This window comes from Podarcis gaigeae (assembly GCF_964106915.1).
Source record: "Podarcis gaigeae genome assembly, chromosome: 2".
Taxonomy (NCBI): domain Eukaryota; kingdom Metazoa; phylum Chordata; class Lepidosauria; order Squamata; family Lacertidae; genus Podarcis; species Podarcis gaigeae.
In genome coordinates this window covers 65,957,639-66,101,817 of record NC_139679.1, presented here as the reverse complement: position 1 = coordinate 66,101,817, position 144,179 = coordinate 65,957,639, and the positions used below count along the sequence as shown (strand labels likewise).

The window sequence follows — 144,179 nt, the reverse complement described above, 5'->3', positions numbered from 1 at the left end:
ATTTTAAGGTCTTCGATATGTAATAAATGTTCATAAATGTACTAAGCAAACACGAACATAAATATATAAACCACATGTCTGAAAACCCTACAGAAAAAAAGTCCTGAACAAACTGACCTCAATTATTTCTCTGCAAGGTCAAAGTGGGGAACCTCCCCATTGTCTTTTCCTTCACAAATCCGGTCTTAAGGGCACATTTAAGATATGAATAGGGTGTGAGCCTGTGACCTGGCTCAGGAACTAAGTATTTATCATTACAAAAGACTGGCCAGGCTCCCCAGGCAATCTAATCAAATGACCATTAAACAGGTAACCTGTCAGACGAGATAAACAAGCCACTCAGATTTCTGTTTTAGACCACCTTTTCTGTTATGTAGGTATGTGGGGGGTGGTCTTAGGCGACGCCCCTTCTGTGATGTATGTATGATATATGGAGGGGTGGTCTTGAGCTCCAGGGCAGGGAATTTAAAATGGCTATATAAGGCCTTGTGCGCCATTGTTCTGGGTTCCTCCTCCCTCCTGCGTGTGATCAGTAAAGATCAGGCTTACTAGCTGCTTTCTCTGGTTGGCCTCTGTTATTTTCTCCTGGGCTCTTGGGTACCCCATAAGGAAAAGGGCAGATTCTGTTTACAACCACCACCAGCAACTAGCCTTGCTTTTCTTCTGCCCCGTTTCTTCAGCCTGCCTTTTTTAAATATTAGTTTTGCCTGCCTCTCTTTCTCTCCTTTAGTTCCTGCTTCTTTCTTTCTTTTGCTTTCAGGCTCACTTTTGCCTCACAGGCCTCCTCAGAAGAAGCCCCCGCCCACCACACTGTGGAAACTGTACTTGCGGAGGTAACCCGAACCCTTTTCCCCAGAAGAAGAGCCAGCTGGCTGCTCTGATTCCCAGTCCTTTCCCAAGCATGTTGTGACAATGTCCTACAATTCCCCGCCTTAGTGCCAAGCTCCCCATATTCCGCCTGCCTCTGCGGTTCCCTCGTTATCGATAACGAAGTCCTGTCTGCCCAGGGGGCACGGCCAGTGGCTTCTCCTTCTTATTAGTTCCTCCTGCCAAGCCTACTGTGCTCCCTAATGCTTGAAATGCCATTTTGCTAACATCATTTCTGCCAGCCTGACAGATTGCGTTTCCGTGTAAGGCTACACTTAGCCGGCCTGGCTGGGTTCCTGCAGCAGATGCGCTGACACATGACTGGGTGAGGTAATGGTCCTGACTGCATTCCCCCAGAAATCCCAGCCGAAGGCAAGCTCTCTTTCCCTGACTTTCCCTGAGATTTCCTAAAAGCAGGAAGGTAACAAAACCAGCTTGTTTCCTCGGTTGTAGCACACAGCAGCGGTGTCCATTATTAAGCAGAGCAGCAGCCAGTAATAAGGCTATGTTGGTGTGCTTCAATCAGCACCGCTTCAAACTGTGCAAGGGATTAGGCGATAATTGCAAATCTCCCATTATTGTCTTGGAATCCAGGCATTTTCATTATCATACTATTCTAAGTAATGTGACACTGGCAATAGGGGGAGGTATTCAATGAGATTTTACTCCGAGTAGACCCATCAACATTAATGGACCTAATCCATTAATTTCAGTGGGTCTGCTCTAAGTAAAACTTAGCCAAATGCCACCCAGGCTTTATTTATTTTTGGCCACAGCTATAACACTTTTTGTCTGGAAATAGCTGCTCTTAATAAGGGTCCACTGTTGTCTGCGAGTAAAGGCCAATTGTGAGCCCAATGTCATGGTGCTGTGGGTCTTATCAAATAATTGTTTTGATCCTGTGCTGGCCAGTCCTATGCCAGGTTACTCATCTGTGTCTTTACCGAGTCCAGTGGTGCTTTCTCCCTAGTAAGAGTGTATAGGATTATAGCTTTAGTTTCTAAGTGGAAATCAATACAAAGCTTCCTCAGTACATGGCTGGAATTTTAAGAGTACTGTATGGAAATAATTGTATTTATAATACTTCTAAGGGCACAAAAAGCCAAGATACCAGAAGGCAGATATAGATATTATTTTGGGTGTGGGTATTATTTGAAATGGCAAACTTTTATATTACTGTCTAGAACACATCAGTGGATTGAACCTAGCACTTTGTTATTAATACTATGCATCCAGTAAATCTGGGATAGATACATTAAATTATTATTGCTGTAAAAATGTATATACACAAGGATGCAAGAACACAACAAAGGATCAAGAAAGGACAGCAGCTTAAAGAGCACAGAGGAAAAAGAAAAAACCTACAAGAACAAAGAATAAAGTTACAAGTTTTATATTTCAAAACATTTAACAAATCATATTATTGTTCCAATAATGCTTAATAAATGCATTGTTCTTATAAACACATTGTGTGTCAAGCCAGACACTACCAGCTTAATGGTCTTGATATCTTATTACATTCTCACAGAAGCAGAAAGCCAATCCCTGTCCCTTAAATTACTAATTGTCTTTTAATATAATTCCCTATGGGATCCCAACCAACCAATGCTTCTTTACTCTTCCTGCATTTTCATCGCCATTGTTAAGTTTATTAATAACAACTGCTCCTTTATTTTTTTCCTAATCAATTCTATTTGAATTGTTTTTTAACTATCTTACCAGTGCCTAGCATGCAATATTTGTGCTGTTGCAAGTATCTGTATTGGGGGCAGTGCAAGTTGAGCAGTTAATGTGCATAATAAGCAACATTTGCACACGTTCATCAGCCCTTATGAAGACTGTGCACATAATCTGTCTATGAAGAGGGATTTGTGCTCATTTCTCAGGCAATGGGCTGTCTACTAGTTCAAGCACTCTGGTGCCTGCAATGTTGCCCTACGGACGAAACCAATGCAACAGCTGAACCAGCAGAAACCCATGCAACAGATTGCACACTCTGTTGTACCAGTAACTTGCTGATGCATTCTCTCATCCAGCACTTTGCCAATGGAAAAGTCAACACGGAGACACCCGAGGGCTCTGATGAATGTGATGAGTGGGAAGAAGAGGGCATGGATCAGAACCCACCCACCCAAGCTTTGCAGCTGGGACTTTCTGTTGAAACTGTGGGAATGTTCAGGGAGGCAGGAGAGGATATATTTTTTAATTATATCCTCCCCAACTTGTGTTAACAAGTTCTACAATTTAGCAGAGTAACATTCCCCTTTTTAAACTTGCACAGTGGATAACGTCTTTGCCAGGCTTGTATAAGCCTCTAAAATAAGTTTCCTTGGTAATTCCCCTTTATTCCCTCATAAAAAGATAGACAAAACACTGTCTTTTATAAAAGTATATAAAATAGTTTACTCACATTCTGTTCACAAATGGATCCCGGAAGGCAGACTTAAGTTACAAAATATATACACCTGAATCTATCCCATAAGGAGATAGTTCTTTTGTACTTTCTTGGCTGCAAGCCAAGAGAGCATCTCAGGCTAAGAAGATGTTGCTTCTTCAAGGAATGGACTCAGAGAGAGAGATGGCTGCCTCTGATGAGTATTTTGTTACCTGCATAGGTGAGGTTATGCCCACCTCTGGTCACATGTAGAAGAAGTCTGTCCCAGCCCAGGAGGAAACAGGAAGTTCCGAGTGGCTGGTCCAGACATCCCCTTTTATGTCCACTCTAGGAATGTTGTATTTGACTGCTCTGTGTTTCACATCCCACAGAAATCTTGGAGGCTCCCTCTTCTTCAACTCAGGATGAGGAGGCAGGCTAGGGGACAGGAGGAAGCCCATAGCACTGTTTGAGTTGTCAGGAGAAGAGGACAGCTAGGCATTGTCTCTGAGACAATGGCAATGCATTAAGAGGCAGGAGCAGACCCAGCCCCCAGGAGTAGTAGCCAGGAGCTTTTGATGTGATAGGCATTCTGACAGCCTGGACTTTCTTCCCCTCTGTTTAAAAGTGTAGCGAGTAGGCAGGAGCCATTTTTGGAACAATGTCATGCTCCTGTGCAGTCTCAGATTTCAGCTCCTCATTCTGGAATTGTGATCACTGGCCTTCTCCCTCAGCCAAACTTATAGGATCTTGAAGTCCCTCTCCTGAATTTGTTTGAGCCGCCTTGTATCCCTGACATCTTAAAGGCATCTGGACCTTTCCTGATTTTCTCCAGCTGCTGAGCTTGCACTATCAGTCTGCTAAATTAAAGCTTGGCTTCTTTACATACAAGACAGTACACCTGTCATTGGTCTTGGATGGGAGCCAGGACACAAGTATACCACTAGGTGACTTTAATTTAGCGCTATGTTGGATATAACACTCCAACTCTCCAAGAGGCCCCGTGGAATGTGCATATATTGATTGATTTTTGTACGTTCTCTGGTTATTGTGCATAATCTCTAACAGACTTTGGGGAATGTGCATATTTCCACTCCATTCTCTGGCCATTATTCCTAATACCCGACAGGCCTTGAGGAATGTGCATATGTCAACTGAAGTGGGGGAGAAGGTAGATGGCAGCACTGGCGCAGAGCTAGTGCAGTATTCAGGCTAATGTTGCCAACTGATGACAGTGGGGCTTGTCTTAGGATTTGAAAGATCCTAGATGGCTTTGCCCTGCTCCTTCCTATGGATCCCTGCCAGCAGGGATTCCACTAGTAGCACTTCTGCATGTTCACACATGTGATGAATGTAAGTGGGAGACTCCATTGCAGTGGAGTGATTCTGGCATAATTATAAAAGTGGATGAATGTAAGTGGGAGACTCCATTGCAGTGGAGTGATTCTGGCATAATTATAAAAGTGGAGCCTGGCAAGGGCCCAACAGAGGCCACCTCTAAGTTTGGGATTGCTCTGCTAGTTTCAACTAGGAGGCTACATTAGCTTCTTTTCTTTCCCCCATCTAACTACCATTTACCTTGCTGTTCTGTGAGTGGGAAGCTGGATGAACCCCTGTCTGAAATCCTGGAGAGCTGCTGACTATATGATAGTCAGTGTAGACAATATGGAGTTAGATGGACCAATGGTCTGACTGAGTGTAAGGCAGCTTCCTATGTTGTACCCAGAAAGATCTGAGAATGAGTGTTGGTCTCTAATACAGCCTTGCACTTCAAACCCCTTCCGTATATGGAATTCCAAGCAGGCAAGTGAGAGGACAGAAAGAGGAGAGGCGGAGTGCTCCATTCCTCATCCACTAGCCCACTTTGTTTCTGTCACATCCTCTGCTGCTGGGACAGACATGCCATGGGCTGATAGAAGGCCTTTAAAAAAAATGGCACTAGCCTATTAATAGGCTAGTAGCCGCCATTTCCAATCTACCACTAAAAGAGGGAACTTCCTCTCTCCTGTGGCTAGCCTGGAAATTCAGGCTATTAGCCTGTTAGTAGGATGGTTATTTACTTGTTTATGTATTGCTGGCTAGTAGTTTTTGTGGGTTTGTTTACAAAAGCTGCTGTCATAAAAGCAAAACAACCAAGCTGATCAAAACATGTTTTCCCCCGGATATGTTAAATAGCCTGAAAAAATGAAGGCTAGGAAGGATAAAGTATTTGCTCAGTATTTGCTCATTCTTTTCTGCCCTGCTTATTTGCATAAATTGGGCTTCTTAGCACAATTTGCATAATCAGGCATGTAGTGTACAGCCTCTAGTCCTCCAGGCTAATTTGTATGCTTAAAGAAGCATTTTTTTAATCAATCTGTTGATTATGCATATGAACCTAGTGAATTGTGACTGTAAAATCCATCTGGACAAAGGGACACAGAAATGAACACTTTCCTTCTGTATAATATTCATTCTCCCAAACCTGCACTTGTCACTGTGAGATATCTTAGGTACTCCTATGTCTATAAAAGTCCATTTTTATATATTGCCCAGACGTTTCATCGTACAGCTGTGTAGCTTTCTTTGTCCTATTGCTTAATTTTATTGGTTCATATCTAATGGGAACTTCTAGTTCTCAAATCTAGCTTGGTATTTATGTTTGTTTTTTAAAATGATTTTATTAAAGATATTCTTGGTTTATGTATGTATGTTTGTGTCTGTGTGTCCATATTGTTGTAATGACTCTTTTAAGTGGTGGGTGAAAGAAATTAGTAAATGTCAGTGGCTAACTTGTCCCAGATCAATAAAACTGCCCTGCCCTGTTCGCTAAATGAAAGGAGGTGGTAGGTTTTGAGCAAAACTGGGCAGTCAAAAGAAGCCAAAATATGCTGCTAAAATATTCATAGTGCTTTGACAGCATTCTCACTTGTTTGCCTAATTTCCTGTATTAATTTCCTGCAGAGTGTAGGAGAAGAAAATTTAACTTTATGAGAAAGACAGTAAGTATTTTACACTTGCAACCCCTTTATCCTGGAAGTGGTTCACGGTTTGAAGAGGCATAACAGGCCCTGTTCAAATGGCATTACAGTGGTACCTCGGGTTAAGTACTTAATTTGTTCCAGAGGTCCGTACTTAACCTGAAACTGTTCTTAACCTGAAGCACCACTTTAGCTAATGGGAGCCTCCTGCTGCTGCCATGCCGCCGGAGCACAATTTCTGTTCTCATCCTGAAGCAAAGTTCTTAACCCAAGGTACTATTTATGGGTTAGCGGAGTCTGTAACCTGAAGCATATGAAACCCGAGGTACCACTGTACACTTAATGGAACCTGAAATTCAGCAATGATGGCTCACCTTCATGATCTTGAAGCATATCCACATGAGGAATTTTGACCCCCCCACCTTTTCCTAATGAACATTGTGCCGCCCACAATTCTTTACTTTCCCCTTTATAGGAAACTTACACGCACACACACATTTTTCCTCAGAAAAATGATCTAAGCTGAGCTCACCATCTTTTTTTTAACAAAACCTTTAAAAAGATGGAAGATCTAATCATGGAACTTCAGCATTGTCTAGTTCGGCCCTCAGGCAAAATTCCCAGCCTTTGCTGCTGTGAATGCTTGAGATCGATCCTGGGATCTTCTGGCATGCTAGGCTTGTGTCACAGGCCTGAGATGCTCTCTTATCTCGCTTTCCATACTAAAGTCCACAACTATTGCTAGGGCTAGAATGATAAATCTCTAGATCTGTGCTTGGGTGACTTGTGGTAAGCCACTGTAGCAGAATTACAAGTGTCTGAGCATCCTAACAAAGGGACAAGGTATTCTGTGGAGATGGCATCTCAGGGCCACATGCCAGTAGAGTGAAGAAACATTCAATTCACCTGAATGTAGTTAACTAAAAGTGGGCAATGAAAGCCGTGAGGGGCTAGTCTGTGAGGCAGCTAAACCAAGTTGGTTCAGCTACTTTGTTAAAGAGCTCAGGCCTTCAGTTAAAGTCAAGATTTCTGCTGGTTTCAAGGTCCCAGGAGAGGTTTTGCATTCCTTCGGACACAAATGGAGACAGAAGCCAGATACTTCTCAAGCCGAAGTCCTTGAAAGCTTCTGCCTTAATGGACTTCTTCTGTTGTTAGTAGGTCTCCGTCAGGCGCTGAGAAAACAACATATCAAAGAATTTATGCCACAATCTCATGGATCTAAATCTCCAAGAGAAAAACACTCCTAGTAGATTGTTCCTGCCATCTGCCAAGCGAGTTGTCTTAACAACATCCTACAATACACTTCAAGCACTTAAGGAAACCAGCCAACTTTGCAAGATGATATGCACACTTTCCAGTGGAAGCTGTCACACATTTTGCAAATATGTCATGCGTATTTAACCAAATATTTGATAAATACGTGCGAAAGACAGAATGTCTTCTTTCCCCATCAGGGACCAGCAAATCCAGCATTAGAAACTGATGATCATTTCTTGCTATCACTTTTTAATTTTATTAATACAGTCGTACCTTGGTTTTCGAACAGCTTAGTTCTCGAACGTTTTGGCTCCTGAATGCCGCAAACCTGGAAGTGAGTGTTCCAGTTTGCAAACTATTTTTGGAAGCCCAAATGTCTGACGGGGCTCCTGCAGCCAATCAGAAGCTGCGCTTTGGTTTCTGAATGTTTTGGAACTTCTGAAATGGATTCCGTTCGACTTCCAAGGTATGACTGTATTATATTGTGCTTAGAATATATATAGATGACTTGTCATGCTTTCAATTTGGGGTTACACTGCACGTAACCACATGTGTCCAGGGAATGCAAAATATGTATTATACACTGCATGCTCTATTATGAGAATCCAAAGCCACTTGCAGCTCCTCAAATATTGCTATGAATTTGAATGGTCTTGATTACTTTGAATTGGTCTCATCACTACTGTTTCGTCTCAAGTATCACCTGATGGGAATCATGTACTTGACAAAAGACAGTAATGGTTTTGAATGGCTGCAGATGTGTATTCCTGAATAAAAATTTTACCTGCAGGAGAGGAGTCTGAGAAGGACCATAGCGCAGTGGTAGAGCATCTGCTTTGCAAGCCTAAGGTCCCAGGCTCAATCTCTGGCATCGGCAGGTGGTAGGGCTGGGAATGTCCCCTATCTGAAACCCTGGAAAGCCACTGTCAGCTATTGTGGGCAATGCTAGATGGGCCCAGGGTCTGACTAAACATAAGGCTGCTTCCTATGTCCACCATGCTTTGCATGTGTGTGTGTGAGAAACAGCCACATGGGCAGTTTGATTTGAGAGGACAAGAGCTGTAAGTTGAATCTTTGGGAATTGTTGTTCTCCGTAGAGACTCGGTGCAAGATTGGATAGGACTCAGCACTGTTAGGCAATTTTCAACTGCTTGAACTCAATAGTTGATACAAAAGGCCAACTACATACTCTCCAACACCTGGACATCGAATTCCCAGATACCATCTTCTCATTTTTTCTCATGAGAGCATGGTGGCCATTTTGGGAGCTGTTACCTTACGAGATTTTGTGCCGTGATTCCCCCCTGATAAAATAGCACATTTTTACAGGCCTTGGACCTCCAAAACATGCGTTTTTGTGCACTGCACGAGATTGTGCCTCCCCAAGCACTTTTTGAGGGGCAGGGGTCACTGTGGGAAATCACATGAGATCACAGTGCCCAAAATGGCCACCATTCTCTTGTGAGAAGAAACAGGGTGTCCGTTTTTTTTTCTGGGACACTTGTGGGGTATGCAGCTGCCCAGGCCTGGTAGTTCTCCATGTTCCTTCACCCAGCCTGGGGGGGCTGGGGCTGGCACTCACCACCATAATTTCATTACAACGTATCTGGAGTTCTAATGTAGCATTGATCTTGAGCAACAATCTGGCAAGGCCCCAGAGGCACTGTGACGGAATTAAGATGGTGAATGCCAGCAGCAGAGCTTATAATAATAATAATTTATTATTTATATCCTGCCCATCTGACTGGGTTCCCCAGCCACTCTGGGTGGCTCCCAACTGACTATTAAAAACACAATACTTGTGGGTTGGACCTGCTTTCTTGCTACATCTGCATCTGGCTGACACTGGCAAGGAAACAGGGGGAACTAAGGGTCCTTCCAAAATTTGTGCTTGCTTGAGATTAGTGGGTATGCTCCATGCTTAGAGGAGTATATGATCTGCCTCTATGTGATTCTGGTGCTCTTGCATTTTCATGTTGTTTCAGAGAAGAGGCCAGCTGAAAATGGATGTTCTTAGCAATAAACAGTCTAGGAAAGCAACATAGCTTGAACACAGTGCAGCTGGCATCTCAGTCATTGCCTATTTTGCTTACTTTAAGATGAAGGCTGGGATAATGATAATCTTTTGAGCTAGTATTTAAGATACTTTCATTTGAGTTTTTTGTGTGAAGGCCCCTTTGTATTTGATGTTGTTGCTTCTGTTTGAACAGTTTTATTACAATATTTTATTTTTCACTGTAATTGAAATTATTTGGATGATTGTGTAAACCACACTGGTCTGCTTTGCCAAGAAGGGCAGGATAAACATTTTATTAATTAATATCTATACTTAATGAATTAATGGAATAAATAAATAACATATTGCTTTGCAAATCTTTCTGGGAGATTAGAACCTGCTAACCAAAATGGCTAAACACATCAAAAGAGAAGAAAAAAGAAAAGGAAAGTGTTACACTTAGAAAGTCCTGGATATGAATGAATGGATTTAATGTTTTAAAAATATCAAAAGCATTAATGAGCTTTATTTCCTCGAGTGTGGGCTTTTTCCAAGTCTGTAATCTTCTGAGAGCTGAGCAGCCACTAGAGGTGCTTGGATTTCAAGCTGAAGATAGCTCTGTGTTATTCTCATTCCATGTTTTCTTGTCCTGGGCACTCAGAATTATTATGCCTCTAAAGTCAAGGTTATAAGCAGTACTTAACTGAGTGGAAAAATTCCCTTCTTTCCCCATAATGTAATTTTCTTTTTTCTTTCAAATACTTTTTATTGCTTTTTTGTAACAACAACAAATAAAATAAATACTCTTACATTCAAAAATTTGTATGTCTTTTTATTTACCCTGAGCCTTATTGCGCCCGGACTTCCTTCCATCTCTTCAACGGTTTTCATGTCTCAAATCTTTTCTTACAGTTTCTTATTTACACTCCATCCACATCACAAGATTTACATTAATCCTGCTACAGTTTTTAAATTCTTACAATTACTCCGTATATATTCAACAAATTTACTCCAATCCTTTTCGAATTTTGCTTCTTTTTGGTTCCGAATCTTATAAGTCAATTTCGCCAATTCTATGTATTCAAACATTTTTATCTGCCACTCCATTAAAGTTGGGATTTCTTGGGGAATTTCCATTTCTGAGCCACTAAGATTCTAGTGGCAGTCGTTGCATACATGAATAGTTTGTAATCTTCCTTTTTCAATTCATCCCCTGTTATCCCTAGCAAAAATGCTTCTGGTTTCTTTGGGAAAGTTTATTTAAATAGTTTTTTCATTTCGTTATATATCATGTCCCAATATTTTTTCATTTTTTCACATATCCACCACGTGAAAAAAATTCAGCGTCTTTTGTTTTACTCTATACATTTTCGCTAGTTTAACCAGGGTGATATACCAACGGTACATCATTTTCATTAAATTTTCTTTTAGAGTGGATAATGTAATTTTCTTTTCTCAATTTGATCAGGAAAGAAATGCAGAAACTGCTAAGAAAACTAGCAGTGTTTTCTGATAGGATGTGTGTCTTATCTGTTGATATTGTCAGGGTACGGTGAATACTTTGAGCATCTTTTGGCTTTCCAGCTCACTATTGCACATGGCTGGCTGAAACCATTTATATCAGGGATGTCCAACTGGTTGATCGTGGGATGATAGTGATCACAGAATGTAATGTACACCCCCCACCCAGGTTGTACGATCCCTCCTGCGCATTTTTCGCTGCTCTAAAGTGTTCATTTGCAGCCTTTTCTTTAGCGTTTTGATCTCAATAAAAGCTCAACAACTCTGGCTCCCACTGCCCCCAAAAAGCTCAACAGCTCTGATCTCCCCCTCCCCAAATAGCTCAGCAACTCTGGGCAATTCTCCCCCCTCTTCCCATTAGTCACCACCCTGGGTAGATCACTGCTATTTTTTTTATGCTGGGTGTAGATCGCAGTCTCTTGTTGGATGTGCCTGCTCTAGATCAATGATGTAGTGCAGGACCTCTGTCTGGGAGATGCTTCTTGATCTTTCTTCCTGTTTATGATGTCATTCCCTTAGTTAGTGTTCTCCGTCTCATCAAGGTGGCCATCAAAGGTTTGTGGTCATAGTGGTCCTGACTATGGGAAACTATTTTATGTAATCTTCTAGCTTTTTTTTTTTTTTAGGACATGCAGTCACAAGATCATAATAACTCTTCAGGAGTTTTAGATTCTTCAGATCTTTTTACTTCTCAATTTGATCTAATTAATTCTGGGACTGAGGGATAATTATGCACATTATGATAATGCTTTCCCCCAGCTAATATTTTAATTGCTAGCTGTCCCCATGCAGGGCTACAAAAGGGAATAAAAAGTCAAGAAGTCAGAATGAGTCATCTGAAGTAGCAGATGGAAGGAGGACTAATTGCGCCAAGCAAAGGGAACTGTCCCTCCCTATATGCACAAGGAATTGGACTGTCTCGGAATGCAAAGGAGAAGATGATTCCAGAGGACAGATTTTGGATGAATATCTTATTACCTATAAATAAAACAATAGCACACTGAGTGGTTCACGGGTGATTTGAATTATTTCCAGTTTTATTTATTTTATCAGTGATTTATTTAATTTTGTTTCTTGAGCTCTTCCATTTAAAGAAAAAAAATATCAGCTCTGGAGCAAGTAAGGTCAAGCCTGGTTTTACTAAAATTCTTGATTCAATCAGTGTATTCCCAATGTACTTCTGAGCCAGAAAACATTAATATTAATTTAGGTCTGTTCTGGAAATCTTTCACCACTTAAGCTTGCTAGGGATATTTAAGTATTAATAACATACACATCACTTTTGGAACACAATGTCTCAAATCTGTTTACTCGTGAGGCCAGTTCATTCAGGACTTGAGAGGCCTGATCCAGGACTATGCATGGAGCCCATAAACTGGTCTTCAACTATTCAAATGGAAAATATGGGTCCAAATGGGACATCTCTGTCTTCAATCCTCCATATGAATACCAAAATTTCCCATCCAATTCCTGATTTTTCTCTGGACTTTAGCCTGTGTATAGTATTGTATCAGAGCAGGTGACATTTGGATGTGCCATTCCTAAGCTGATGGTGGAGTTGTGTCTCAAGTATCATCCTCTAAAGTTTCATCCATGGTTAAGAAGAATCAAATCAGACCTTGAAGGACAAAAAGCAATGAATTTGACTGAAAGCACGGACAATCTATCCAGTAGTTCAAGAGCAAAATTTAATGCAGATGCAAAATTGTTAAACATTTCAAGATTCAAATCCAACGTTTATATTTTGAAATATACAATTTTGCAATTTGGAACTGAGACAAACTTTTTGAAACTCCCCAGTTGAAATAGGAAATAATACTAAGTATGGATCATCTAAAATGACAACTTGTATACCATGTCTGTCCTCATGGCTGGTTATGGGGGTGGGGAGACACAGAACATTGAGGAGATGATTTGCAAATGCACCATACATATATAGCACACACCCTGAGAATCCTGGGAACTGTAACTCATTAAGGGTGCTGGTTATTGTAGCTCTGTGAGGTGTAAACTACAATCCCCAGGATTCTTGGGATGTGTTTGTGCGCATGCTTTAAATGCATGATGTTTATGCAGTCATTGTATATATAAAAAACTCCACACTCCACCCATGAGAAATTCGTCCATATTTCCACTTCCCTTTCATAATTTTCCAATGAAATTCTTTTTCTCATTAATTGATGGTGAAAAATGCAGGTGAGATTTTCAACACAGCTCTAGTTTTGAGTATACCTTCAAGAACATGGCAAGATTTTCGTGGGAAATAGAGGGAATAATTCCAGGCATTCTGTTTCCCCCCCTTGGGCTACTACAATGTCCTTTTCAGGTGGCGTGCTAGTAGTACTAATTTAACCAGCTCTTATAGCTCATTTCCAATAGGAGTTAAGCAGATGTCTGAAGAATTTCTCAGGGTTGAGTAGCATTGTCTCCTAGTGGGATAGAGGCCCTTTTCATTATACCACAGGATGTATTAATTTCTTACTTTCAGAGTGCAGCACCTTCACAGAACCATCACTCCTTATCCTGAGCTGTGGAGGAATACATTAGAAAACAAAGTGATTAGAAGGTTATAGTCAAGCACTTTTAGTTCATTTCCTGGTGCCAGAGCACCAGGATAGAAATTTACAAAAAGTCCCTTTATCATCATTGATGTGGAGCCAAACCCCAAACAAGAAGAGCTCAATATAGTTGGAAATAGGTTTCAGCTGCCAAGATTAAAAGTGATTCCAAATATCTCCCAAATTGCAGAAAAAAAGAAAGCTTGGCTTAACTTTGGCACAGACAGTTGCTATATTCAGACCCAGATTCCAATGCTTTCTCAGTTTGACACACAATTTTAATGTATTTTTGGGGGTCCCTTCCCTTTGTAAAACTCCATTCACCATTCCTTGGTGTGAGACTGTTGTGTGCAAAGAAAAATGCAGGATTATTTATTTATTTTTAAAAACCACATTGTTTTCCCCCAAAACAGGCCAAGACTTTATTTAAATTCTATTATCTCCCCACTTCACACAAAGAGCCTCACTTCTGCTCTGCTGCCGCATATAATGTGGTTTGATATGCTTTCAAAGTCCTAATCTATCCATGCCAAGAGTTTAGATGTCTAGGAGAATGTTTTCAATTACTTCTTGGAGCCCACGAAGGAAAATAAATCAGGAACTGATTTATATTGATTTAATATCCCTCAATACACCTATTCATTATTTTATACCCCTATTTTATACCCCTAGAGCTCATTAGAATCTCCTTCCGCAGGAGAAAGTCTTGGTGGCTTGATCATTTTATCAGCTGATAGAGCTTCACTTGGTCACACTAGTTCTTCAGAGCGTATAATAGTCTAAAGGGTTTTTGCTGTTCTACCCTAAAGCTTTTCACAAGCATTCTCCAAGGAGAGATTGGCTGACGTTTAAAATATAACAACCCCCTGTGATGTCGCAAAGATTGTGTTACACTACAGTAGCTGTGTATTATAGTTATTACAATACAGAGCAGGGAGGCTGGAAACCATACACTTTACTGTGTATCTGTACGCCCTTTTCTATGCACGTAAGCAATAATCTTCCCAAAATGCATTTCAGCCCCACTCAATGATCAAGGCAAAAGGAAGGTGATTCTCAATTGCACACAGGTAACACACAGGGGAAAGGATTAGGTTAAAGGACAAGGAATTAAGTACCGACTCTTTCATTCTGTTTGGTTTTCATATCCTTAACCAATCTGTTTCTCAATTCTTCATGTGTGAGCCATGACTTGAATATAATAATAATAATAATAATAATAATAATAATAATTCCACAGTTTCTAAATATTTTGTCTTAGCCTGAGTCAGAACATTTGGTCTGCCCAGTGGATTAAAAGGCTAAGGATAAAGCAGATTCATAATAGGGGTATAATAGGGGTTGGCAACCTGTGGCCAATGGCTGAACAGTGGAAGGGCACCGGCGGCAGGAGACCTCTTTAGGGAAAGCGTGCCTTGGTTTAAGAACGGTTTCAGTTTAAGAATGGACTTTTGGAACGGATTAAGTTTGTAAACAAAGGTACCACTGTATTCCATAATTTATGTATTAGTATTTAAGATGCCATAAGAGTCTTCATTGTTTTTTGCTACAGCAGACTGACACTACTAAAAGCTTCAGTTATTTGAAACACACACACACACACACACACACACACACACACACACACACACACACTTATACCAGGGGGATGAGAGCTTGTCATTCCCATTCCTATGTTGTTCCAGTGACTTCACTACAGAGACCACAACTTGGTAGTTCTTCTTCCCTAGCTGCCACCCATAATTTTTCAAATGGAGGTTTTAAACTTCCAATTAGAGGATGATGGAAGGGCAATCGCTTCCTGGCATGACAGGAAAATCAATACCCCCCCCTCTCTCTTTGTAAGATCCCTTTCATGAGTGCCAACAGAGCTTCAGTGAAAGGAGGAGAAATAAATAATTAAACAAAGTAAGGAAAAACGTAGGTATTTCAACATGGGTTGGAATAGAGCTTGGCAAGAGGACGAACTAATTCTCTATCTGCTAGCCCAGAAGATGTGCTTTTTTGAGGACATGTTCTAAACAGTGCCCAAAAATCCATTTTGAGTTTGAGATTGCAGCCACGAAAAATGTTTTATTTTTTTTTTTTGGGGGGGGGGGGTGAGATCACAGTGACCAAAATGGCCACTGTGCTCTTGCAGGGGAAAATAGGATGTCCTGTTTTTTCTGGGACACTTGCAGGATATGCAGATGTGTTCATCACTTGAAGGCTACAAAACCGACGGATAACTTCCCAAGTCTGAATGAGGTATTATAGGTGAAACTGAATTTGGCAGAACTTACACATGAGTTTTTTAAAAGTCAATCCTTCTGTGAACCTTCTCTGAATTCTTTTAGATGAGTCATTATATGTTTCGTAACAAAGCTATTTGAAATCAAGTGCCACACATGTACACGTAAACAAACTCTTCTGTGATGTGGAGCTTTGCATGGAATCACCAGGTACAGAGGCGGAGCTACCTGCTCCAGAACCTGGAGCAGCCTGTGGGGGTGGGGCTAGCCACCTGCGGGGGGTGCACCGCCGCTGCATGTCCCAGGGGGACGGCGAGCATCTTGGGGGCACTGCCCATGGCGATGTCACCCCCCTCAGGGATGACACCCGGGGCAGACTGCCCCCCGCCCTTTTCTCCGCCTCTGAACAGGTATCTATCTGACCCATAATTTGAATATTTCAGTTCTAGCCATGCTTGTTGTGAATGTAAATTGTTGGGATTTTCATTGTTTTTTGTGTCTCATTTTTACTTGTATTTTTAAAAAATGTTTTAATAGGACATGGTGCTCTTAGCATTTTTGCTGCTAATTATGTTGCTCTAAATGTGGCTCTTTATTGCATTCGTTGTTCCTTTGTAACATTCTGTTTCAATATGTTGCACAGTTGTATTCACAATGCTTTATGATAAGCCGTAAACCACTTAGCGGTCCTTCAAATGTAAAGCAGTATAGAAAAGATGTAAACCAATAAATGAATACATAATATTTGACAGAAGGCAAGTGACATCTGGAGGTAGTGTTCCAGATCGAGAATCTGTATTTTTGTATATGATTCAGAATTGCTGGGGGCTCAGATGGATGCAGGAGGCAGAGGAGGAATAGTTCTGATGGTAATGGCTATTTAAACAAACACCCACACCAACACCCACTTCATGTAATGTGTAATTTTGCCTTTAGTTACAAAAATTCTAAAACAGAGACTTGATGCATGAATCTCTGTGATGGAAGAATCTGGCTCTTTGGGCAGCTAGACTGGTGACTGGGAGTGGCTGCCGAGACGATATAACACCGGTCCTGGAAGACCTAAATTGGCTCCCAGTACGTTTCCGAGCACAATTCAAAGTGTTGGTGCTCACCTTTAAAGCCCTAAACGGCCTCGGCCCTGAATACCTGAAGGAGCGTCTCCACCCCCATCGTACTGCCCGGACGCTGAGGTCCAGCACGAGGGCCTTCTGGTGGTTCCCTCCCTGCGAGAAGTGAGGTTACAGGGAACCAGGCAGAGGGCCTTCTCAGTAGTGGTGCCCATCAGATGTCAAGGAAATAAACAACTACCTGACTTTTAGAAGACATCTGAAGGCAGCCCTGTTTTATCGTGTTTTTAATATTCTGTTGGAAGCCATCCAGAGTGGCTGGGGAAACCCACCCAGACGGGCGGGATATAAATAAATTATTATTATTACTACTACTACTACTACTACTACTTCTAAATGACCTGTTTACAGAGCATTCATCCTGATTTGTTTGCAGGGAATTTAGACAACACTGGCTATTTAATGAGCGTTCACTCAGACTTGTTTACGGAGAGGCGTCTGCCCAAACATGCGTTATCCCACACCTCCCCCTGCATTTCCCAGTTATTTTCTTTGTCATAAAAAGTCCAGTCTTTGGGGAAACAGGTTTGTTGTGCAAGAGCTCCAAACCAGCTATAATTGCACAACCTGAATTTGCCAGTAGGCGACTGGATCCCACCCAATAATAGCAACAGTCTGTTGCTACCCTCTTCTCCCACCTCCTCACGTCTACTTTGGCAAATCCAAAATGTTAGCATGTGGAATCTCCAGAGGGGAAACGCTGACAACTTGTGTGTGAAATTTCCCTGAAACTCCCCGATGTTCTCACAGCTGAACAAGCCAGTTACAAGCTGATGCAGTCAGTTTCCACCTTCCAGGCACCGCAGCCGAGGCAGTGAAGAGAAACAGCTCTGGTATACCATATGTTCCAGCAGCAAGCGTGCTGGAGCTTAATCCTTTCCCCTGCTGCACACAGGAGAACACACAGCTGGCAACCCACTGATTTCATCAACCGGCTGACATTCTGCTGCGCGCTGTTGGTGCGCTTCATCTTGCCAGTTCTGCAGGCCACATCTGTCTACCAATCACGAAAGTGGCCATAGTAGGTTCCCATTCCAGGTCACTGGCAGGGCAATTGAGACCTATGAATGAGGCATGCAGACAATGAATTGCTGAGATGTTGCTTTTGTCCCATCCCATTGTGAGGAGTTCACTGAAGGCATTTTGGGATGACGCAATCATCTCCCCACTGGCTTGAGTGACCTGGGCAAGTATGTTCTTGGCAATAGTGTCAGATCACTGGGGTCAGGAAAGCTTAGCACAGCTGCTGCTTGGGCTTGGGCATGAATCATTTGCCTCACTTTCCAGCACTCCTGACATCAGTATGTTTCATCAACAAACACATTCTCCCTTCCTCCTCCTTGGTCCCTATTTAAAGGAATATTCAGCAGTGACACAGATTCCATCTTAAAACCTGGACTCCTTTAAAATTTGCTTTCCCTGAAATGTTTGGACTTCAGTGGCTTGAAACTCCCCACAGCTTTGCTTCCTCCTGCAGGGATATTCTAAATGCTGTAGTAAATTGCTTTACTAGAACACACGAATTGTCTCACAGAAAGAGATCAATGGCCCTTCTATTGCTGCCTCCAAAAGCAGGTCAATGCTGAAGCAATGAATGCTCTTTAAGGCACCTAATTTTGCAGTGCTGTGCCAAAGGGGACGCTCCATTTTGGCACCAGCTGACGATTGCTTTATTATGTCTAGGAGCATGGGGAAGGAAAGCTCTTCTGTCTACTGTCTATCCCATTTAATGCACTGACTGCAGAACTCTTATTAAACACACATACAGACAAAGAACAAAGAGCAAACAAAAAACAGGCGATGGGCTTTTGAATGACAGCCACAATCGGTCATGATGGTAATGAATTTTGTCAAGTCAAGACAAATGAAGCGTAGAACAAATGTCGTTAAACGAATTATTACATGACATAAATGATTCTGCATTTGTGCCACAGTGCATAGAATCCTGAACCAGGTATAGAATTTAACAAGGCTTCTTTTATAAATAAATAAATAAATATTTCTAGTTCTCATGTTGAGGGGGAAACACTGATAACATATAGACAGTTGGAGGCAGGATGTTTCTGAATGAGAGTTGCTGGAAACATGAGGAGAGGAGAGTGTTGTTGTGCTCAGATTCTGTTTGTGGGCTTCCACTAGGCCACTCTGAGAATTGGATGCTGGACTAGATGGGTTACAGGACTGACCAGGTGGGCTTATCTTATGCTGTTATGTACCAAAGGATCAAAAGCAGAAGTCGTTTCAGCCCTTCAGCGATCAAAGAGTGGCGTTTTCATTCTGCACAGCTTAATATCATATTAATATTTCTACTGCGGAACCAAATCAGTTCAAGAAATTATAAACTGTGCTGTGGAACTGGTGTTGTGGCCTGGTTTTTCTATGCTGTTTTTGTACAGACTTTTAATTGTATTGTGGAAATGCTTTTGCAATAATTTTAACATAAAGGTTATTGGCTATGTTTTGAATTGTCTATTGTAAGCTGCTTTGTGAAGTGTGGAGGAAGAGTTCAGCACCATCAATTCTGAAACGGTTTGAATAGATTTGGACTATGGTAATATTAACAAAACTTACGCATTTCATTAGATAAAGATTCCTGGAAATGTGATCAATTTTTGTTTTGGAACAATGAAGTGCATAGTAATATAAAGCCATATGATTTATTTACATTGCTGTGACACTGTATTATGATTTTGATTACATTAATCCATAATTTGTAACTTTATTCAATGCAAAAACCTTTCTCCTAAAATATACACTTTTCCTATTATTTGACCTGGAGAACTGCATCACAAAATTTACTGATGTGTGAGTTTTAAAGGAGAGCTGAGCTTCAGTTTCACATATTATTTCACGAACTGTGCATCAGAACAAAAAATTTCCCTCATCCCTAGGTGACAGTTATTATGTTCTCTTAACAATCCCTGTGAATGATTTCATTCAAAACTCTGTGAGTGTGTGTGTGCGCACACAGGTGTGTATGCTACAGTATGGATATAAGGCACTATTTCTTCTTTAAAAAGAAGTAGCAGCAAACAATAAATTGCTCTTCTGTCTACATTGTTTATTTCAGCAAGATACTGATGAGCTCATAATTCATGTCTGGGACACATAATAGAGTCCTCAGTAAGTTATAAGAGGGGATCAATAATGATTCAAAATGGATGCAGTTCTTTTTGTGCAGCCTCAACCTGAGTTCTGGCGAGTTAGCATTGGAGTTGTTAGTGAACTGAAGCTGTACATAACCTGGGATGGGTGTTGAGAAGGAGAAACTGGAATTCCTACCAAGGCTCCAAATGTGAAAAGAAAGTCTCTCTGCTTGGAGAAGAAGATACTATACCTTCTATTCTATTCAAGCAGCTGAGGCAACTCAAATAGCAGGTGTGGAATATGTTTCACAGTGATCCATAATTGTCTGCAATCCCCCGTTTTCCTTCAAGTGCAATGCCAGCAGGCAATAACTAGAGAGAGAAAGAGGGAGGCTGTCCAAGAGATTCTGTGAAGCAGAGGATCCTTTTCTTTTAGTGTACATCTGATAACAGAGACATTGTTCCATGGGAACAATGGACAGGAAAGCACACTCACAAGAGTCATGATGAGAACGCCCACCCAAAGAACAATAACTGATTGTTTTTATGAAAAACATGCACACCTTGCATTTCCACTTCAGTTTAGAGGTGCCTAAATGGCTTCCACCAAAATTTAATAGTAACATTTAAGTGAAGAACCAATGTTTATTACAGCAGCAGCATCGGATGGAAGCCAATGTTGTATGCACGGAATTCTGTCCATGCAACAGGATTTCCCCTTCCTCTCTTCTTCCCCCACACCCTCAAAATCTGCTCTGGGGAGTTGAAGCCGAGGGGAGGGGAAAGTCCCATTGTCCAAATGGAAGTCTGCTGTGCTGGCAGAACAACAGTGCTGGATACGACCCATTATAAGTATGCACACCTTTTTCACAGTACGTCATAACACTACACCTGCTTTAAATTAATAATTACAAATACCTGGTCAACATTTGTTTGGTAAACAAAGGCCGTGTAAATATGTGTCTATCATGTATTTAAAAGGTGGTGTTCTTAGATACAGCATTGTTCTCCCCAAGTTTATATTCCCGTGACAACACCGTGCAGGATCCCTTCAGATAACATAATGCTAAACACATTTATCGACAAGTAAGTCCCAGTGAGGGACGTGGATGGCACTGAGGGACGCGGGTGGCGCTGTGGGTTAAACCACAGAGCCTAGGACTTGCCGATCAGAAGGTTGGCAATTCGAATCCCTGTGACAGGGTGAGCTCCCGTTGCTCGGTCCCTGCTCCTGCCAACCTAGCAGTTAGAAAGCACGCCAAAGTGCAAGTAGATAAATAGGTACCGCTCCGGCAGGAAGGTAAACGGCATTTCCATGCGCTGCTCTGGTTTGCCAGAAGCGGCTTAGTAATGCTGGCCACATGACTCAGAAGCTGTACGCCAGCTCCCTCAGCCAATAAAGCGAGATGAGCGCTGCAACCCCCGAGTCGGTCACGACTGGACCTAATGGTCAAGGGTCCCTTTACCTTTACCTAAGTTCCAGTGAGCTCATGAGACTTTCTCCCTGGTTGCTGTGCTAAGGGACTGAAGCCTGATTGTACCACAGTTCCACCTGTCTTGACTTGCCATAGAAAATCTGTCAGTATGTAATCAAAGGTCAGAAAGAAGTTGAATGCTGTAAGGAACCAAACTGTCCCTAAACTCATGATGCTCTTTCCTAACAAGAGCCGCAGTAAGGACGTGTTAACTGCTTCCCACACTCTTCCCCAGAGGGTTGGCTATAAACAACTTTAAATAGGCAGATGGTACTCCCATAAAATTAAAGCCTCTTTAAATGTTTGCCATGACCAGAAATAAAAGCATATCTGCCTCCACTTCCATTGTGTTCTTTGCTTTTGTTACCCCTTGTAATTGCCTAATAAATAGCCTCTGATTTGATTTTCTAGTCAACCGGCAAGTCTGCTATAGCTGCTGTTTTCAGCTTGTCTGTGCCACAAGGTATAAAGACAGGCATCCCTTTCCTATCTTCTGTGGGTTGGGCCATGTAAAAACCCAGTGTTCCGGTTTTGGTTTCATCAGCAGAATTGGAGCTGATTCTGATCATTCTAGAGCCTTTGCTGAGCATGAGACTGCAAAAGTCTCCCCTTTTCTATCAGCCAGGCTGTAAATATCATTGAGATGTATTATCACCCTTTACCTTGGGCCTTGCTTTGTGTAGAAAGGAGAAGCAACATAATTAAGAATGCCTTCTTAAACTGGGAAAATTATACGTTGAGTAGGACTCTTGAGGTGAAGAGACAAGGAAGGTGATGAGAGAGCATTGAGTGGTCTCAAGCTGTATCAGTGCTGTAGCTGTATGAATGAGCCTCCAGAGACACAGGTTGCTCCTTAAAATGAAACTCTGGGGCACAAAGCCAGCAACCCGTCATTGCTCTTCATTCAGGGGAGACGCTGATGCTGTGATCATGACATCTATCTACAGAACAGACTGGGAGGCTCAGCTGTGCAGGCCATGTGCAAGGTACTTTAGGCATACTATAGATCACACAATTTTTAAAACAGTTCAAAACAACCTACAATCACAGAAATCAGGTGGGTCCTAAAAATATACATCTCAGGAGTCAAATGCTAAAGATAGGGTTGCCATATTTCAAAAAGCAAAAACCAGGAAACCACCTTCTAAATTTGGCCCGTGGACTGTCTGGGAATCAGCATGTTTTTACATGAGTAGAATGTGTACTTTTATTTAAAATGCATTTCTGGGTTATTTGTGGGGCATGGGAATTCATTCATTCCTCCCCCCCCCAATATAGTCCGCCCCCCCCCCCGGGGACAGTGGACCGGCCCCCTGCTGAAAAGTTTGCTGACCCCTGCTCAGTGATCATGGGATGTTGTGCAATAATTTGTCTGGTGCAAATGATGCCAAGAGATTTAGGTCTGGTATGGAGCACAGTGCAACCTGTAAGCCAGTCTTTCTCAACCTGTGGGTTCCCAGATGTTGTTGAACTACAACTCCCATCACCCCTAGCTAGCAAGGCCGGAGCTCAGGGATGATGGGAGTTGTAATGCAACAACATCTGGGGACCCACAGGTTGAGAACCACTGCGTGAGCAATCATAAGTGCATATCCATGTACTAATTGCTCTAGGAGATGCAGCCTCACTTTGCACACTCGGCTGCTGACAGGCTTTATGTCTGCTGTGGTTTCTTACCTGGAAAGAGTCCTCCTCTCTAATGGGCCCGAGTTAAATGAGCCATGGAATGCATGTGATGCAGGTGGGAAGCAAAGATAGGGAGTTGATTAGGATATTACCCGTCTACCAGCAGGGCACCGAGAGAGTCTGCGAGGAACAGCTCTGCTGTGAAGTGGGCTAAAGGGCACAGCTTCAGGCGGCAGACTGCAGGAAGCAGCAGGTATGTCATTTTAAATTTATGTAATTGTTCTTGAAAATGCTTTTAGTGCATGTAAGTGTATGCATGCATGGGGAAGTCTCTAGCTCCAGCTACTGCGCAGGCTCAAGCAATTTGACCTGCCAGCCTGACAATCTCCTTCCACTTCGTATTTGCCACCTTTGTCTCAGCTACCCTTGTTACAGGTAGGACTGGTAGAGGCTGACTTGGGGGACTGTTGATCAGAGGAGGGACCTGCTGCATAATCTGTTACAATAGCATTAAGAGTAGAGTCTTCAGGCTCCCCCAGACCATCCTTCACCGCTGATCCTGGCTCACCAGCACCCACTTGAATTTGCTCTCATGCTAAGCAAGCCTGGTGGCTTAGTGAGTCGGACTGAGCCCACCAGCAGGCTCAGCAACTGCCAGCCACCTTCCACACTCACACCTCTGCCAACCTTGTTGAGTATGTAGGGAATGGTGGCAATGGAAACAGCACTGTACAACGCAAGAGTAAAAAAAACCCAGAAGAACTTGTAGCATCAGGCCAAAGGCCTATCTAGTCCAACATTCTGTTCTCTCAGTGGTCAACCTGATGCCTAGGAAATCTTGCAAACAGAGATTAATCATTCAGCTGAGCACATGCATAGGGCTCTCTAATATATATATATATATATATATATAAAGTGCCCAATTGTGCAGAGTATACTTCATTGCTCTGACTTTGATTCCGCCTCCCCCAAAACAACAAGAACAATGCATTGTGGTAGTGTTTCATTGTTTCTGCTACAGGCTGATAAACTCTAGATCTCTTTTATTTATTTTTGTTCCCGGGAATGAATGGAAACATAATGAATGGCATGTGCAAGAATAACTCAAGCAGTCATAAAATGGCAAAGAGAAGGAAATGGTAAATCAGACATCCACTTGTCGCAGGCTAGCTTTCTTTGAATCACTCTCCTTGGGCAGATTATCAATTTCATTTGCCTTTTCCGTCTTAAACTTTTATTTGGCCTGTCTCATGTGAAAAGATAGAGTGCATGAGCCATATGTTTCGGGGATTTTGCTATTTATTTTCACTGCCATCTCTCTCCCCGCTCTCTCCCCTCCATTCTCTGGAATGACAGGCTGCTCACATTTTACCATAAAGCTCCCTAGTACCAATTCACCTTTTCAGTGCTAAAAATAAATGTCGCTCCCTTGGCTTAGACAATGAAAATGGCTTCCCCGGCACTGTTTCCAATTACTTTGACACATTCAGATTTGTATTTAGTTACCGTGAACAACAATTAGCATACCTGAAGAGGACTTTTTGTTTTTAACCGCAGCAGGAAAGATGCTTGGAGTTTTGAAATGTTTGTCACTTCCCTATACCTAGGCGGCACTGATCTGCTTATATCAAACCGCTGTTTCATGAGGCTTTTGAGAACTGGAAACCATTTTTGGTGCTTTATAAAATACCTCCCATTTTTATTGCTTTATTGGTTCACTGTCTTCTTGTTTGCACCTTATTTGGGTTTCCTTGCTGTCTATTATCCTGGAGGCCTTTTTGTTGGCAGAGAAACTGTTCCATCTGAATCAGTTGAGGTGCTAGAGCAGTGTTTGGAGGCAGTGCTGGGCAATGGGGCAACAAACTGAAGTTGAATCCTGAAAACACAGAGGTGTTACATGTTTCAAGTTCTCACGTCTGGGAGGAAAGGGAGATGGCTTGTCCTGAGTGAGTGAAATATACTCAGAGTCGAGAGTGGATTTCATGCTCTTTATTCAGCTCATAGTGGTGAGGAGGAATGGAAGTTCCCCTAGAATGTCTGCTTTATATACATTATTTACACAATGGGCCCCACGTGATTGGCTAATTCCGGGATTCTCCTGTAGGCCAATCAGATTGCGGATTCACTTGCACCTGGAGCTGGATTGGGTGGCTCCTGTGGACCAATCAGACTGCTGCATTTTGGATTCTATTCAACTCAGTACATAACAGTGAGACTTCAACCTGCTGGAAAGAGCAAGTCTGCAGCTTAATGGTGCTTCTGGGTTCAGCACTGTCACTGGAGAACCAGGTGGTTTTGGTGGTGAGGAGTGCCGATTTCCAGCTCTGGCTGCCTTGCCAGCTCTGGCCCCTTTTTGAAAAGAAATCATTTGGCTACTATACTCCATGCTCTGGTAACTTCCAGATGGGATTGTTGCAATGCACTCTACATGGGGATGCCCTTGAAGGTGGCTTGAAACCTTCCGTTGGTTCAAAACACAGCAGCCAGATTCCTTCTGGGGGGGGGGTCCCCATTTAGATCTTGGATACGGCCTGCTTTAAAACAGCTGCTCCAGTTGCCAATTTGTTTCAGGGTGCTCATGTGAGTGTTTAAAGTCCTAAATGACTTGGGCCCAAATACCTGAAAGACAATATCTTTATCTACAGCCTCTCTTGGGTGTTAAAATTGGCAGAGGGGGTCCTCTTTCTTGTCTCACCACCCTCAGAGGTTTTGTGTTGGCAACCTGGGAGAGGTCCTTCTCTGGGGAACTCCCCCCTCCCACAGAGGTGTTTCTGGCACCTTCGCTATGCAACTTTTGATGAATGCTAAAGATTTTCCTTGACAATGTAGGGGTTTAAAAGGTGGAATTGACTTCTGGGGGGAATTTATGAAAGGTGGCACTTGTCCTGGATCTTAGACAAGTCAATAAAAAAAACATGCTTTGGGGGCATTTTCCTAAAAAAACCCCTCAACAATTTCGGTGGTTTCCTGGTTTTTACTTTTTGAAATATGGCAACCCTATGTTTAGCCTGGCATTTGACTCCTGAGATGTATATTTTTAGGACCCACCTGATTTCTGTGATTGTATGTTGTTTTGAACTGTTTTTAAAATTGTGTTTTAATTGTTGTAACGCATCCAAGAACTTGGAACAGCAACAATTTGCACTTACTGAAACCCAGCTATCTTTTGCAATTCACACTTCTCCAACTTCTGCAATGCAGTTGTCCAGCTGAAAAATGTTTCCAGAAATGTGTATATTGGGGGAATGTGTGCACAAATGAAAATAAGATAAAATGCATTATATTGCTTTCATAAATACCTATATTTGGGGAGATTGCTTTAAAATGTGCATACTGGAGAAACATGCACTAAAATGATGTTGAATTTTTGTGAGGAATATATATATATATATATATATATATATATATATATATGCAGGTTTTGGTGTCCTCGGGTGTCTTCCCGTGTAAAAGTTGGGGTGTCTAGGCGACGTTTCGACGAGGTCTCACTCGTCATCTTCAGGCTGGTGCTTTCGGCTTCTTGTTACTGGAACAGAGCGGGATCTCAATGTTTGAGTTCCTATAAATACTGTAGAGGGGGTGTGGTGTCTAGCCTCCAATGTTCTGGGCAGAGAGGAAGTTCCCAGGCTAGTGTGCCTTTTCTTCTTTTGTTCCTTAATTACTTGAGAGATACCTTGAGTGATTTCTTGAGTGATATCCTGAGTACCACTTAGGTGGGTCATTAGGTGTGGATTAGTTGCTAAAGTCTTTGTGTCTTGACCTCTTGAACTTTGTGAAGAGTTTTCCTGAGAAGATGGCTGTATTGCACTTAGTTGTGCTTTGGCTTGGCTTCGTGTATAGGGGCGAGCTGTGGTTTTGTGGCTTGTGTCAGCCAGATCTGTGTAGGGATTGCAGGGGGGTGCAGCATCCGGAGGTGCCACCATGGATTGGCTACTGGATGGTGTCAGTAATTCATCTGTGGAGAGGGTCTGGGTTTGGGTCTGGTGTGGTTGATTGGTGTTGGCGTTCTGTGTGCCTCTGGATCTGGTGTCAGTTTTTGTGGGGAGGGCTAAACGTCGCCTAGACACCCCAACTTTTACACGGGAAGACACCCGAGGACACCAAAACCTGCATTCCTGTACCCGTGAAAATCTACGAAAGCATATATATATATATATATATATAATCTCAAACTGTTGTGGAGAAGACTGACAAAAGAGAAATAGATAAACCAAAATTGACCAATTCACCCATACCATGGGAAAGTGTGTTACACATCTTTTTTGCCCCCCTAACAAAAAAGAATAATGACCTGAATTTGCACACTGATCTCACCAGAGGCAATGAAAATTATGCTGGTCATTTGCCCAGAACCCAAACTACTACTGCAGAGAGACTGAAAACCAAAAGAAGCTATTGCTATTCTGCTACCCTATTGCACAAAGTCCAGCTCTGAGTTCTGGATTAGGTGCAGGCAGATTTCCAGACACAAAGCCATCATTGCAGAGGGTCTAACAGGGGGATTAATTATCTTGTCAAAGCCAAACCAGACATTGAAGAAAGAAATTTACCTTAGCTGGTTTGATATACCAGCACAATTCTGGACTTTATGCAAGCTAAAGAAACATAATCTTCAATATTCTATCAGATGATTGTTTATGAGGTGCTTCTCATAGAAATCTTTCTCCAAGTAATCTAAAATGCCTGTATTATACCAAACCACATATCAACTATGGGAAATATGTTCATTTATGGATTTCACATCATTTACTACCAACTCCATGTTTTCTGTTTTACAATTCAATACTTTCTTTCATCACTTGTAAAAAAACAAATAACAAAGCCTCTTACAGAAATTGAGAGGTGCTAATTAAAGTATCAAACGCCTTTTGTTTGCATGGAGTCATATTCTGATAAATGATTCACAAGGGGGGGGCGGGGAGAGACGTCAACAAGTTTCAAATAATGGCATGCAAATAATGACATGATTCGCTCAGAGGGACCATGTTTTCCCATTATTCCTGCTGATACTTTCCATTGTTTAAGGAACACAGTCTATATTGTGCAGAAATTGGTGAGGATATTGCATCACCAAAATTTATGTTTGTGTTTAAATTTTATGTTTCCTAAAGGTTATAATGTGCCATCTTATTTTGCACTTAAATTTCTACCTAGTGACTATTGTTTCACAAACTTTGAAATTTATTATAACAAACACAAAAGTTTGAGTTCTTCATTTGTTCATGCCTTATTTTAAAAGACCTGGTTCTAGCATTGCCACCTCTTTGCTTTACCTCTCTGGAATGCATGGCTAATGGCTGCTGCTGTATCTATCAGTCACCTGGATATGGACCACATCAGTGTTCCACCGAGCTGAGTATCCTGCTGAACCTTCAGCCATACTGAGTTGCAGAGTAGTCAAGAAGCCAACCCCTGCCAACAGGACCACTGCTTGGAGACACTGAACTTTTAAAACCCACTTCTGACACCTGTGTTGCTTCCATGCTCATCTGGCAGTGCAGTATCCATTCCACTTTTCACTCCCCAATTCCCCTTTGGATGAGAACTTAGAGGGAATCATTAGATTTTCTGGCTTTTTGCAGGTGTTGCGCTATAATCAATCTTCTCCCTGACACAGGGCACTGAGCATGGCTGGAGAAGTGCAGGCTTTAAGCAGCATTTCTGGCTGGAACAGAAAACCGCCTTCTTAGCCTTTCAGACTTGGGCTGCTTTTTCTGAACCATTCTGTAGAGCTGTAGTAGAATGAACTTAGCAGTAGTCTTTGTATTATTTGTCAGAGCTGTGATATCCTGGAGAAATGGACTATATTTTAATGGAAGAGATCAGGTTGTTGTTGTGGATGATGATGGTGATATTATTTGTTATTGTTGTTATAATTATTATTAATCAGATCATAGCCTTCTACTAATGTGGGGAACAGAACAGATAGCATTGTTTTAGATGGGCCTGTTTTAATGCCATCATTATATTTGCTTTAAAATATTGCTTTAAAACATTTGTTGCCTATGAAGAAGCAGCTTTGTGCTTGCTCCTAAGACCAGCTGAATTATGCAGTGGGTTGAGAAAAGCTACAGATTTGTAGTTGTACACCAAGAGGGCCTCCATGGGATTGTGTCAGCAGCAGCAGCAGCAGGAGGAGGTGAAAGATTCATGTTGATCTGCTGCATCTTCATGCAGATTCCCAAGCTATAATGACAATGAACAAAAGCAAGCAAATTGTGGGGGAACTTTTTCTCTTCTTTTTCTAAATGCCATCAGCTGCAGATTGCTCATCTGAAAAGCAGCTTTGATCCCTGATTCACATTTTGCATGTAGGAAGGTATCACAAGAAAGCAAATGTTCAGCTTTTAATTTTGTGCACCAATATGTCTTGCTGAGCTTGACAAACGGGCATCTGTTTATGCTGCCGTGCTCTCCAAATCAGATCCCAGGAGTAGCTCTAAAATTAGATTCCATCTCTCCTCTCCTTGCAGGACAAGTGCTTAATGTCAGATGAATCACGAAGAAAACTTTTAAAATGAGGTACTGCGAATGCCTACAGCTTTAAAACACCTGGGGAGGTTGACAGTGGTCTCCTGTTGCTTGGAAAGCTTCTCCTTTGATTAGCATACCCTATTGGTTACACACTTTACTTTAAAAGGAATGCAAATGTTAGAGGGAGAAATGCACATCTGAACTCATTTCTGAACCTGGCCAGGCCACTACAATCCAATATACTGGTATTTAAGGCAGTGCACAGGCTGAGCAGCTACAAGTTAATGGGGAAGTGCAAAGTCCATATAGACGGGCAGCATGAGAAGCAGGGTCCAGAAACTGTCCAAGGTTTGCACACAGTGGGCCTAGCAACTAGCTAGAGGCCAGTGCAAGGATGCTGTTCCAGCACTCTGGGCCAACGACTGAAGGCTTTTAAACCTGAGCCTTCAGAGTAGGGTTACCAGATGTCCCCGGTTCCTGGGGCAGTCCCCAGATTTGCAAATCTGTCCCCGGATTTGCAAATCTGTCCCCAGGAAACGTGGCAGCGGCAGCCTCAGAAGCCCAGAGCCAGTCTGGTAGCACAGTTGGCTCTGGCTGGCTTCAGGAGCTGCTCGCTGCCACTGCCACTGCTGAGGGGGAACCAGGGACGTCTGGCGGTACAGATCTCCTGCCCCTCCCCCTTTGACAGATCGGGGGAGGCTCGGGAGTTGCGGGTGGGCAGCTGTTGCCCAGGAGGGGTGCAAGGCATGCGGTTTCTCTACCAGGCAAGGTGCAAAGCCCTTCTTTCACACCTTGTGAAACATAAATGCTCTGAGTTTTTTAAAAAACTGGGCAACGGCCACCCGCCTGCGACTTCTGAGCCTCCCTCCCCCAATCAGTCAAAACAAAGGGGGAAGGGGGCAAGAGATTGGGGGAGGCTTGGGATTCATGGGAGTGCGGTGTGCCGTTGCCCAGTTTTTTTAAAACTCAAGCATTTATGTTTCACAGGGCGTGAAAGAAGGGTTTTGCACGTTTATACAATATGCAGGGCCCAGGGTCTTTTGCGTCACCATCCCCACTACTGACTCCCTGTTACTAATCAGCTTCAGAAAATAAAATTTTAAAAAGTGCCCCTGGATTCATTGAAAAAAAAATTGGTAACCATACTTTAGAGTCCCACGCAGAACACAGCTATAAGCCATCGGTGTGGTGTGCAGATTTGGTCTACTCATGAGAAGTGGCTTCCTCACAACAAGCATTCATTTACTCCCAAGGAGACCATGTTCCTCATGAGCCTGCATCTTTTTGTGCCTGCACTCCCTGTGGCTCAGTGACTGCCTCTCAGTCTGTGAAGGGGCTACCTGTGTTATGAGGGGAAGGTTGGATTACTGCCTCCCCTTGAGGGCCCTGGATCCCCCTGGTCTGCCTCCTGGTCCCCTAGCACAGCCTGCTCCTCTACAATATTTCCCTCTGGGAGCTCCAGGCTGTCTTCCCAAGATTATTCTTCTGACAGGGACATGACAAGATTAGGGGTTAAGCATCAATAACAAATGCAATGCAATCCCAAGGGCATTTACTAGGATGGTAGCTTCCCCACTCACATAGTTTGATAGGCCCTACATTTTAGTAACCGTGCAGTCCTAGGGATGTCTACTCAGAGACAAGCCATACTTAGTTCAATACAGCTCGCTCTCAGGAATGTGGATATAAGATTGCTGCCTGAGGCTGCAATCCTGGACATACATACCTGGGAATAAGGCTGTGTACACATTACTGGCTTAAAATGCAGCTAACTCATTTCTCCCCCGCAAATGAGATGGAAGCTGGTTGGGGGCGACAGGCATCAAAATGCAGTATTTCATAAGAAATAACAGGATAGATATGGATTGTGGCTAAGTGTGTACATTGCTTCTCAAACCAATGGCAGGAGCCAACTGGATGTGGAGTAAATGGGTGTGTACACTGTCAGTTTGCATTTTTTTGATGAAGAAAGTATTGAGCTGAAGTATAGAAATCTTGTCTATTCTAATTGATTCAAGGGGGTTCTGGAAGCTTCTCTGTGTGATAGAAACTTCCAGCTTGCACCAGTTTGTAACAGACACATAAGTTTTTATTCTGCCTGGAAACTGGCAGAAGGTTCCTGATGTTTGGGTTATTCCTTCAGAGAAGGTGGACAGCTGGTTTAAACTGGTTCTGTTATCTCTTTCACTCAAGGTCATGCTGACTGTAATGGGCCAGAAGGAGTTTCACTTTCTATCTTTCTTTTTGTTATGTACTGAGCTGAATAGGATCCAGAATGCAGCAGTCTGATTGGTCCACAGGAGCCACCCAATCCAGCTCCAGGTGGAAGTGAATCAGTGACCTGATTGGCCTGCAGGAGCAGCCAATCAGGCTCTTGGATGAAGTGAATCAGCAACCTGATTGGCCTGCAGGAACAGCCAATCAGGCTTCTGGAGGAGGTAAATCCGCAATCTGATTGGCCTACAGGAGAAGCCTGGAATTAGCCAATCACGCAGGGCCCATTGTGTAAATAATGTAAATATAGCTAGATATTTTGGGGAAAGTTTCATTCATTGCTACGAGCTGAATAAAGAGCATGAAATTCACACGCGACTCAGAGTATATTTCACTTTTCCTTCTGGTGTGTTCTGTACATAGGTATGCTTAAGTGTTAAGGTTTCAGTCTTAGTGTAACTTCTTGTAAGTTTTAAGTTAAGTCTCCTGCAAGTGGATTTCTTATGGACAGTGCCAATCCCGAATGTATGAATTTGTGACCATTATGCTCATTAACCTTCAGTAGCAGCAGTAATCTCTGCTGGATGAAATACAATTACCTCTGGTCTATTTTGGGGGGAATCCTGCAATGTGTTTAAGTGTTTACTCTGCTAACTATACGTTGGAGTTTTGCTTTGGATCAATATGAGCAGAATTCATTACATATACAGCCTAAGTCCTATTGAACTAAAATGTATAGGATTGCAATCTAAGTGTATTTTAGATTGTGGTTATGCTGTGCAACCTTAGCCTTTCCTACTTGGAAGTAAGATCTATGGGGGTGAATCAGACTTACTCCTTGGTAGCGTGTCTCAGATTGTAGTCTTTGAGCAGCACAGTCTGTTATCTCCTGTGCTAGCTCCACTTCTCATTTCTTCATTACTTTCCTTGGCATGTATTCCTTCAGGAAGTAAGAGGCCCACCAGCAGCGGAGCGAGCCAATTGGGAGCGTGTGCCCTGTGCCCAGGAGTGGAGCCAGCTGTCTGCTGGGCAGGGCCAGCCAGGGCAGGACGCTCTGCGGGGCCTCCAAGGAGTCTGCCTGACTCCTCCCACTCAGCCGCCCTACAGCTGAGGGGGTGGCGGTGGTCGGACCGTTTGGGGGCAGCGCAGAGCCTGCGGGTGCCCAAGCCACTCCCAGGCCTTATGGTGAGTGCTGCCTGGCATTTTGTCACCCCCTCAGTGATGGCAGCCGGGGGCCCTGCCCCCACCACACACCCCTTCCTCCACCCCCGAGGCCCACCATTCCAACCATAGACTTGGGACTCAGCTACATGGCAAAGAAAAAGCACTTTATAGGCGTTATAACACTATGACACCAGATGGCATTGTGGAGTCCCGCCTTTCACCAACAAGATTTCCTTTTATGAAGTTTAGAACACATTTCCCTGAGATGCTTTTTTGATGTATCTAGATCCAGCCTTGCCTTCTTCACAGTGCTCTTATTCTTGGGTACCAATCATCCTAAGATGGCTTTCTTGGTAATTTGCACTTTTCAAATTCAGCATCCCTATTCCTCCTTACTGATTGGCAGCAGTCCAGCTCCTAAGAAAGGGCACCCTCGCAGTCAAAGCCAGTTACTCCATGTGTGCTCTGTTGGATTGGCACCCTAAAGTCTGAAAGGCAGGAAACATGTATATCATCTTTGTCAGAGAGACATGGTGGGCTGCTGCTCTCTCTCGAGTGCATGCTCAGTACCAAATCTGGGTTCCCCTTGGCTTTATGAATGAAATGAGACTCTTGATTCCAAGTTCTGCTGCCCACAATTTTGTACACCGAATGATTACTGAAATAGGTGAGTATTAGAGCACATGGCTGGCCACAGAATCACAGCCAAAATGAATACATTATTCATAACTCTTTTTTTTTTTTTTTTGCAAATCCCACTCATTCCATAAAGACAGTTTGGCCAAGGACGCACACAGATGAAACTAAAAACTACACTTTCTAGAACCATGAGCCAAGGTTCTAGTAGGAATCAACAGGCCTTTGCAAAACTAATCCCATGAATTATATCATTTTAGCTAACCAAACAACCACATCGGCTGCTGGGGAAATGATACATTATGTAGGAATGCTGAAATGGTGTGGTTGTTCAGTCATTCCATTAGCTTATCATGATATTCCAAATCCAATGACAAATTTATTGTGTTATTTTTGGGTAACAACTTGCAAGGCTGGCTGGTTCAAATCCAAAGTGTTCTTCATGTCACAGCCTCTGTGCTCTGATTGTGTTTTCAGAATTGCTGAAGCTACCACAAACATTTACATTCCATGCCCAGGTTTTTTTTCCAGACACCAGCATTTGTTCTTATTGCATATTTGTTGTTTGCTTCTCTCCAGTCTTCAAGTGATATATATACATACATACATACATATATATATATGTGCTTTCGTAGATTTTCACGGGTACAGGAATGCAGGTTTTGGTGTCCTCGGGTGTCTTCCCGTGTAAAAGTTGGGGTGTCTAGGCGACGTTTCGACGAGGTCTCACTCGTCATCTTCAGGCTGGTGCTTTCGGCTTCTTGTTACTGGAACAGAGCGGGATCTCAATGTTTGAGTTCCTATAAATACTGTAGAGGGGGTGTGGTGTCTAGCCTCCAATGTTCTGGGCAGAGAGGAAGTTCCCAGGCTAGTGTGCCTTTTCTTCTTTTGTTCCTTAATTACTAGCCTGGGAACTTCCTCTCTGCCCAGAACATTGGAGGCTAGACACCACACCCCCTCTACAGTATTTATAGGAACTCAAACATTGAGATCCCGCTCTGTTCCAGTAACAAGAAGCCGAAAGCACCAGCCTGAAGATGATGAGTGAGACCTCGTCGAAACGTCGCCTAGACACCCCAACTTTTACACGGGAAGACACCCGAGGACACCAAAACCTGCATATATATATATATATATATATATATATATATATATATATATCAGCCTTATTGGTGTGTCAGCGCTGTCTCAAAGGAGGAGGTGCCAAGAGGGATACCACCGCTTCTACCCTCAGCTTCTATGAGATGGAGGTAAAGATGCTTCTTGTCTGTTTTATAAGAGCACATTCATCACTGAGCACAATGAACCTGGGTCTTCATTTAGTCCCCTTAAACCTTCCCCTAGCATACACATTTTTTTCACTCAGGGTTTGGTTGGAGAACTGCATCACAAAAATTGGAGAAGTGCAAATTTCAGAGGTCAGCTACATTATGCTTTGCATATTTTTTTCAGAGAATGTGAATTAGGTTTGCATTAAAATCTGAACTGAATCTCCACACCCTCCTGCCTATCCCTAGCTACTTCTGACTCCATGTAGCATGCCTGCTGTGCATATACATAGTGATAAAAATCAACTGCATACAACTGACTAGCTATGTAAGCCTGTAAGCCTGAGGATCGGGCAGGCATCTTGTGAGTGTCCTAATGCATTTAGAACAAGCACTACAAAAATACTGACTTTGCCAATGGCTCCCCTGAAGAATGATGCTTTGAGAAATGCAAGGCAGTATCTTTAGAAATGTGTACTGGTGTACAGTATGTGTGTGTTCACAGCTAGTGAATTCAAAGGCATGAGCTGAAGATTACAAATGGAAGAGCCAACTAGATCATTTTAGGCAGTTGAATCACATTTCCCATCCGTGCCCTGTGATCAAATTAATGAGAAGCAGCGCACATACAAAGCCTCTCTGTGGCACGTATCGGGATATTGCACACAACAAAAGCAGCAAGGGGGAGAAAGCAGTGAGCTGTTGAAGCTCCTCAGGGATTCATCGAGCCTTTGAATGGTCAATATAGGAGTTTCGCTCTTGAAGCTGGAACACTGCAAAAAGGAAAACAAACTACTGACCTGTTTTAGTATGTTATAATTATGGGATAAATCCAGTCTCGTATAACCAGCATGCTTAACTCCAGTTAATGCATGAAGGGGTTAAGATCACAGAGTAAGTTGTCCTGCCAGGCTTAGCTAGGTCACAACCACTCACCTTAGGAGAAAGGGTTACCAAACTCTTTGTTCTCTTTCTTCCACCATGTGAACCCTACGTGTAAAGTCAAAGTTGAATGCTCCAAGCTTAGACTGCGTGGCTTTAGCAAGACATATGAGTGTTTCTATACAAATAATTTGGAAGCAACTTATAAGGGGATATTTTAAAGATCTAACAGCCTGTATTTCCATGCTTTACTTTGCTGAATGTTTTGTGATTATAAATCTCTGCTGGGGTTCTCTCACCAATAAGTACTTGCCCCAAAATTGGATTGAGACATCCAGGGAATTCTCTTCTCCTTTTACCACATTCTATTTTCCCCTTTGAAACCAAATTACAGAAACCATCAATAATAAGAAAACACCGACTAGGACACATGCAAAGGAGGGAAGGTGTGTTCACCAAACTGGCTTTATAGATCAAATACAGCCGGGGAACATTCTTATACAGGGGATTATCTCGGATGTGGGTTTTCATGATCCAACTCATTGGATACGTCGTGAGGTACTGAATCCAATTTTGGATGTTAATTGGCCACCTGGGGCTGCCTTCTTTTTTTTGAAACAGTGATGCATCTTTGCTGAGTGCTGTCATAACTGCATAGAGGGAAACGTGGCCATGACTCAACTGGGATGTCAATCCAGATGGCAAATTAGAATCAAGATTCAGATCCAGCTGCTGAAAATTGAAACATTTATCCCCAAGCTTGTTATTTAAGGGAAATGCCAGGGTGGGAAGAAGGGCGAGTTCTTTTATGACCGATAGATCTAGCTTCTAATCAGAGGAAAATATTTTACTAGGGCTGTCCAACTGCAGTGCTTTGGGGCATTGTGCAGGATTGTACTGCACATGGAATAAACTATATGGGTGGCACTGGTGACTGTACTACATTGCACAAAGATTGGGGGAAATATGTCAATTATGTACTGTATGTGAAAAATATTTGTGAGTGGAAGGAATTAAATCATTACTTTATATCAATGATTACTTTATATCACTGTGGAATTAATTGCCTGCTAAACCGGCAGCCAGATTTTTAAAAAGGGCCAAAACACTTTACCAAGTCTTCTGCCCAAACCTGGATCCCTTTATGGGATTTATAATTGGGAAGTCTGGAATAGTAATTCAAGGGTTCTATGCCCCTCTACCAACCCCTTATTGATTAATCAATTATAATTACCTCCTTTTCCTCCAAAGAGTTCTGGCTGGTGTAAATGATCTGTTTTCTCCCTTCCCTCCAGATTAGTCCCACAATAACCCTATAATGTAGTTTAGGTTGAAGGAGAGTCACGACCATCCAGTGAACATCGCATTTAATTTTTTAAGCAGAGCAGCTCTGGGGAAAGAATAGTTTTACTCTGTTCTACAACTGGCTGGATCATTCCCTACTTAATTGTGAGGCTCTCAGCTTTCAGTGAAGTACATTTTTGCCCTCCTGTTTCTACAGAATGGTTTAAAAATATGTCCATAGTTCAGCTACAAATGCACAGATTATAATCCATTACAAATTCAAAAAAGGTCAGCAAACCTCAAGCTATGCACAGGACCCAAACCAGAACCTTTTGGACATGTGAGAGCTTTGAATATCCACCCCACCAAGCAAACACTGTGCAAGTCACCTAGCTTTCCGCGTCTCCTTCGTGTTCAAAGCAACAGCTGCCTCTAGTGTTAAATGCCTATAGCTACAGTTTGGAAAAATTGATGTCTCTGGCCTTAGAGAAGCTGAATGGAAGATCAACAGGCATTTTGCTAGCACTTATGATACATAAATCACCCATATGGTTTGATGTAGCATCCAACAGGCAAATTACAAAAGAAGTTTAAAAGCAGCAGGTACACATGGAGATTATAATGTACAAAGAAGATATTTTCTTAATATGTGAGTGCATTTGCTTCTTCATTGCTCCGAGGTAATATATGCCTACTACAGTTTTTCTTGCCATTTTGTTATCAGGTGTGACTCATGAATCCTTTCCCTGGTTTAAATACTATTATTACTGTCATTTTCAAACATTTTCTTGTGCCCCTGCTGTGTAAAAGGCTCTACACAAACCAATTACACTCACTGCCCAGGTTTTTAATATACAAGGTCTGTTCTGTGGGCTCAGCTGACATCTGGATCTCCCCTCTTACACTCCACTGATGACCGAATACTTTTAAAGGAAAAGGAGATAGTTGGTTTCAACACTAGGTCTCGAAGTCATTATGTGAGCAATTTGACTTCTGCTACTGCAATGGAACTCAACTCATCTGCTCACACACAAATACAGTCAAACCTCGGTTCTCGAACGGCTCTGTTTTCGAACGTTTCGGCTCCCGAATGCCTAAAACCCGGAAGTATAATCTAAAAGATCATACACTGCATTATGAACACTAACCAAATAAAACATATTCTCCCATTTTCTCCTTAAGGAGTTATTTTTTCCTTGGAGAAATAGGTTTCAGTTGGGTTGTGACAGTTATGGTCTAACCTGTGGCCTACTCACAGGGCAACATTTGAGATTCTGCCAGGCTAAATATCCTGTGCTTATCAAGTTGTAATTGTTCCATCACTTGTATAATAGATTTGCTGAAGGTTAATTATGCATTTCCCTTTTTAAAAATCCATTGTTCTGCACGGAATTGAATTTTATGAAAACTAAATAAAGGACTTATGTAAGCTCAGCAAAGGAAAGGGGCATTTTGTTGCTAGGGATATTAGTTGTAATACAGTTATTTCACAACAACAGTTCTCCAGACCTGGCATGAATTGTTTTAGATGGTCACAGGACCATCAACACAACAAGCCAAATATTTTATTATATGGCCTGACACTCAAATATTCTAGCAAACATTCTTTGATTGTATGATAGGTTTGCTACAAGGTTTATTGCAATTAGCGATAGCCAGCTCTCCAAACCCTATATTGGACAGTTCATTTTTCTGTCATTTTCTGGCAGGAAGACATGCAAAAATCAGAAAAAAACAGCCCAAACTTTTAATAATGGATTTTATTCTGGGGGGAAACCCACCACCTTTTATATGAAAGTATGAAATCCTGTGCGGTTACAGAAAATTGACACTGCCCCCTCCAGAATGCAAATTACTACAATATTGTTTTAAATACGATTTCAGTTAAAAGTAGATTGTTATGATTGCCACAAAATTCAGAGGCTAAGGAAACAAGACAATACAACCTCATGATTGACAAGAGACATTAGTTTAAGTCAAGCATTGGTATAATTTATACTCAGCGAGCCAGTGGGCATTCTGCAAGTGACATTTCATCTGCAAGTGACTCTTGCCATTTGTTTGCCATCTGAGTATTCTCACATCAATTTTTAGTTAGCTGCATCAAACAAATGCAAACACAATCTTCTCCATATAAATTAACAATATCACATCAACATTTTGTAAAGCTTATCCACGCTCAACAACAAATTCATCATGCATCCAGTTTTAATACTTTTCTTTTTACTTAGTCTTGAAAATATACTGTATGTTTCAGTTGCGCCTTCGTTGCACAGGCGGGGTCCTATGTCTGTGTCATAAATGCAAATTATTTACAGAAGAGTCTAGAGAAAATAAACGTCACAGTTTCTATCCTGGAACAGAACAAATATGGACTGTCTACCAGCAATGAGAGTGCGGTTGGAGATCATGTTCTAGGTTTTAGAGGAACTGCTTTCCCCATTGCCCACTCCTTACTCCTGGTAGACGATATCAGTTCAAAATATTTCAACGGTATACCTGAATGTACATTATATTTTCATACACAGAAATTGAAAAACAATAATAAGTATTATTGTCTTGCACAGATCTTATACCCAGGTTCCAGTGTCATATGATTATTTGGAATTTTCCAGCGACTTTTCTATGGAAACATCAAACATTGCTATATTGTATCTGCTGGGTTGGAAGCCCCGAATTTGCTAGTTGTGCCTCTGTATTATACGTAGAACATCATGTTCTGCAGATTCACAAGGACAATTACGGTAATCTGACTTGATTATTAGGCCTACAAATCCATTCAGCAATTACTGTGTTGCCACTGTTGCCATGTAAGTGTTGCAGTGCTAACTGGGCACAGTGGAATCCATAGCCTGTAGAATTTACTGCTGTAAACTGTAACTGTAGGAATAAATTGGTGGGATTCAAAACATTTAATTGCTTGTTTCCAGAGTTAGAAGAGCCTATGCTTCTGGAAAGTATTAAACACCATCTCCCCTCAGTGCAAAACAGTGAACTGTGTGCTTCAACATTCAAGGATGGGGCTGCTGATAAACGCTTACTGTGAAAAATCAGGATTGCGGTATTCAGCAAGAGGCAGGGGTCGCATTCTAATTCCTTCCTGCAGACTTTCTTCAGCTAACAGACACACTGAAAATAAACTGACCTGTTCTTATGATCTAGGACAGAGCGGAATCCCAGAGGAATACATTTATCAGCCAAGCCTGCCAAAGTAATTTCACTCATTGCTGCCAGATTAGCTTACGTAAGTGAAGCTATTATGCATCAGTCCACAGTTTCTATCTTTAGGATAGAGTCAGGTAGCACAGGAAACATTGTGGAAAGCCCAGAGGAGTCAACAGATAAATACTGCAGCCTTATTTACATGTAGGACAGGCATGTCCAACAGGCCGATCGCGAGCTACTGGTCAATCGTGGGGCGTCCCTGGTCGATCGCGTGTTCCCTGCCCTCCCCTCCAAAAAAAAAAAGGTCAACAACTTTGGTCAATCCAATGGGTAGATCACTGACAGTTTTTTTATAGTGGGAGTAGATCGCAGTCTCTTGGGAGTTGGACATGCCTGATGTAGGACACAGCTGTGTTTCCTTGAAGGAGGGTATATGTTTTTAGCCCTGCACCCCCGTGCTGTCACACCTCCTTCCTCAAATAACCAAGTTGCCCACTACTGAACAGAAACTCAACATGTGACCTCCTGCTTGTCTGCAATTGTTTGAGGAAGGAGGCATGATATGGGCGGGCAGGACAAAAAGCACAGCCCTACTACATGTAAACACAATTACACCCTACATGCAAGTAATGAATGAACAGGGCCGGGTGGAGTGTAGATGTGCTAGCTCCTGACCCAGAGATCCTACCTGTTATTTGAATTCCCAAGCAGGTGTCCAGCTTATGCTTCACAGCAAGCAGCAGTCAAGTGGAGAAGAATGGGCTACTTGAGCATGAAGCAAGGGCCAGAAGCAAGCAACTTAATTTGAAGAGCACCTTTGGAGGTTAGGGGAAACTCAGATATATCCCACTGCCAAGTTAATGTCTGCACCATCTCTATTTTGCTTTAGGAACTTTTGTCAGAAGAAATTCAAGCAAAATTCTAACAGGTAAATATCATTTACTCGTTTTATGAGTTACATAGCGAGCATTACTGCCAATGACTCTCATTTCCTAGGTAGCATTACTGTTGTTGTTTGCCACCCACTTCTAGTGCTATAGATCCGCTAAATCCGCCTGAAAATTGTGTTTATTCCCCTTCAGCGACTGCTAGTTCAAATGAGATTCTATGAATAAAACAGCAGAAGAAGAGCTGTAGGAAATTAATGGGAACCCCCATTGCCAATTGTTAAAATGATATGGCATTATGTTTTAAGTCGTGAAAAAAATGTAGACAAGCTTTGTATACGTTAAAACAAAACTGAATATAAGATGCAATTAAAGTGACACACTCTTAAAGTATATATATAAAATAACAAGCACCAAATAGCAAAAGCTAGAATCTGCCTTGACTGGAGCTTAATGAGCAGCTAGCAGAGGCACATTCCTATCACAAAACTGGGTCTGCACAGCTATGGCCACATGAAAGACAAAAAAGAACATGGGCCAAGTAGGAAGCCAACCAGCTATATTATTCAGAGTACAGAAGGATGCCAAAAGTTAATTTTATCATCCTCCAATTATTCATTCTATTTTTCAGCTTTACATGGTATAACACGGCCCAATTCATGACATGGGGAAATGGCCACTGGAAACATTTATAGTGGCTATTAACAAATCAACCTGTCATGCAGCAATAATTTGCTGGTTAAATATCAGTCTACTTATGCCACACAATGTGGTGGTAGAAAGGACTGCACCACCTTAGATCATGTGAAACATTTGGAAGATTCCTGTATAGCAAACAAAAAACAAAATGGCCAATAAGATGTGAGGCCACAACCTCTTTTTCTGATTTTTTAAAATGTGTGTGTGAGAATTCAAATGTAGTATCCCCCATCTGAAGTGGTACAGTCCATTGTATCACCTGCTGCACATGCAGAGGTAGCTAAGCATCAGCACAGGAGAGAAGTCACTCAATGTGTTAACCATTTACCCTTTGTTGCATTCATCAGATTTTACTAAAGTGCCAAAGAATGTTATACAGCGTATGTTCATGCAAAAGCCAGCCACAACCTCCTCATCCACCTGCACAGCTCCTCTACCCCAATCATTCTGCACCCATAGCTGCTTTTCATCAAACACAAATGTACCTTAGTAGACAAACACGGCTACCTACCTGAATCATTAGGAGAGTTTTAGGCACGTCCATTGGGTGATGACTAGTTCCAAAGACTCTGGCCACACATTTGCCTCTTATAAATATTGTTCAGAAACAACTGCCTGAGAAACCAAAGAGGTTTTATTTCCCTTTTTAATGTGAGAGTTTATTGCAAACTCTTCAACAAGATCATAACTGTTTAAGTTGTCATTGCTTTCCTCGTAGCAATACTGATGGCACTAGAACACATTGGAATTTCAGCAGTGTCAGAGAAGAAAGAATACTTGAAGTGCTGACATCTGGAGCTTTACTAAAAAAAAAACCCCCAAACAGACAGGGTCTTTTTTGAACTGCTTGGCAAGCAGCACATTAAAAACAACCAAATTACCACTTCTTGGCTGCTATGAGAAATTCAGATGCCAAAATTTGCATTTGGTTTCCATTTTCTAGTTCAAGTATTGCATGTGATTGCAATGTAAGCAAACATGAACAACATGACAAACTGGCAGCTCTGGTAATTTCACAGCTGACATAAGGCTGGACTCAGGCTAACTTAAATGTCACTGATTGCAATAGATCTACTCTAAACATGAGTCAGTCCGGATCCAACTCTTCATTTTAAAAGTGTAATAATCCCATACTATTACTATAAGAAATACTAAAATGTATGTTTCTTACAAACTCAAGATAAGCTTGATCAGATATTATAAATTCAGACAAGCAAGACAAGCACTGTTCTAGTGAACTATGCCATCACACACTATGAAATCATCACTGGACATATTCAGGAATTCAAACCTCCCTGTAAGAAAGGCAAAAACAGTTTATGTCAATGTATCCTTGCTCTTTTGTTGATGTTAACTGGAGATCCCAAAAACTGGGAGAAAAGTATCCCCTCTGTAAAATGCCCCCAGCAGCATTCCTACCAAGGAGAATGTTTAAAAAACATGATTTAAGCTGTTTTCCTAATCCAAATCCATACTTTTGCTAAATGTTCAGACCTTATAGCCACTGGAGTTTTTAAAAAGAGATAAGGTTTTTGTGCATTTGTGACTCCAGCTGGTTTTTTTTTTTTTTTTTTGGTTCCCCTTTTTTCTTGAAGTTTCCAGATGAAGCTTTCATACATCTGCCTTTACTGCTGTACTGGCTTCAGCACCTGCATCATCTTCAGAAGGTATGGAGGGAACACTGTCGTGGGAAACAGTGTCAATGCTTTGTGCTTCTGACTGAAGGTGGATGGATACCTCAACAGCTATTTCTTTACCATGGTCATTTACAGAACCATCATCCGAGTCTGCTGTCGGTGAATTACTGCGCTTAATTTCTGGGTTTAAGGGATAGAGTCCATCTTGGACACCAAGGGCTTGTTTGACTCCATCTCCAACTTCATCAGGGTCATCGACTCTCACTGCTTCAAATATCTCTTCCATAAAGGCCCTACAGTTAAGGATGAGCGGCGGAAGAGGGATACTTCTGGCTAACTCTTCAATGTATCGAGCAAATTCCATAGTCTTAAACTGGGTGACTTTGGCCAGTTCCAGCGTTTTGGCAGAGGTAATGATTGGAATGCGTTTGGCAATTTCAAAGGCCTTCTGTAGTTTCTCAGCCCCTTCAGTCCTGAAGAATTCATTGATGGCCTTCTCTGTCTTGCGGAGATGGCTGCTCATCATGCACAGACGTGTTATATTTAAGATCAGGGTGATAGTAAAGGCAACCAGGCAGACAATCATGTAGTAAATGCCCATGTCCCCAGATGTGGAGACCACCCTGAGGGTGACTGAGTAATGGAAAGAGCCATTTTGGGTAGTGACAACACAACTGTATCGCCCCCGGTCACCAAAGGTTACACTTGTGATATTAAGGGTACTGTTAGAGATCAGCCATCTTCCATCTAAAACACAAATACAAAAAAGATTTCAACACTGGAGTTACAGATCATACTTGCATCTTTTCTGATATATATATATGCATGCCCCGTGAATAGTATTACGAAACCAGCAACACTGAATTGGGAATATGGATAACAACCTATGTCCGGTCATTTGCCAACCTACTAGTCAAGCAGGGTTGAATATCTTTACCTAGCCAAGAAAATATTCATCTCATGTACTTGATCTAGGTCACTGGTCTTCAACTGGTGTGTTGAGACCCACTTCTGGGTCACTGCCTGATCTAAGGTGGGTCACACAACAGCACTCCCAACATACAAATATATGGTAAAAAGGAAGAAATAGATCTACAATTGCATGTTTGGGTTAGAGCTGGGCCCTGGGTCTGATTTGGGCAGTTGTTTACATTATAATGTTGCTATCCATTTGCAAAGGCACTCATCCCTACAGGGTGGCCCTTCCCACCAACCCCAATACTACTTGTGAAAATTATATTGTTAAACTGCAAATGTTTCTATTACCAAATGTAGCAAGATCCACTGGATTGGGACAGCAGGCAAATGTGTACTTAAAAGCATGGTGGGCTGTAAAAGCTGGACACTTGGACAAAATATGTGTACAGTGCTATCTCACTTTTTCATGCAATGTTTTCTGCTTTCCCAATACCCTATTCTGGCAACAACAGCAAAAGGGTAAAAAAAAAAAAGGCAAATGTATTGCTGGATTGGACAGAGCCCAGTGCCATGATGGGGATGCAAATCACTCCCTTCCCCAGTCACCAGACTGATCATTTGATGACTGCATAACAGACAATAACCCCCTCTCCCCAGCTGATCTGCATGGCTCAGCTGACTGTCTGCCCATATGAGATGGTCACATCTTCTGCTGGCATGCAGCCCCTAGAGCAGTGGTTCTCAACCTGTGGGTTCCCAGATGTTGTTGGACTACAACTCCCATCATCCCTGAGCTCTGGCCTTGCTAGCTAGGGGTGATGGGAGTTGTAGTTCGAGATCATCTGGGGACCCACAGGTTGAGAAAGGCTGCCCTAGAGGGTTGAGTCACCAAAAATTATTGCTGCACTGTCGTCCCCCAATCTAAATGTAAATCTGGGTTTGATGAGGTGAGCATTCTCCCCTGATAAAAACCATGCAATCAGCACATGGATTAAAATATCAAGTAGCTATACTCCTAAAGCAACTAATTCGGAATGAAAACTACTAACTGCTAGAATATTATGTAACAGTACCTAGATTGCAAGTTGTGTAAATTATAGCCCATTTAGCTTCAGCCAAAATCCAGTATTTTAATTTAAAATAGACTTGTATTGTGTTTTAATGTAGGTATGTTTGGGCAGAGAGGTGACGAACCTAAGAAGAGTGGCTTTCCCTTCAACGTCTTCTTAAAAGTGTGACATACAAGAGAACTTCTGTGATCAATACAGCACACCTGGTACATTGTGTAAAGCAAGTCAAACAGTTGTCTCTTACCCTCTCCATCTTGCTTCAGTAGATGCCCTTTTGAGTTGAACCAAAGGATGCTGTTATGCTGACTGATGTTCAGCTTACATTCAAGGAAAGCACCGTTACCTTCTTTCACTATGATATCTTGAGGTACTGCCGATTTTGTGAAGGCTTGTAGGGTGGGAAGAAATGATGCATCGAGAGGAAGAAACCTTGACCCAGTAGCAGCTGTCAGGTTGGAGGCCACATTTTCTAGTGCTGAAACACTAGAACTGAGAATCAAAGTCAATAGGCAGCAGCTGAGCTTCATGAAAGCTTGAAGTATAAAGCACGCTGCAAAAAGTTAAGCGGTCTGTATTGCACCAGTCACCATGGAAGATATTGATGGATTCATCATCTTTGAAAGGGCTTTGGGTTTTTCTTTACAAGTAAATGAACAATCCAACTGAAATGTAAAAAACAAAACAAAAAAGATGCAAGTCAGGATTCTTAACAACGCAAAGCTTTTTGGCTTTCAAACTCAAATAATTAACAATACAATTCCAGAATGAAATGGCATATAATAGGGAAGGCGAACCCACAGACCAGATTCAGCTTGCCAAGCCACTTCCAGTGGCTTCCTTGTCCTCTGTCAAAACCTGCCTCTTCTTATCTTGGAAAAGTGCCTTTCCCCCCTTAAGCAGAAAAAAAAGGCTTCAGAAATAGAAAGGAACACTTACCAGTATTTTCCTTCCCGTATCAGTGCTGGGTAAGAAAGAGGGGAACTACTCCCAGCCCACTGATGTGATGAGAAGGAAACCACCCGATCCTCTGCTGACTGGCAGAAGAGTGTGCAGGGGGTGGGTTGTTTGAATATGTCTGCATGTCTGCCTGCCTATCAAAATGTGCGGTAAGTGTGCACATGCAATTGAGTATGCACTGGTGACTTTAGCCATGCCAGCTGCTGGTATGCATTCGCCAGAGAGCTGTCAACCATCAAAGCAGCCCAAAGGTTAGCCAACCCTAGTATAAAATGTTAGTTGTCTAGAGCTGAAAGGAGCTTAAGGTAAATAGGCACAAATAGCAACTTTCCAGAAAAGGAATAGGACGTAAAAACTAACCATTCTTTCCTTTGGTAGGCTCAAATTATAAACAGAAACAAAATTAAAAGGTCCACTGCATACAACATTCAAGGTTTTGTTCACCCTTGGATTGAAACTGAAAAAGGCAAACCAACCAAAGGAGCAGCTGCCAAGAAGCACAGCTTCTTTGCCTGCAGAAGGTTGATCACCAAGTAGGGCTGGGAGAGGCCAAAACCATGGAAAGCCATTGCCAGTCAGTATAGACAATACTCTCTAAACTTGAACCCTTAATGCATTTCTATTCTTATCCTAGCTGCTTCCTTCCTAACCACCTCTTTCTGCAATGCTATCTAACTTCCCAGTAATTAGAGTACAAAACAGGGCAGCTCACAGTGCTACTACATGGCAGCGTTCTCGTCAATATCTTCAAAGTGCTCTAAAAACCCAGAGTGAACTAATTCCATCCTGAAATATATGCATCTAAACTATAGCAATATAAATTTAATGAGATTTGGTTCCACTATTCTGCTAGTGCAGAGCTCTCTGCTCTGCACACCAAACAGGTGGGTGGGCAGAAGCGGTATCAGTTCCAAGCAGGGATGCTACTGAGATGACTTGGGAGCTGTTGGATCTCAAGTACAGATGTACCTTGGAAGTTGAACGGAATCTGTTCTGGGAGTCAGTTCGACTTCCAAGGCATGGCTTCCGATTGGCTGCAGGAGTGTCCTACAGCCAATCAGAAGCCGCGGAAGCTGTGCTAGACTTTTGGAAACTGGAACAATCACTTCCGGCTTTCGACTGTTCAAGAGCCAAAACATTCAAGTTTACAGGTGTTTGGATTCTGAGGCTCCACTGTAATACCAACTGCCATCATATAACAGCATTGACTCAGATTGGGGTGATGGCTGCAGACTCACAGCTTTGTACCTACCTGCTTTATGCCACAGCTAGGACATGCAGTAGGACTGTGATGGCCCTGTCACTTTGCTATGCCTGACCAGGCACCACCTAGGGCTTGGATAGCATCCTGAGGCTGTTATTTGCAACTGGGAAAAATCCAGTTACATTGTCCTTCAAAGACCTGAGATAAACATCAGCAGTAACTGCATATGCTTTCTACTACATTGTACATTGTTTGCATAATGCACAGCAGCAGCTGTGATGGGTCATTGGATTTTGCCATTAAATCCTTCAGTGTTTGATTTATTAAACTGTTTATCCCATTTTCTTTTATGCAAACCCATTACTGTTAAGCAAAGATCTTCTGCTGCAGGGTTTTTTTTTCTTTTGAGGAAAAGAGGTTACATTTTTATGACAGAGCCATCATATTTATATAAAACAGCTTCTGTGCCTGATAAACCACTAGGAAGAAAAGACCATATAATGCCCTAAATTTTCCAAGAAAAGCACAGCCATGCATATCATAAAGTAGCTGTTATGAATGAACATTAACACAGGTTCAACATGCTCCATCTGAGCCACAGATGCACTATATCTGAAGACAGATTCAGTTCAGAGTATACGTACTGAGAAGCAGAACAGATGTCTTTCATTTTATCTGCACACGTAAAAACTAACATATGCTCAATTATATGCAGTGTACAATCATCAGGACTCTCAGAGAACAGAAGGAAGCCTATGCTCCTGTTTCTGCAGCACTTTAAAAATATCTACAATATTGCTGCCTAAATAGATAGTGGAAAAGCAAAAAGTTTAGACTATGGCCCCAAAAGAAAAAAAAACAAATATTTCCTATGTTTACTGGATGGCGACATTTTATCGAATTGCAGTTATCCTTCCAAAGAGTCTCACTTTTATCAACTTCTGCAACTCCAGTACTCACAGAACTATTTTAAGAGCAAGAATTTCACTTAAACACGGAGATCACTGCAAAAGCAAAGGATCTTACAGATATTTGAGTTACAATGTTTCAACCCACCCTGCTTTAAAAGCCCTTAAGAATCACTCGCCACATTTGCTAGTTTACAACGTTTCTTTTTGAAAACGAAAATGTCAAAACTGATATATCACAGAGAGTCGGGTGCTGCTTCATTTTACTGCAGTGATCCGGAGAGACAATATTTACAAAGGTGAAACTAGGGGAAAGAGCATACCTATACTTTTGGAATTTATATTTCTTCTTTTTTTTTTTTAAAGACGCTGGCACACCAAATTTCCAAGGTGTTTTAAAGCTGAGAGTAGATTCTTCAGGAGTAGCTCCTGAAACAGCCCGATGTTATGCAGAATTGTGCTTACATATGTACAGAATCAGGCTTGAACTCCGAGAAACATTTTAGGTATACATATGAAGGACTGAGAGGGACACAGGTGGTGTTATGGTCTAAACCACAGAGCCTAGGGCTTGCCGATCAGAAGGTTGGCGGTTGTTCTTCGGTCCCAGCTCCTGCCCACCTAGTTATTTAGAAGAGGGTAAGGCTCCTCTCTGAGGGACGTGGGTAGCACTGTGGGTTAAACCACAGAGCCTAGGACTTGCCAATCAGAAGGTTGGTGGTTTGAATCCCCACAATGGGGTGACCTCCTGATGCTCGGTCCCAGCTCCTGCCCACCTAGGAGTTTGAAAGCACGTCAAAGTGCAAGCAGATAAATAGGTACCGCTCCAGTGGGAAGGTAAACGGTGTTTCCGTGTGCTGCTCTGGTTCGCCAGAAGCAGCTTAGTCATGCTGGCCACATGACCTGGAAAGCTGTCTGTGGACAAAACGCCAGCTCCCTCAGCCAGTAAAGTGAGATGAGCGCCACAACCGCAGAGTCGTCCATGACTGGACTTAACAGTCAGGGGTACCTTTACCTTTATGAAGGACTGACGGTGTTCAACTTTAGACTTTGCAGCTTTTTGAGTGTTTCCAAGACTCCAAGTGACAGGGGCAAGCTGTTTATTTAACTTCTAAGACTAATTTAATGAATTTAAGTGATCACCACACTGATATTATTTATTAGATAAAATATATATTTTCTAGTTCTATATAATATGAAGGATAGTCCCTGCAATTAAAGCAAAAAAGGGAATCTTGCCGGACTACAATTCCCACCATTCCAAACTACTGGTTATTTGTTACCGATGGGAGTTAGAGTCCAACAACATTTGGAGTAGATTTTCCCACCCCTGCTTTAAAGGCCTAGACAAACAGCCCCAAATACTACTCCCCACCATTATGCAGAAAACTATCCTAATAAACTCTCTACCTAAAATATGCTGTTGATCCTACATACCTGTAATTTTTTTCAACCATATCAGACATTTTTAAATGCAATGCTTATATCTAAGCACTTCAAATGTGTTTACACATGCCTGACACAGATGCAGATTACACCACAGGAATATGATGCTGAGAAGATGGAATAACACAAAGAAAAACACTGAAGGTTGATTCCAGTTTATCTGTTTGTTGAGCATTCATCCTGGTTTGCACACTTTGCAGGAGTGGAGGGTGTGTGTGTTATACAACACTGGTTTTTATTGGGCATTCTTTCTGGTTTGTTTCTGGGGAGATTACACAAATCGCATCAAGCAATGGTTACCCCAGACTTTCCATCTTCCTATCAATCAGCTCAAACTGTCTTGTCCTGGTGAGCAACCTGGCTGCTGAAGTTTCCAAACCATCTTCAGAGGCAGCCCTATGTATAACATGTGGCAGTAATCTAACCTAGAGGTTACCAGAGAATAGAAACAGAAGTTAAGCTACCCTTGTCTAGATGCAGTGCAGCTTGGCCACCAGCTGAAGCTGATGGAAGGTAATCCAGGTCAGAAGCCACCTGAGCCAGAAGTAAACTTTAGTTTATGGTTGCCATCAATTTGATTTTAATTAATTTTTATAATGTTTTTAGAATGTTGCACTATTTTAGTGTTGTTAGCCGCCCTGAGCCCGGCTTCGGCTGGGGAGGGCAGGATATAAATAAAATAAAATTTATTATTATTATTATTATTATTATTATTACCCCTGAGCTATGTACCTGCTCCTTCAGAGGGAGTGTAATTCCACCAAGAGCAGGCAACCTCCTATGCATATGATCTAGGGAACCACCCTCTAACAATGTCTCACTCTTATCTGGATTGAGCTTCAGTTTGTTGGCTTTCTCCAATCCATTACCAAGGCAAGACAACAGTTCAGCACATCCTGCAAATGGTCATCATGGCAGCAATGAAGTCCTGAGCCATCCCAGAGCCAATCGCCTTGGCATGGATGTTGAAGTCCACCAGAACCAGCAGTCTGGGGGTCCTCAACACTGCCTTCAAAACCAGCTCCATCACCTCAGGCAAGCAGAGTGCTGGGTAGGGAGACAGGCAGCAAACCAGCAGAATTCCTAATCTGTCCCAATTGTCCAGTGCCAGAAACACACACTCTAGATCCCCACACAACTGGACAGAGAACCTGGAGACAGAGATAGAATCTCTATAGACTGCAACAACTCCCCACGACTAAGTCTGCTCTGCCCTGATGCTGGGCACAGCTGGGTAAGACCAACTCCACCTTGTTCGCCCACCCAGGTTTCAGTGTTACAGACCAGATAAGCCTCCTCATTTGTAACCAGATCATTTCACGGATTGCATTTAGCTTTCCTTTTAAAAAGGAAGCCCAATACAACTAGCAATACAAACTCTATGGTAGGCACGTGGAAAAACCAACACTGGAGCCTGAAAAACTAGTAATGCTTCCTCTCCACCATATATGCCAGGCTCTGCTCTTGGACCACAAGTTTCCACTAACTCCACCCCAAACTACCAGATCTGAACCTGCTCCCCCCCCCAACTTGTCTAACTCTGTCCTAACCCATTAGGGAACCATAAGGGTCTGCCTTAACCTCCCAGGTACTGTTCTGACTTACCCGCTTTCTACTGAGTCCATGTTACCTCCAAGCCTGTGCAGGCTTTATCTGCTAGCCCTGCTAAGGGAGTAAACACATGTGTGCTATTATTATTTAGTGTATTTTTTATCTCTGTTGGAAGCCGCCCAGAGTGGCTGGGGAAACCCAGCCAGATGGGCGGGGTACAAATAATAAATTATTATTATTATTATTATTATTATTATTATTATTATTAACACGTATAAAGTGCCTATGGGTTTTTTCTCCCTCCTGAGCAGCAAGGTCTGCAACCTAATAGGAAGGGGGAAAGGGGGGAAAGGAATAGGGATGGACGATGGAAACAAGCACTGTAGAACCTACATCCTCACTAGCTCATGACTCGGGGCCGGTATGGTCTCTCTTTTGCCCTGCGAGAGGGGAGGCGCAAGTTCCCAGGAGCTGGTGGCGGCAGTGCACGCTTCCTTTCAACTCTGCATGCATGCATGCATGCATATACATGTATACACACGATTTATAGGTATGTGCGAATACACCACCCTGTGAGCATTGCACAGCTCCCAGCAGCTCACCCCCAAGGCCAACGCCCGCGACGTCATAAATGCGCCCACTAAAACCCCGGCGCGTCGCTCCGGGTCCTACGACACGGCCTTGAACTCCGAGCGGGAGCGGCGCCCGTGACGAGTTACCTTGGCAACGCCCTGTCATCCCTCGCTCGGCCCGCTCAGTCCGCCTCCCGGTCCCCTCCTCTGACGGGCCCCCGCGCACAGCTCCAACCGGGACTCCGGACCTTCCGCCTTCCCTTCCTCTCAGCTGCCTCTTCTGCTCCTGCGCGAGGTCCGCCGAGAGAACGGGAAGAGCGACGCGACTTCCGCCCGTCGGGCGTGTTTTTTCCTGGAATGATTCGCCTCTCCCACCCCCACGCGCCGCCGTTCTTTCCTGCCGCCTCTATGGTTCGGAGGACCGTCCGTCGGTGTTTGTGCTGGGGGAGCGGCGCGTGTGCTTGACTTTCTGAGACGTGGCTGCGGTGGGGACGGGGAAGGCCTCTGGCGGGTGGAAACCGACGAGGCGGAGGACCGCGAGTTGCCCGGTGGTTTGTTTGTGTTGCCTGTAAGTTGCGCGACTCTCTTCTACGTGTCCCTGCAACGCCGCCCTGGGGAGCAGCAGGAATGCTTGGCCAAAACCTTCGCAGGAGATGATTGGGGGCGGAGGGCGCCTGTCACCGTCCCCCAAACGAAAGGGCAGGGTCAGGCTTCCCCTTCAGGGATAGGAAGGTCTCTCTGTTGGGGTCCCTCCCTGTGATGGGGCTTTCCCCGTCCCGACCTCTTGAAGCAGGGCCTGCCTGTTGAGCATCCGCGGGAGCGAGGAGCGAGAGCCCCGGTGCGAAATCCCTGACCCACTTACGGGTTTCCAGGGGCGCTGCGGGTTTTGGGGTCCCTCTTCTCTCCCCCCACTGACCCACCCACACCGTTCTCCATTTGAAAGCAGCTCCATAAAGCGGGTGTTTTCTCTTAAGTGTGGAGAAAGCAACCTCTCGCTTTGTTTGCCAGCTGTAGCCTCAGGTTGATCTTTTACAGTATCAACAGATGCTGCATTTCCAGTACTTGCTGTCCGCCGCTTTCCGGCAACAATTGTACTTTTTTTAAAAAAACAACAACTTTTGTTTTGCTTTGTTTTTAATGGTCCTAAGACATAGCTCTTAGAAAGTCCTTTTATATTCACGTTTAGCCTAGCCTTGCAAATAACGCATGAAAGTTAGCGGCCTGCCAAGAAAAGGAGTTTTTTTTAGGAGTCTGCTGGGTGTTGCCCAAGGAGGGGCAGAGATCTCTAGCCTTCCTGTAGCAGCATCTTGTGTTTCTGTGCTAGACACCAGAGGGGATGAGAAGGCAGCTTTCCTGGTTTCTATACTAGGTGCAGAGTTCCTCCTCCAACAGCTCCCTCACTCACCCATATGGTATTCAATGCACTTGCCTCTATGTCGTTTCTTGCCACCTATATAGCTACTACTAGCTACCAGGCTATGAGTTTGACCAAACTGCGGGAGGCAGTGGAAGACAGGAGGGCCTGGCGTGCTCTGGTCCATGGGGTCACGAAGAGTTGGACACGACTAAACAACTAAACAACAACAAAGCTACCAGGCTAGTGTTTAAGCAGAAGGCTATTTTAGCTGCTGCCTGTTACCCCCACCCTGAATAAAGCCAGTTTTCCTCCCTTCATTTTTATTATTCACAACAGTGTTGTATGCAACTGAACACACTGATGTCATTCAGTAATGTTAAACTGTAATAGAAGGCTGACAGGTCACTTGGGGGGTAAGTGATATGACCCAAGAAGAACAAATGGGCTGTCTGCCCTGTGTCATGCACATGGACAGAGAGAGGAAGAGACATATTTGTGGTTCTTCATATGTGAAGTGTGTGTATGAGAGAGGGAGAGAATATGGTATGGTCATCTTTTATTTTCCCCCACGATATTGGGCAATGCTCCCCGATGTTGTTAGGACACACACACACACTGATGTTTTTTCTGTCTGTCAGTATTGTGTGATCTTCACAATCAGGACCAGCAAGACATAGCTGACTTTCTATGACAAGCATTGTCATGTTTGATACAGCAGAGGCTTTCGTGAAGAAAAACGGGAGTGGAGTGACGTGTGTATCAGTTCCTGTCTCCTGAAGACCTCTGCCCCACCAGTCAGCCCTCTAGAACAGACAGGGGGGAGAGGCACAGGAATCTTCAGAGCGAAAGAGGCAAAAAATTGCTCCTTGCCTTCTGTTTATGGAAGTTTTTGCTGGATTAAAGAGCCATTGGTGAATGGGAGGATACTTCAAGTCCAAGTGGTGGTCCCTATTAGAGCAAGTGCATTTTTAAAAATGTAGATGTAGGTATGAGTAGGGAAAACATTTAATATATTTTTCTTCTCTATAGAATACATCTTGAAATGCACAACAATCTTAAGAAAAATGTTTTGAGTAGCTACTGTACTAACTGGGCCATGGAATTTCATTATGTAGAATTTCACAACTGGACATAACCTGGATTTTAGATCCCCTATACGCTGGGACTAGTAGTGAGCAATGGTGGGAAGTTTTGAACTGCTATATTTTTCTATGGAAAACACTTTGTTTTCAAAATGCATTGTCTCATAGAATTAGTATCATAATGAATGGGTACAATGCCAATCAAATTAGGACACTTAAAAAATATAATTAACTCCCACATTCCCACGACTGTCCTTACTAGGGAAACACATACTAGGATTATTTTTTTTGTAAGGAGTGTAGATTGACACCAAAAGTATATACAGTATGATCCAAACATGTTAAATTACTCCGCAACCTATGTAGGCCACTGGAAAATATTCCAGTTAAGTTTATTCCTGAAAAAATGCCGTTTATCTTTTTAAACTTCTTGTATGTGTTTTAACAATAATTCTTTATAAATCTAGGGTATGCTGTGGTCATGTCCCAAAAGGATAATGAACCCTTGAATGAAGTTGCTCATGAACTAGAGGAAAATGTTCGGAAGACAGAGGAGGCAGAACCCACTGAGAGTAATGGAGGGGAAGCTGAGCTTGTGGCTATGACACGGAAAAGGCCTGAAGCGAAAATCTCTGAGCCCAGTATTGCACAACAGCCACTGGGTCAGAATGTACAGGTATTGGTGCTAAGCCTGCTATCAGTAAATTCTCATTTACCCCAACAACATTCACATTTTAATATACATTCCCTAGCAGGATTTGGGGGCCAAGAAGATCCCTTTGAATGAAGTGTGGAACTGTGAGATGTGGATATCTGTGTTCTACATTTGTCCTGTGTGCTAAATAGTGAGGTGCATTGTTAACATTCATCTTGTTGGACCTGTTTGAGACATAGGGAAAGCAGGAGTCAGACTTGTGTAACTTATGATGGGCTAAGAAGATGTGGATGGATGTAGCAGTGAACAGCACAGTGGCAAATGCCTCTTGTTGATTTTGCTAGCTTACTCTGTTGGAACTGTGACAGTCTGCAAAGGCTGAGACAAACTTGAGTGCTTTAAGGAAGACGGAACCTGTCAAAAGGGATACAGTGGTACCTCTGGTTACGTACTTAATTCGTTCCAGAGGTCGGTTCTTAACCTGAAACTGTTCTTAACCTTAAGAGCCACTTTAGCTAATGGAGCCTGAAGCATATTGAACCTGAAGCATATGTAACCCAAGGTACCACTGTACAAGCAATGACCTGCATCCTTTGCTTAATTTTTGCTTTAATTAATTCATTGTTTTTAAAAATTATTTAATAAAACAATATATGGTGGAATCGTAAGATTGCATGAACGGGTTCCTGCTAATGTAATGAGACTTCACCTTTCTCTCCTCCCCATACACACCCACAATCTGCTCTGGATGGTACCCAACCCCCCTAACGTTGCTAACGTGGGGCACATGCCCCACAGGGGGGCAATTTTATTTTTAAGGGGGACATTCCAGGATGTCTTATTAGTAGTTAATGGCCTTTTAGGCTTCCTTCACGTTTTGAAAAATAAGAATTATATGTCATGGGGTGGGGGGGGGCGGCAATCAGGATTTAGAGTTGCTTAGGTGGGGCATGGCCAAAAAAAGGTTGGGAACCACTGCCCTAGAGCATATTTTGAGGGCATGTGCCTTTTACCGGCTTTGCCTGGTTTGCCATGTCTGGATTGGGATAACCTGGCCACTGTAGACCATGCACTGGTATGTAGTTAGTGCAGAATGCAGCAGCTAGACTGCTGATGGGGGCAGATGGCCAACAGCATGTGACACCTCTTTAAAACATATATACTGGATGCCCATATGGCAAGGTTCAAGACTCTTGTGTTGCTATAAAAATTCCTGAATGATAAATAAAAATAAAAGTTCCTGTCTGGAAATGAATTTTGGTTAAACCGGATGTTTAATTTCAATAGTACAGTTGGCAATGTGCTTTCATTTCTTCCCCAGAGTTCCAGTTCCGTGGAAGAGTCGCAGACAGGATGGGGTTACTGGGGGAGCTGGGGAAAATCATTGCTCTCGACTGCTTCTGCTACAGTGGCTACCGTAGGTGAGGCTCCCCGAAACCTAAGCTATGCAATCCAAATCAAATAAATTGGGTCTGCTCGAAATTGCTTTTCTTTTTCTTTTTTACCTTTAGAAGTTAAAAGTGACAAGTGCAAAATGTTCTATATAGAAAACAACAGAAGAAAATTAATTAGTGGCAGATTAAACATGGTAAAAATGTAAGCAGCAGCACAGAAGTTGAAAGGTTGCAGTGTGTGCTGTCTCTTAAACAGAGAGGAAAAAGAGGGAAATATTAAGCTACTGGCTTGATTGGGCAATTCATTATGCTTTTCAAATGCAGCATACTGCCTGAAGCAATTCATCCTGCTGACTGGCCTCTGCTTGCTTGGTGAAGTAATTCATTTTTCCTTTGGACTAAAGTAACATCTCTGCTTTCTTTAGGTCACGGAATCTCAAATGTCATTGAAAAAGCAGAGACATCCCTTGGGATCCCCAGCCCTACTGAATTATCTTCTGAGGCTAAAGATGTTGGGGAAGGTTGGTTTCTATTAAAAATATACTATTTGAAGTTTACCACGTGTGGTACTATGATGGATGTTGTTGTTTTAACGCTATTACTTCTTGTACAAGGGAATCTGTTATATATTTCCATAGAAGCTGCTATTTTGCTGTCACTAGTTTACTTACAGGTTGTGAGGCTCTTCATAAGTCTCAGCTTCCCTTGCTTCCTTTTATCCAAGACATACACAAAGGAATGGGAGCTACAGCTTATTGCATGTGAAACTACTGGCATAGGTTGGCTGGGATCCAAATAATTGCATTACTATTTCCTGCCAACCTAGCAGTTCAAAAGCACATCAACGTGCAAGTAGATAAATAGGTACCACTCCGGCGGGAAGGTAAATGGCATTTCTGTGCACTTCTCTGGTTTGGCAGAAGTGGCTTAGTCATGCTGGCCACATGACCAGGAAACTGTCTGTGGACAAACGCCAGCTCCCTCGGCCAGTAAAGCAAGATGAGCGCTGCAACCCCAGAGTCATCCATGACTGGACTTAACGGTCAGGGGTCCTTTTAGCTTTATTTTTATTTCCATGCACTCAAAGGGCTTTGAACTTGTTTGAAAGAGCAGGAAGAGCAAGCTATTGAAAATCAAGGGGACTTTCAAGTTAGCTTGTGATGATGACATATGTGTCTGCTTTTGGTTGGGAAGGGAGTGTCACGCTACACTGGCCTTACCCAGATTCTTGAGTTGCACCTAAAGAAGCTCTTTTGATTTCAGGTATTGTCCTTTTGCACATGAATATCTCTGCATCAAGCCCTAGATACATTGCAGCACTAAGCCAAAGCATGGCTAAGCATTGGCATGTTGGTGTGCAGGTACTAACAGTAAAAACTGCAACCTGCTTCACTTTTCCTGTGATCTTCATCTTGCTGGAGCTCAACAATGGCCTGGCTTGCTGGTATGTCCAAATCCAGACTTGTGGTTGGTCTCGCTCCGGACTAGCTGTAGCCAAGGTTTGTTCTTGCCTTTCCGCTTGTGGTTTGTCTGAAAGACACAAACCATGGCTATGGATTTGGATGTAACGCTAAGCCAGACCATCTGGGTGTGTGGGTGTGGGTGTCAAAGCAGACCTTATTTCTACTGTTAGTACTTGCACACTGATGCATTCACAGTAAGCCATGGTTTGGCTTAGCATTATGTGCAACCTGAGTCCTTGCCTAGGATGGTACTGTTACCATAACACCGGATTCCTTCATTGTAGAATGTCAATTGTAAAAGTAGACATGGAGGCAGAGGGCAGAATCCAATATTTGCATTAGGGGACTTTCACCTCCTCTCATCCCCACTGCAGCTTCCTATGCACACCTCAGTTCTATTATTGAGGGTCCCCCAACCCTCTGGAACAGATTTGGAACTCATGGCAAGGACTGTGTGACTCATGAACTCAAGCTTTGGATTTAACCCAAAATAAAAATAGAACTACTTGGCTGTATTCAGAAAACGTCATTTGGGAAACAGAAATAAAGCAAAGATCTGTAATTTCTTAAAGACACATGCTTATCCAAGTCAGTTTTCAAATTATGACCTCATGGGTCACAAAATGTTGAACTGCCTTTTAATCACAAGTGTCGAACACAAGACTACAGCTCACTTCAGAATTCCTAGATTTCTATCAAGTAGCTGTTTTATCACTGACCTGAAGTCAACTATGGATTTTGTCACACGAAGATCAGATTGGCAACAGGTTTGTGATATTAAGCACTACATCTGTGATGCTCTACATCCATGTCAGCACTACATCTATGATATTGCATGAGTTTTATGTGGCATTATCATGAATATATTAAAAAAGATGCTTGGGACCTTATTTGCTGCCTCTTTTTCGTAGAAGCATCAATTTTATGCAATTCAGAGAGAGAGAGAGAGAGAGAGAGAGAGGGGGGGGGGAGATCTTAGATTTGGTATAGACTTTTATTTATTTATTTAATGAATCGTTTCCTATAAAGCATCTTGCAGCAATTTCACAATACCATAGAAACAATTGCATATATTAAAAAGAGTAAAACAATTGCCCAGCAGACATTTTTACATTTCTCCCTACCTCTGTTCTAAACCAGGGTGGAGAACCTTTTTGGCTCTTTGACCAGATCCTTATCAAATTAGACAGGTAGGTGGTGGTAACCACCTGTCAATCACTTGACTTCACAGTGATCTCAGCTGATTGGGTGCTTTGAAGTAGGGACTTCAAATCACCACGCACAGCCCTAGGAGTAAGGAGTGCAAGGGAACTCGTTCACCTGACCTAGCAGCCTTTGGCTCTACTGCTCATCAGTTGATGGGTGGAAAAATCAAAGCCTGCTTTCATTTGCCAATGGACAATTGGGGGGGTCAATTAAGGGGCTTGATTGTGCATTGGCAGCTGCTGTATCTCTGCTTGTTCCACACCTGGCACCACAAATGATGTCAGGTGTGGAGAGGTGTGCACGCTTTGGGGAAAATGGCCTAGTAGGTCAAATTTAAATCCCTCACAGGCTAAGTTTGGCCCACACACCACTTAAATCCTATTCCCTTCCCTTTGTTTCAGAAATCCAAAACTCTGAAGAAGGCAGTGATGGCAAAGAAGAGACTGAAAATCCCTCGCCCATTAGTGGTGCATTTGGAATGTTTTCTACCATCTCTGCTGCTGTTCAGAGCACTGTGAGTGAGACTGCAAGCAATATATCAATTAACACCAGCTTATTTTATTATTTATTTATTTATTGAATTTATTTGTTTGTTGGAAGCTTGCCTTTCATTTTGAATTCTGAGTAGTGGAAAACTTGATTCAAGCGGTTGGTTGATGCTGCGCAATGGCTCATTAAATCATCAAATGATTCTGTAGTGTTGTGTAATATGCATTATCATAACTTATTGGTTGCTAATTAGTTGCTTGTGACCTGTCTAGCAGCTGTATATGTTAAGAAAAAGTTTTTGATTGGCGTCTGAGTAGAAGTGGGCATTCTATCCTTGAGATGTAAAATCTGGAATGTCTTAATGGCATTCCTTGATAAAGGAGGATTTCTTGCTGCGTGCTTAAGACCTGGGCGCCTATCTCAGTGAATTCCTTAGTCTAGAATTGATGTTTAATTGGAGTGGAGTGAAATATCCTGAAAGTATACAAGTACATTAGCAAAAGGTACATTGCATGGTGCTTTGTGGTGGTAAGGACCTTTGGCTAAGCAATAAAGATTTGGATTTGTAGTATTCTGTGGACTTTGCTAGCCATTAGTGATGTTGCTGAACTTTGTAACACTTTATTTCATTTAGAGAAGTGATGTATTCCTAACATGCTGGTATTCTGAAGTAGCCTATATTTCCTCCCCTAATAGCCTTTTTCCACTGCAGTCTGAGCCAGAAACTACCCACCTGCTGGCTCTAGTGATGGCAGGAGGAATGTTGCCTTAGCAGCTTTCAAACACAAAGAAGAAAGGGGAAGAGAAAATCCATCCTTGTCATTGCTGCAGCCGGGTAGTGGGGGGGGGGCCTGCTTCTCAAGGTTGGCTTGTAATCTAACCTGAGAAAAGACTGTAAGGTGTTAGATGGTGGTGGCCTGGTTTGGACTAATGCAGCACATAGTAATCTTCTAGTTTAATATCGTCACCTTCCACCTTAATGTACTATATGGAGTTCATGGAGTTCAGTGTAAAAATAGCAGGGAGGACCTATACCTGGTCAATACAACCTAATATGGCTTTTTAATCATCTGGGGTTTTTTTTTGGAAAGCATTATTTGGTCACATTCAGATCATACGTTTAAAGCACATTCAATGCACATTTAAAGTGCATGGGTTCCCTCAAAGCATTATGGGAACTGTAGTTTACCACCCACAGAACTGCAATTCCCAGTACCTTTAACAAGTTACAGCTCCCAGTATTCTTTGGGGGAAGCCATGTGCTTCAGATGTGTGATGAATGTGCTTTAATGTATGATGTGGATGTGACTTTTTATTTTTGATCAATGTGGAATAAGCAGACAAAATGCGTCTCACTGGGTTCGTAAAACAAAATGAGAAATATAGTTTGTGCAAACTTATCCACTTCTTACAGCATATAATTATATGCTTTTGAAAAATTATTTGTCATGTTTATGGTTGTTCCAGAATCAAGATAAAGTGGTGTTAGGCTGTGTTATTCCTTCTTATTGCCACCTATTATCATTCTTCCCAAAGACTACTCAAAACCCCACCCTGCACTTTGAACACTTGACTCCCAGGGCTCTCATCATGTGATTTATACTTCTGACTTGAGTTTTGATCTCTGTTCCTTCAATTTTTTGAATTTACTGACATGCTCTGTGTTTTGTATATTTGTATTTCCAATGCTCTGTATTTTGATGTTTTGAATGTGTGCTGTAAGCCTCTTTGGGTGCAGCTCATTGTGGAAATGCAGCACATTAAGTAAACTCCATCAATCAAAGGTTTATTCTCTTTCTCTTGCTTCCCACCTTACCCTGACCCACTTTTAGGGGAAGACTGTTATTAGTGGAAGTTTGGATGCATTAGAATTCATTGGTAAGAAGACCATGGATGTGATAGCGGAAGGTGACCCTGGTTTTAAGAAAACAAAAGGCCTGATGATCAGAAATTCCACACTTTCTCAGGTATTGGCTTCAAGCTTCCACACAGCAACAAAGAGTAGCTTCTTCCTGGATTCCCTTAATGGCAAATGATCAGTCCCTAGAGCTGTTCACAGCAGAACCCCAGATATCTCAGGACGAACCTTTCCTTTGTGTGTGTTTCTCTATACATCCACCAGCATTAATGCTTCAACTTTTCCATTTGTAGGTCTTGCGAGAGGCAAAGGAGAGAGAAGAACAGCGGACAGCTACTGAGGTTTCCATGGCTACAGAGAAGAAAGCCCATTATGGGCTACTCTTTGATGAGTTTCAGGGTCTTTCTCATTTGGAAGCTTTAGAGATGCTTTCCAGAGAGAGTGAATCAAAGGTAATGGCCCTGAACAATTTCCTTTTTTTACAGTTGAGGAGGAATAAAAATGAATATTTCTTTAAACTCTGGCAGATGAGCCCTTTTATAGATTCCACACAAGCATCAGTAAATGAAAGCCAGTAAATGCAGGAAAAACACCTCTCCCTGCCCTCCCCTGCTGTTTCTTTACCCCTTGTGTAGTGTTTTTTATTAAAATAAGAGCTTTCTCGATCTTTGTTGCTCTGAATGACTGAGCCATTGATGGTAAAAATCAATGGCACTGCGAGGTAGAGAGCAAGTTTGATATTTTTACACACACACCTTCTCTCTCTGCTGTGAGGGAATATGCCAAACACAGAGCTCCCCTTCTCAAAGAGTGAATTGCTTTCCGTAGTCAGCTTGTTATTAGTGCTGCCACCTTAACTTTTCACACCAAATATCAAGCGTTTCTGGCTGGTGGGTTTACGGTTCTCTTTGTGGCTTTCTTTCCTTTTAAATCAGGTGAAGTCGGTGATAAGTGCCCTCTCTGGAGATGAGTTAGATACTTTGAAGGCTGAATTGGAACAGCTCAAAGAAGCGTTTTCGTTGGCTGAATTTTATGATGATGAAGAGGAAGAAAAGAAGGGTAATTACAAGAATTCCCACTTGCAAAAGTAACAGTAGACTGAATAGAAAAAGTAAAACGACTGAATGGTGAGTTCAGTCATTCCGTTATGAGTGTGGTGCAATAACACATGAAAGATGGAAAACTAAGCATATGAACCAATCCATTAAGTCCTATCAATGGTCCATCTTGCCATTACTCTGTTTCTGACAGTGGACAGTTCTCTGGAAGCTTTGCAGGAGATGCAGATAACACAGGCTGTTAATTGAGTACTCTGTGCACTTCCAGCTTCTTCAAGTGAATACCTTTGGCAGGATTATCTATGACATCAGGCTCTTGGTTAATCATTACTGATATTCTGACTCACTCACTATTTGAGTCTGTGATCCAAAGCTTAAAGGAAGGATATTGCAGTTGATCAGTGGGATCACAAAAACTGCAGCAGAAGTCTTGTGGACTTGCACAAGAGAAGTACTGCTAAGCTCCACAGGATAATCTCCTTCATCATTCCTGACTTAAAAGGGAAGAAGACCATTATAATACAAATTCTCGAGCAGGAGGCTGTCCCTCTTGGTAGATTTTATGGAGACAGTGGCGTAGCGTGGGGGGTGCAGGGGGGCTGGGCGCAACATCTGGGGGGGGTAGGGTTGGGGGCGCAAATCCACGGGTTAGGGGGTGCAAATTACTTGCCTTGCCCCGGGTGCTGACAACCCACGCTACGCCACTGTATGGAGACTAAGTTATTTGTAAGAGACGCGGGTGGCGCTGTGGGTTAAACCACAAAAGCCTAGGACTTGCCGATCAGAAGGTCGGCGGTTCGAATCCCCGTGATGGGGTTGAGCTCCTGTTGCTCAGTCCCTGCTCCTGTCAGCCTAGCAATTCGAAAGCACGTCAAAGTGCAAGTAGATAAATAGGTACCGCTCCGACGAGAAGGTAAACGGCGTTTCCGTGCGCTGCTCTGGTTTGCCAGAAGCGGCTTAGTCATGCTGGCCACATGACCCAGAAGTTGTACGCTGGCTCCCTCGGCCAGTAAAGTGAGATGAGCGCCGCAACCCCAGAGTCGGTCACAACTGGACCTAATGGTCAGGGGTCCCTTTACCTTTACCTTAAGATATTTGTAAAGCAAAGCTATTTATACAAAAGGACAGAAATGAGTACAAATGCAAAATTCAAATGCAACTTAGTAAGTTTTAATGTCGATGATTAGATGTAGCATTCAGCACCTGTCATCTCTCACTTTCAGAGGAGGAAGACTTCACAAAGGAAGTAACAGATCTCTTTTCACAATTACGAGTCTCTACAACGCCAGCCAAACTAACCCAAGTGAGTGAGTGTTTTTTTGTCATCTTTAGGCTATTAGGCACGCCTCACAAACGCTGTTATATTGCGTCTTTGACGAGGAAGTGCGTAGCAGCCACATACATAACAAAAGGCATCAGGCTTGTTTACACATTTTTGTCTACTTGAGGAAGCCATGGTCCGATCTGGAAAATATAAATATTTAGGTTACAAAACTGTAAAAATAAAGAAAAACTAGGTGTGCAAAACATTAATTACCATGTGGTTAGGCTAGATCAACGTGTCAGTGTCCACTTATCCCCAGTGTAAATATGACATATTGGCAAAAGTCGGAAATTGAAAGATAACGATAGCATATACACAGAAATCGATTTCAGATTTGAAATCGGCATTGAAAGAACATATAAGAACAGTTGAAAAATCTCATGCAAAAGAAAATGGAAAAAAAAATTGTTCCCCAGTATACTGTGTATCCCAAGGGAATACATTTTTTTGCATACTTCCAATTGTACATGTCATTTTCAATGCTATACATGTCATGTTCAGTGCTATATAAGTCACTTACATTTACACTCATTGTACTGCTTTGGCTATGTGTTTAATAAAATATTGAATTCTTGCATTGTGAAAAACAAAGATTATGGTGAAAAGTGAAAAACATGAATTGCAAAAAAACTAGAGCTTACAGAACAAAACCCACTTCAGATATGAAATCAGCACGTCGCAATTAGGTTAGAACAACTGCAGGTGTTAATGCAACAAAAGTATGTTCCCCATTGCGTAGTTTCATTCCAGAGGCAGTTGTGCTTCCTCCATGTGCAGCATGACTGGGATGGTCCTGCCTCTCCTTTTGGTGATGTGCTGGAGTGTTTCTGCTTCCTCTCGGACAGGCAAGGAACTCCGCTCATGAATTGACGAAGAGCCTCAGTGCGCGAACTGCAAAACAAGAAACGCCGAACGAAGGAGACCAGCAAGTGGGCTCCGGGGATGCTGAGCAAGAGGATAAAAAATCAGTAGAGGTGATCATTTTAACCGAAGGAATATTGCACTGCTGTCTAGCTGTCAATGCGCTTATATAATCTAAGCTCATAGCTGACAGCATGCTGCTTCATGCTTGCAGTTACAATCTCTGCATGAAGCCTGCGGGATGGAATTGGGTAGGAAAGTAACATAATTATTTATTTTTTTAAAGACGAGAGACTGACATCTTTTTCTAACTTCTGCAGGAAGTTCACGCATGTGCGATCAGGAGCCTGGCTGAATTGACAGCTTATTCTATCGAAGCGTTCCACAAAACTGCAGCTCTGGTTCTTCACGGGCAGGAGCAAGAGGTGTTAGCCCTAGATCGGGCCAAAGCCCTTTCACAGTAAGGTTGATCACTCTTGGCCACTCTGCTGTGTATAAGATGATAAGTAGAATCCTTCTTGCTGGCTTTGATACTACTGTTCCATTTCTCTTGATTTTGATATTAGAGAACTATTAGGCCAAACTATACTCAAGAGCTGTATCCAAAGTAGCTCCACACCACTCATTCTGTTGATGCAAAGATTTTTGCTTGTGTAATGGAGCTTCCACCCTTTCCTCCTCCCATGCACTCCTTTAATCTGTTCCAGAGCAGAGTTGGGGAGCGGAGGAAAGTTCCCTTGTGCATGCATAAATTTTTATTCCAATGGAATAAGTGCATTGGATACTGCCCCCGGTTATGTGTTGTTTTCCTCTGCATTTTAAAAAATCAAATGCGGCCATGGATGCTGCAGTCTGGAGCACAGAACTAGGGGTGGGGAAAACAGGGAGGAGGCAGATTGCTTCATACTTCCATCTATTTCATTTGTGAATCGCTTCTCACAAAGCATCAAGAAGCGATAAACAGCAGAAACATACACAAAAAATAATTTCAAATCCAATCAGTAGCAACCTGCGCATTGGTGTAGATGGAGTTGTGTTCCTGCTGCAAAGGTGCCAAAGTTCTGACTTGTCTTCCTGCTTGCTTGTGGAGCCAGGAGATCACACCACTCCTTTGGGGCCATGTGCTTGTTTTCACTCCACAGGGGACTTTATACTTATCTCACCACCCAAAGTGGTGGATCGATGAGACAGAATAGTGATGTCCAGATCAGCCCCAGAGTGTAAGAGTGTGATGCTGACAGATTATTTGAAAAACCCCTGTTCCCTCCACCATCTGTCTCTTGAATATAGGCTTGAATTAAGCTTGAAGGAGGCTGATTCTTTCATATCTTTTTTCAAAAAGAATGTTAATTCATCAAATCACTTTTGGTTTTGAAGAGCAGTTATTGAAAAGCATTGCATTCAAGGAGGAAATTTTCTTTCAATTTGTGTTTACTGTGTGCTGTTTGTTCTTTCTTAGAATGACCATTGTGCTGTGCAAAGAACTATCGGCTGTATCTAAAGGCTTCGTGACGTGCTTAACAGCTGCTGGGGTAAGAAGTCAAGTTTAAAGAGTTGTTGGACAATGGTATGATCTTACTGCAGTCATCTGAAAAGCTGGATTTCCCTTTGTTTTGCTTTTTTAAAAGAGGAGGCAGCCTATGGTCTCTTGTGGCTGCAGCAGTCAGTTCTAGACTTTACTTTACTCTCTCTTCATTAAAAGGTTTTTTAAAAAAAGAAAAGAAGGGGGAAAATCTATAGGGTGATAATCTAGTTAGTTATACTCATAGAGTAGACCAACTAAAATCATTGGATTCAAGTCCATTAATTTCATAATATGACTTAATGAGATAACAGTATTTTGCAAACTGTTGTTTAGCAACGTCTGTGGAAAATGTGCATTTTGCACTATGCTTATTTTAGAGATATCTTCTTGGTTTCTATGCCCCCCCCCCTCCTTTGGCGGCTGACATTGACTGCATATTATGAACTTCCTATTCATAATTTCTGGTAGCCCCCTCAGTACTCTTGGTTCATACTGACCTTTCTCTCTCTCAAGTAGCGTGATGCCCCAGTATTACAGCTGTTGTTTTAATTTTTGCAAGCTCATCTGAGAAACTGACTTTACTTTGTATGTAACATGTTTTTGATGTGAAATACATCAGAGCTGCATTTTCAAATAATGTGAGATGGATTATCAGCTAATCTAATCAGTGTATCTTTAAATCATTTTTGGACTGGAGATCAGATAATATTCAAGAGGTTTTGTGCTGTGTTTGGTAATGCAACCTAAAATATCTAATCTTTCCAGGTGGAAGAGAAGGCAGATGTCCTTAACCCTTTAATCACTGGAGTGTTTTTGGAGGTCAGTTGCAATGTACTTGAAAATTTTAGCTAGTTAAACAATGTATATTTTTACTGGCTATGACTTTGTCTGAAGTGGGCTGGCTGATGACTGGAGTGAAGAAAGAATAAGTTGAGAAATCTTGTGTGTGTGTGAATATTGACATAAAGTTACAGCATCTGGTTCATATTATGTAACTAGTTTCTGAAATCTCATTACAGAAAGAGCTAAGTGTGGTGTAATCTTTCTGTTGTGCTGATTGGGTGGCAAGAAGAGGATAAAATGTTGAGAAATATTTCTGACTGCTCATTTAGACTGCGGGAGGTTATGCTGTAAAACTTTAATCTGGATTTTTGGAACAAAAATAATCTTTAATACTCCCCAAACTCTTATGGATTGCAGATGTAGAAAGTATATGAACTATCTGCTCAAATGACAGTGGGTGGAGGGTGGGCATAGCTCTTCAATGAACATGGTTTGTAGGCTACCAGATGGAACATGGCTATATCTCAGCCCTTTCTCCTAGATGCCTTTTGTTGCATAATGTCCCATTATTCCATTGAAGTGGTTGATTTGGGGAGCAGTGGTTGTGAGATGCTGAACAAATGCTAACCTCTAGAATTAGCAGGCACTCTTTATGGAAAGGGCCCCCCAGCGTGATTGCCCTTTTATGTTCTTCTTTGCAGGCTTCAAACAGTGCCTCTTACATCCAAGATGCCTTCCAGCTACTCCTGCCCGTTCTACAGATTTCTCACATCAAGGCTCGCACAGAGTTAACAGGGCAATAAATCAAATCTCTGCACCTAGAGCAGTGCCCCAGCTGGCATAAACGGCACCTCCCCGGTTCAGCAAAATAATAGGAGCTTGTAACAAAAGACAAACGTTTTGACTGTGTTTCACTGACCAGTAATAACTTGCTGAATGGCCATCATTTATCTGCCTAGGCTAGCGAGGAGGATAAAGTGCAGACAACGTTGCAAGTTCAAAGTATGGGGCGGCTTTGTCACTGTGTCGGTTAATGCTTTTTCCCCAGAGGTTCCTGGAGAAAGAATCATTAAGGTTGCAATACTGGGCACAGTTACACGGGAGTAAGTTCCATAGGACACAGTGTGACTTCCTTCCAAGTGAACAAACATGGGGTTACACTACAAGTATGAGTGTTTTAAAGAGATTTCATTAAAGGCCTGGATCAGCCCCTTATCTTCCTAGCCTTGCTTCTTTTATTAATGAAACCTTAGAGACAAATTGGGAATTCTAAAAAAATCGCTCTTCAAGTGGCACCGTTTCTTTGAGCTTACTTGTTTGGATAGAACAGAAACTTAGACCAGATTTGGCCAATATACTTGGAATGTCTACCTTTTCAGTGATCAATGAAAAGTAGCTCAAAGAGAACTAGCTAATAAAAAGCTAATATAGGCTAAATGTACATAGTTGGCGACTGTATTTTGTTCCTCTTGGCCCTATCTTAAGTGGCTGAATGCTCTTGCGCTATTGTATTCAGGAGTGTGGGATCCCTGCCTAGATGCCTAGGCAAATGTTTGAAAGCCCCAAGACTTTCAGGACAGAATTATTTTTATAGAATTATTACTTTGCATTGTTTATATCTTGCATGGCTATGGGAAGGTTTTCCTCCCCCCCCCCTTTGTGCTTGCAGTTTGGGAGGAACACCCTGAATATTTTTGTATTAACCAACCAAGCAACTTGCTATGATTTGCCCCACTTAGAGAATAAAATGAGTGCTTGACTAGTAAGGGAAAAGGCTTGGGTTGCATCCAATTAAGTCTTACTCATTGAAATTAATGAACTTAAGTTAACATATCTATTAACTTCAATGGGTCTACTCTGAGTAGGACTAGCATTGGATACAGGCATTAGAAATGGTATCATGGAGTTGTAGAGTTGGAAGGGTCATCTAGTCCAACCCCCAACTGTTCTCTTATTTTAAGAGTGAATTTTTCACCATCTTTATCAGGATTGGTCTATTGCCAGGGTAGTGAACATGGTGCCCTCTTGATGTTGTTAGGCAACATCCCCAATAGAGATGATAGGAGTTGCAGTCCAACCACATCTGGAGGGCACCATGTTGCTTATCCCTGGTTTGTTGTAATATTTTTAGTATCTTTTTCAGCCTTCAAACTGCTCTGATTTCTAAATCCTCTGACTACTGGCATACCCTGTTACTCAGAAAAGCAGCGTTGCAGCAGCACACTCAAAATGGTGGCTACATCAGGGCAAACGTCTTTCAGCTTTCAATAAATGTTCTATTGTTTGGGACAGATTCTTTTTCTACCAAAGAATCTATATTTTAAATATGTATGTTTGTGAAATCTGCACTATATTATATAAAGAGAATAAATGTTGTTCTGTGATTCAATAAAGAGAAGGTTTTCCATTAAAACCAGGCTATCTATCCATTGTCTGTAGGATGCAGGCATGCTTACTTCAGAATAGGTCAGCGAAAGGTGAATCACACTTCTTGGTACTGCTCTAAAGCTTGTTCCCTTACATGTGCTTTATCCTGCAAAGGAGTAGCAGGTAACAGTCTTATGTATCATAGTCTGGCAGTCCTGCATACGGCGTTTCGAAATATAAAGAGAGATGAGAGTATATATGCTTGATAAACTGACTCTGGAACCTGTGAACAGAGAGTTTTGCAGAAATTGACAGCTTCTGCGTAAACCATGACTCACAGCAACTGTGTTTTTCATTGTAAACACAAAAAAGGGGGATGTATTGTTAAACTGCAGGAAAGGGAGAACAATTCCCAAGAGGCATTAATAATTTTAATGGAAAAATCTTCAAGCAACATCCAAGATCTGTAGTGTAATGAGCCTTGCTGGTTGTTCAAGAAATTATAAGGCTTCTCCCAAGGCACCAGGAGGAGGAGGGGGGGGAGGAACTAGTTGTCACCCCCTCTTCTCTCCTCCATCCCCTGCACATTAGATGTAATTCTGCAGTCACTTAAGAACATGATTTCCCAACACATTTTGAGTGTTTTCCTCTTGCTTTTTTAATAGTGGGAACATGCAACAGCAGGTCTCTAAAACTCTTACTTCATGATACAGCAAATATGTTTCTAACTGGGGGATCTTCTCAGCCTCTGGGGTTTCCCAGTCCCAGACTGGGCTACTTTGCTCTTCCAAGTTCAGACTATTTATTAACTAGCTATTCTGTAGCAGTAATACTAATTTATTTCTTTGGTGCACTCTACTGTTTGTTTCCTGCTGTTGTGAAGCATCCAATTATTGCTACCATCTGCTTTCCACATAGTTCTGCATTCCCACCTACTCCTTTTTCATGGTTATCCTTCCGCAGAGGAAAAGTAGAACTGTAAATCGGTGCCAAGGAAAGGAGATTGCCGTGGCAGTTGTGAATAAACATCAACAAGATCAAATCATTTTTCTTCTCTTCCTGTGTGGAATTGTATTATGCTCTGGCTTAGCAGGCACCATCCCTCCTGCTGCTGTACTCATAAAGAAAAAAAGAGAGAGTATTTATTCAAATGGAATAATGGTGTGTTCTCTCCAGCAGTTTTCCTTGTTAAATCTTGTTCAAATAAAATATAGAGCACTAGAAAATGTTTTGCACCCCCAGGGAAGAGTGGTCAGTATCCTGCTGCCTCCAGGAATTAAAAACAAATCCTTGCTTGGACACAGTAGGAGGGAAATTGCACTGCCAAATGTATTCAGATTAAATGAGCGTGGAGTCAAGTTATATAAGTAGCAGGAAGGAAATATGATAGACTAGCTTCATTCTCAGTTTTGGAAGGGCATGAGCAGGGCTAAGTAAGGATGGTGTTGCAAAGGTCTCCTGCTAACTCAGGAGGTGGTCCTAAGGGTATCTTTCCCCTAAAGAAAAATGGTTATAGATTTCCATCCTTCAGCATATTCGGTAAAAGCTAGTTGCAAAGAAAGTTGCACATGTTGTGTTGTGTAATCCTGTGCATTTGGAGACAAGTCCCACTGGGTTCAATGAAGTGTGCTCTTGAGTAAGTTTGTATAAGATTGAAGCTTGGACCTGAATTATGCTAGCTGGTGTTATTGGGTGGTTGGGGCTCTTTTTTGTATAAAGATACTCACAGAAAAGAATTGTAATGATCTCCCACCATAGGCTAATCCTAGACTGAATATTCTACCTGTCAAGTCCTACTTCCAAGGAGTCCTATCTTCATCCCAGCTGTAGAAACATTAAAAAAGTAAGGAGCTTTGACTATACTTCCTAATGCCCAGAGGACACAGGACGTAAGAAAGCTTTGTGAAATTCTAGCTTAACAATCAACCTTCTTTAAACATAGCTATTTATATTTTACTTGCTTCAGCAGAGTCTTGAGTTTCAGAGTAGAAGAGATTCTAAGAGCGACTTTGATGATTATAGGAAGAAAAGATATACTGACATGACATGAGACTTCATCTATTTATGGGGATTTGAGAGCAGTAAAAGCTGACCCCTTGATGGAGAGGGACAGTTATTTTGTCCAATTGTGAGAGGTGCTGCATCTCTGATGTCAGTCTCTGTAGCCAATCAGAATTTACTTTAAAGGCTGTTCCCACAATCTTAATGCCTTTACTGGAGGAAAAGTTCAACTCCGTTCACGCTTAATGGTGAGCTTACCTGATTTGCGCCAATCCAAATCAATATGTGAACCAAAAAACATCCAGCCGCCAAATTCAAACTTCTCTGCGTTTTGCAATGCCAGTGATGTGTACAAACATATGTATACTAGGATAAATTCACACATTAGTGAAAATAACACACACAAACTTTTTTATATAAAAAATACATTGAAAAGATAAGCAGAAGTAAATTGCATCTTAAAACCATAGGTTAAAAAAACACACAACTCCCCTAAGAGGAAAAGATGCATTATTTGGAGACTTGTTACAGATAGGTAGCCGTGTTGGTCTGCCATAGTCAAAACAAAAAAAATTCCTTCCAGTAGCACCTTAAAGACCAACTAAGTTAGTTCTTGGTATGAGCTTTCGTGTGCATGCACACTTCTTCAGATACACTGAAACAGAAGTTTCCAGACCCTTCTATATAGTGAGAAGGTGGGGAGGGGTATTACTCAGAAGGGTGGTGGGAATGGGTGATTGGCAGATAGCTGTGATGAGCCTGTTGACGACTCTTAACGACTGCAATAGGTCTTACAGGAAAAAGCAAGGGGTGAGAAGGTGAAAAATGGCTTTGTCATGTATAATGAGATAAGAATCCAAGGTCTTTGTTTCATACCAGGTCTCTCCATGGTTTTAAGTTTGGTGATAAGTTGCAATTCAGCAGCTTCTCTTTCCAGTCTATTTCTGAAATTCCTTTGTAGTAAAACAGCTACTTTTAGATCTTGTATAGAATGTCCTGGGAGATTGAAGTGTTCTCCTACTGGTTTCTCTGTCTTGTGATTCCTGATGTCCGATTTATGTCCGTTTATTCTTTGGCGTAAGGTCTGGCTGGTTTGTCCAATATAGAGAGCTGAAGGACACTGTTGGCATTTGATGGCATACACAATGTTAGACGATGAGCAATTAAATAGTCCCGAGATGGTATGTGTGATGTTGTTGGGGCCAGTAATGGTGTTGTCCGGGTGTATGTGGCAGCAAAGTTGGCATCTGGGTTTATTGCAGGCTCTGGTGCCAGTGTCCGTGTTAGGTCTGGTTGTAGTATTATTGTGGGTTAGGAGTTGTTTAAGATTGGGTGGCTGTCTGTAGGCAATGAAAGGTCTTCCTCCCAGAGCTTGAGAAAGAGAACTGTCATTGTCCAGGAGAGGTTGTAGATCTCTGATGATGCGTTGTACTGTTTTAACTTGGGAGCTGTATGTGATGACTAGAGGTGTTCTGTTATTTTCTTTTTTGGGTCTGTCTTGCAGCAAGTTCTCTCTGGGTATCAGTCTGGCTCTGTTGATCTGTTGTCTAACTTCATCTGCTGGGTATTTTAGTTCTAAAAAGGTTTGCTGTAGATCTCTTAGGTGAGAGTCTCTGTCTGTAGAATTGGAACAGATGTGGCTGTAACGTAGTGCCTGGCTATATACAATGGACTGTTTGGTATGTTTGGGATGGTAGCTAGAGGCATGTAGATATGTTTGTCGGTCAGTTGGTTTACGGTATAAGGTGGTGTCTATGCGCCCATCCTGTATTTTTATAGTAGTGTCCAAAAAATGTATTTCTTGCATAGATTGATTCATTGTTAAGTTGATTTTGGGGTGAAAATCATTGAATTTCTGGTGGAAGGTGCCCAGGGTCTGTTGACCATGTGTCCAGATAATAAAAATATCGTCAATGTATCGCAGGTACAAGAGAGGTTTGAGTGGGTAGGAGTTTAGGAAACGTTGTTCTAAATCTGCCATGAAGATGTTGGCATACTGTGGGGCCATGCGGGTGCCCATTGCTGTGCCGCTGATCTGAAGGAACAGGTCATCACCGAATTTGAAGTTGTTGTGGGTAAGGACAAATTGGCAGAGTTTGGTGGCAAAGTCCGCTGTGGTTTTATCTGAAATGGTGTTCCACCCTTCTGAGTAATACCCCTCCCCACCTTCTCACTATATAGAAGGGTCTGGAAACTTCTGTTTCAGTGTATCTGAAGAAGTGTGCATGCACACGAAAGCTCATACCAAGAACTAACTTAGTTGGTCTTTAAGGTGCTACTGGAAGGATTTTTTTTTATTTGGAGACTTGTTAGTTTAGAGATAAGATGAGTAAGAGGGTGACATGACATGGGTTGGAGAAAGTGGATAGAGAAATATTTTTGCTCCCTCCTAACACCAGAACTTGTGAACACTGAAGCTGAATGTCAGAAGATTCAGCACCGATAAAAGAAAGGAGTTATTTATACATTGCATAGTCAAACTATGGAACTCGCTCTCTGCAAGAAGCAGTGAGGACCACCAACTTGGATGCCTTTAGAAGAGGATTAACCCAGTTCATGGAGGACAAGGCTATGGCATGGCTACTAGCCGCAAGGGCTGTGTTCTACCTCCACTGCCAGATGCAGTGTGCCTCTGAATACTGGTGGCTGGGAATCGCAGGTGAGCAGCGTTCCATTGTGCCTCATGTCCTGCTTCCCACAGGCATCTGGTCTGCCCCCTGTGAGAACAGGATGCTGGACTGGATGGGTCATTGGCCTGATTCAGCACAGTCTTCTGTTCATTAAGGGTAAATGCTTTGCAAATAATATAGATATTCTCAGTTTCCAGTATTGACAAATTGTCTCTGTTTCTAGCCATTCCCTCCATAGCTACAATCTAATAGAGAGTTAAGCATGCTTAAACCTACTGTAATCCATCATCTTAAGCAGGGCCTGGGTCTAGGAAGTGGCCCTAAGCCTCTACATTTAAGTAGTAGAACCTGCTTGTAAAGGTAAAGGTAAGGGGACCCCTGACCATTAGGTCCAGTCATGACCGACTCTGGGGTTGCGGCGCTCATCTTGTTTTACTGGCCGAGGGAGCCGGCATACAGCTTCCAGGTCATGTGGCCAGCATGACTAAGCCGCTTCTGGCGAACCAGAGCAGCACATGGAAACGCCATTTACCTTCCCGCTGGAGCGGTACCTATTTATCTACTTGCACTTTGACGTGCTTTTGAACTGCTAGGTTGGCAGGAGCAGGGATCAAGCAACGGGAGCTCACCCTGTCGCGGGGATTCGAACCACGACCTTCTGATCGGCAAGTCCTAGGCTCTGTGGTTTAACCCACAGTGCCACCCACATCCCTGAACCTGCTTGTACCTGCCTATTAAAAAGTGGATTATGTCATCCCTCGAGACACGGAGACTTGCTTACCTGATACTGTGAGAAAGCATAGGAATATGTTGACTCTGGGTTTTAGGTATGCACCATTTTCAAAAGCAGGCCCTGATCTGAAAGTAAATGCACATACAAATATGTTATAGAAGTAGTAAGGTGGTTCCATAAAACAGGAAACCTGATGCATGTTGAGCAGGGATTGAGCAACCATAGGCTTGTGTATGTCTTTGATACCAGCCATGTAAATTTGAATTTAAGAAGACAGAACGTGCTATTCTAAAGCAGGGATAGGGAACCTGTGGTTGGACTAGAACGCCTATCATCCCTGACCATTAGCCATATTTGCTTGGGTTGATGGGAGTTGGAGTCCAACATCATCTGGAGGGTCAAAAGTTCCCCGCTCCTGGGCAGGAAATATCTCCCCAATGCAAATATAATTGTACCATTTGCAGGCCACATAACATCTCCTTTCTATTATGCAGCTAATAAAAGCAATTCCGTAGCACTATTTGCTTGTCGCTTCTGTGCATTCGTACACCCATCCTATCCCTGCTGGAGGTCTGGTACCGCCTGAAACAACAATGGCTTCTGACGTGGCCAGCTGTCCACAATCTTTCCCCAAGCCTTGCTTCCTACCTGTACACACTTAGTCACATCAGAATGGGGAGAGGGAAGCAAGCCCATTCCCTTTTGTTTTAACGACTGCTCCAAAATTAAAGGAGCAGCTTGGTATATTTAGCATGTGACTTACTAAGTACAGCATGTAATACTTAAAGAAAAAAGGACAGGAGTGCTAAGCAGGACCAGATGCATCAGATTTTAATAAGCCTGTTAAGTAGATTCCATGGAAATCTATCCACTGTCAACAGCTGAGAAAAAATTGAATTCATGTCATATTACGGAGCTGTCAAAAACGTTAAGTGATTTTTCCTAACCTGAAACAGAAATGAAGTGTTGTGAATGATTGGCCCCTCAAACAATATGGCTACTGGCCACATTTTCTACAATGAATGACATGAATGTCGTCAGTTATGAACATCTGCTGACAGCGTGGGCTTCATCAGCCAGGCAAGCAACTGGCAATACTCAGAGTGCCGAGAACAAATGGTAAGACTAGAAGCACTTTCTAAAAGTAAAATGTAGTGAAAGTGAAACACAAAGGCGGATTTAGGGCAGTACGAGGAGTTCTGAACTGGGTGCTGAGCCTAGCGGGTGCTGCAGGATATCAAAAATATGACATAGCGAATTGATCAGGATGGAAGGCAAGACGTGGGAGGGTGCCGAGTTTTGGCCTTGCACAGGGTGCCATTGAAATTTGAAAGACTAAAGTCTGCCCCTGTGAAACACATGTGTTACATATACTTCTGGTTAGGCTTTCTATGGTGGTCAAATTAGAAGAGATGATGGAGATTTGCAAGTGGGTCTCCATTCTCCCTAAATGTATTTCCCTCCCCCCAAAAAAGCACCTTCAGATGGAGGAGGAGGGAATTGAGACTGGCAGCCTGGTGCCCAGGAAGGAGGAGAGTGTAGTTTGCCAATGCAAATGTCATCTAAGCAACTGTCTGCCCCACAAGGGGAAATATACAGGCGCTTGTGTTTTCCCTAATGTGACAACAGAAGTCAGTGTATAATAAAAAAATTCCTCCATGCTAGCAGTGGGCAACACATCACCTATTTATCTGCATGGAAAGGCAGATCATCAGATAAATAGTGACCGTGGAGGGAAGGTGGTAGTTGTGATACTGAAAAGGAATGGGTGTGTTGAGTACAGTTTGTGGTTTTGAATGAGGTCATTCTAGGAATAGTACTGCATACAAATCCACACCCCAAAGATGCCTTTTGTTAATAATAAAAAAGTATCCTACATTATTCCTAGTTCTCCATCCTAACATTTCACAATGAAGTGGTATTTCTGGGCAGAAAGAAACATAACAGCTTCTTCCTCTGGCTTCTGCTTTATTACTGCTTTGGACCCAAATAGGCAGGTTGCCCTTGCAAAGCAAAAAAGCTGCAAGTGAAACACAAGAGGAACATGCCATCAAGTCACTTGCGCAGATGGGATATCTGTCGCTGGAGCAGCAGCCACCTAGAGCACACAACAAAGTCCACAGTGAAGTTGGCTAGCTCAGAATATTTGTTTGTTTATGGCCTGCAGGGAACAATCCTTTAAAGATGCTGATAGAGTCATACCTTGGATCTTGAACGCATTGGCTCCTGAACAAATCAGCTCCTGAACGATTGAAACCTGGAAGCGAGTGTTCCAGTTTTCAAATGTTCTTTTGGAAGCTAACATCCAACGGAGCTTCCACAGCTTCCAATTGGCTGCAGCAGCTTCCTGCAGCCAATCAGAAGCTGTGCTTTGGTTTCCGAACGTTTCGGAAGTCAAATGGACTTCCGGAACAGATTCCGTTTGACTTCCAAGGTACGACTGTATTACACGCCCCAGAGATGTGTCTATCCTTAGTTCAGATCTTGGACCAGCCACTCTCATCCTGACCTACCTTGCAGGATTGTTTTGAGGAGCAAAGCGGGGGGTGGGGGTGGGTATATCTTATATGCTACCCTGAGTTCTTAGAAGAAGGGTGGGATAAGAATGAAATGAGTGAATAAACTCTGTGAGCCAGGAGAGAACTCTGGGACATCCCCCCCCCAAAGAAGTTGATAAATAAAAAACAAGTTCTTGAATCAAGAGGAGATTTCACCCATCACAGCTCTATTATTAGGGAGAGTGAGGAAGCCAGTGCTGAGACTTGCAGCTTACACTATACTCCTTCAACCAGCCTGCTGACCATAGGAGATTGCTATCCCTAAGGTTCGTAAGATTCATCTATCACTGCAATCAGCTCTTGTATGTGGAATGGGAGTGGGGAGATGCAAGTCTGCTCTTTGACTCAGGCGGCCAATAGTATTGGGCTGCCCTGCAGCTGACCACCATTTGATTCAGTGGCTTAATTCTAACTGTGGAGCAATAAGGGAAAGATATCTGAAATGTGACGCAGAATTGTTCTAACTGCTTTGAACCAGACCTTTCTGGTAGAAGGTATGCCAGGATTACAGAATGAGGTTTGCCTGAGCAAGGACAGCATCTACAAAAAGGACACTCCCTGATTGTGTGCAGTGCCTGGGGTGGGTGGAACAAGTTTTTCTTCTTGTCCATTTTGCAATATGGGAGGAGAGAGCACAAATGACAAGGCGGCAGGGACGGAAGTTCCATAGGTCAAAAGAACATCAGAGAGGCAAGGCTGCTTTTCTTTCTTCCCTACCAGGTAAGCTTGCTTTCCTTTACCTGCTTTCCTTTTCTCCCATTAAGAAAATTTAACTTGATTCTCATTCTGTGCTTATAGAAGACACTATATTTTGCATGTGCATTTTGGAGGAGTCTATTGATTTTAAGCTGCTTGCATTACATATCACTTACTGAACTAAGGTTTGGGACATTTTGCCTTGCGGCATAGGTTCTTCACCTTTTAGGGGGAGAAAGAAGCTGTCTCAGTTGTGGATTAAGACTTCACCCAGAGACAGGAGAAGTAAAAGTTAGGGCTTGCCAGATTTGCATAGGAAAATAAGCATATGCAGGATGGTGAAATTTGCATTGACTTTATGTGCCTGAGTTCCTCTGTAGTGGTTTTGCTGGTTTATTCAGCCTTAGCTGGGGAATCGGGAGGAACTAAACTTTTCCTCTTTTGCTACACAAAATTAGTCAATTTGCTTATCCAGTGCTGGCTAATCTGTCCGTGCATCTTATATAGTGGTGGAGGTGGGTGAGGCCAAATAACAACAGGCAAAACCAGATTCTTTTGTATGTGCTAGGATGATATATACTCTCTCAAGGCAAGTCTTCTGAAGACAATTTAAATCAGGGTATTTGGAGCAACCCCATGGCAGAAATATTTTGTCTCCCATGTAAAAATCCCCTTGCCTCCAATAACCTTTTCACAGTCTTTCTCTCCTACCCCTTCCAAATCCTTAGCAGTCCCCTTGATATACTGGGAATGTGCATTGTGTGGCCTTAGGAAACAGGTTTAAATACTAATACATCTACATTTCCTCCCAGCAAGAGCTGCATCACGACTGAAGAATGTCTTCCATTTTAAAAGGTGGGTCACTTTTGCTTTGTATCTATACTGAGAATACTTCTGTTAACAAAGAAGTAGTTACCGTACATGAAGCTGGGTGAGGCAGTTGCCTCAGGCGGCACCTCTCAGGCAGCATTACCCTATTCCGTTGCCCAGCTTTGCCGTTGGTCTTCCCAGCCTCTAGGGGCAGAGAGGGACTAGTGGCAAAGCTCTGTGGAATGCCTCCCCTCCTACTGAGTCAGTGAGAAGGGTTCCACCACATGGTAGTGTGGTAGGGCTTTGCACTGGCTTCTCCTGAAAGGATATGCAAAACCCCTTGGCCGGTGGGAGGGAGGGGATCTGGAATGGATTTCCCCCACCACCTAGCAGGGGAGACTCCTTACGAAGCTTGTTCCCCCATCGTGTGGGCAGCAGCAGGGCATTTCACCTCAAGCGTTGGAACCCCTTGGGCCTCCCTGAGAAGTTAACATAATAAAAACTCTCTCATATCACCAGCACCTGTTTCCACTTGTGCAGCATTCTGCAAGCCCAATTGCTATGTTCTACATCAACTGTCAGAGTCTCTGAATACCTGCTGCTGTGAACCACAAGTGGGAAGTGCTTTCAAGCTTCCCATGGGCAACTGATTGGCCATTGTGATGAGTCACTGCACTGGATAGGCCTTTAGCCTGATCCAGCAGGGCTTCCTTATGTTCTTAGGGACAATGTTTGGCATTCTGAAATACACCTGATCCCTGCATCTCAATAGAGCAGAAAGTGTCATGAACAGCAGTTACGATACTGAAGCCCTCAAATACTCCGTGTCGTATCTGAGTTGCCCCTGTAGTTTCTAATCTTCGGAGATGTGTGTGTAATGCCATTCATAAACTAAAACAGGCTATTTTCTTGGAAGACTAATATGCCCAGCTGGTCTGCCCTCTTGGCTTCCTGAAGGCTCAAGGCTGACTTTCCTTTTTCCATATTCCTTCTCACTTTTGTTCTGAGGCCATCAGAGATAGCCATCTACTTGATTATAGATCCTATGATAAAAATCCAGACAGTAGAATTAGTCTTTTGTACAGCTAATTTCTTGCTTTTTTCCTACTGGTACACTATCAAGGGTTAGCCAATATGATGCCCACCAGACACTGTGAACTCCAGTTCCCATCAGCCCCATTCAGAACGGCCCATGGCCGGTGGTGATGGACGGTGTAGTTCAGAACATCTGGAGGACAGCTTAACTACCCACTAAAGCAAGGATGGAAACTAGTTGCTCTCCAGATATTGTTGGACTACAGCTCCCATCATCTCCCATACCGGCTGAAGCATCCAATAACATCTGGTGAGCTATAGGTTCCCCATCTTTGCAAAAAAGCATGGATGACCAAGTTGTGGCATACACAACAGTGGTTTGTGGCATTCCTAGACTGAAGGCTGAAGGGCCTTTGGTAAAGTGCCTATAGCAGAGAAGCAGACCTACAAAGCCTTGGCATGTGGCACACTTGGCAAAAGCAAGGATGGCTACCACTGCAATCGTGTTTGGAAGTTTTCTTGGCTGGGGAATGCAGATGAAGGTGATGGATCTTTGACTTCACTTTGTAAACGTCACAGCATCTCTGCTTCCTGTTTCTCTGTTTTCTTTCATCTCATAACCATTAGTGTTTGGGAGAGACGAGAAGGAAAAGGAAAAAGAAAAGGAAAAAAGCCACAAAGAGGGTGAGAAGAAAGATAAGAAAAAGAAAAAGGAGAAAAAGGTAAGAAAAAGGATGCTGAATTAGAGGTGGCTTTTCTTACAGTTGGGAGGCATGTCTCCACCCAATGCACATTTACTTGCTTGGTTCCCTTCAAGTGAAGTCCCTCAAGTGAAGCTGTCACCTGTTCATGAGTTGTCACCTGAGAATGTCTCAAATGCACACATCTCAGCTTAACTCTGAAGTCTGATGTAAGGTGGTTTCATCAAACTACAAAATAGATACAGACTGTGGTGATTGTCAGGGTGCACATGGCTTCAAACATCAGTGGTGAGAGAGCACTGGAGTTGGAGTAAATGGTTATGCATATGCTAGCTTCAGTCTCTTTCATTTGGTGAGACAGATGATTCCTCAGTACAATGTCCTGAAACCCTTTGAGTAGTTTTCAAGTTTTACTTAGAGTAGACAGTGGCGGAGCTTCATGCTCCAGCACTGGGGGATGGAGAGCAGGCGTAGGCATGGGCGTGGCTGGCATTCATCCCGGGGGCGTGGTGCACGTTCTGAGGGTGTGGTGCGCTGCCTGCGGGGGTGTGGTGCCCAGCATGGGCAGGGGGGGCAGCCGCAATGGCACCCCACCAGGATTGTGCTGCTGGGGACGGTGTGCTCCCCCTGCCCCCATCTTCCTCCGCCAGTGACAGTAGACCCACTGAAAGTAATGGACCTTAGTCATGTTCATTCGTTTCAGTGTATCTACTGTGAATAAAATTTAGTTTACTACTACTCTTTAAAACCATTCCAAATGCCCCACAGAATGATGGTCATTGGCTAGCTTTGTATATCCTGATGCATGAACTTCCAAAAATCAATACAGTAAACACAATCCAATTTTATGAAGTAGCATGGAAATCTTTAATAGCTCATTCACTGTCTGTGCCATATGAAATCATCACATCGGAGCTACCGCAAGCTCGTTTCTTCTGCTCAGATGGCAGAACTATTTATCACTCTGAGGCAGCAGCTGCTCCTGTAAAGCTGCATTGATCCAATTAATTACATGATGTTGCAGTTTGTGAGAGTTTGTCCTACAATGGGAGTTCAAATTATAGGTGATGTCAGTGGCTGCAAAGGACTGACCACATTCTACCAACGTCCTCCACGAGGAATACATTTACACAGATCAGGAAATTCATTTATTTGTGTAACACTTCAAAAAGATATATACAGTAGTTGATTCACTTTTATATTCTCTGTGCCAGTGTGAGTCGAGGTGGCAAGAAGATAGATATAGGAATGTGAAGGGTAGTGAAAGTTTGGAATAAAGGCCTATGACTGGAGGCTATGAAAGAAGGCTTAAAACTCAGAATCTTTTACAGACACTGGCTCAGATTGTGCATCTTGGTAAACCACTGTTGAGAAGAACTGTTTATCTAACTGTGAGGCTCCCACACAGTGGGTCTGCAAGACATGACATGCCACAATCACTATTCGGCTATGATTCATCACTTGTTTTCTTAAGACCTTTGAAAGCAATGCAGTTCAGCTGACTGTTTCCTCCCTGCTCTGTATGTGAGTCAACCTGGGCCCAGCTTGGATAACTAAAGGGAAATTTTTAATTGGGGAAAATGCCTACAGAACCCAGCATTTAATAGGGAGATAGAAAGACGCTGTTGTGAAATGTAGGGAAAAAACAGCTGGATGGGTGTGTAGCATCTTTCAAAGGGCACATGATGAGTGAGCTTTTAAGCTAGAATGAGAGTGCAGTTATTTTTTTTACCCTTTAGAATCCACTTTCATGTTCCCACATCACAGCATAGAAGTCCATGACTGGCACAAAGTGCATCGACACGCATTGAAGTCAAGATGCTAATTCGGCCCCAGGTGCCTTCTTTCAGTAACCTTCTCATCCTGCAAGATGCAGTAGGCTTTGTTCATTTATGTAAGCTTTGGCAAATGTCAAGGATTCAAAATCTCAAAAGATTCCCACCCATTTATCTGCCACATTAAAAAAAAATAATTCCCCAAAATTGCCATATGTCTGGTGATGGTGATGGTGATGGATGGATGGATCTGTCAATTTGGGTTCTCTGGTTTCTCTTTCCCCCCATTTTGACTGCATCCACCCAGTCCGTGGCACTGTATAGCTTTCAGCATAGGCTGACAATTCATCTCCTTACCCTGACAGCTGAGGAATGTTGTTTTTATGACCTACCTGAAAAGTATGGCTGTTTGGGGTTGGTGGTTTTTAAATGGTTGCTTTTGTTTAAATTGATGTTGTTGTTGTGTCCTTATAGGGAAAGATAGGTAAGAAATTGAAAAAACAAATATACTGTCTAGCAGCAGCTCCCCATGAGTCTTTCCCAGGCCTTTCTAGAGATATCAGGATTGAATCTGATACCTTCTATATACAAAGCTGGTTTTTCCCCCCCTAAACAAGGGGATGGTTGTGGCTCAGAGGCAGACCAGATGCTTTGTATGCCAAAGGCTGCAGATCTGATCCCTGGCATGTCCAGGGTAGAAGAAGAGTTTGGATTTGATATCCCGCTTTATCACTATCCTTAAGGAGTCTCAAAGTGGCTAACATTCTCCTTTCCCTTCCTCCCCCACAACAAGCACTCTGTGAGGTGAGTGGGGCTGAGAGACTTCAGAGAAGTGTGACTGGCCCAAGGTCACCCAGCAGCTGCATGTGGAGGAGCGGGGAAGTGAACCCGGTTCACCAGATTATGAGTCCACCGCTCTTAACCACTACACCATGCTGGGAGAGACCCCTGTCTCAAACTCTGAAGAGCTGCTGTAAGTCAGGGTAGATGATGCAAGCCAGGTGGACCAATGGTATGTTCCCGTGACTGCCAAGTTCTGTGTTCTGTACCACGACTGGTCTAATCGCTTGGTTTTTGCTCCCTAGCATGATGGGAAAGATGATGACAGCAGCAGCAGCTCAGACAGTGATTCTGAAAAGGTAATTGGATGCTTGGTAGACTGAATGGGAAGGGGTTCAACTGCTGGCAGGTAGGTAGGGATGCTGAGGCTGATGCTGATTATTATTTGGTCCCATATTATTTTAGCAGACAACACTTTCCCCTCCACCTTTTATCCAAGTTAAAAAAAGAGCCACTTTCTAAATATTTGCTTTTCAGTAGGCCTGCTGGAAAGCTAATTGGCAGCCGTGCCTGTATTTACTGCCAATGAACTAGCAGCAGACACAGTCTAGTCCTTCACAGAGGACGTAAACCTGGGCTGTACCACTTCAGACTTCAGTTGGGGACTTTCATGTTGCAAGGCACTCCGTGGTATCAACAACCATTCATCTCCTTGACATGCCAGTTTATGCTGTGGGGGTTTCATTGTACAGTGGTACCTTGGTTTACGAACTTAATCCATTCCTGAAGTCCATTCTCAAACAAAACCTGTTCTTAAACCGAGGCGCACTTTCCTTAATGAGGCCTCCCACCGCCGGTGCCCTTCCACTGTTCGGCTTCCGTTCGCAAACCAGAACACTACTTCCAGTTTTGCGGACTTTGTAAACTGAATAGTTCGTAAGCAGAGCTGTTCGTAAACTGAGGTACCACTGTATGGAGAATCACACAATCACATAACATCCCCATCCACACCCAATGGCAGTCTGAAGTGGTACGAACCAAATGAAGGTTTTAGTGCCCCTGTGGTTTTAGTATTTCTGTTTGGAATATTTATATCCCACCTTAAGATTGGATGATCGTTAAGGCGGCTTGCTGCAATAATGTATGGACATTTATAAGCCTGAAACCCACACCACACTTTTAAGTCCTGTTGCCAATGGATGGTCAGTCGGCAGATGATTCCTTTGCAGTCCCAGTGCAACTGGCGGCTGAAGCTGAATGTGTTTTTTCTAGCAAGGAAGGGGGGTAAGCAGTTTCCTATAATTGCTCCTTCTTTGGCTGGTGTATGGGCCAGACTGCCCTCCTTCTTACTATCACCACCCTGTATTTGCATGCTCTGGGCAGATAACAGTGAGAAACTGTGTGGTCTCAGGTGCAAAAGCACTTGTGTCTCTGAAGAAAGGAGAAGCAATGGCAGCGAGGATGAAAACTTTCCCTGATAAAAGATATCCCTGCTTGAACTGACAGAAGCCTCTGCTTTTTGGAATGTGGTTATCATAATGAAAGGTGAAAGAGGGTTGAGGGATTGTGAAATGTTCCTCAGCTCCAAATTACATTCTCTCTTCTTGTATGCCGCAGGCTCGCAGTGGTGACAAGAAGAAAAAGAAGGAAAAGGATTAAATTTGGGGCAGCCAACAACTAGCAGAGGACATGAGCCGAGTTGCCTAAGAATGTCTTCAGGGCATTTGGAAAGGAAGGAAGAAGTGTCTGGGTTCAATGCGTGTAAAACGAAGTGTATTTGTTTTGTTTTCCATTAAAACTTAATACTCTGTTTAATGCTCCCTTCATAAGCAATCTGCTTCTAGCCTTAGTGAAAGGTGATAATAACTAAATACCATTGTGGTAAGATTCACATTGTGGAATACCCTGTTGCAGGAAGGATGGCGTAATCAGCTCTATAAAAGTAAGGTAGCAGTGCCACCAGCTGGTGCTACAAAACTGCTGCATCTATACTCTAAATCTTATCTAATGGATGCTTTGTCAAGCCTTTTTCAGCATGACTCCACAGTGCCCAACGGAAAACAAAAATGCATTAAGCAAGCAGGCTAGGCTTCTGGCACTGGTTAAGTAATTATGGAATGTGGTCCAATCATGCAATGGGACTTTCCTACCTCCCCCCACCCAGCGTCTCCCACCCCACAGTCCCTAAACCTGCTCTGGAAGGTTGGGGGCAACCCTAGAACAGAAGACAAGAGAGGACACAGATTTTGCATATTCTAACAGTTATATGCACATGTAGAAACAATTACTGGATCCCAGGCAAGTCAGGATTCCTGACCCTGCACCCCGCACATGAAGGAAATATAATATGCATTCTCATAAGGTCTCGTCTCATGCTCATCAAACATTTAGCCAAACACGTTTGAACATTCCTGCTGAGTTTGTTCTTAACTAATGAGTACTATGGGTATGTACTTTTTTAAAATAAAAAAATTGCTTCACAAAGTGGGGAGAGGAGGATACTGGAAGAGACCTGTGCAGGAGCTGCCAATTAGAAGCTACTATCTTTAATCCTAAATGTTGAACAAGTGTTCAGATGAAGTTGTTTGATCCCTAACAAAGCAGAGAAGATCTTAGGGGTCTCAGAGCTCATCAAAAAGTAATGTGGGAGCGAGAGGGGAAATCATAGAACTGTAGAGTTGGAAAGGGAGCCCGAAAGTAATCTAGTCCAGCCCCTGCAATGCAGGAATCTCAACTAGATCATGCATGACAGGTGGCCATCCAACCTCTGCTTAAAAACCTTCCAGGAAGGAGAGTCCACTATTTTCTAAGGGAGACCGCTCTAGTCTCAAAATTATTCCTGATGTTTAGTTGGAATCTCTTGCAATTTGAATCCATTTTACATAAGTGAAGCACGTCTATAAAGTAGAAGAGGGGAAGGTGTTGTGGGTTTCTCTGATTCTGCATGTGGAGACTCATAGACTTGGATCACCTAAGTTCCAGTTCCTACTGAGCTCTGAACTTGCTTTGCAGCAAGTCACACTGGTCCCAGGCAGTCATTTCCCTATGATTCTAATGTTGCAGGGGATAAGTTTGGTTATAGGTTTTCTTTTTTCTTTATATTTGTATTCTTATCTTGAAACCCAATTAGAAAAAAATGTTTTTGTTTTTTTAAGTCATGTGGATTGACAGTAGAAAGGCAATTTGGAGAGAAGCTCTTTGTGCTTTTAGGCATAGGTTCATTTATTATATTTCATAGAATCATAGAGCTGGAAGAGACCACAAGGGCCATCGAGTCCAACCCCCTGCCAAGCAGGAAACACCATCAGAGCACTCCTGACATATGGTTGTCAAGCCTCTGCTTAAAGACCTCCAAAGAAGGAGACTCCACCACACTCCTTGGCAGCAAATTCCACTGTCGAACAGCTCTTACTGTCAGGAAGGTCTTCCTAATGTTTAGGTGGAATCTTCTTTCTTGTAGTTTGGATCCATTGCTCTGTGCCCACTTCTCTGGAGCAGCAGAAAACAACCTTTCTCCCTCCTCTATGTGACATCCTTTTATATATTTGAACATGGCTATAATATCACCCCTTAACCTCCTCTTCTCCAGGCTAAACATGCCCAGCTCCCTTAGCCATTCCTCACAAGGCATCATTTCCAGGCCTTTGACCATTTATATCCTGCCTTCCCCCCCCCTGCAATGTGATTGGAATGAGCTAGATGACCTTCAAGTCCCTTGCAGCTTAATGGCTCTATGGCTCTGGGGTCTGGACAGCAGAACTATTCAAGTCAGGGGTAGCCAATGATGTTGGATTCTCATCAGCCCCAGCCAGTAAGGTCATGGATGATGGGAGTTTGGAGTCCAGCAAACTCAGGAGGTCACCATACTGGCTAACCCCAGCTTAACCTACCAGAGGAGCCTGTTTTTTTGTTATTTAAATTGGCTAAGTATAGGTGTTTGGTTGCTGTACAACCTGGCTGTATAACATAACACCCTTTCCACGGCTCTAGCCAACCAGCCAATCCCTTTACTAGGATTGAAAAACACCCACATGTATTTCATTACCCCCTTTGACACACAACCTTGCATAAAATAATCAGTATATAAACCAAATGCCTGTTATATAAGGCATTGAAGGGTGGAGCAAAGAAAGCAAGAGAGCCAGTAATGATTACTTAAGAGATGTCTTGTTTACATGCATCCACTCATATTTATATAACCATGTCATCACACACAGGTTTCCTTTAGGAGTCCCTGAACCGAACATCTGAACAACAACCATAGCAGCATCTTAATTATAAGAAATACTCAGGCGAGCTCACGCATAGAGGAATAATTACAGGATCTCTGTGCGTCAGGCACTGTCTGAAAAACAAAGTCTATATTGTTGGTCTACATGTGTGCATGTCATGAAGATCTAAAACTCCAAAAACCATGTCAAATAACATCTGGGTAGTAATGTTGTGATTGTATTCTAATGGATGTCTGTTCTGAACACTCGGAGGAATGTTACGGTAGGGCACCCTTATGGAAGGGAAGGTATCTGTGGTTTTGGCATTGGGATAGCTATCATGTGAATGACTACCAGTAGCTGCAGCTTGTTGTGAAATGGGATTAATAGTAGCAGCAACAGAAGCACATGAGCCTATTTAGTTTGTAGCGGTCATAATCAGTGTCTATAAAATTTGTGAGCTGGCCAGAAAGCAAAGTTCTTATGAGGCAGAAGAATCAGGGAGATTCTAGTAGCTGGCATCTTTGGGCATCCTAAAACCCATGGCCCTAGCAAGAGGGTCCAGCACTGATCGCCAGAAACCCCTTTTCCTGTAACTGGGACACCACCTTGCCAGCTTTCCTCCAGTCCTCAAAGTAATTTTCTGTATGACATGGAGAGAGCCAGGCAGATTATATATATATATATATATTTCAAAATTAAATGCAACTATGCTTTGCTATTTCAAGGGATTGAAAAGGCACATGGGCAGAGGCAAGGGTTTGAACCAAAGGACAGAGAGAGGGGAAAAGAGGTCTTCAAAGAAAGTGCGTGGCTTCCTTCAAAGTACCTTGGGGAGTATAGTTTGTTATGAGTATTGAAAATCGCAATCTCTGTGAGGAGTGAACTACAATTCCCAGGATTCTTTGGGAGAAGTCATGTGCTTCAAATGGATGGCGTGTGAATGTGACCAAAGCCACTTGGGAAAGGAGGATGAGCCATAAAGAGCTGAACTGCAAGCCAGGTCAACCTGACCGGACTGTCATATCATTGCTGAATCAGTCGTTGCCTGCATTTGCGCGATGCACATAATGATTAGAAACTATGTTGATGGTTTTCATGCCAGAAGCGAGTTCTCACAGCTCTAATGCTAAAAGTACAAAACAAGCAAAATCCACTTCTGCTAGCAACATGTTTTTGAGATCTTGATTTCCCCCACCTTTTAATGGGCAACATTACCTGCAAGAGTTCCTTTTCCAAAATTTATCAGATCTGTAGAAACATTTCTGTTTTTGTGAAAAGGCTGCATGGTTTTCCCCATGTTGGTGCATCAATTGCATTCTTTCCCAGAAAGGTTTCATTTTTCTACAATTGGAACCTGCTTTTTAAATGCACATGAGGATACACCTTGGGAAAAGCCCACAGGGTGGGTTGCAGGTCTCTAGGCTTGACCAAAGTGCTTTGGAAGGATGTAGAACTCCATAAATGTTTTGTTCTTCCCTTGCTGAGATGGTAGGCTTTGCTGTGACATAACTTGAAAGCTCCTGTTATGTAGCAACCTCCCGACGTGTGCAAAAGCTGGTGTTCAGACTCCCTGTGATTGCTGAATCATTAAAACAAGTATGATTCACTCAGTGCCTTAAGTACATGACGGTGTTGGTGGTGAGGAGAACTCCACAGATTACATATTTGCCCCAATTTAAGAGCTGGTTAGCATTTCTGTCTACAGTGAGTTCTTCTAAATAGCAGTCCACCCACCTGGCTTTGGAAAGATGAGAATTTTGCACAGATGATGGAGTCTCATCAACAATTCCCTCATGTTTTGGCTTGATGGAAGCCTGCTTCCACTCCCACAAGTGGTGAAACATCCAGGGCAAGGCTGGATGTGTCACACAACCCTAAGTATTTTATTCTAAGCCAGGACTGCACATGCTTGCTTAGAAGTACCTTCTACTGAATTCAATGGAACTTCCTTCCAGGCAGGGTGGATAAAAATCAATCATTAAAAAAAATAAATCAAAAATCAGATTTTTAAAAATGTTAATCGGATTTTTTAAAATTTAAATTGAATTTTTAAAATAAAATGCTTCAGGAGGAAAAAAAATTCTAAAGATAGTTTTCTATTTAAGTTACATTATAGTCCAAAGACTATTCATCAGGAAATAAGGATTTGCTTCAAGTTTTTCATGTGTGCTAAAACTCAGTCAAAGTTTTCTTTTTTAAAAAAATTGTTTAACCACATCAGCTAACAAACATGGATGCAGATGCTATAATGTTATTCTTTTAGTTAAATAAATTGTTTAATTGTTATTAAGGAAATAAAGTACAGCAGAAAAACTGTCCAAATATAAACAGTTAACTTATTAAACCTCACAATAATTTCATAATTGTATATGTATTTCTAATAGTATAACCAAATCAGTAATTTTTGATATAAACTGTAAATACTACTTATTATTCCAAAAAATGAAACCTTCATCTGGTTGTAAATATTAAATTTATACCAGCAAGAATGAGTCTTTCTTTTTTTTAAAAAAATTAAATCAAGTCTCACTGAATAGTGATTTAAATTGTGATTTAAATCAATTTGATTTACTGTATTTTTTGCTCTATAAGACTCACTTTTTCCTTCCTAAAAAGTAAGGGGAAATGTGTGTGCGTCTTATGGAGCGAATGCAGGATGTGCAGCTATCCCAGAAGCCAGAACAGCAAGAGGGATAGCTGCTTTCACTGCGCAGCAATCCCTCTTGCTGTTCTGGCTTCTGAGATTCAGAATGTTTTTTTTCTTGTTTTCCTCCTCCAAAAACTAGGTGTGTCTTGTGGTCTGGTGCGTCTTATAGAGTGAAAAATACGGTAAATCAAAACCACCCTGCTTCCAGGTATGTGTGCCGCTGAGAACTGCAGCTTTAGTTTCATCTTGTTGCAAGAACTCTGAGACTTAAGATGTGATTGCAACAAGCAGACCAGAAGCATACAGACTCCTGTAAAGAGACATCAAAGCCGTTGATTTGTTATCAGATTCCAAGAGAGAGCCCTAAGGTGCTTTACTTTCAGACTCTTTCTCTCTGAATCTCTCTCCCTCTTTGCACTGGTCCTGGGGGTATCCCATGAAACATGGTCCAGGACCAGTTTAGAACCCGAAGGTTCCGCTGGGAGTCAGTCTGACAGGGCCAAGGCAGGACACGAGGCAAGGACAGGTGCAGGATCTAGCATACAGCAATGTTGCTCCTGCAACCTGGGGCGGGGTCCGACAGCCTTTTATCTTTGTCGGGGTAGATGCCGGTACTGATCTCCTGGCGACTCACCTCCCTGTCTCGCCCAAAGGTGAGCACTCCTCCTGCGAGTACTCAGGTCTCTCCTTCTCTCAGACCTTAGTCTCTGCAGCTCGGGAGACGTCAGTGGGTTACTAGACCCAGGGGCCACCTCAGCCTCCCCTGCCCAATCCGGTAGTGGAGCAGCTGTAAGTGATGGCCCAGCTGAAGGCAACGAGGTAATCCCCGCATCTGGAGCCAGGGCAGGCTCAGGCTCCTGACTCGGGCCAGCTGGTGTTTGTTGCAGGGGAACCTGTGTAGACTGGGACTCTTCAGGATCAGGCCCCAGAATTGGTTCAGATGATGCCTGAGGCAATGGATCCGATGCAGACTGAGTCTCCTCTGGTTCTGAGCCTGAGCCCGAGTCCCAGGCCATCACACTCTTGGAAGTCACTTACACATCACCCCCTCCCCCCCCCCAGGACAGAAGAGGATACAGACTTTAATAAAATCTGCACATTATAACCTATATAGAAAGATGCCAACTTTAGAAATAATTATGATAATTTAGATGGGATGAGGATCCTCTGGCCCATGGGCCAAATGAAACTCACCTGGGACCCCAACTTGACCCACAAAACCATTTCCACCAGTACATGCCCCCCTACCCCTCACCTAACGTCATCAGGTATGGGGCAGCGAAGGATGTGGCCACAAACTTAACCATGAGTTTAAAGTGAGCTTGAAGAATCCGACTGCTCCTACTGAAGTAGCAATTAGAATGATGGAAGATGGTACCGTTGAGAATGAATTATCCACGCAAAATTTTGCTCTGAGCAAACTTCTGTCAGTTGCACTTTTTTAAAAAAAACCCCCATAATAAATCCATTTGATTTCAGTCACACAATCAGGGTTGCGACTGTATCTGAACATGAAAGCCTTTGGTCGAACAGTACCATAGGGATTGAGATGGTTGGGCAACAAATCCCCTATCGGTACATAAATGCACACTTATTTATTTATTCTTGAAAAACCCTCACCAACAGACAGCATCTGATTCAGGAAAGAAGTGGATGAAAAAAAAATGTCCTAACATTAAAACTGGTGAGAAATAGAAGTGATTTGAAATCTATTGGGGAGGCTGGACAACCACATTGAGTCTTGGATGAATGTTCCCTTGAATACTGGGGCAATGGAGACAAAACAGTAATAGATTTGTTTCTTAATAGGCGTGCCTAATAAACCTGTTTAAAATTCCAACGTTGCATGAGGGAAGCATCTACAGTATAGAGATCCTTTTGCATTTCATTAATAGGTATCATATTCTGTATTCTGTTGTACAGTCAAGCACCAGGTATGGCCAAATCACACTCTGCAATACTAGAATATATTCCCCAATGAGCTCCAGTTCATATTAACTCATACTGTTGCAAACTTTGGCAGTGTTGCTTGATTTCAAATAGGATTGCCAACTTTTGAATCAGCTGCTGCTGTCCCTTTATACCAGTGTTTTGATCTGTGGCTTACTCTCAAACCAGGGTTTAAACAAACCAGAGTTCCCAAAGTTCAAACATCATAACGCCATGGCTTGTTTGAAACCAGTCAGTGAAACTTATAATATCCATCTTGGGGTGTGAAACAGGAAATAAGGGGAGATGGAGCATGGCAGGCTCCCTCATGTTGTGGGTAACCATGCCTTCCAATCACAACTGAAAACAAATAAAGCAACGGCAGTTTGAATTTGGACAATGACAGACTGAGAGCTGGAGCTGTCTGAAGGAGGGATGCAACTATTGCTAATAGGGAATCCAAAACAGGATTAGCATTTATTCTGTCTGCTGTAAGTCTCCTTGGTCTCAATATGCTATGCTCGCATATTCGAAAATAACTAGAAATTACAAATACACCATAATACTTCACTATTTTTTTTAATTGCAAGGAAACAGAGCAATAAGTGGCACACCTCTCAAATTTCTTACTAGCAAGGGAAGTGGGGCATGCCACTCCCTTAAAAAATACTTTTTTTAAAAAAGATGTTGAATATTGTTAAAATAATTAGATAAGTTTTAGATACGTATTAGATAAATACGTAAGAGTGCTTACGTATACTTTATGGGTTAATAACGTTGTTATTAATTAGTTATATAACACAACCATCAATAAGCCTGGCCCTCTACAGAACAAGCAAAATCAACCAACCAACCAAAAAAAAGACAGGCTGTTAACCTCACAATATCAGGCATGGACGCAGAAACCTTTGGCTGGACTCCAAATCCCATCAGTCCCAGTCAGCATGGCAAATGGAGAGGGTTGTTGGGAGCTGCAGTTCTGCAACATCCCGAGGGCACCAAGTTCCCCTCCCCGAGATATTTTACTGCATAAGCGCACCAGCCCCCTTGGTAGCATTTCACATCTTAAAATGCATTTATTCCACAATCTGCATGACGATGTAATGTGTAGAGAGTTTGTTTCCATGGCAACCAGCTATTCCAATTTTCTTCTTTGAAATTACCCCTGATAACTTCTTTGTGAGGGGGGTGGGAAGTCATGTGTAACTTTGAATGCTGAGGGGAAGGATACATAAGATGGTGTACGATTAGCATACTTTGCATCAAAAGACATTGGTGAACTGTGGGAAATTCGTGTTATGCCCAAGAGAATGAAGACAGCTCTTGAAGACCATTTTGAAAATCTTGCTTTGGAATGGAGTCCATGGCCTGAGAAAACATTTCCTGTGATGGCTTCTGTGTGGCTGTGCAAACTAGCTCTAAGCTCAGCGATGAATGTGTGTGAACTGTTTTTCTGAGACTCCCTGATATTGTGCCCATCCCAGTAGCCATCTGCCTCTGCCCTCCTTCACCAGTGCTGACTACAATGGTGTTATGAAAGGTGGCCAAGCCTGCCCGTCACTCAGCTCATATGCTTTGTCAGGAAAAAGAATGGCGAGGCTCCTTGAGAGCTTCCCATAATCATCTGTGAGATTCCCATAGGCTGAGAGAACAGGTTGCTGGGCTAGAGGGCCCTTTGACACTTCTTATATTCTTGTGTAATGGCTGCTTGGTGATCCTTAATGAATGTCTGTGAGTGTTAAAAGATGGGTCCTTGGTACCTAAATCTCTGGAATATTCTGAGTATTTCCTGAGGACCCTTGTTTTAATTGAATGAAGGTGGGTGTGTCTGTGAAAAGGAACAAAAGAAAAATTGCGCCTTGAGACTCACGCCTGGAGTTGTAAGCACCTGGAGATCTGATGTGGGGCAGTGAAAACGCTGATTTGGGCATGTTTAGTTTGCCTCCATCCATGTTCTACATGCATGTTTGTAAAGAAACTCAAATATTCAAAAATATCATGTCTCCAGTGTTCTCTGCTCCAAAGGAAACCAAACCCAGGTAAGCAGTACCACCACTCTTGTTCACCTAGATTCCCCCTTTTTCACCTCATCCATCCATTGCTTGTATTTACAAGTCCCTTGACACGAGTCGATTCTATCCACACATGGCATTCAGCAACCGCAGACCAACACAACTTGCCCCCCAAATGGAAAGCAGGAAATTGCACTATGTGCAGAGCAAATAATTCAATGAAGTTCGAGGAACCTGACATTATATCATCAAGTAATTAAGAAAGTAGAAGACTTTCCCAAAAAACATGTGCCCATTTTAGAGATGGAAACATAAGATTTAAGCTTGATAGATGTAAACGAGGATTCTTATTTTTTAAAAAACAAACAAACTCCAAGTGACTATTACAGTTTTATTGCATTCTGAATTCAAGATAGTGGATTCTCCTCACCCTCGCAACTTTGGCAGGAGAGTGGGACCACCTACCTGCCAATCACCTTATGTTCTAATCACATTGGATGATTGAACTTTAACAGCTGACAAAGGAGGTCCCCGTAACTGCCCATCAGGGCCTACAGCAACTTCCTCTGAGTGCTCCTTTAACTGGAGCATTTTTTCTTCCTTTCCAAAGCAGAACTCTCTAGTGCCACTCATCTTCAAGCACTGACAATCAGCTGATCATTGGTGCTTGCAATTTGCACTTTAAAGCTCAATCTGCTGACTGTTTGGGGCTTCAAAGCATCTTCCAATTCCGACCCCCCCTTTGGCCCAGCCCTGTGTTTATGTGTCCCACACCTGATCTCAGGGTTGTGCCTTGGCCCAAATGGTCTGGTGGGCCAAATGGAGAAGCCTGGGGGACCTAAACAGGCCTATGGATTGGCCACTCCATTCCTGTGATGGAGGACAAACAACAGGGGAACTGAATTATCCTGATGGCTCACAGGTTACCAGATACATGTTATTTAGTGCATTTTTAGTGCAAGGGGAAGGCTGCCCCATGGCCACCCAAGGAAGCCTGACAGCCACTCAGTAAATTATGCCACCGTTGTCCCCTACTGCTGCGTTGCCCACGCCACACCCAAGAGGCCACTTCCACCAGGTTCTTCCATGCGTCCTGCTCCCTATAAGTAAGGGAACAGCTCACCTACCAGCTACGCCTTTCCCTGGCACTTTGGTTCTTCCGAGCAAACTTGCCTGGGATTGCTTGCTCGCGCTGCTCATTTCATGAGCAATCATTTCAGATCCGGAACATTTTGTACTCTGCATGCAAATACTTCCCGGGAGCGTCATTTCACCGGGGGAAGCATAACGACGAAGAGGCAACGCCGAGCTGAAGGGCCATAGGTTGACTAAGGGCTGCCTGCGAGTACACGCAGAGCTGACCCAGGAGACTTGGCCTCTTGCGATGCATCAACTGCGCTTCGCAAGCAATCGCCACTCCCTCCTCCTGGTTGGGGACTTCAAAACAGATCGCAGCCCCCAGAAAAAGTAGGGTCTTCTCTCTCTCTCCCGTCTCCCCTTCCCGCCCCCACCTCCAAACTCCGAACTGCCCATTTCAGAGGTTATGAAACGCGCTCCGCAATGGCTGTTTCACAACAGGGGCGGGCCGAAGCCGGCAGCCAATGGAGCAGCTCTCCGGCTCCATCACATGGGGCTACTCCACATTTTATGTAATATTCGGGCCTTTTTTGTTGTTGTTTCATGTTTGTGCGCGCGCCTGTGTTCAGAAGGTAACCAAAGGGGTGGGGGTGGGGGGTGGGGGAAGCAATCTGGCGAGTGAGCAGGAAAAGAAAAGTGACCGATTGTGCTTTTTCTGTTTGCAAATCCTGCCACCACGCCTCTCCCCTCCTGCTAACTCGCCCCAAGTTGACGCACGCGGAGAGGCGGCCGGTGCGCCCTGCATGAATCCAGAGGCGAGGGAGGAAATCGGATGCTTTTCGCTTCTTTCCCAGCCTCTTGGAAAGGGGAGCGGATGGGCAGCGCGTCGGCGAAGTGGCACGATCGCAGCAGGACCCGTCAGAAGAGTTTGAGGAGAAGGGGGCGGGTGGAACTCGCACTTACACAAGCAACCTCCACTCCGCCCCGGCCGGCACCTCTCCAAAAAGTAACCTGCTCGCTTAGTTTCCGCGCAGACGCGGCAAAGGAGCGGCGGGTGGCGCGCTGCGAGCGAGCTTGACTTTTCCCCGGTCGTGGTGGGGACAAAGGGTCATCCTCCCCTGCGCCGCCGCCTCCCTCTGTTGTTTTTGTTTTGGTGTCTGTCTGGATGCATTTGAAAGCTTCTATGTCTCGGGCGACGAGGCTGAGCAGGCACCTCTTGGGTGAAAAGGGATGAAATAGGGGCAATAAAAAAGGGTGGGACGACGACCCGCACTAAACAAAGGAAAGTGAAAGAGGAAAGCTGCTCGCATTGCACCAGCTGCTGCTTCCCGATCCGCTGCAAAGTTCTCCGGAGTGCGCTCTGCGTGGGGAACCTCCGGGGAAGAGCGCTGCGCCTTTAAGAGCGAGCGAGCCACTCGGCTCGTGGTCTTGCCCCCCCCCCCCCCACAAAAGCAGGAAGGTGAACCTCCCGGCCTTTTTGGGAAAGTGTCCCCGGTCGCTGCAGGAGGCTACTTCGCCACGCCAAGTTGCTCCCACGGGAGACTCGGTTTTCCAGGGAAATCCTCTTCCCACCCCCCGCCCCCGATTCCATCCCCGCACCTTTTCGATGCCGTTCTTCTTCAGAGGCGATCGCCCTTCGCCCGTTGCCCTGGGAGGCACCCTTTAGCCAGCCCCGCTGCCTGCCTGCCCGCCCGCCTGCCCTCTCTCTCCGTGGCAGGAGCCATGGAGATTTTCCTGTGCGCCTCTTGCCAGCGGGCTCTGTGGGACCCAGTGACCGTGTCGTGCGGCCATACCTTCTGCAGAAGATGCCTCGGAGGAGACTTGCCCTCCAAGTGCCGGCTCTGTGGGGGGAAGTCCGTCCTGCTGGGATCGCGGACGGTGGCCTGCAACGTCCTGCTGTGTGACTTGTTGGAGAAATGCTTGGACAAAGGCACTCAAGTGGCCAGGCTGAAGACCGACTTGCAGGAGCTGCTGAGAAGCAGAGACTACCGGGCAGCGCTGAGGAGCGTGCAGAAAGGGGTCGCGCTGGGTAAGCGTTGCATGCCCCAGAGATGCCTTATTGGGGACTGGGGACACTGACGGGTCTGGTGGGGGTGGAGGGGCAAGGCAGGTTAATAGGGGGGCTTTGACGGATTTCTTTCGGGAGTCTTGAATTTGAAGACACACACCCCGCCGTCGCCGGTTATGCAACTTGTCACCGTATCGCATTGTGTAAGCAGCGAGGGACAATCCTCGATAACAGTTTGTCGCCGAGTTCCTCGTTTCCTGCTCCTTACAGGCAAGAGACTGCGGACACGGAGCCGCCTTCCGCGTATGCCACATATGCATGTAGCATTCTGCCAAAACGGTTCTTTGCATTAACTTTTTTTTAAAAAAAATATTATTAAAAGTAAACTTTTGGGAAGTTTGCTTCTCTTGCAACTTTTTATGCTGCTCGTGTGTCAAGGAGAAGAACGCGTCCAGTGGCGATGGTGACATCAGAAAATTACTTATACAAGGAGGGTTTGTTGGTTTGTCTTTTTATAGAAAAAAGCATGGCTTTGCCTTATATGGCAGGCACAGCCCTTTTATAGGGCACCTCGTGGGACCTTTGAAAAGCTGACCTATGCGAATTGTGCTGCCGGATTTGCTGGATCTGTTCAGGGGTGTGGGGAACATGTGGTTGCCTTTGGCTCCTCTTTGTGGGCACAGAACACAAAAATAAGGGTAGGACATGGGAGCAGCCAGGATTTTTGTTAGGGGGCCAGGCCTTTTGTTGGGGGGGGGGAGAACCTCAGTTTCCTATGTACTTTAATGGAATTTTATTGATGGGGGCAGCTGCCCCCCCTGGCTAAGTCCATGGGGTAGGACGTAGTCATAGTTCAGGATTACTGGTCATTTCTGTAGCTTTCCTTTCTGAACTTACTAGGCAGTATGACTTGCCCAAGACAGTGTGGGGATTTGAACCCAGTACACGCTTTGCTGCACAAAATAAAAGTGTAGCTACAATGCTATTTCTTCCCTGATCATAGAGCTGGAAGGGACCACAAGGGTCATCTAGTCCAACCCCCTGCCACGCAGGAATCTTTTGCCTAATGTGGGGCTTGAATCCACAGTCCTGAGATTAAGAGTCTTATGCTCTACCGACTGTGCTGTCCTTCCCTAGAGAAGACATACACCCTCTTTCACCACCTCATTTACATGCCCACTCCCCAAACTAGGGAGTGTTGTGATTTCCACCCCCCAAGCTTTCTTTAAATAGTTGGCTGATAGGCAGACATTCAACAGGCTCCTGGTATAGAGAGGCAGTGAAAGAGAAAGCTGCACCTAATGAATTAGCATGACATTGTGTTGGGGGGGTAACCATCAAACTGAAGAGGGAGAAACTGTCAGGTGGAGGCTGGATGAGCTTATTCCACTGTGCTAGGCTCACCTGTTTTATGAAACACCTGTGCTCTGCGTTTGAGTCATTGCAGACTCTGAGCTGGTGTTTCATAACAGGCTCTTAACAAATGAAGAATGATGTGAGGGCCTCAGCAATTCTGTAAAGAGATGAAGGTCTGAATCAGTGAAGCCTGTATGATCCAGCTGCTCTTGAATCCCACAAGCTCTAGGTCACCTCAACGGCAGTCCTGGATTCCTCTTTAGGCTTATTCAGGAGGGAACATGTTGCAGGGTGCAAATAACTCTCTGGATAATATAGATTAAAGCTGTAAGTCTATGTATGCTTACCTGGGAATAAGCCCCATTGAACACAATGTGACTTGCTTCTGAGTAAACCTGCTTAGGATCTCACTGTTAAATCCTTTAATTTAGCACTTGGTTTTGGGGCGTGTGTGTGTTTATATAACACAGCACAAAGATTTCCGTTTCTGTGACAGTAATCAGCGGTTAGCATAAAAGCTTGCCCTCACTTTGGGTCATGAATTTCTTGTCAGGACTTGCCTGTAAACAGCATGTTACATTATTTATGTTTTGTAAATTCAGCAAAATATGCATGACCAGCAGTAGTCACAAGAATTCATTTAGGAATTAGTTGAACATTTATTCAGTTTATTATGGAGAGATTTATATTTCTTGTGTAGAAGTCCAACTATATTCCTGGTTTTACAACAAGAAACTGATCTGAAATTAACCTTTAATTCCACCATGAGCTATAGTACTGGATTCACTTTTGTGTCTGTAACCATTTAAACCACTCTCCCAAACTGCTTAATGGCTTGTTTGTCACAAAATACCTTTATTCTTCTATGGTATTTGCATATAGATAGAGTGTGTGTGTGTGTGTGTGTGTGTGTGTGAGAGAGAGAGAGAGAGAGAGAGAGAGAGAGAGAGAGAGACTGACTTTCCTGAAAAGGCTGGTCCAGATGAGTGATTTTTTTATTCAGTTGTAAAATCCTTACCCTTTCTGCCAAACGTCTAGCATGAAAAGCTAACTGCGTAGTTTGTTGGAGTCAGTTTGGGTTATCACATTTTTCTTCTGGAGACTCTGTGCCTTTGACAGCCAAGCAGCAGGCAGATATTCAAGAGGTGCAGCTCTCCCAACCACTGTCTTTGTGCTAGGAGGGTTTTTGCATGTTCCATTTCTGCCTGTTGCTTTGCTAGTAACGGTTTAGAGACTTGGTCAGGAAAATAAGGCAGCCCTATGTATTTAGTTAATATTGCCTGTTTGATTGAAAGTGCTCTTTCTTCAACTCACCTCTTAAAGCAACAATTTAATGCATTTCACAACAGACAATAACTTCCTTATGGAAACTCACCAAACTGGCATTCTGTTGTTTTCAGAGCCACATTTATTGCTCTATTCATCTTCACGTCATAATTTCTTTCTATTATTGCTTTGGTTTGTGAAAGAAACAGCATGCAATAAAATCCAGGGAAATTGAAACCTTTTCTTTTTAGGCTAGTTTAATGTTTCTTCTCTTCAAAATTATGATTGCTAGGACTCCCACCTCAGTCAAATATTTTCCAGTAGACTCAACTTAAAACAAACCATTGGGATCTTCTCTGCCTTAGCAGCAATCCTTTACACAATTACCTGTGAGTAAGCTGCACCAAATTTAAGTGGGTTAGAAATCGGTTCCTACCAATCCCATGTTTTTGTGTAATCCTAAACCTGATTTCTGAAGTCTGAAATGGATTGTGAACAATATTATTTTGATTTGTTAAATTTCCATCTTGCCCTTCTTTGAAAAGGAGCCCAGGGTGGCAAATAGCAATGTAGTAAAACAATAGAATTTAAAAAATGAAATAAAACCTGTTTAAAGCATTAAGGACGAGAGCATATGCAAACATCAGGCAGAGTTTTGCATACAATAGTTAAAGGGCAAGTATTGCTGCTGTTTCAGAAATGATTGGGTTTAATGCAGGGGAAATTCTTAAGCCGTACCTTTCCCTTTCATCCTGCAAGGCTACAAGGTGGTTCATTTGGCCAACATGCACTTGTGTGCACACGCCATACAGCACATCTGTGTGCATGCAGACCACACATGAATGCACATAAGCAGGTGCGCACACACACATGCACTGAGCAGAGGTGGTACAAACAGGTAGACAACTCGCCAAACAGGTAGGCTTACTCGCCAAAGGCAGGACACAAAGGCAGCCAGGCAGCAGTGTCTCTCACACATCCCCTCATCAGTGAGGGGCATACACAGACAGACAAACACATTCACACAGGCAGGCAGACCAGTCAAATAAGGGGGAGGGATTTCTAGCTCTTTTCCTCCCAATTATACTGCTCTGGGAACTAGAGGTTTCCTTCCACTACACTGTGATAGGGAGGAAAAGCGAGTCTATTCAAAGATGTCTTTCCTTTGCAAAGGAATCTCTTCTTCTGGAGTTGGTGCCATTGGAAGAAGGTCCTGGGGCTCAGGAAATAGGAAGAAGCGTTTTTGGTCCCTGTTTCCTTAAAACCACCTTGACATGGCTGTCACACAAGAGGAAGAAGAGGTGCCTTAGCAAGTCAAGGCAGACGCTGATGGACCCTCCACAGGGGAAACACCATGGAGCTACAATAGGGAGCCCCTTCAACAGAACAGTCACTTTAAAATAAATAAGTAATTATATCCACCTTTTTTTAAAAAAAATAATGGAACGTTACTTGTTTCCTCACCAAATGTTTAGGAGTGATGGAGATGCATAAGCTATAATTATGTGGGAACACAGGGTAACTGGAGAGAAATGGTATTGGTCTGGGATGTGCTCAATGCAGCCCCCTTGTGTTCTTCATAATTCTCTTAGACACAGACTGTTTAAGCAATTAAATCTTGGTCCACATTTTGAACAGTGCGCCAGCCACCTATCCAGCAACCAGTCTTCAATCATATCAAATGATTTAAGACCCTCAACCCTTTATTTACACAAACAAGAAGACCTGGATACAAAACAGAACAGTTGAACACCAGGTGTAGATGTTGGGTGGGAGACAGGTAAAGAAACAGCAATTGATTGATAGAACATGTGGCAAGACCCTAAACTCAGGCTGTTTTTTTCTTCATATTGCAACCTTCATACAAGCAGAAGGTTGTGATGTCACGCGTGTGACAAAACAGGTGAGCAAGCAGGTAAAAGAGTACAGCTCCACTTACAAGTTAGATCTATATCTATAATCTTCTCGCCTACAGTAGCTTTAGGATAGGGATGAGGTACCTGTGATCTTCCAGCTGCAGGTGATGTTGGGCTCATCAGCCTCAGCCAGCATAGCTGATGGCCAGGGACCATGGGAGTTGTAGTCCAGCAACATCTGGAGAGCAAGGTATCCCATCCCTTCTTTAGGTGGCTGTCACGAGCTGCCCCCCCATATAATGCCCCTGTAGGAAGGCCTTGGCTTGAAGCTGTACTTTAGAAACAGGATGCTCTAGCAAAGTGACCTGAGAAATAGCAGAATGTAGTCACTAGAAATGGGAAGGAATCTTATTCTTCACCTCAAGCAGCAAAATGTCTTGGAACTGTCACCCAAGTTGTACAACTGCTGCTTGTGCCTCCGAGTCTCTTGCCACTAAGCAATACCATCCACACAAGATACCAAGCCATCTCAGATTGTTCTAACACAATCCAGACTTCGCTGTGTCACAGGCAGAAAGCAAGAACTGAAGGTACACGCAGTACAGATAACAAGTTGAGCTTGACTATAAACTCACTTCAAATCACCTCTCTCTTATGCTCATGTTGTCAGCATTCTGCTGAGCATTTAGAAGACACCAACCCATTTTACAGATGGATAGTGCAGAGATAGAGATGACTTCCCCAGCACAGCGGGTGAATCTATGGTGGAATACTCGAGAACAACAAACACTAGATCTTGCTGAGCCTGGCTGTGCATAACTTTTTAGTAGAGCATGTTGTGGATCAGGTCTGTAGGGCTATGTAAGAATAGCCCATAAACTGTTAATGGGCCTGAAGAAGTCTGGCAGTAATCTGGCAAACTGACACAATCCTAAATTCTGTGCATCCACTCTTGGTATGTGGCTGGTCATCCCCAAAGCCCCAGACAGGAGACAATGTGGCAATCTTAAGTAAAAGAGTTGGATTCTGCAAAGCATGGTGCTGCTTGCAGAAGTAAGGTGCAGAGTTGTTTGGGTGGTGATCCTGATTATACTTGACACAAAGCAAGAGTGGTGCTCAGATTTAATTGCTTATTATATACTCTTATTATATAATGTGCCTTTTCCCCTGATGAGACTCAAGGCCACTTGCAGAATCTGTACCTTGCTACTGGGTTGCCTTTAGGCTGCTTTTTCAGTCAACCAAGTGTGACAAAATAAACAGTCTCTCCACTACTTCCTCTTCCATCTTATCACCTAGGTTCAAAGACCCAACTGAAAGAAGACATACTTGGGTGCTGTGAAGATGCAGCAATGTACCCACCACCTTAGCCCAGTCCATACAACCCCTTACAATGTTGCTTGGCTAGGAAATGGCAAAGGCACTTAAATATTTTGTGCAAGGCAAAGGCTTGGAGAAGGCCTTAAAGATACAGGAAAGCCGCAGGTTAGCCTTCCCTGCTATTATCCAAAAGGGATTTAAGGCAAGGATAAGGATATTATTGTCTGCGGAGTCCAGGGCAAACTTTCTCTTGCTCCCACTAAAAAGTATTTTATGCAACAACATGCCCTCAGGGAACCTGTATTTGGCATCTGAAGGGGGAACCTGTGAGCCATGGAAGCTGGGAAAGTGCTGCATTTGTTTGTTATGCTTGTTTTTTTATCAATTCTTTATAAGAACAGAATGTACAGTCATTGGATAATGCAGACATAAGTGGTAAGCATTAACAAAATAACTAGGGCATATGCCACTAAAAGGTATTTTGATCGGTCAGAAGCTGTAGATTGTTAAAATATTCACGAATGATAGACGTCTTGAAACACCAAGCAAAACAGTATCAAGGCAAAGCTTACTGCATTTTCCAAATGACTTCCTCCTCCTTCCTTTTTTTCCAGCCTTGAAAACTGTGCCCGCCTCCTCCTCTAGTCATTTTCACTTGTTCAGTGAACAAGGTCTGAACACATATTTTTTTTTGGGGGGGGGGGGGGAACTAGCTGTCATAACTAGTACCTGCTGTTAGTCTTATCCTTCATGAAGTCATCTAATCCCCCTTTATAGCCACCCAAGATGGCAGCCATCACCATGTCTACACATAATGTATATTTGCAGAGATCCTGCCTCTTGTAGAATTCCTGATTTTGTTTGAGGAACTATGCACTATACATTCAAAGTGGAATCATTCTGCTTTAAACCATTCTCACTTCCCCATATGAATGCTAGTTTAAGGGGGCCGAGAGTTGTTAGGCAATCCCTCTTTTTCTCATAGAGCTGCAATTCCCTCAATTAAGATTGTTGAACCATTCTTGAGAATCGTAGCTCTGTGAAGAGAATAGGGATCTCCTAACCACCCTCAGTACCCTTAACAAACTACACTTCCCAGAACTCTTTGGGGGAAGCAATGCCTGTTTTAAAGTGCCATGATACTGCTTTAAATATTTAGTGCAGGTGGGATTTAACTATGCATGCAGCCTTCAGATGTGTAAGAGAGAGGCCAGGAGCTGGGGCAGTAGCTGTGATCCTGATTCCCCCTTTCTCCATATGTTCTCTAAACACGTGAAGGGAACTTCTCTTCAACCTATGTCCACAAATAGTGGCAGTTTGTACTCTGTTCCCTACTGTTTGCATTTCTGGCTGGCCTAGGATCAATTGCTTCTTCTACATGGAGTTTGGCATGAGAATGAGGTGTGGGCTCTCAGTCCCCATCTCCATGCATCATACATTTGTATGAGAGTAGGTGCTCTCCGGATCATCTGTCCATCACATGCTTACGATGTACACGGCTTCTTTGTGTAACTATTATTTCTGCATTTGCTGCATAATCAAAGCTTGTCCCCCCAACTCTAAAATATACATTAGGAGCCCCATGGCAACACTTGATAAGATCTGTGGGTTCTACAGTGGGGTAGTGTGATAAGTTATTAGAAGCACTGGCAGCTCATGGCTTACTCTAAGGATCTTTGTCATCTTGCGATTGTTGGGTTCCGCCAGAAAAGGGTTGATTGTGATGAATTTCAACCTTCCAGCTCTAAAAGCATTCCATTGCACTTTGTTTAGCAACTGACTCTGGGATGATTTCATTGCAGGTTTCCAGATTTAAAGTTAGACACGAGGGTCAGAGTTTAGCTAATTTATGTAAGGGGAGAATGTGACCCGCAGCTCACGGCAAGCAGGCTCCCTGTGCTCCGTGGTTCTCATTCTTTCGACATCTCTGCAATGGAAACTGTTGTTGTGTAATCACTTTTCTGCAGCACTGATAGATGAATCACTGCTGCAGTACTGATAGGTGAATCACTACAGCAAAGGCAGCACTGTGGTGTTTTTTCTTTTTTTAATTGTGGAAATGTACTGGCTGGGGACGGAGGGGTGGGTGGGCTGTTGACAGTCCAAGAACCATGTAGGCTACCAGTTTTAATTCCTCCCCTCTGAGGTAAAATAAGCACAGCTGCATCACTCTAACTCAAAAGCCAGTAGGTCCTGTCATTAAACAAGCTGAATTGAGTGACCGTGTCGGATTCTGCTGAACTGCACAAGAGCATGCTTTTCAAATGAGGGTTTTGGGGCATGAATCTGCACAAAGAGAAGATTATCTGAGATACAGTTCAGATGTTTTATTCTAAATAAGGCTTAAACATGGAATCTTAGCGTTGGAAGAGACCCAAGGGTAATCTAGTCCAACCCTCTGCAATGCAGGAATCTCAACTAAAGCAAGAAAGGGGCAAGAAAGGTGCTTCTATAAACTGAGGGATGTAGACTATATGAGCTTTCTCCCAACCTTGGTAGAATCCTATGTTCATTAATCATAATAATCAATGTTATTTCTATATCATTATCTTTTTTTGGAAATCATTTTTATTTGATTTTACAAATGTAAATTAATTACAATACCAAATACATATCCATAAAATGAGATTTCTCTGAATCTCGAGACTTCCCCCCCATCCCCTCCATGGGTTCTATTGTTAGCCTTTCCAACTGCATATTATTTCATAGTCTATGTCTTGTATCCATCCATAATGTCCATAGTATTTGTTACATTACAAGTGGGATTAAAATCCTGCTAATGTTTTCATCTGCTTACAGTGGTCTCCTAAATAAATTACAAACTTTTCCAATTCTTTCTTGAATTTCATGTCTGCTTGTCCTCTGAGTTTCCCTGTCAGCTTTCCCATTTCAGCATAGTCTAACAGCTTAGTTTGCTGTTCCTCTCTGGTAGGGAATTTCTATCGCATTATCAATACACATAGCACCTCTTTAAAACTTGTGGATTTTCATCTCTCTCTAAATAAATGCTGATTTCCATCCCGCACCTCTGGTGTAGATTTGTTTTTTATTTATTTACCTTAAGGCATTTGTAGCCAGCTTTTCCCTCCAAGGAGATCGAAGCAGCATCAGTAGCAGATGGGCATGGTGGGGCAAAGGTGCTTATCTGACCTCCTGGCAGGTGAGTCAGTGCTGCTTACCAGGGTTTTGGGGAAGGCAGTGCAAACGCAGCAGCAGGAGACTGGAATGCTGTATAGGCTCTGCTGGCGCATTTGCCCCACACTGACCTTATAGTGCCTGTGCCTCACCTCTTCCTGTAAGCAACAATGACTCATCTGCCAGCAGGTCAGGGAAGCCACTCTGCTCCACCATGCCATTTGCTACTGAAAGCAAAGCATTAAAACCTGGGAGCAAAAAATAAAATAATATGAGTAAAAAGGTAAAGGGACCCCTGACCATTAGGTCCAGTAGCAACCATATTAAATAGAGACCTCAAACAATACAGAGTGTTGCATCTGTGAGTATAACCACAGAAAGAATCACTAGATGATTCTCAGAAATTGGGGATGTATATTCCTGTCTTGCATTCGTAGTCCTATACATATGTACTCATAAATAAGTCCTGTTGAGTTCATCGAGGCTTTCCCCACGTAAGTGTGTACTGGATTGCAGCCTTAATCTGTGATGGGAATTATTTTGGGCTGTGTCACACAGAACCTTTATCTCCAGTTCTTCATTTCCAACTTCCCCTCCTACTGCAACTTCAGATCTGGAAAACGTGTGTGCGTGGGTGTGTACTGGAAGGAAACATCACTTATAGGTTTTATAGATAGCTGGATTGTATATGTGGTGAATGGGTTTTGGAGATGATGGGATTTGTGACTAGGTTAGGAGCAAACTGAAGTCACCCAAGAAGCCTATCATCTCAACCCTTTTGATGTCCGCTTGTACAGTGGTTTCTGACCCCCAAACCTTGCCCAGATGAACGATAACGCAATGGAAGTTAACACAGTCTAGCTAGTATTTATTATTACTACTACTACTACTACTGTTTATTAATTAAATTTCTGTACCACCCTTTAGCCAAGAACTACAGGGTGGTTTACAATATAAATACACAAAAAAATGCATGCCATAGTAATAAACAAAAGCAACACACACAGTTTAAAAAGTTTATGTAACCTTACATTAACTTGGGAGCAGGGTGAATAAAAATCAATGATTTTTTAAAAAATAAATAAATCAGATTTTTAAAAATTTAAATCAGATTTTTTTTATTTAAATTGGATTTTTGAAATAAAATGCTTTTGGAGGAAAAATATTTCTAAAGATAGTTTTCTACTTAAGTTACATTATAGTCCAAAGGCTATTCATCAGGAAATAAGGATTTGTTTTAAGTTTTTCATATGTGCTAAAACTCAGTCTAAATTTTCTTTTAAAAAATTGTTTAACCACATCAGTTAACAAACATGGATACAGTTGCTATAATGTTATTCTTTTAGTTCAATTGTTTAAATTGTTATTAAGGAAATGATTATTTTTCTCCTTCCAATAAAGTACAGCAGAAAAGTTGTTCAAATATAAACAGTTAATTTATGAAACCTCACAATAATTTCATAATTATATGTCTATGTATTTCTAATAGTATAACCAAATCAGTAATTTTTGATATAACTGTAAAAACTGCTCTGAAAATTTATTATTCCAAAAATGAAACCTTCATCTGGTTGTTAATATTAAGATTATGCTAGCAAGAATGAGTCTTTCTGTAAAAAAAGAAGATTTAAATCAAGTCTTACTGACTAGTGATTTAAATCGTGATTTAAATCAATTTGATTTAAATCAAATCCACCCTGCTTGGGAGTGCAAGAATTTGTGGAGCAGGTGAATAACCTGTGGCTCCCCAGATATTTCTGGACTATAGCTCCCATTGGCAAGGGCTGATGTCACTTGGGAGTCCAAATAGATCCCAGGTCCCCCACTTCTGGCACAGAGATTTACCTTGACTACTGCTTCACTAGCAACAGTTCTGAAGTGTCCTACTTCTGCCTGTAGCTCCCGATGATCTTATGCTGAGACTATGCCGATCGGAGGTGTATGTGGCTTTGCAGCAATACCAAGATGCCCTGGAGGATTTGGAGGTGCTGTGCAGGCAAAAGCCAGAGGAGAGTGAGGTGAGTTGAATGTGCAGTTTGATGTTGTTGTCCCGGACAAGCATCTGTATTTGCCCACAGGCAAGCCATGAATGTGATGGAACTGTGTTCTGTAATAGGCTGAGTGTGCAAGTGAGATACTGTAGCCCTGCAATCAGGTGAAAAGGGAGCAGTTAATTAATGGGCAACCCTTTGCCAAGTTGCCAGGCTTAATGATGTTGAATCTACTAAGCTTATTAGAATGCTTCAAATGATCCTCCTCCTCCTCTCTCCCTTCCTCCCTGGCTACTAAAAAAGGTGAATTCCTCACTACTTCTGGAATATTCACAGACTCTGGCGAGGTTTTGGAAGGAAGACATTCTGTACTTGAGGAACAGCGGCCAAGATTGCCTCCCAGTTCACTGTTACTGTCAAAATTTGGTAGACAGACAGTAAACTTAAGAAAGTGTTACCAGAATATTTTATGGTGCTTGAATTATTGGGTGCCAGAGAAGAGGAGTGGCATTTCAGTCTATAACAAAAAACAACAACCATCACCCAAACACAAAACCCCTCTTGAGCATCAAAGCTCCATGAAATGGCATCCTTAAAAGATCCGTTGTACTGTTTGATGTTTGTATATGCAAGTTTGCTTTGACAACATCTCTGGTAATTTCTCTTTCCCCGGAAGTGTACATGGTCATATGTTAGATGGCTGAAAATCTCATCAACTGGAGCACTGATTTTTGAGAATGGTATTTGACTATCGTTCTATAAAGTATTATTACTATTAGTATACATCCCATCTATAGCTCTCAGGGCGGTTCACAACATAAAATACATGATAGAAACAAGAACATATACAGTCGTACCTTGGAAGTTGAATGGAATCTGTTCTGGAAATCCGTTCGGCTTCCAAAATGTTCGGAAACCAAAGTGCAGCTTCTGATTGGCTGCAGAAGCCCCATCAGACATTCTGTTTCCAAAAATAGTTCGAAAACCAGAACGGTCACTTCGGGTTTATGGCGTTTGGGAGCCAAAACTTTCAAGAACTAGGCTTTTCAAAAACCAAGGTAAGACTGTAAATGCAAACCAATAACCGCCCCCTCTCCTGCAGAATAGGCTTGTGCCAGAGTAGGTAGCAGACATGCATCCCATAATGAAGGAGAGCTTCTCTTGTGTCTTTTGTAACAAAACTTTTGGATCCATGATTGTGACATGGCATCTGTGTAATTACTGTAAGGTACCTCTGTACCTTCATGGATCACTGCCTTGCTGTGGCGAAGGGGCTTGAATAACTCAGAGAAGCTATGAGCTATGCCGTGCAGGGCCACCCATGATGGACAGGTTATAGTGGAGAGTTTTGACCAAACGTGATCCACCTGGAGCAGGAACCGGCAAGCCACTTCAGTATCCCTGCCAAGAAAACTCCATGGACAAAGACAACAGGCATATAAAACAACAACAACAACAACAACAACAACCTCTGTACTCTGTATATGCTACACATTTGTCCCTTTGCAGCCTAACTTGAACTGAAGCTACAGCGAATAATTTGGAGCATGCAGTGTGCAATGTGAATTCTTCCTTTGAATCACCTGAGAACATGTGACTTCATGCAATCTGACAGATGGGTGGAGCTGTTCGTTTGTCCAAGTAGCCCACAGGGGCCCATTAGCCAGATCCTGCTTCCCCATCTTTGTGCTAAACCCACAGTATCAAGAAGGGTTAGATAGATTATCCAGGAAATTCTTGTTGTCTTCAAATTGCCAGGAGAAAATAGATAGCACAGGACTAACGCCGGAGAGCAGAAACAAATGTGTTCACTCGCTGCATTGTGAATCTAACTTCTGAATTGCCAGCACATCGCCTGTAGCCATGGTACAGCTGTTCACTGGTAATCCTAAACGTAGACATTCCTGACGGCTTTGTAGGGTAGATCTTCTTCGGAAACACACTAACCAAATCTGTCAATGAAGCATTAGGTTTCAAGGATAGAATGTAAACACTGCATTATGCTAATTGGTTCATCTGTCAATCCTTGTTAAACTCGTGTGCCTAGACAACTCTATTGGGTTAAAAGAAAAACAGCACCCCACCCCAAGAACTTGTCTGGCTTCCTGTCATACACAATCTTCATTCACTCAGTCAGTCTCATAGCTTGTCTGCCAGCAAATTAATAAGGCAGAAGCTATGAAAGAAGATGGAATTCCTGCAGCGAGCACAAGTTGCGGTGGTGAACTGAACTGATGAAGCTGGCAAGGTAAAGGTGTTCGGTTTCTTTAATTGAAACAATACACAGATCAGAAGCATCAGGACAACTTTCAGAGAGAGAAGCAACGATTAGCATGAAATCACATTAGAGCACAATAATTCATCCATTGGTTGGGGGTAGTTGAGATTTTCCATGGTCTCAGAATGGGTGACAAGGCTTGTAAAAGTTGATAAGAATTAAAATGGTCTGGAAGTAGAATTGCCTTCTCCCATATGAGTCTGCCCTGCTGGCTTCAGAAACCCTACCAAGGGTACTATGGCTGACCACACAGCCTTTTCAGTGGTGGCATCCTGTCTTTGAACTATCCTTCCTAGATAGATTTATGTGGCACCAATACTACCATCATTTAAACATGAGCCTGAGAGATCCAGCGTTACATTTACAAACTGCGCTTTAAAAAATCACTAAGACTTTAAATAGATTTACACTCCTGCTGTTCTATTGGGTTTCCTGACTGCTATTCTGTTTATTTTGTTTGCCGTTCATCTCTGTTTTATTTGTCTACCACATTAATTCCAGCTTTTCATTTGACTGTCCATTGATTTGGAGACATTTCTTGGAATAGTGACTCAAAAACACTTAAAACAAACTTATAATATGCAGACTATGTATATGTTTGGACTAAGCAAAAATCTAAGTCCAAACCAGAAAAGGAAATGCTTTGCTTCGATAAGATTATTTGGCTTTTGCTTTGAGGAGGTGGGGGTTTACAGCAGCCACAAGGTTCTGTAATGGGAATTGGGGTTGCTTGTGTGTAAATTCCAAACTGCTCTGAGCTGGTTGTATAGCTGGACCTCTCCCCGATTTGACAGCCCTAACAGCGCGACTGTCTCAGTCACTGGCAGAATCCGTCAGTGGGCGTTTCCTAAACGTCCTCCAACATAAGAATTCCTTAACAGCCAATCTCCTCCTCGCTTCTCTGCGCGGAAGCCTTCTGCGCAGAGTGGGCGTGCCAAGCGGTGGTCCTGCACTCTCCTCACTGACCTCACTGGAAGAGTCTCCGAGCCTCCCCTCCAAAGTACTCTCAGCCTCTCCTTTCTTCCTGGTGTCACCTTGGTTTCCTTCTCCAGCGGAAGCTCTCTCTTTCTCCTTGCTGGTTCCCTCTCCGGCATCATTAGGGAGCCTTACCTCTCCACTCGGCTCCGATGTCAGTTCCCTGACAGGTTCAGACTAAAATTTTATGCTTGATTCAGGCTGCACCAATCTGAAGACCGCCTAATTCAACTTGGGGCCTTGAGCCTACTTTGTTTTCCCCAATCACTATTGGGAAATAATAATAACAAAGCTACAAATTTTGTTTCATTTTGACAGAAGTGGATGAAGTTTGCAAGCATAATAGCCACTCTGTAGTGGATAAATCCTACCAAATTACAGCCAAATAAGTCCAGCAATCTTCATGCCGGATGTTATACTCCAAAGGGCTAAAAGTAGTTTTGTGATTGACAGCTTGTTCAACTATTGCTGCTTTGGGAGGAAGGGCGGCATAGAAATATAATAAATGAAGAAACAAATAAATTCCAGGTTTCCCTTACTGTATTCAACAGGCTTCAACAGCATCACAAGTATGATTTTTGTGCTGATGTATCTTGGTTAGCATGTGAATCATAAATAATTCCCAGTCACTGTTAGGAACATAGCATACTGTCTTATTTTAGACCATTGTTCCATCACATGCAGTGCTGTCTGCACTGTCTGACAGAAGGTCTCCAGTTCCCAGGCCTGACTTGGAGATGCTGGGGATTGGACTGGTGCCTTCTGAATTATGCCAAAAGCAGCACACTAAGAGAAGAATATGGAAGTTCAGGAAGTCTGAAGGCTTCAAATTAAAATTCTATGTTGTCTGCTTCTTTGCAGGTCTTCTTTAGGAAGGGAAAGGTCCTCCTGGAAATGGGGAAGCAATCTGAGGCCCTGCTGCAGTTCCAACATTGCCTCACGCTGAATCCCAATTTTCATGCTGCTCAATATGAAACAGAAAAGGTATTTGTTTATTTTAAGTAATTTTATGTTCCTTTAAGGTGAAACTTTCTCAATGTGGCTTGTAAAACATAAAATGTGTGTGTGTAATACATACACACACATATATGTATATTACAGTTTACCTAGTTACAGATAGGTAGCCGTGTTGGTCTGCCATAGTCAAAACAAAAAAAATTCCTTCCAGTATCTGAAGAAGTGTGCATGCACACGAAAGCTCATACCAAGAACTGACTTAGTTGGTCTTTAAGGTGCTACTGGAAGGAATTTTTTTTGTTTTGACTATGGCAGACCAACACGGCTACCTATCTGTAACTGGAACTATGGAAGGCACCACATTGAGCCGCATGAAATGGAAGTCCATCAACCTCAGTGTATCTGAAGAAGTGTGCATGCACACGAAAGCTCATACCAAGAACTGACTTAGTTGGTCTTTAAGGTGCTACTGGAAGGAAATTTTTTTGTTTTGACTACAGTTTACCTAGACAACACTGTTAAAATGCACAATGGCCATTTGACAAAACAAAAAAAATTCCTTCCAGTAGCACCTTAAAGACCAACTAAGTTAGTTCTTGGTATGAGCTTTCGTGTGCATGCACACTTCTTCAGATACACTGAAACAGAAGTTTCCAGACCCTTCTATATAGTGAGAAGGTGGGGAGGGGTATTACTCAGAAGGGTGGTGGGAATGGGTGATTGGCAGATAGCTGTGATGAGCCTGTTGACGACTCTTAACGACTGCAATAGGTCTTACAGGAAAAAGCAAGGGGTGAGAAGGTGAAAAATGGCTTTGTCATGTATAATGAGATAAGAATCCAAGGTCTTTGTTCAGACCAGGTGTCTCCATGGTTTTAAGTTTGGTGATAAGTTGCAATTCAGCAGCTTCTCTTTCCAGTCTATTTCTGAAATTCCTTTGTAGTAAAACAGCTACTTTGAGATCTTGTATAGAATGTCCTGGGAGATTGAAGTGTTCTCCTACTAGTTTCTCTGTCTTGTGATTCCTGATGTCCGATTTATGTCCGTTTATTCTTTGGCGTAAGGTCTGGCCTGTTTGTCCAATATAGAGAGCTGAAGGACACTGTTGGCATTTGATGGCATAACACGGCTACCTATCTGTAAATGGCCATTTGAATTAGCTTCAGCTTAAATTTTGGGCATAAAGAATTGTTAGTGTTGGCATGTCTGACACTTTATTGCCTCCCAGCAAAATAACATGAGATTCTTCATCTGTTTGATCATGCAGCATTGCAGCCTCATGGTTGTGCCTACACGGACTGCTCAAAAACAAAAGATGGAGTATTCATTTTGATTGGCCGCAAAACCAAAGCTAAACTGGCACTTCCATGTTTACACTGCAAACTTCCCTCCCTTTGATGGCTTGAGCATGAAATAATGCTACAGGACCTTTTAATATAATCACAGCTTTGAACGGAAATATTTCAATAACGGCAGGCTCAAATGAGCCAGACATTAGTATTGCTAGGTGTTAAGAGTGTACAGTAATCTAGGCAATAGGTGCTGTGAGCATCTGTCATACTGTTTAAAACAGTTTAGCTCCTGCCATTATTATGGGTTAGGAGTAAAACACTCTGGTGAGGTAGTGTGACTGTTTGCATTTCAGAACAGTACACCATTTATGCTGACAGGGGACTTTAGTTCCTGGAGTGGAAATCCTCCAATAATTTGATTTCAGGTGGGTTCTTTAACTATAGCACTACAGTCAAATATATTAGTTAATGCATTTTGATATAAGTATAAGCTTCTGCCTTTACATCTAGTCTCATTGCATGCATATTTTTTTAAGGCATGTTATTAATGATTTTTTGGAGCTGCAGGAAAGAGTTTTTCTGTCCAGTGAAAGGGAAAGACTAAAAGAAAAACGGTAAAGGAACTGGCTTGAAGTCTTGTTTTAGTTGTGGCATCAAAGACTATTTTAATTTGCATTTAGCTAGCTTAGCAATTTTTGACTTAAGAAACTCTTAGTAAGAGAGATAATGGTATTTAAAAGCAAGTTCTACCTTGAAGTTTCTTTTCCTTTCAGAAATATAGTAACCTGCTTTCTTCTTCTTGCCAGATTCTCGCGAATGACGCCTCCCCTCTTCCAGGCACTGTTATGGAGCTGAAGAGTGATGCCAGTCAGAACTTGAAAGGGTCTAATTCAGGGAAAGAGCTAACTGCCCTTGTGTCTTTTGAAGGAGAACCCCTACAGGTAAGCAACATGGAGTGGCAGTACCAATTACAAGGCTAGCAGCAGCATGAAAGGGAGGCATGCATTTGAATATCACTTTCGATGGGTGTGCACATCATATAGACCACCTAACCAGCATGCATACAGTACAGTGTTTTAGTAATTTGCTCTTGGAAATTTTATTCCTGCGTTCTAAATCTGCCTCTTGAATGAGATTCTACCTTTTTGGGGAATTGAGGGTCTTAATAATAGAGTAAAGAAGTAGGCAACTGTTGTTGCAGACAACAACTTTAGATTTCAATAAAGCAAAACGTTAGACAAGAAATGTGGGGTTTGCATGTATGTGCTTTGCAGACTACAACTGTCTTTTTGTGTCTTTCTTCGCCCGTAGTCTTTTTGCTTGGTCTGCTCTGGAAAGGAGGTGTTTAAGAGGATGCTTTTCTTTATGAAATAGGATTTGAAGGGAAGAAAGGAAGTTTGGCTGGGAGAAGATGCTTCTGATCACAGCCAAGCAGCACTTTCCATACCAGAATGGTTGAGGAAGAAGTCCAATTCAGGTTTTTCAGCAGAGAAGGAAAGGGGTAAGGATATTAAAACAACAACAACAATGTTTAGAAGTCAGTATTATCTGGGGAAAACAAAAGGTGGCTACTTGAATCTTCATGGGAGTATGGTATCTTAACCACTATTCTCTAAACTGCAACCAGTCAATTTTTATAGCTTATATTAGGGTGCAAGGTCTTAATAGAGGAGCAGAGGTCCTGTCTACACAACATATGGCAGTGTTTGGATCTCATGATATGCCATTGTTTATTGTGATAGGAATAACCCTAGCCTTGCCTGGGGCTCACACACTCCCACTGGCTTGCTTGAAAAAGAGCCAGAAGTCCTACTCAACACAGATTGCAGCAAGTACTGGGTTCAGGGGTGGCTGGTGTGGTGACACTATGCAGCTGGCCAGGCATCGTTGGTGCTGCTTGGAGCAGGGCAGGATGGCAATGAGCTGAGGGTAATTGTGCACATTGGTGGGAAGGCCAGATTGGTTCTGCCCTTGCCACCCTGCCCTTTTTGCCACTGTGCTCTGCCCCACCACGACAGGTGTCATTGATGCTGCTTCCAGGAGGCTGTCTCCATAGTCCACGGTGTCTGCTCTTGACTGGGTCTGATGACACAGCATCCTATTTGGTGTTGTTGCAGGGAAGGGGGCATCATATTAAGTCAGGCTTCCTTAACCTCGGCCCTACACATGTTTTGAGACTACAATTCCCATCATCCCTGACCACTGCTCCTGCTAGCTAGGGATCATGGGAGTTGTAGGCCAAAAGTATCTGGAGGGCCGAGGCTGAGGAAGCCTGAGTTAAGTGTTGCAATTATGAGATGTCAGACACTACGCAGGGCAAGTTTGCGAAATGCTGTCAGGTGGCAGGTTGCTTCTGCAAATCCCCAAAGGCCATTTCACACATTATACCGAGGCATTCATTCATTCCTTTGATTTGTATGCAGGTTTTCCACACAAAAAAATCATGCTCAAAGCAGGTTGTAACAAATAAATAGGAATGCATTTGAAACAAACAATCCAAAACCAATTTCGTAACGACATAATAAAACAGTATCAAATATAACACACCAAAAACTACATTCCAATACTATAAATATAACAACATGCAGCTTCACAGTTTCAGCTTAGTCCTAGAAACACTCCTTCCATGATTTTATTCACGGTCCCTCTCCTGCAGAAGCTTCTTATAAGCCTTCAAAGGCAAATGGTGGAGTAGCTGGAAAAACCGCTCCCATGATGTTACTAGGTTTGCCACTAAGTTACTAGGTTTGCCACTAACTCCCATGATGTTACTAGGTTTGCCACTAAGTTCACATTCAGCAGGGATTCACTTTAACCCTCAGGTTTCTACCTAAAAATGTAAGGTGTGAGGGCACCATTTATTGATGCAGTTTCCCTTGTTGCTCAGGTGTAGCATGAGACCACTGGTCTGTGGAGGTACAAAGGCATGGGTTGTTCCAGTATGACTGTGATCATCATGTGCAAAGCAAAGCTGCCCTATGGACTTGAGGTGGGGTGATGTGTGGCATTCAGCATTTCTCTCTTGCTTTTTCTTTCACTAACAAAGATTTTGAAGAAGGGGCATCGGCAACAGAAGCCAAGTCAACCCAGGAGCATAAACCAGACTTTGCAGATCTCTTGAGTACTTCAGACTTGGAATGTTCTCTTTGCATACGGTCAGTTTCTAGAGTTGCTGGATAAAGGATCACCTGTGCACTTTGATGTGAGAACTTTGTGATCAGTCAACTGCTTCACATTCTAGCCAAAGCTTGAAAGGCGGAGAGTGGAATGCAATATATATAATGGGAGATGTGAAAATGACTGAAAAATTCAGGGCTTTTCATCAATGCAGATAAAAGTGTTGATAGCCATTTATTTAACAATTTATTAAAATACTTAACATGGCCTCCGTATACACGGGGCAATGCTTAACTAGGTTTTATTCAGTGTAGACCCATTAAATGGACCTAACTTTAGCATGTTCATTAATTTCAGGGGGTCTGCTATGAGTAAAACTTAGTTGAATTATCACCCATGATTTTGAGTCGGGATACATACCGTATTTTTCGCCCTATAGGACGCACTTTCCCCCCTCCAAAAATGAAAGGGAAATCTGTGTGCATCCTAGGGGGCAAATACAGGCTTTCGCTAAAGCTTGGAGAGCGAGAGGGGTCGGTGCGCACCGACCCCTCTCACTCTCCAGGCTTCAGGAAGCTATCAGCAAGCCTGGCGAGCCCGCGGGAGTTCCCGCAGGGCTCCCTAGGCTGCGGATAGCAGCCTGTCACCCGGCGCATGGGGCGCCCTGAAGCCAAGCGCCCCGTGCGCTGCACAGACATCCGCAGCGTGGGGAGCCCTTTGGGAGTTCCCGCAGGGCTCCCCACGCTGCGGATAGCAGCCTGCCGCCCGGCGAGCAGGGCGCCCTTAAGCAGGGCGCCCTTAAGCAGGGCGCCCTTAAGCAGAGCGCCCCTCGCGCAGGGCAGACATCTGCAGTGTGGGGAGCCCTGCGGGAGTTCCCACGGGGCTCCCCATGCTGTGGATAGCAGCCTGTCGCCCGGCTCATGGGGTGCCCTGAAGCCGAGCGCCCCGCGCGCCGGGCAGACATCGGCCAGCCCCACAAGCTCGGGGGACAGCTGGGAGGTGCAGCCCCACCATACCGCTGTTCCCTGACCTGGTTTTTTTGGGGGGGAAATAAAGGAATTTCCCCCCTTTATTTCCCCCCCCAAAAAAACTAGGTGCGTCCTACGGGACGGAGCGTCCTATGGGACGAAAAATACGGTACTTCATATATAACAACACACACACACAAATAATATAAAATTAGCCACCCTTATTTATTTATTTATAGATTAATATCTTGTTTTCTCTCAGTAGATAGTGCTTTAGACTGTAAACTGCCCTGTGATCATTAGATGAAGGGCGATATAGAAATTTAATAATAAAAATACAGAGAAACTGAGCAAAGCTGATCCCCTGCATCTCTGCCTACTTCTGCTGAGTTGTACGGAAGCATGAGGTTGGGCTCTGTGCTGGAGCTTTGTGAGATTTGGGTTCATTTGGATGTCCAATTAAACACACACCTTGTCTGCCTTTTAAAAAAAAAATATGAACCTTTTCCAGCCTTTCCTTTCCTCAGTCATCAAGGAAACGACAGGGAGAAACCGATGTGAATGATGCCCCTGTGCTGATCTCTTTCTCTCTCAGGATTTAAAAGCTTAATTCTCCCAAGCCTTGCCAAAAGGCTCATGGCCTGGGGGATTTATGCCTGTAATTAGGCAATATCCTTATTAGCAACTTTGTCACCCAGGCTTATCCACCTAAACTTTAGTTAAGGGAAATGAGATGACTGCATGCCAGTGCAGTTGAGGTGAGGCTTGGTGATGCTTCCTTCAAAATGGAAGAAGAACCAATGGGAAATGCCACATGCTGTCGAAGAAAATTCAGTGGCTCCTTGTGATGGCCTACAGTGCCTATTTCTCCTTGTTTCATAGCAAAGCAATTTCTTCTCATGAATGAGGGTGATGTTGTGCCTTATGAACTTCTGAAAAATTGACATTGAAAACATGGTTGGCTTGATACCAGGCCATGGACAGACAGACAGCAAGCCTTTCTCAGTTAGCTACCCCATGCCACCTTGGAACATTCTTGGATTGCCATCTTACCACATAAATGAGGTGGTGCATGATCTGTTGGGTGCACCAGTGGCTGGAACAGTCTGTGTCACAGTTAAAGTATGTGATATTTATTTTATTTTTACTTACAGTGGTACCTCGGGTTAAGAACTTAATTCATTCTGGAGGTCTGTTTTTAACTTGAGGTACCACTTTAGTGGGTGGCACTGTGGGTTAAACCACAGAGCCTAGGACTTGCCGATCAGAAGGTCGGTGGTTCGAATTCCCGCGATGGGGTGCGCTCCCATTGCTCAGTCCCTGCTCCTGCCCACCTAGCAGTTCGAAAGCATGTCAAAGTGCAAGTAGATAAATAGGTACCGCTTTGGCAGGAAGGTAAACGGTGTTTCCGTGCACTGCTCTGGTTCACCAGAAGTGGCTTAGTCATGCTGGCCACATGACCCGGAAGCTGTACGCCAGCTCCCTCGGCCAGTAACATGAGATGAGCGCCACAACACCAGAGTCGGTCACAACCGGACCTAATGGTCAGGGGTCCCTTTACTTTTACCTTTACCACTTTAGCTAATGGGGCCTCCCTCTGCTGCTGCACGATTTCTGTTCTCATCCTGAAGCAAAGTTCTTAACCCAAGGTACTATTTCTGGATTAGCGGTGTCTGTAACCTGAAGTGTCTGTAACCTGAAGCGTCTGTAACCCGAGGTACCACTGTATTTATTAAATTAGTAGACCGCCCTTCATCTGAGGATCTCAAGGCAGTTCACAACATAAAAATACAATAGGAAAACACCAAATACATATCGACCTGAATATAAGCTGCACTTTATTCCCAAATGAATTGCTTGATGTTATCAGGCAAAAAGAAAAAGCAAGTTTTATATAAATTCTTGGGATTTTCAGCAAACAGCAGATTTGTGCACATACACACACAACGTGCAAACACGACTCTTGGAAGACAGTGAAGCATAACACACAGTACTCCTTTCCCCATAACAATGTAATGATCTGTACTAGAGATTTTTCATTGTTAAGAAATAAGTCCCTATATATCAGTCATCAAAAATTAGCAATGTGGCTTCAACTACCAAACTTTCTGCAAATGGACATATTTTTTGGTACATTAAAAAAACAAAACACAACTTAGCCTTGTCTGTGATTCTGCTTGGGAATTCTCTTGCCACCTGAATTTTTCACGTTCCCTTTCTTCCCTTGGTTTTTCTGCAGAATGTTCTATGAGCCTGTGACCACACCTTGTGGCCATACTTTCTGCAAAGAATGCTTGGAGCGTTGCCTAGATCATAGACCCAACTGTCCACTTTGCAAACAGAGCCTCAGAGAGGTAAGAGAAATCTTGCAGGATGTGTGCATAATGGAGGAAAAGGAAGGTCTGGATTTGTGTTTAATTTAACCTGAATTAGAGCTTTTCTTTGTGCTTGAGGGGAAAAGATCATTGTAGATTCTATCACTGTGAGTAGGTGATGGCATTTATTCAATTCCATTGTTGACCTGGATAATTGTTAGAAAAAGCAGCATGTTACTTAAGTGAAATCATGACAGGTGCAGTGCTATGGTAGAAATCGCTGCACCTGCTTTCTTGCTAGGATCATCAGACCAAAAGGTACTTGGCTCTTCTCCAAGTGCTAAATCAATGCGGGTTTGTTGAATATTGCCAGGTATGACTTGCATAGATAATTGTTGATTAAATGGAAACATTATATTTGCATTAGATGTGGAAATGATTAAATAATGCTTTCAGCCTCCAATTAAGAGGGTCCTCTGAGCCACAGGTTTATTGCAGAGCAGATGACATTATTGAAATGGGAAATCACATAACACATCCCATGATGGAGAAGGGTCAATAGCAGAAACAAGCAAACTGGCCTCCTGTGAACAGGTAGCAAAGTAATGGAATAGGAAAGCTAATCTACAGACACGAGGCAAATACAGTCCCCCCCCCCCACACCTTGGAAACATCAGCTTAAGTTATTATATGGATGCTATAGATATGGTTTCTGTGGGCCATATCCTGCATAGGGAGAGGTCCCTCCCCCCATGCAACAGGATTCACATGAAGAAAAGAAGCAGTTGACATGATGAGTGAACAATAGCTGTAATTTCCTGCTTAAAGGAAGCAATTAAGGAAGACATTGTCATATCACTTCAGAGGTAGGCTGCCTTATACTGGTGAGACCATTTGCCTACCTTGATCATAGAAGAGTAGAGTTGGAAGGGACCCCCATTATCATCTAGTCCAACCCCCTGCAATGCAGAACTATTCCGCTATCTCATACAGGTATTGAACCTGCAACCTTGGCATTATTAGCACAACGCTCTAACCAACTGAGCTATCCAGGACCAGTATTATCTACAGTGACTGGCAGTGGTTCTCTAGGTTGTCAGGCAGTAGTCTCTCCTACCTGGAGATTCTGGGGATTGCAGATGCTTTGGCCCTGAGCTACAGCCTTGCCCTGATTTAATTCCACAGAGTAAATGCTCCCACACCTCGGTTTCCATATTCTCTCCTTCCTCTACCTGAGTTTTGTGCTTTCTAGACTTACACATAGACAGGAGCAGCTCACCCTGTGGGCTGGAACCACAGCACTAGCCTCTTGGCAGCAGCGCCACTGCTGTTTACTAGGAGGGGTGGGTTGATATCCATGTCAGATTTGCTCTGCTGCTGTAGTCATGCAGCCCTGACCTTTCCACCACTTTGCCCCTCCCAGTAAGTGGCAGTGACAGGAGGTTATTGCTGCAGCTCTGCCTCACTTGGGCGAGGCCCTCCTGATAGTAGATACTGGTTTGTTCATTATGAAAGCCAGAAGAAAGAAGGCTGTGATGTGTGTTGACTCTAAGTTCTTTTCTTTTTTAAAATTCTAGGTAGCACAACATAGACTCTGTTAATAAGAGGGAACTGATCTCAAATAGTGGCAATATCAAACATGAAAAAGGCACATGCCTTTCTCCTTCAAATTGGGTTTGGAAGCCCTGTAGATCTTTGTTTGAAAACATGCTAACCTGGAATTCGGTTTCTGGTGTTGGGATGTATCTGATTTGTGGTCTTGGCTGTCAAAACTTAGATAATTACATTCTGTTAAAAAAAAGAAAAGAAAAACCATTCTGTTGTCTAGTAAAATGCACAAGGACCTATACCTCTCAAAAAAGAAGCCTTCCTCAACCTTGTTTCACCCATCATCCCCAGCCAGTATGGCCAATGGTCAGGGATGATGGTAGTTCCTGTCCATGGACATCTAGGGACCCAGGGTTGGGAGAGCCTACTTGAAATGGTGAATCCTTAATACATGCCATAATGATTTTCTTCCTCATAAAATGAAAGTGATGCCTTTGGGAATCAGATGTGGGGAGAGTGGGATTAAAGCCAGGTCCTCTTCCTGGGCTTGCCATAGGCATCTGGTTAGCCCCTGTGAGAGCTGGATGCTGGACTAAATGGGCCTTTGCCGTGATCCAGCAGGACTCTTCTTATGATGTTATGGTTTCTTCCAGTACCTGAGAGCTGGAAAATACAACACCACTCTTCTGCTGGAGGAGCTCATGATGGCTGTCTTCCCTTTACAACTTGCAGACAGGAAACGCGTCCACCAGGCTGAAATGGCAGAACTTTCAAAGTAAACAGAGACTTTTGCTTTCTGTTTTGTAGTGTCAGGGCTCAGGTCAGGCGTAGGTGAGCAATAAAACGACAGATCTCCAGAAGTCAGTAAAGTTAACTCTTTATTCAAAGTGAAACGGAAGCACTCTGGCCTAATACTCCCAGCAACCCTTCTCTGCAGGGCTTTCCCAGTTGAGGCAGGTGTGAGGCCTGAAGGACCCCACTTTCCCAGTGTCCACTAATGCTCCTCCCCCCCGGTCTTTCCTAAGCAGTCTCAAACTTCACCTGCACACGACTGATTTCTGCTCAGCCTGCTTCATTTCCCCACATGTCCTAGGAGATCAAGGGGAGTTGTGTGGAGCTGGAGTCTCCTGGGCTTCTTCAGTGTCCTGCCTCCTAGCCCCACACCTCTCCAGCCCCCTCTTCTGTATCAGAGTCTGAACTGTCCTCTGCCCCCGACTCTTCCTGCTCAGTAAGCTCTGTTATCTCCCCAGCATATGGCCCTTCCTCCTCCTAGGCTGCTCTTCCTCTTCTCCCTCATCGTTGGTCACTCATCGTTGGCCCACCACCATTCCCCTGGCTCTGAGCTGTCTTCCCATGAGGGGTTCCCCATGGTGGCCCTGCAGCTGCCTGCATTCATCCACTTCTCTGGTTGGTCTTAAACAATTGCTTCCACCCCCAAAGTGCCAATGCTGCTGGATAGGCCCATTTAGCGGGAGGAGGATATGGGAGAGCAGTGGCTCCATGGCTGTAGCAGTGCTTGGGGCCTCAAGCAGTGTTGGGCTCTGGCAGCAATGCTTCGTGAGGGCCTAGTGTCTCAGGAATCAGATAAGATAGGTAGCAGTTCCAGTGGGCCCTGCCAGGGCAGCTAGACCCCAGAAAATGTGAAAGGTGTGAAAAGGACGTGGAAGTGAAGAGTAAGGGAGAGGATCAGTCTTCCCTATTCCTTTGGCAATGACTCCCCTTCACAGCTGCCTAGATTCATTTTGTGTGAGAGAGCTTGTGCCGCATCTCTAAGTTGTATAACTGTACATGTGGAGCATACACCAATTTGGCACTCTCCAGATGTTTTGGACTACAACTCCCATCATTCCTGATGGGAATTGTTGCCTGAAACATCTGGAGAGCTCCAATTTAGCGAATTATTCACATGTGCACACGCACAAGTAGAATTTATTTTAGCCACACTAAGAGCATGTAATTATGCTTCTTTCTCCTTCCTTCTGCAGCTTGACTAAGAATATCCCAATCTTTGTGTGCACAATGTCCTTTCCAGGCATTGTGTGTCCCCTTCATGTGTTTGAGCCTCGCTACCGCCTCATGATGCGAAGGTGTCAGGAAACTGGCACAAAGATGTTTGGCATGTGTATGTATGAGAATGGGAAGAGGTAAGTGGCAGAGAGATCCTGGCAGAGTGGCACTGATATCTCTAATCCCTTTATTGAACTTTAGTTGAAATTCCTGTATCGCAAGGGGTTGGACAAGATGACCCTAAGGTCCCTTCCGACTCTACAATTCTACAATTCTTTTATTCTATGACACCATCTCAATATTGGTTTCCTTCTCTTCAGTTTTGCTGATTATGGCTGCATGCTGGAGATTCAGAAGATAGCATTTCTACCTGACGGACGCTCTTTAGTGGATACCATAGGCAGACGGAGGTTCCATGTTTTGAGACGTGGGCATAGAGATGGCTACCACACTGCAGATATTGAGTATCTGGATGATGAGAAGGTGAGTAAGGTGCCCCATGTAGCTTATGGCTACAGCAATTGTAACACCGAATAGGACAGAGGCAATAAAGTGGTGTCTCCTCCATTGGCCGTATAACTTATGCGCCAGCTTTGGTGATGGGGTGTATGTGGCAGGCATTCATTTTACTGAGTTACTAAATCATTGCAATGACAGGTGCACTTTGTTGATTGAAAGTTCTGTGCAGGAGAAATACAAAACTAGTAGGGCTGTCAACCAATTAAGGAACTTGAGCTGATGTGTTAATCTGCCTTTCAACTGATTAATCAAATTAAAATTTCAGACACACAAACGTGCCCGTTTAGGATACTGATGGATGTGGGAGAGCCAATTTATTGTTAGAAGGAAAGGCCACAATTCAGTGCGGATAATAGGAGACATCTTTGAAAACTAAAATAACCTCAAAAAGGAGAGAAGAAAGCAGGGCATTAACTCTCAGCTTCACCAGCTAAAATTTTCCCACTGCCAATTAGTTACCTAAAGATTTAGTTGACATCCCTTTAAATCAAGGCCTTGTTGTTCGTACAGAGCTTTTCTCCCTCTTTCCGCCCTTCTTATCCTTCCCCTTCCCCTTCTCCATCACCTCCACTTCTTTTGTTCTTCCATCTGCTGCTCTCTCTGCAAAGGTGGAAGGAGAAGAACTGGCTGAGCTTCAAATTCTTCATGACTGCACATACCAGCTAACTCAGAGATTTTATGAACATGGAGACACCACCTTCAGACAGCTTTTGATGCACCATGGACCTCTTCCTGAGAAAGAGGAAGATATACAGGTATTGGCGCTTTCTCTCTCCAGGCTCCTAGAAATGGGAGCTGTCCAGATTCAAAAGCACAGTGTACTAGTGAAACAGAGGGAAGGGTCAGAATAGGAGAAAAGTACCTAATGATACAGACACTCTCGCATCCCATTCTGTTTCTCTTTTTGCTGAAAAATCATGGGAGATCCAGTCTTGTTAGATCTGGATGCTTCAACAATGTGCAGAGTGACTTGCACTGGCATGCATCCTATTTCCTGCAATCCCACCCTAAGAGCCTAATAGAGCATATACACTGTAGGTTTGCACTGGCCTAGCTGCCTTTCCAATGGGCAAAATACTCACAGGATTCTACATATAAGATGCGTGGACCATTTATTAGATAACATAATAAGGTGAGGAACCAGTAGATGTATGGCACTCGTGGATAAAAGCAGCATTGACTTGCATTACTACAAGGCTAGTTTTAAAAGCATTGAAAAAAATTACCGCAGTTCATGGAGTTGTGTTGGTTTTGGCCCCTCATCTCAAACTCCCCTTTAGTGAAGTGACAGCTCGTTGACTCAGCCTAACGGGGATACTAATAGCCCAGGCCATTGTTAATGTTATGCTTTTCACACTGTTGAACTGGCTGTGCCTATGGCGATGCAAATGGCCTGCTGCCAAGTTTAGCAACAGCCTTGTTTTGAAAGAGCTCAGGAACAGTGCGATCATTTGCATCCTGTGATTAATCTGTTCCATCTTCTTGCTGGCTTGCCGAGATGCAGGAAGTTAAGAAATAGCCTTACTGAGATCAGTGGACTGTCTCAAAGACCAGTAGCCAATCTCTACAGGCACCTGCCAATCTTGGCTAAATTGTGTGGGGAAAGAACACAATAACAGTGAAGGAATGAGGCGAAGATAAGACTTGATCCAGCGTGATCAAGTGTTGAATTTCTGTTTGTATACCAAATAAGACTTGTCTATATATTAAAGCACCAAACATCTCCTCCAGTTCCTTTACATCGGCCTTTCCCACTGTGGTCCTCCAGGTGTTGTTGAACCACAACTTCCATCAGTCCCAGCTTTACATCATAAGATTTTCAGAGCAGCCTGCCATTATGGATAAACTGATGCTTTGTTCTATGTACCTTAACTGTGGGAATGGAAAATTTGGTCCACTTGTTAACTTGCTACCCAAGGCCACTAAAGTAACTTTTGACCCCAACCTTGAACTTTAGACCACAATATGTAATCTTTAGGCATATTTGATCAGCCAAGAACAATTTTACAGAAAACTAAGCTCTTGCATTGGTCTCTCAAGGGACATGGGATGAATCAAAATATTTGTTTTCTTTCCCAAATTTATTTCTAGAGCATATGTTTAAAATATGTGCACACTGCTAAATAGATAAATGGGTCTATTTACAAGCTTTTCTTATGGCTTCCCAAGAGACATTGCCTAAATTTATTGCCTGGGAACTAAGCAGGTTTTTTAAATTACAAAAAAGGAATAGGAAAAAGGAACTATTATGGTATTTTATTTTTTGAGCATGTGGTTCATTGTTTCGTTACTAGTTGTTTTTTTTAGTATGTCAAGTAAAAAGGGTGCTAAGCAGTTTAAGATTGTTCACTGTTTAAATTCATGCAAAATTTTAAAAAGTAAACTTTTTAAATGCAATACATCCATTAAATATGAACTTTTAATGCATATTTCCCATGAAAGTAAACTTTAATTCTTTTGATGGGAAATGCAGATTGCAGTATTGGTTGTGTGATTTCCTAGAGAAAGGCTACTTAATATTTGGTCAATGGACAGTCGTTGGAGGGCTTCTGTTTCCATATCCATGGAACCAATACACTGTCATCCCTATTCATGCATTTTCCACAAGATGCTTCATCTTGGGCTGTGCAGCAGAAGCAAGAAGAGAAGTCTGCAGAAGGATTTTCTACCTGATGTATTTTTAAAAATCCTGGAAGTGAAGGACTTTCCAAATCAGTCCTGCAGCTATTTTCTAATTCATGGTAGTAGTGGGTGGGCTTCTTTGCACTGCTAGTTCTTCTTATTAAATGAGTGCACAATCTATGTACCTGTGTACACAAATAGGTGAGCTGTACCAATCAACTTGCATATTTTTTCATACAAACACTTGTACATATATAGAGACAGTTTGTTCCTTCATTCAGTATAGCATGTGAAGAAGCCTGTTAATTTGGGTAGATTCTTTTGTCAAATTCTACCCAGTTGGTTGGTTAATTAATTAAAGTACAGGAATTATTATCTTGTTGAACAGCACAAAACCTGCATATCTTTATTCTGAAGCAATATGGAAGTAGGAATTACAGCTCTGAAAGAAGGAACTCTTTCCTATCCTCAGGAGTTCTCAGCCCTTATCCTGATCTTAAGTGGGGAAGGGGCACATTGGGTTTGGTTCCTGTTGTTATTTTTGGTTTGGTTCCTGACGTTATGTTCCCCCTTACTGTTCTTATTTAGATAATTTCTAGGCATCCTTTCAATATAGTATTCCCAGAGCAGCATACAACCAGTGAGATGCTTACATTGAAAAGGCGTAAGAACGAAACAAAGATAAAAAGCACAGAAACAACAGCTGTATGTTTCTGAAGAGTAATATCATAAAATTAATTGAAGGATTCTATTTATTTAAGAAATTTATGTCAGAAGCTCATGGGGTGGGCTTACAGCTTAGTAACATAATAAACAAGACAAGATGCATACATCAGCCATCACTGTTGCAGGTGGGGAATGCAGACTAATTAGCCAAAGAAGGAACAATCCCTTTATGCTACTTAACATACCTTGGTGTTGCCAGATTCGTTGCCCTTAGTTACTGCAACAGAACAGGCCATAACTGATTCCTCCATGAAGTGAGATGGAACCCCTAGCACAATGAGTTAATGTATTTTCCCTTGTTTTCTCACAAGGCATCTCCAGATGGACCAGTTTGGTGTTGGTGGCTTATCTCCATCTTGCCCCTTGACTTGACCCGTAAATTGACGATCTTTTCTGAGACCTCCCTGAAGGCTCGTCTCACTCAACTGAAGCATATTCTGAATGTCATTCTGGAAAGTCGTGACTACAACAGCTAATTCTCAAGCCTCATTCCCAAGAGAAGTTGTGTGCGTATGCATATATATATATATATATATATATATGCAGAAACAAAGTGGGTTTTTGCTGTATTCACCTACCAGTTTTCTTTCTGGGGTTGGGGTAAAGCCTTAACCTGTTCTTCTATTTCTTTATTTCTTCTGTGTGTTTCAGTTACTTCTTTTCATTGTAGAACTGACCAGCAATAGGCCATGAACCAGATAACTGAAACTGTTGTGCAATAGTAGCAAGATTCAATAGCAAAGATGTACCGTCCACAGGAAATATCCCTTGAAAGACTTTCAGTTGGCCTTGTTGGGTCTAAAAGAATGCAGTGATCTAGATGTGAAATCTGTCCAAGAAACCTGACTACCATTGTGCTAAGTGAAGAAACGTCTGAGCAACTACATCCCTTGAAAGCAAAAACCAAAACCCCACCATGAATGCTAGGACTTCCTGGGCTTTGTCCTCTTATGTCATTTAATGATGCTTGTGTACAATTATTCAAAGCTCTACAAAATGTATATTGTGTATATTGTGCCATTTCTTCAACTTAAGCAATCTGCTTGAAGTTACAGAGTAGGATAGAGAAAGACAGGATCAATACAGGTATCTGTATTTTCTTTTCTTCAGTTGTTACCTCAGAAGGGAGCGACTTTCCTCAAGGCCACAATGCAGGAGCAAAGGGTTAAAGCCTCTCCCTTGCACCTCAGCCTCAATTCAAATTGCACCCCTTAACCCTGCTAGCTGCATTTTAACTAAAGAAAAATTATGTGGGAGAATACACCACAGGAGTCATGTGTGGCTTGGCCCTTAAGACATTGTGAAGAGAAGAAAACTGTGGAGAACAAGGGTATAGCAGGGATAGAGAAATTGTGGACCTCCCAATGTTGTTGGACTGGAACTCCCATTAACTGTAGCTAGTGTGGCCAATGGTCAGGGAATATTAGCAACAATAGCCAAAGATTCCCCACCCCTGCTGTAGTCATGTGATAACCCCCCCCAACTACTTCTACATAATGTGGAAGTAACACTCCAAAGCGGTATAATTTGGGAAAGGCTGTTCACGAATAAAACAATGTAACTTCTAAAAGGTGACTCCAGAGAGATTTGAAGAAGAAAATTTAAATTCTGGAAATCACTTCTACGGAATGGAGCAAAGAACTAAAACAGTTGCTGTGGTCTAACATGTATTGGCCAAGAATCACCCTACATTTCAGAGCATCAACCAACAAGGCTAAGGCTTCAGCTCTGTTGCACTGCCTAGTTATTGTGTGCCTTGCTAGGCAATTGCATGAAATACAAAAACACCTTGAAATGCCCGCTGATTATGAGTGTTTGTAACCAAGGCACTACTTCATCTGATGTGGTAGGAGATGGTCACATAAATGTATCCAGTATAGGAATCTGCTTTGCAAGCTATGAGAGGTCATGCATTTTGTTGGTCTTTTAAAGTGCTACAGGCCTCTTACCTACATAGAAGATGGGAATGTTGTGATGCTGATAATATCAAGGTTGCAGGTTGGATATCTGTAAGGGACAGCTGCATATTCCTTCATTGCAGGAGGTTGGACTAGACTCTCATGGTCCCTTCAAATGCTACCATTCTATGATTAACAATTATTAGGCCAAATCAGTGCTTTTCTTCTAGAAAAAAAGGTGCTGATGGTGTGTACCCTTCAGTACCCTCAGAGAAAAAGCACTTGGCAGAATGACCTCAACTGCTACCCAACTGAAAGACATAGATGTGAGGAATGAGCAACAACGCATGGTGTGCTTGATTACAACTGTCCTGTTATTGACGTCTCCAGATTTCTAGCTCTGTTGCCTTTTCGTTGACCTTAAATTCTTTCCCAATGACATCGAATAATAGTGTTAGGTACAGGGTACAGGTCCTCTTATTTAGAAAGAAGAATTAAGACTTTATTGTAGGCAGGTGAACCTTCTGTTCAGAAAACCCCAACAAATTATTTTGACAGATTCTCCAATAATTGCCACATTACAATTAGCAATGCACATGTTCACCATCTCCTGGGCAACCACAATCCTTCCTACTAGGTTCATCTGCCCAACCACCTGGTAATAGGATAGGAATGATTCAAAGAGAAAGGAGGGAACTTGCTGAAAATCCCCCAAGCAAATCAGTATGATGACAATATGTCAGGAAATGGTTTCCGTCTTGAGTCAAGTTGAGGGCACTGTTATATGAATAAAGAGGGTGGTGTAAGTCAAATTTTATTTTATTAACTCGTTTCCTCTCTGCCAGGCTTATCCTGGCTCAACGGGCAGTAGCCCTGCTCCTAAATGGAATTTGGGACGGGGCTATAGTTCCACCAGCTCCCTACACTTAGGATTGCTCTGCTTATCAGGGAGTGCCAAGCTACTAAGCTTAACTTAGGGAGTGCCAAGCTACCAAAATGCCTATGGGTGCGAGTTTTGGGCCTTGTCTAGCTTTTCTCCATATTTGTTACCTCTGCTTTCTCACAGGATGCAAGTGTCTCACAGTCTGGAAGCTTCTGAATCTGGAATCTGTACTGTGTCTAGAAGGTTTAGTATACAGACTTGAAAGGCCATCATGTTAGCTCCTAGAAAGCATAAGTCTGAGCAGTTCTCTGCTTATCCTGGACTTTGTATGAATGAGTCAAAGTGGTTTTGCCTTTGCCTGGCTGCTTTCCCCTGGAAAACCTGCTCTTTAGTACTAAATTGGAGCAAATGGCAATCCGCAGAAAACCTGATTGCCGTTTCTTCCAATCCATTGCTAATCCGTAGGTTTTCCCAGGGGAAAGGGGCAGGGTAAACATAAGTGTGAATGAGCCCTTTGTTCTTAAAAACACAAGGAGAAGAAAACCAGTACTTTAAGTTACCATTGTAATTATTTATTTTTCATTGCCTGCTTAAACATCACTGCAAATGTTTTCTTTAATGGATTGCAAAGGAACAGAGAACATCAACATTGTCTAGTGTCCTGAATTTTTCTGTGGTGGGTGGCTAGGCTGGTTCTTTTTTCATCTTGAATTTCATCCTGTATTTATTTGGTAGCATCTGGAGAGATATTATTTACTTTATAAGCCGTGCAGCATTTTGACATGGTTCTCCAGCCAATCACAGTATCTGTCCCATTAGCTAAAAGTCCTAAGTCAGGATAAGTGATATTTATTTATAGAGTATAATTGAGATTCCGCAGCCTCGCTGCCTGTTTTGTCATGCTGGCATCAGCTGTTTATTTCTTTCAAATGTCTTGTTCTAAAGCATTTGAGTCGAGCCCATTCTTCTGTACAATGTGCCTCATTAAGGGGAATAATAAGCTTCTGCAACCAAAGATGTTAAATGATGCTTAAAAGGGATGGGGCAAAGTTGGGTTCTTGAAATCAGTACTAGTTTTTTTTCAACATGTAAAAATAAAATAAAATCCTCTGGTTCATTTCGAGTATCTAGGAAGTTTGTATGATAGACACTTTAACTCTGACTTCCCAGGGGCATTTTCATACACGGAGGTGTCAGTGTAACAGCTCGCTAGCCTCAACCTTCAGTCTTTTTGTACATGGCAAGCCAGTCTGTGTGGGGAACTGCTGTCCGTCCTGCCCCATGTGGAGCAGTCTCTTCTTCAAAGTTGGCTGCTTGGCCTTTGCAGTCCAACCTTGTGTCTCCACAAGGAGGGGGGAAAAAGGGAGCCAATTAGCATTGGAGTCTTATGGGTGCTAGGCTGTTCACGTGGCCTTGGAATTATGGGTAAGGAGAAGTGAGGCTATCCCAGCAATGGAGTGGGAACAGGGTGAATGCTTCTTTTGTATATATATATCCCTGTTATGGAAGGGATTTGCTGCTGCTGCTGCTTGCTTCACATGCTATAGGAAATGGAAATATGAAGGGAGTGTTTAAAGCCACTGACAAACGCACAAGTTTTTTCTTAACTGGAAAGTGCCTTTTTTCAGGGTGGAGCTACTTCAGAGCCAGGCCAGGTTGAAGGAAGAGAGGGTGGCAGCGGTTGTTTTACTGACCCTCTGGCAGTTAGGATTTCTCAAACTGCATAGTCAACCAGCAGATATACTCATCCTGCTTGTGTGTGTGTGTTTTAACCCCACATGGACTTCCTTGCTTCCCTCTTTTCCCCCAAGTCTGTAAATGTGGGTGTGGATAGTATTTAAAATGTGTTTGTGTGCTCTCTCTTCATTGCAAGGTTATTACTTAGAGAAACTGAGGCTGTGGTCCTATATACAGTTACCCAGGAGTAAGTCTCATTTAATTCAGTGAGACTCACTGCTGGGAAAGTGCATTTCGGATTCCACTGTAAGTGAGCTGTTTATTTTACCTGGTAGAAAATGTGTTAGGGAATTATTCCACTCCGAATTCATTTGAATTTGTATCTTTTTATTTCCTGCTGGTCTAATTATTATTATTATTTTCTTATCAAACTAATAAACTTTTGTGTTTTTGAGCACAGCGTTTGTGTCTACTTGGATCTATCCGAGGTTCATATATTTCACAGGAATTGCCTTAAGGATTCTCTAGCTTTCAGCTGTAAAGAGATACAAAAAGACCCCTCCTCCTTGCAGTTCCAATCACTTGGGTATTTATGCTCTCATAATTGGGGAGGCAGTACACAGATACATGAAAAAGTTGTATCTTGGCCTGAAGTATTTTCAAGTGAAGCATGGTGGAAGCTAACAGAGTAATGTGGTATACAGGAAAGCCGTGGGCAGGATTCATCTATCCAGCTCTGAGCAAGGACTTCAACTTGTGCAATGGGGCTCCCCCCCCCTCGCTCCCCTGCATCCTCTGATACTGGCTTGGGGGATATTGACTCTCTCCCCCCTCTCCCCTGCACATTCCCTCTTGGCCAAGTCTCTAGGGCAAGGGTAGTTAATGTGATGCACATGTGATGCACATCTTCTATGTCTCTGATTTTTGGCCACACTAATAGGGGCTGATGAGTGTTGCAGTCCATCAAAATCTGGAAGGCATTATGATGTCCACCCTTGCTCTCTAGGGGGTTGCATATCAGTGGTTGGTAGGCTTGCCACACATCAGGAAAATTTCTGACATGTCCTGTTTTTCGGGTGTAAAAATGGCTTCAGGGGAATAAAGGGTTTCTCCCCCAAGTCTGATTGGGGGGGAGGGGGTTACTATATACCATATGGCACAAAGAGCCCAGCAGTTCACCCCCTTGCCATATGGGTTGTGTATTACTTCTTGGGTTACATGTGTCTCTTGACGGCGCAGTGTATTGAGTGCATTGGGATGTACTTTTGCAATGAAGCCTCTTTCCACTAGGTGTCATTATAGATCAGAGGACTTCACAGACAAAGGAAGAAAAATTAAGGACTCTGGTGGTTATCAACAGAAAGAGACTATTTCCTCCAGCATCCAAGCTTTTCAACTTCAAAATCAAGTGTCCCGTTTCCGAATGCACCAAAGCACTCTGTTTTTGTGCAAGTATTTGTGGGGGGTGGTACATAAAGCACAGAGTGAACTGTTAATTTTGCTGTTTCTGTTCAGGTTCAGTTGCAAGTTTCTGTGGCCTGGTTCCAGTTTGGGCCAGCAAAGCTTCAGTAGCTGGTCTGGGACATATAGCCAACTAGCTCAGGCTGCATAGACACTCATTGGTAGCACAAAAATGTAGTTTTTCTTGATCTGGAATTGTTCATGCTCATCCTCAATATGATGCTTTCAATGTAGATTGATTCCAGATCCTGCTACCTGCAAGGCTGGGTGTCCTTACCTGATTCACATTTGAAACCTTCCCCAGATTAGGTTATTTGCACCTTTTCCCCAGCTGAATGAAGAAGGAAGCCTGCAATTGCCAAGACTGCCCACATCTGTGTTTGAACAGACACACTGCAGGTTAATGCAGAATTAATCGGCAGTGAGCGTTTGCTTTCTAAATGAAAGCAGTTTCTCCACCATTGCTTTTCAGGAGCAAAACAAATATGCAATAGATCTACATGTGTGTGGACTATGTAGAAAAAAAGTACCCAGTCTCCACTGATTCTAGGATAAAATGTCAGACAGTAGTTTGAAGATTGTTGTTGTTGTTAATTGAATTTATATACCACCCTATACCCGGAGGTCTCAGGGCGGTTCACAGAATAAAACCAAAATATAAAACCACAAAATACATAATCAAAATAAAAACAACTACCCAATACCCCCCCCAAAAACCCCACATTTAAAAAAGGCATTGGATGTCAATGAAATCAACCGAAGGTCTGGTTAAAAAGGAATGTTTTGTCTGACGCCTAAAGGCGTATAATGCAGGTGCTAGCCGAACCTCCCTGGGGAGAACATTCCACAGATGGGGAGCCACTGCAGAGAAGGCCCATTCTCATGTTGCCACCCTCCTGACACCTTGAGGAGGAGGCACATGAAGAAGGGCCTCAGAAGATGATCTCAGGGTTCAGGTAGGTTCATATGGGAAGAGGCGGTCCCTCAGGTATTGCGGTCCTGAGCCATTTATGGCTTTATAGGTCAACACCAGCTCTGGGTCTGGAAACTAGCGGGTAGCCAGTACTACCAGGATCAGTGTCATATGCTCAAACCGTCTTGCTCCGGTGAGCAACCTGGCCGCTGAATTCTGCACTAGCTGGAATTTCCAAACCATCTTCAGAGTCAGGCCTATATATAACACATTGCAGTAATCTAACTTTGAGGTTACCAGAGCATAAACAGTAGTTGGGCTATCTCTGTCCAGAAAGGGATGTAGCTGGGCCACAAGCCAAAGCTGATGGAAAGCACTCCAGGCCACTGAGGCCACCTGAGCCTTGAGCGACAGCAAAGGATCCAGGATCCAAGCTATGAACCTGCTTCTCCAGAGGAAGTGTAACCCCATCAAGAGCAGGTGATCTCCCACCTATCTGGTCTAGAGAACCACCCACTAACAGCTTTATCTGGATTGAGGGTCAGTTTGTTGGGTCTCATCCAGTCTATTACTGAGGCAAGACACTAGTTCAGCACTTCCACTGCCTCACCTGCAGAAGTAACAGACAAATAGAACCGAGTGTCATAAGCATACTGCTGAAAACGTACTCTAAATCTCCAGATATCCCCACCCAGCGGTTTCTTTTTTTATTTTTTATTTTTTTGCATTTTAAAATTTTATTGATATCCTTATATATACATTATTTCCAAATTTCAACCTTTCGCATACATTTAGGACTTCCTTCGACGTCGTTGAACCTTCATTCGTGTTTAAATCTTAGATACACATTTCAAATTACGCATTGCCATTCATACCCCTTTGATACATTATTTCTATTAAGCAATACTTATTAGTTCTTTACAGAGCCTCTTTGAATCCCACAAGCGTTGTTTTTACCATACATTTGTTCTCCAGATATCCTATGAATTTCCCCCAGTCTTCAATAAATTTTTGATCTTTTAGGAACCTTATTTTCCCTGTTAACTTATCCAACTCAGCATATTCTATCAGTTTTCCTCTCCAATCTGCCACCGTTGGGGTTTCTTCTTGTTTCCACCTCTGGGCTACTACTATTCTGGCTGCCGTCACCGCATACTGAAAGAATTTGTGGTCCTTTCTCCTAATGTCTTTTCCCATAATACATAGTAGGAATGCTTCTGGTTTTTTAACAAAGGTATAACCTAAGATCTTTTTCAATTCATTATATATTTCCTCCCAGAAACTTTTAACCTTCTTACACTCCCACCATAGATGGTAAAATGTCCCTTCCTTTTGTTTGCATTTCCAGCATTTGTGGTCTATCTTATACATCTTGGCCAGTTTAACGGGCGTCATATACCACCTGTACTGCATCTTCATGATATTTTCCTTCAGTAACGAACAGGCCGTAAATTTTATATTCTCCCTCCAGAGTTTTTCCCAATCTTCCATTTGAATGTTATACCCGAAGTCCCTAGCCCATTGTACCATCACTGACTTCACCTCCTCATCCTTTGTGTGCCACTCTAATAAGATTTTATACATTTTGGAGAGGTTTTTATATTCACTATTTATTATCTCTTTTTGAAATATAGATTCTTTCTCCTCATATCCCCTTTCCTTCACCTCTGTTTTAAACATCTCGATTATCTGAAAATAGTGAAGCCAGCCCTGTGTGAGCGCTTTTACCTGGTCGTATGGTTTGATTTTCCATTTACCCCCTTCGTTAATGACCATCTCCCCGTACTTCCCCCACTCTTCTTCCATATTAACTTTCTTAACACTTGTTAACTCCTGCGGGGATAGCCAGTGTGGTATTCTCGGCTCCAGTATGTTTTTATATCTGTCCCAGACCTCTATTAGTGGGCCCTTAAAAATATGACAGCTGAAACCCTTATGCACCCTCTTTTTGTCCGTCCATAAATACGCATGCCACCCAAATTTGTTATTGTACCCTTCCAGATCTAATAACCCTCTGTTCTCCAACTTAACCCATTCTTTTAACCAGCACAAACAGGATGCTTCGTAGTACAATCTCATGTCAGGAAGGGCAAAGCCCCCTCTTTCTGTTGTGTCGGTTAGCAACTTAAATTTAATTCTGGGCTTCTTCCCTTCCCAAACGTATCTAGAGATCGCTCTTTGCCATTCTCTAAAGTTTTTGGATCCTTTTAGTATGGGTAATGTTTGGAACAGAAATAACAGTTTGGGTAGCAGCATCATTTTCACCATGGATATTCTTCCCCAGAATGATAATTTCATTCTGGCCCAGACCTCCAGATCTTTTTTAATTTTATTCCAAACCGGGATGTAATTGTTTTGATATAAGTCAATATTTTTGTTGGTAATCCAGATTCCCAAATACTTTATCTTTTTAACAACCTCAATTTCAGTTTGTTGTTGCACTATTGCCACCGTATCCTGATCCATGTTTTTGACAATCATTTTTGTCTTACTCTTATTCAATTTAAAACCTGCGAGCTTCCCAAATTCTTCCATCTCATTCAGGATCGCCCTTATACTTTCTATAGGTTCTTCCACCGTAAGAACAACATCATCCGCGTAGGCTTTGACTTTATACTCATTTGAACCTAATGTTACCCCTTTGATTTTCTTATTTTGTCGTATTGCGTTCAGTAGTACCTCCAACACCACTATGAAGAGCAGCGGCGAGAGCGGGCAGCCCTGCCTTGTTCCCTTACATATATTTATCTCCTCAGTGATGACATTGTTGACTATCAGCCTCGCCTTCTGCTCTGTGTAAATCGCCTTGATGCCGTTTAAAAACTCTTGTCCCACATCCATTACTTCCAGATTTTTTAACATGAAGTCCCAAGTTACATTATCGAAGGCTTTCTCCGCGTCTATGAAAATTAGGCTAGCTGGTTTGTCGTGTCTATCTGATAAATATTCAATAAGATTAATTATACATCTTGTGTTGTTTCTTATTAGCCTACCCGGGAGAAAGCCCGTCTGGTCTTCATGTATCGTCCTTATTAATATCTTTTTTAGTCTTTTGGCTAAAATGCCAGCAAAAATCTTATAGTCCGTATTCAATAAGGAGATGGGTCTATAATTCTTAACTTGGGTTAGGTCCGAATCTTGTTTTGGGATGATGGTAATAAAGGCCTCTTTCCATGATCTGGGCATATCTCTTTCTTTTAAGATGTTGTTCATTACTTCCATAAGCGGAATCATCAATGTGTCTTTCATTTCTTTATAGTAGCTCGGTGTAAACCCGTCTGGACCCGGGGCCTTCCCTCTTTTCAGTTCTCTAATCATTTCTTCCACCTCTATTCTACAGATTGGGGCGTTTAGTTGTTCTATCTGCTCAGATGACATCTTCTTCACCATCTTTTCTTTTAAGTATCTGTCTATTTTTTTCTTATTATTCCTTTCCTTATGTCGGTATAGTTGCTCATAGAAGTCTAAAAAACCTTTTCTAATTTCTTTCGGGTCAGTTGTTTCTTCATCATTTATTAGTATTTTATTGATTGTATTTTGTTCTTTCCTCTTTTTAACTTGCCACGCGAGCCATTTACCTGACTTATTGGCAAATTCAAAGTTTTTTTGTCTTAACCTTTTTATGTTCCACTCGACCTCCTTATTTATCATCATTGCAAATTGCGTTTGAAGGGACTTTATTTCCAGCATTATATTTACATTATTCGGCTCTGTGATCAATTTCTGCTCATTATCCATAATCTGTCTCAGAATTTCTTTTGACCTCTTTTCCTTATTCTTTTTTTTCAGAACATTTTGCTGGATAAAAAGACCCCTCGTTACCGCTTTACTCGCGTCCCATACCACACTTGATTTCACCCCTTTATCTGAATTGTCTAGGAAGTATTCCCCTAGTTTTTTCCGGATTCTATTGACAAATTTTTGATCATCCCATAGATTATCATTTAATCTCCATCTGAACGTTCGTTCTTCTGTCCCCTTCATTTCCATTTCAATTGGGTTGTGATCTGATAGTACTTTGGCCTGGATTTCAATTTTTTTTATTCTTGGTGTCAATTCGTTCGATATCCATATTTGGTCTATTCTTGAAAATGATTGGTTCGGTTCTGAGTGATATATGAACTGTTTCTCTAGAGGGTGTTTTAATCTCCAGATATCGATAAGGTTACAGTTTTCAATCAGTGTGAAAAATGTCTTAGGTAGCTTCCCTTCTCTATTCTTAGAGTTTCTTAGTCTGTCCATCTCAATTGAGGTCACATCATTCAAATCTCCCATTATTATAATTTTTTGGTCCATGTATTCAAATAATTTTTCTTCCAGTGAGCTAAAGAATTCTGTTTTATTCCCATTAGGGGCATAAATCCCCACTATTATCAATGCTTCACCTTGCCATTTGATACGAACCGCGATCACTCTTCCTTCCTCATCCTTAAATAGTTGGTGTGCCTCGATTTTGTTTTTAATGTATAGTACTACTCCCCTTTTCTTCTCTTTATCTGAGGAGATGAATTCGTTCCCTAGCCTCTTATTGATCAGAATTTTCCTATGTTTCTTTGCGACATGCGTTTCTTGTAAACATGTAATATCTAGATTTTTCTTTTTTAAAATGCGTTCAATACAATTCCGTTTTTTCTTATCGTTCATCCCATTCACATTCCAACTCCATAGTTTTAAAGTCATCTTTATTAATTTCAAATTTTTAGCCTAAGATCCTTCTATTCCTTCTTCTTCTTCGTTTTCTTCCTCTTCGTCTGTCTTTCTTTCGTTCTGTTCTTCCTCTTCTACCGGCTCTGAGTCTTCCCTCCGTCTGATTCCGCCTTCGGCTCTTTTCGGCTCCTCCTCTCCTTGTTGCAGTTCTTTATATCTTCTTGTAAACTTTCCTATTTCCTCCGGACTAGTCAGTCTTCTTTTGACTCCTTTGTAAAAGAAAGTAACACCTTCCGGAAATTCCCAGCGGAAGTCTATTCTATTTTTTTTGAGCAAGTGCACCAGTGGTTTATACGATTCTCTTCGTTTCAATAATCTTATTGGAATATCTTTAAATATGATTATGTAATTTCCGTCAATGTAGAGTCTCTTCTCTCTATTTCTTTGCAAAATCAGATTTCTCATCTCTTTGTCTTTGAATGTGACTAAACAGTCACCTGGATATTTCTTTGCTTTCTTTGCTTTAATTTTCATTCTGTATGCATTTTGTATTGCTCCTGCCACCTCCTCCTCCGTTAGTTCTAACCACTGTGCCATTTCCTTTGTTAGTCTTTCTTTTATATTTTCATTTAGTAATTCCGGAATCTGTCTCAGCCTTAAGTTCGCTTCTCTTTGTTTAAGTTCATTCATCGCGATAGAGTCTTTTAATTCTTCCTGTTTTTTATATAGGTCTACTATCTCATCTTTCATTTTATCTTCTTCCCGTCTCATTTCTTTCATTTCCTGTTTGGTCTTTTTAAACCCCTCATCCACTCTTTTTGATACCTCCTTAATCTGACCTTTAAGTTCACTTACTGTCTCTTCAATCTTTTTATCCATTTTTCCAATTTTATTGTCTACCTGCTCTAATTTTGTCTCTAAATTTTTCTCGCTTTGTTTTATTTCTGCGAACATTCTCAATATTTCTGTTCTAAATTCTGTTTCTTGTTTTGAGGCTTTCCTATCTGTTGGGGTACCCCCCTCCGGTCCTTTTTTTTTATTATATGCCATTATCGCAGTTCTTTGGGGGTCAGGTTGTGGCCTGTCTGATCTGATGTTTCTATGTTTTAGGGCTTCTGCCCTTACTTCAAACACAGTCTTAAGTTAGTACCGAAACCCCTTAATCAATATCACATTGGCCATCACAATCAGAGGAAAGGAGATACAGCCCCAAGTGAATAAATCGGAGAATTACGTTAACCAAACAGAAAACTAAATCACAAATGAGTGTAGGGAATAGCCCAGTCCGTTCACCGTTCCCCGCTGCTTAGTATGCTTAATATACTTGACTTCTGTCCTTTTCCCCCCCAAATCTCAGGGTGGGTTAGTTGGCCGTTTTTAATCGAAAGTGTTCAGTCTATAAGCTTCTTGCCCCCACTCGGGCTAATCCAACCGATATCTCGATGTCCGTGAATTCAGTTTGCGAGCTGATAACCCATACTGTCCTAATATTGATAAGCTGGGGAGTGAGTCAGAGTTGTAAGGGGCTACTCCGAATGTCACAAATGAAAGAAGGATTTGACTGTCAGTATTGATATCGATTTGAATGACCTAAGCTATTTTGAGATGGTCCGTGCCTACTTCGTAAGCATTTATGTTGGAAGTATCTAAAGCTCAGTCCTGCAAGGAGGGAGGCTACTCTCCGAGGCTGACACCGGCCCGAAGGCTCAGAGGATTATGTAATTTCCGTCAATGTAGAGTCTCTTCTAAAGTGGCCCCAATGTGGTCATAAAATAGTGCAGTGTACTACTAGGCGCACCCCTCCATGGGAATCCGTCTGTCCCTTCTGTTTGCCGCGTCAACCAAAGTTTCTTAGTTAGCTTCCCGGGCGGGGGGTAGCAACCCCGCGGGGGTCTGATAAGCTGCGACGTAACCTCTCCAACAACTGAGCCGGTATGTTTGTAGTACCCGGTATCCCCGTGTTTAACGCTTTTTTGAGTCGTTTAGTGCAACCTCCACGGCACCTCTCCTTGCCTCCCCTCTTAAGATGGCGTCGGAGCGTCTTCTCACTCTCTCGCTGCTTTAACTTTCCGGAAAATATTCTAGCTCCAATCCTTTCTATTTTTCCGTTTCTTCAGTTACCCTGCCGGCTGGGATTTCTTTTCTATCACCCCTCTTTTCTGCTCCCTCTTAACTTTCTCCCTTACCAAGAAAGGAGTTTCTTTTTTCCTTTTAAACTATAGCTACCCGAGGGAGACGGAAACAGTATCCGCTGGCGGTAACTTACTTTCTCTTTAAGCTCTGCTCGCAACGCTGCGTCTTTTTCCGCTGAAGTCAAACCAACGCAGAACTCAAACTTTCTCCCCTTTTTTTACCCGGAGACTTCCTTATTTTGTTTTATTCAGTTCGCTGTCTGTTTTATATGTCCGGGTCTCTTCGTATTGAGAGCAAAGCGCTATCCCTTGCAGGCTCGGGGCTTCGCTAAATCGCCGTTAAATTGCCGCTGTAATGGCTGCCCGACTGCCTGCCGCCCGCACCGTCGTACTCTTCACCTTTTTTTCAAAGGCTACCTGACGACAGAACGATCGACTGTCTGGCACTGCCGGGTACCTGAACCTCTAGACACCCACCGGAGGCTTGGTTGGAGGTTCTGGCGCCCTCAAATCCTCCAAAAACTGGCGAAAAAGCTGGGGTTACCTCCGCAGAAAGAACCCTCGCCTGCGTTAGGTTCCGCGCTCCACCGGAAGCCCCCACCCAGCGGTTTCATGTAGATGTTAAACAATGTAGGGGATAGGATTGAGCCCTGAGGAACCCCACATTGAAGGTTCCATGGGGCTGAAAAGCGTTCCCCAAGCAGCACCCTCTGGGAATGGCCATCCAAGTAGGAATGGAACCACCACAAAGTGGTGCCACCCACCCATAGTTCGGGCTGTCGCTTCAGAAGGATACTATGGTTGATAGTACTGAAAGCTGCTGAGAGGTCGAGGAGAATTAATGGACATACAGTGGTACCTTGGGTTAAGAACTTAATTCGTTCTGGAGGTCTGTTCTTAACCTGAAACTGTTCTTAACCTGAGGTACCACTTTAGCTAATGGGGCCTCCCGCTGCCGCCGCGCGATTTCTGTTCTCATCCTGAAGCAAAGTTCTTAACCTGAGGTACTATTTCTGGGTTAGCGGAGTCTGTAACCTGAAGCGTCTGTAACCTGAAGCGTCTGTAACCCAAGGTACCACTGTCTCTCTCTCAACAGAGGTCATCATACAAGGCAACCAAAGCAGTTTCTATGCCCAAACTGGGCCTAAACCCCGATTGAAATGGATCCAGAAAATCAGTTTCTTCCAAAAGCGCCTGGATCTGGTCTGCAATCACTTGCTCCAGAACCTTGCTCAGGAAAGGGAGATTAGCAATTAGCTGGTAGTTAGTTATGTTTTCCCAATCCAGGGAATTTTTCTTAAGGAGTTGTTTTACCACTGCCTCCTTCAAACAGGCAGGGACCACCCGCTCTCATAAAGAGACATTGATCACCTCCCTGGCCCAGCCAGCTAGTCCCTCCCTGCTGGTTATTATCAGCCAAGAGGGACAAGGGTCTAGTTCACAAGTGGTCACCCTGACCAATCCGAGCACCTTGTCCACCGTGTCCACGTCCTCAAGCCTTACCAAGTGAAACTCATCCAACACAACAGGACTAGACTGCGCTTTGGATACCCCATGAGATTCATCTGCTATAACAGCAGACTCAAGGTCTTGGCGGGTGCAAGTGATTTTATCCTCAAAATGCTTTGCAAACAAGTCACAGTGAGCTACTGTTGGTTCTACCACCTCCTTTGGGCCAGCCTGTAAAAGGCCCCGTACAACCCAGAAAAGCTCTGCCAGATGACATAATGGGGATGTAATGGAGGCAGAAAACTATACCTCCTTTGCTGCTTTAACTGCCATTAGGTAGGCTCAATAATGAGATAAAGATGCTCTTCTAGTGCAGAATGTCATCAATATATTGCTGGAGGTCAAAACCACAACTCTGGATGATCTCACCCAGAGCCTTGGCATCAATATGACAGATAACTTATTGTAACTAAGCCAAAGTATGTGTAATTGAAACAATCACCTTTTCTTCCTCTGCCTACTCAGGGCTCCATTTCCCCCTTCCTTTTTGTTTCCTTGTGTCTATATTAGATTATAAGCTACCAGTTCTTTGTAAAGTGTCATGTACATAGATGGCATTATACAAGTAAAAACAGCAGAAAACTCAACAAAAAGCTCGCTCCCTAATTCGCACACAGGGTCAGAGTAAAAAGAAGGGAACCTCTGAAGAATCATCACTGGTACCTCCAACCAGATGTTCAACAGTGATTTGTGTGTGCTTCAGCAAACACATGAAATGCTTCTTACATGTGGATCTCTCCATTAGGGGATATATAGAATTAGAAGGCACCTAAAATATCCTATTGTCCAACCCCTCCAGCAAGACCCCTGGTAAATGGCTGCCCAGCCTTAAAAACCTCTAACAAAGGAAAGCCTATTCTTTTTCATGGCAACCTGTTCCATTCCCCAGCCTCTTATACTGCCACGACATTATTCTTAGTGACTAGTGAAATCCCCTTTTCTTGTAATTTGAACCTTTCTGGGGCAGCGAGGGGAGGAGAGGTGCTCTATCATATTTGTGACAGCCTTTCCCAAAGCCGTTGCAGTTAAAGTGAGCAAAATAACATAGGAAACTATGTTATACTGGTTTAGTTAATCCAATATTGCCCACACTGACTGGCAGCCACTCCCCAGGACTTCATAAAGGAGCTCTATTTGGAGATGCCAGTGGATTCTCTGCCACTGAATTATGACCTTTCCCCTTGTACAGATGGAACAGCAATGGAGGAGATCATAGCCCTTGTTACCTTCTCTTTTCTGAGACATGCATTGAGCAGGATAGGTGCAATGTGCTTGCTTTGCCCCCACTGCCATGGTTGTAGCGCATGTTTCTAGTTATGGTGGTTGAATGCAAATGTCTACCTGATCCCACAATGACTAGCATCACTCCACTGTGTTTCTGACACTTTCTTTTTAGGATTTGGGTGGCTGCGCCTCTCCAAAGACCTTAAAGCCATCACAGGCACCTTTCATATATGAAAGGGCCAATAGCCACTGCTTCAAAGCCATAGGCGAAAGGAACATGAAAAGGTAGAATCCACAGGCTGCCCAGGGGCTGTTGCTTTGTTCTTCCATTTTAACTTGACTCTCAGCTCCCTTCTACCGAGGTCAAGAGAAACTAGAGCAATGGTGGCTTTTTTTTTTTAATGCCACAGGCTTGAAAAGTGCCTGTTAAAAGAATTAAAATGGGGGAGGGGAAATGCAGATTCCTATTCTTTCTCTATATTAGAACCAAGCAGACATTAATAGCATGGCACGCTTGGTTGCTTATCTATAATTACTGTGAG

The 144,179-nt window shown here is 42.8% G+C and overlaps 3 protein-coding genes and 1 long non-coding RNA gene across 13 annotated transcripts; 3 read left to right on the top strand and 1 right to left on the bottom strand.

Moving 5' to 3' along the window:
• Positions 1–38,748: 38,748 nt before the first annotated feature.
• Positions 38,749–52,304, bottom strand: MFAP3 (microfibril associated protein 3). Of its 5 annotated transcripts, XR_014561664.1 has the most exons (4): positions 52,165–52,304; positions 45,624–46,041; positions 40,508–44,138; positions 38,749–40,406 (listed from the first exon to the last, which is right to left on the bottom strand). XR_014561664.1 is itself a non-coding variant. In XM_083728749.1 (3 exons), the coding sequence occupies exons 2-3, from the start codon at positions 45,904–45,906 to the stop codon at positions 43,366–43,368; spliced, it is 1,056 nt and encodes a 351-aa protein (XP_083584875.1). In that variant the 5' UTR covers positions 45,907–46,041; positions 52,165–52,304; the 3' UTR covers positions 38,749–43,365. The 5 variants fall into 5 exon arrangements, 4 of the variants coding, with proteins under 4 accessions (XP_083584875.1, XP_083584878.1, XP_083584877.1 ...); XM_083728749.1 differs by having other exon boundaries at positions 38,749–44,138; XM_083728752.1 differs by lacking the exon at positions 52,165–52,304 and adding an exon at positions 52,015–52,105 and having other exon boundaries at positions 38,749–44,138.
• Positions 52,305–52,445: 141 nt separating this feature from the next.
• Positions 52,446–69,485, top strand: FAM114A2 (family with sequence similarity 114 member A2). Of its 4 annotated transcripts, none has more exons than XR_014561661.1 (15): positions 52,446–52,585; positions 54,924–55,132; positions 56,433–56,532; positions 56,931–57,026; positions 59,576–59,688; positions 61,496–61,630; positions 61,815–61,973; positions 62,457–62,580; positions 63,803–63,882; positions 64,749–64,877; positions 65,085–65,224; positions 66,224–66,296; positions 67,055–67,108; positions 67,774–69,048; positions 69,167–69,485. XR_014561661.1 is itself a non-coding variant. In XM_083728738.1 (14 exons), the coding sequence occupies exons 2-14, from the start codon at positions 54,938–54,940 to the stop codon at positions 67,873–67,875; spliced, it is 1,500 nt and encodes a 499-aa protein (XP_083584864.1). In that variant the 5' UTR covers positions 52,446–52,585; positions 54,924–54,937; the 3' UTR covers positions 67,876–69,485. The 4 variants fall into 4 exon arrangements, 2 of the variants coding, with proteins under 2 accessions (XP_083584864.1, XP_083584865.1); XR_014561662.1 differs by lacking the exon at positions 52,446–52,585 and adding an exon at positions 53,491–53,613; XM_083728738.1 differs by having other exon boundaries at positions 67,774–69,485.
• An 8,478-nt stretch (positions 69,486–77,963) lies between these two features.
• LOC310839820 lies at positions 77,964–84,968 on the top strand. The gene is made up of 5 exons (XR_014561668.1): positions 77,964–78,081; positions 78,874–78,912; positions 80,530–80,624; positions 83,464–83,517; positions 84,776–84,968. It is a non-coding gene; the product is annotated as an uncharacterized lncRNA (long non-coding RNA).
• A 10,292-nt stretch (positions 84,969–95,260) lies between these two features.
• Positions 95,261–132,205, top strand: LOC310839799 (LON peptidase N-terminal domain and RING finger protein 1-like). 3 transcript variants are annotated; one of them, XM_083728736.1, is made up of 12 exons: positions 95,261–95,427; positions 107,878–107,996; positions 112,084–112,206; positions 114,278–114,412; positions 114,846–114,972; positions 116,518–116,626; positions 119,796–119,910; positions 122,073–122,194; positions 123,405–123,563; positions 123,747–123,909; positions 124,554–124,700; positions 127,605–132,205. In XM_083728736.1, the coding sequence occupies exons 2-12, from the start codon at positions 107,892–107,894 to the stop codon at positions 127,767–127,769; spliced, it is 1,470 nt and encodes a 489-aa protein (XP_083584862.1). In that variant the 5' UTR covers positions 95,261–95,427; positions 107,878–107,891; the 3' UTR covers positions 127,770–132,205. The 3 variants fall into 3 exon arrangements, with proteins under 3 accessions (XP_083584862.1, XP_083584860.1, XP_083584861.1); XM_083728734.1 differs by having other exon boundaries at positions 95,319–97,066; XM_083728735.1 differs by lacking the exon at positions 95,261–95,427 and adding an exon at positions 95,566–95,669.
• Positions 132,206–144,179: the final 11,974 nt, after the last annotated feature.

What these genes read in the sequence shown, in the direction of transcription:
- FAM114A2 (XM_083728738.1), top strand. Translation starts at nt 54,938, where the DNA reads ATGTCCCAAAAGGATAATGAACCCTTGAATGAAGTTGCTCATGAACTA. An exon ending in GGCTAAAGATGTTGGGGAAG is followed by an intron (nt 57,027 to 59,575) that starts GTTGGTTTCTAT and finishes CCTTTGTTTCAG; the next exon opens with AAATCCAAAACTCTGAAGAA. An exon ending in CGCCAGCCAAACTAACCCAA is followed by an intron (nt 63,883 to 64,748) that starts GTGAGTGAGTGT and finishes CCTCTCGGACAG; the next exon opens with GCAAGGAACTCCGCTCATGA.
- MFAP3 (XM_083728749.1), bottom strand. Translation starts at nt 45,906, where the DNA reads ATGAAGCTCAGCTGCTGCCTATTGACTTTGATTCTCAGTTCTAGTGTT. An exon ending in ACTGAAGCAAGATGGAGAGG is followed by an intron (nt 44,139 to 45,623) that starts GTAAGAGACAAC and finishes TTTGTGTTTTAG; the next exon opens with ATGGAAGATGGCTGATCTCT.
- LOC310839799 (XM_083728734.1), top strand. Translation starts at nt 96,760, where the DNA reads ATGGAGATTTTCCTGTGCGCCTCTTGCCAGCGGGCTCTGTGGGACCCA. An exon ending in TTGAAGGAGAACCCCTACAG is followed by an intron (nt 114,413 to 114,845) that starts GTAAGCAACATG and finishes TTTATGAAATAG; the next exon opens with GATTTGAAGGGAAGAAAGGA. An exon ending in ATGTATGAGAATGGGAAGAG is followed by an intron (nt 123,564 to 123,746) that starts GTAAGTGGCAGA and finishes CCTTCTCTTCAG; the next exon opens with TTTTGCTGATTATGGCTGCA.